The following is a 144179-nucleotide window of genomic DNA, read 5'->3' as shown; positions in this document are numbered from 1 at the left end:
GCCCCGCCCCCCACGCCCCGCCCCCCGGCCATGCCGGTCAAAACAGACAAGGAGTCTGGACATAAAAGGCAGAAAAAAGCTGGCAAAGAGCCTTGCCCATTTATGACTTGGAGTCGTCTAAAAAGTTGCTTTTCTTGCAGGGAGATATCTCCTTTTTTCTTCCCCTCCTCTGCTTTTCCCAGAGATAAGCACATCTTTTCCACACCAGCAAAAGGATGCGATGCTTGTCTTTTATCTTTTGCACAGAGAGCAGCCACCAGGAACATGCTTCAAAATAAGGGGAAACATTCGATTTCCGGGTGGGGGGGGTCCCTGGCTCTGGGAGGACATTGAAAATACAAGGTGATGAGTAAAAACCAGAGAACACTTTCAGGCCAGGCCTGACCAACGCCTCAGAAAGAGGGTCAGCTCTGGGCCTCGAGACACCCACGTCTGCAAAGGAAGTATAGGACTAGAGACCCCGTGACATTGCCGTGAGACTTCATGATGGTGCCTGTGACGCACTGTAGGCACACGGGTAGCATTCCATAATCAGGAATTATCCAGAAAAGGTGGAAGGTAGAGTTGGGTTGAGTTGTGTTAAGAACATCCTCAAAACCACCGGGAAGAATTCTGTGACCCAGCATTTCAAAGAGAGCTAGAACAAAGGTTGTGGAAGCTGTTTTAGCAAGGTAACTGGGAAATAAGTTTATCAGTAAAGAACAAAAGAGAGCTGGTGCCGGGGAGGAAAAAAAAAAAGAGCAGATTTTCATGACCAGACTTCAGAAATGCCGTCCAAAAACATGGGTTTCAAGACACAGGGTCAAAATGCAGATAAGAAATCTCTTCCCTCCTAACGAGTCTATATATGGGCCAATCCTGAAGCTGATGAGGTTAAGAAATATTTATGTTAGAAGATTTGCATGTCAAACACTGTTTTCCTCTTCTTGGTTTCAGGGCAGCCAGACAGAAGAAATTGGATGTAATTAAATATAAAAAGTATCAATTAGTACTGATTCTTCCAACCGCCGAGAGAAATGACCAACTGGGAGCGAGTGATCCAATCCTCTCCCGGGCTTCCAAAGAACTCAGAAACCAGACTCTACCCCACCTAACGTCACAAGCAGAAACAGCTGATGTCTCCCACATGCAGACCCTTGGCAGGTCACTACAGAGTCTAACACAATGATGACCGATGTCACAAATCTCCAAGTTTCGGATGGCGTGAATGTTCAGTCCTGCGTGGCGTTTCACTACCACCGGGCACTGTATACTTAGGACCTTTGTACCATAAAGAAAGATGCATGGTCACAGGGTAGAACGAACACATTTTCTTAGCACCACTACCATGTCCTTACCAATAAATTCTTCTTTTTCCCATGAGCTCATGCTCTGGTGTGGAAAGGGATTTCCCGAGATAGCTTTCTGCAGTCATCCTAAGCAGGCACCATTGACACCCTTGTCATCCCAACCAATTGTCCTCTTTCTGAGGTTCTTCATCCAGGGTCACCCTCTGCATCTACGGCATGAGGGCTCTGGGGTAATTTCCCAGAGCAAAGGTTTGTGACCTTTTCTAATTGGTTTGATTCTTTTCCACTTTTTTCCCCAGTCAACCCCTCCAACATTACCCATATGAAACCTTTGAGAATGTCTTAAGTATAAGGCAAATATCCCCTCCTCCTGCTCCCTGTGTTTGTGTATTTGTGTGTTGGTGTGTTCGACGTAGTTACACGTATGTGATTCCATGATACAAGCATGTTGTATGAATTCTTCCATGCAATGGAGCCTCTATGGTTATAGTTCCGCTTTACAGATGAGGGAAGATAGGCCTAAGAATCAAAGCATTCGGAAACTGTAGTTGGCTCTGGAGACCACACTCTACTCCTGAAGCTTCATCATTTCCAGTGTCTCACAGTTCAGTGTTGCTGAATCTTATTCCACCTATTCAGACCTCCCTACTGAGCCATGCATTGCCATTAATGTTATGTCAGCTCCGGGATTTATACTTCATTTAATGTCTCCTCCATCTTTATTGGTGCCTCTACTTTCTTCATTCATAGTTTTCACCACTGTTTTCTGTTTCCTTTCATCTCTTGGCGCATCCTTTGGACAGTTACTTTAAGTCTGTTATCTAGTAAGCCTGCTATGGGGTGTTGGCGGGGCGGGAGAGGGAGGTTCTGGGTGCCGTGCTTGCTAGGGTATCTTCTCTCTGAGGGTTTCCCCTTGTTCCTTTGGTGATCCATGCCTTTCTATATTTGAATTTAATAGCATGGTATCTTGAAGAGCAGATTCTTCTCCCCCCATGGTACGCTGCCTATCCGAAGGCCGCAGTGCCAAGAGCTGAAAGTGGACAGAACTAGCCACAACTTACCATACAGGCCTCCACCGGATGCTGCACGCCTTGGGTAGACATCAGAGCGCAGTAGTCACATCAGACACACACTGCCAGAGCAATAGGGGTTGGGGAGAGGCAGTTAGCCAGTGCTCTGCGGTCCTCCATAACTCTCTCAGGCAAGTTACCTTTTCGTGTTGGTATTGGTAAGTTTTCCAAAGGAAAACTTTCAAAAAGTCTTTGCCTTCAAAAACATAACACGGGACCAAAAGTTAACTGAAAGATTAACTTTACAAAATTTCCCAAGTTCAAGTCACAATATTAAAAAGAAGTCAAATAAGACATTTCAGAAATAACTTTAGTTTGAGACTTGGGCTTATAAAGCATTGTAATAGATGGTTAAGCACAATACATACAGGGCACTTTATAAAAGGGGGAGCTAGAAATCACACCGGGGCTATCGACGTTGACTTGGCATCAGGGAGGATGGTGTCTGAGACGTGTGCACTGAGGAGTCTCATCAAAACCACAGCAGTCACCAAACAAAATTAGGGCGGCGAGGTACCAATCAAGAAGCTTCCAAAGGAAAACCGAGAAGTTTGCTAGGACACTAATGTCTTGCCCCATGCTGACTGAAAACTATCCGTCAACCAGATGAGCCCAAAGATGCAGAGACCGATGAAGCAAGGGCCTTAGGATCATTTCTCTACCCAGTGAGATCACCCAATCCTATTCTGGAGAACTGAGCTAAAATATTTCAGGTGTCGAAGTACCATGTTAAATGGTAACCTGGCCTCTGCCAGTACATTTTCTCCTAACCCCACTGCCAACCGATTGAAAAGACTCAAATTCTCAAAGCTCCAGTGTGCCCGACACTCCAGGGTGGGTAAGTTGTTATGAACAAAGAACATACCAGTTCATCCTCGCCCAGCACCAGGCACAGCTGGTGGGAAAGAAAAGGAAACCCATTTTAAAGCATTTTAAATCTACTCTCTATTCCAGACTGTGAAGCTACCCGGTTTAGGCTCTGAAATATGCTTACTTTAACCCATCTTTGTTGACACAGCCACAAACTTCAGCAAATACGGAAGCCAGACTCAACCAGAGTTCTTAGAAACTTTCATATGTGAGCAAAATCCACCCCCCTCCGTTTTGCCTAATGTTCATCTGCTGTAATTTCTGCCAAGTTCTAAAAAGGAACTCTTCGAGCATTTTCTATTCTATATTTTACAGTTAAAAAAAAAAAAGCCAATTGGACAGCACTTGCCCATTTGAAGCACTAGTAAATGTTGCCTCTTCCTTCTCTCAGAAGGCTTTTCCCCCAGTCATCACTTGTGTCACATTTCACAGGCAGTCCTCCTAACCCACGGGACCTTCCTTCTCTGGCTACCAACGTGTTCGGGATTCTAGGCCTTGCACCTGCAGAAGGCAAACAAACAGAAGCCAAAGCCTCGGGTTGTGGGACAAAGAGGATCTTATTTTTCAAAGAGCCCTAGATGTGTACAAAGCTTGGCTGTCCTTATACCAAGAGTTCATGCTCTCTTGACCTTGTCATTAGACTTACTCTCTAACCTGTGTCACAAATCCTGCCAGGATTCAGAGCCCTTTATTCCTCACACTGTAATTGTCTATGTTTGGCCAGTTTCTGAAAATTTCTCTGAGCACCAGCATCCTTGTCAATCAGTCTAGATAACACCTTTCTCCACTGGAAAGCTTAGTATCTGTCTCTTCCCCTCTTCAGTCCCACCTCCCTAATCCTGTATCCAACATTCTGCTCCGCCTGGTGTCAATGAACACATTCCTCAGACCTGTTCCCTCTCCCCCATTCTCCTCTCCCACTAGGGATGAAGCCCTGAATGCTTGCCCTTAAATAGGGCCTCCTGTATTTATATCAATTCTAACGTTTTCTCCCTCCATCTCTCTCTCTCTCTCTTACACACACACGTAGACATGTGTTCACATGTATACAAGCATGTATGTGCACACACATGTGAAGTCTCTGACGTCAACCCCTGAGTGTCTTCAATTGCTCACCCACTTTATAGGATCCTATCCCAGATCCTAGAGCTCACTGAGTCACCTAGGCTGATGGTCCAGCAAGCCTTGGCCTTTTTCCTGTCTCCATTTCCCCAAAGCAGCAAGCTCTTCACCAACAGAGCCATCTACCTCCTTCCCAAATAGCTTCTCTTTCTAGGTCAACTTCTTTCCACCTGTAAAAGTCACATCAAATACTTGTGACACCTGCTCCATCAAGGTCTCCCTGTGTCCTCCGGGGTTGAATCCTTTCTTCGTCCTGTCCATGTCTTGCTTGTGGGAACTCTGACGTCTTGGCAGTGTTAGAGCTCTCGCGTACATTGGCACCTTCTTTGTCAAGTACAGAGAGAAATCTCAGTTGACTCGCACTGCTGTCCCCCCATCTTCTCTTCTCCCAGAGTCTCTGTTTCCAAAAGGATGCTCACTCTGCATTAATAACAACGCCTATCAATGTGCTCTTGTGCTAATCTCTCTTCATATAAAAAATGATCATAGAAAGAGAAGGGCCCTTTGCCAGCCGGCTTGAGATTAAGGATAAAAAGAAAGGAAACATTTATTGAGACACTAACAAGACGGCAGGGAGGTGTCAACAGGGAAACGGTGCATCGTGGTCTCCCACCTTCCTGGCTGTGATCATTAAACTTCTCTATTCCGGATTTCACAGCAGCATTTTATTACGGATTAATATCTAGTTGAGTTAGTTGTTGAAACTTCCGTGGCAAGCAGTGCATGTGTTTCAGGACAGTCTTCCGCCTGGTGACGGTCCATCCTCATTGTCAACGTGTCTGGATTTAGAATCGCCTAGGAGATGCCATCTCCCAGCATGTCTCGGAGGGGTTTAATCGAGGTGGAGTCATACAGAACATGGACTGTGCCGTGCCACAGGCTGGAGTCCTGGTGGGTGCGAAACAGAGAAAGCAAGGGGGCACCAGCATGCATCTCTCTCTGACTCCTGACTGTGGAAATGTGACCGTCTGTACCCATTGCTGCCAGCATCCCCCAACCTCCCAACCCCCACCATGATGGACGATATCATCACACTGTAAGACCAAATGAACCCTTCCGCCCTTCCCTCCTTAACCTGCCTTTGTCAGACACTTGTCACAGCAGCTAATCAGTAACTAATACACACATTCATGTTCTAATGAAATCGTTCTTGGTATGACACCTCTGCTAGGCTTACTCAGAATTCCAGAGGGATCTCTCTTCCTGTAGCAGTTGAGTCACTGTTGGCCCTTGTGGATAACTGGGACAACCTCCATCCCACCCCAGACCCCTTCTGTCACCCTCTGTCTGGCATCATTCATGATTAGAAGTATTAATGGGGAGAGAAGAAGCCTAAAAGCTTAGGGGAAGTGTCAGTCTTGACGGCAGACTTTTTTTTTTTTTTAAAGTACTTTCATGAGATTCTTGCAAGGTGGCTTCTCAAGTTTTACAAATCAGTCTCCTCCATATACATGTTATCCAAGGAAGGAGTCTGTTGGAGAAGCTGCGGTTAAAGTTTGGAGGACCTGGGCACTCTCACATTCCCGTTGTGGATCTCACAAAGCACACAGGGCCTTCTGTAACCTGGCCCTCGGTGCCCTCACATCTGACACGTGGACGGCATAGCTACCTCTCAACACACTGGACATCTTTGTTGTACGCACGTCTCAGATCTGACATTCTTTCCCCTTCTCCGCTAAATAAAGCCATTCCGTGGTCTGCCTTCTTTCCGTGTTCACCTTAGCAGGCTCCCGACTGAGTCATTGCCTCAGAGAGCAGTCGCCTTACCTCTGCTTCCATACTGACCTCTGTGGCACTTGGGTATCAGGTAGGACCTCTGGGACAAGTACACGCGGAGGATGAAGGCTTATCCATCCCTTCCATCTTGAAATTTGGGTACCAGCACATCCTTGTTAAACTTGTCCATCCTCCTGCCTCAGGTTTAGGATTTCCACGTTGAAGGGTCTGTTACAGCCAGAGATACGAATTTCCCAAGCTTGCTTGCACGGAAATGGGGCCACTGAGGTAGCTATACCCACAATATAGAAACAGAAATGCTGTTTGCCACTTTGGGCCCCGTTGCTTAAGAAATGGCTATGGTTTCTCTCCCTCTGCTTCCTTTTGTACCCACTAGAAGCAGAAGAGTCTAAAGCCCGACCACAGGATAAAAGGAGCCACTTACGGAAGAAAGCATCCTGTCACGTGACTGCTGCCTGGGCAAGAAATAAACTTCTGCTGGGTTAAGTCACCAAAACCCGGGCCCCTTTGGTACAGACGTAACACGTTTTATCAATACGCATGTCATTTAGCTCTGGGTAACAAACTTGATCCTCTAAGCTCTGGTCCTCACGTGATCACAGAGGAGAAAGAAAGGAGACGCGGAGGGGACTTTTCAAGGAGAGAAAGAGTGGAGGAGAAGGCGGCCTGTGTAGTAAAGAACTGTAATCGGGCCGTACCTCAGATATAAGCTGCTCAGATCCTCACTGTCGGCCAAGGCTCCTGCAACCAAATCATTTACTCATCCTAACGCTGTGTCTGTCATACCTGAAGCGTTCTGAGAGACAGAGGGCACGCCACAAACGTGTGCTGGCGTATTATCCAATTAAAGTATGAATGCTATGCCCTTGAGTCCCCACAAGATAATCCTAAGAAATAAAATCTCCCTCGATTGTGATTCGGGGTAAGTATAAAATGAGGTCCCTTTAGAAAGCAAGTCGAAAGCAAGTCGAGCCACCACACGATGCTGAGACGGCGACAGTGGCTCCAGGACCTCTCACCCGGAAGCTCTTTAAAGAGGAATGCAAAAAATAAATGAGTCCATCACTGGTTACTAATCATCCGAAGCTTAATGTGTGACTCTCCAATTAAAGGCATTTCCCCATGTGTTATCTAATTCTCTAAAACTAGCCACCAATTACAGCAAAAAAACATTTGGAAAAACCTTCAGATTAAATCTTTAAGAGGAGGAGGAAGGACAGATACATTTCTTTTTAAAAAATTCAACTTCCCTATCAAGTAATAGGGGAAGAGACTACATATGGCAAAGGGGTCAATTTAAGTCTCATCCTATAGTCCAATGGCCCAATTATCACTATATATATATATATGCACATATGTATGCATATATATATATGCTAAATTTCCCTGGTCCTGCTGATCAGACAGCAGCTCACTCCTTGTGTTTATCTCTAAGCCATTACCCAGTTGTACAGTAAATCTGCATTTCCAAGGTGGTCTAAAATAGCAACCCACGCCGGCTAAATTTGTTTTGGGACATATCAGGCAACAGCTAGAAATTTTTAAATGACCAACTTGTATTCCACCAAGGCACTGAATGAATTGATTAGGAAAAAAAGCTAAAAATTGAGCAGTATTTTTTGGAGTAGGCTAAGGTTAGTGCTGCCAAGGAAAAATATGTAACTACCAAGAGAACGGCCATCAATTGCAGCTGATTTTCAAACACAGCAGTGGCACATGCACACGCGCGCGCGCACACACACACACACACACACACACACACACACACAAGAAGAAGTGCCTCTAGATGCCCCTTTCCAGCCAGGCCAGCGATAAAATCAAGGCATCGACCACATACTCAAACTCCTAACAATAAAATTGTGACAGGGAATGGTGGGGGTGGGGGGTTCCTTCTCACTCCGACCACCTCTGATTGGGAGGACAGCTTGGCACACGCGCTGTGCAAAGGGCTAACGTTCAGTGGACCGATATGTTGTGATTGATTGGTTTATGACAGAGTGTGTAGAGCTGTGTGTGTGAAGAGGGCTCTCCGGAGAGACAAGCCCAGCTATTGTTTGGCCGCTCTCATGTTAGCGGGTGCCCTGCGGTAACCCCCTTGCTCTGAAATACTCATATTGGTTATTTCAAAGTTGGGTGCAGAATTGTGCTTTCCCGTGTCTGTCACTAATGACTTGCAGCTGTTGCTAATCTGTGCCTCTGATTTCCTTTGATTACTATGTGTATTGATGCCTGTGGTAAATAGGCATCTGCCAGGTGCCAGCACAATCAGGGGAAAAATATAAAAAGTTCCCTGTTTCAAATTCAATGTGACATTGTGCAAGTTGAGAGGCAGCCATTTAACTATTCAGAGAAAACAGCTTCCTGGGGCACCTCCGGCCTCCTGGCCAGGGGTGTCCCTCCCATTCTCCCCTCCACCCTCCTCTCCCAGTGACTTTTTTTTTCCTTCAGTCATGAGAAGAGGGTTTCCATACCATGTGACACGAGCAGAAAGAAATATCTGGATGGGCCGCTGTGACCAACCAACCTCAAGAGAACATGTCTTACCCCTCTCAGCAGATTTAGGCTTTGGAAACGTCACCTGTCCCACCAAGGTTGCAAACGTCTTCCCACGACAGCAGCCATTTTCCCTCTGGGAAGCATAGCTTGCTTACTGGGTTAGCTGTGTGTCACAGTGCTGGGGAGAGATACCTGACAAAATATTTAAGGAAGGCCAGATGGGGGGGGGGCTCGCAGTTCCAGGGGACACAAGCGATCATGGTGCAGGAGAGTGAGGCCATGGCACTGTGTCTACAGTCAGAGAGAGACATGAATGCTGGTGCTTAACTCACACCCCTTCTTTCCTCAGTCCAGGGCCTCAGCCCACTTAACCAAAACTAGATAATCCATTATCGATATGACCAGGACTTTGTTCCACTTTTTCCCACGATTTATTATTTTTATTATGTGTATTGGTGTGTTGCCTGTATGTGAGGGTGTCGGATCCCCTGGAACCGGAGGAACAGACAGTCATGAGTGGCCATGTAAGTGCTGGGAATTGAACCTGGGTCCTCTGGAAGAGCATTCGGTGCTCTTAACCACCAAGCCATCCCTCCAGCCCCTCCTTCCACTTCGAAACCCCACCAAGCTGACAACTGGGGGTTAACCACCATCACGCTCAGGAAGCGCTCTGAGCAGCATCACCTGCAGGGAAATCTGGAGGGAATCTGTGGGCAAACAAAGCAAGATGGAGATGTTCCAGAAAAGATACAAATCAAGCAGCCAAAACCCAACACCTGCAGAGAGAATAGATAAAGACTCCCTTCCCAGGGCTGTGTCTTAGAGAAACAGGGGAAGCAGAGTTTAACCGCCCCCGTCTCTTACAAAGAAATCTGAGTTCCATGTGGGGAAAGAGCTTCTGCTGTCCCCAGATGAGCTTCTTCCCTATGACCTTCTCTACCTTCCTTACAGCCACAGCAGAAGGGAGGTCCTGGACATCGGCAAGTAATGGCTCTCCTCCTTTGATGGGGAGAGTTACTTTGTATCATTGGCAGTTGATTCTTCTATGTAACTCATGAGGACAGCGCTGAATCCGTACTCCAACAGGCTCAATAAATAAAGTTTAAAAAAAAAAAAAAAAAAAAGAGCAGAGCAAACTTGCCCTCCCCTGTGATGTAGCCTCTCGGAATAGCTGGTAATCTCGCAGCCAGCTTTAGATGGCTGCCAACACGTCTGAACACAAGGCATCCCGGAAGGAGTTCAGGATGTCTCCTGGAACTGTGTTGAGAGTCAGCATCAGGCCCAGGCTGTCAGGTTGCAAAGAAACAAGCGTTAAGGGTAGCCAAAGGAAGAAATCAGCTAGGTCCGTGGTCCAGCAACATCCCTGGGCCAACTCTTGCCCAACCAAAATCTCAAAGGCAATCCTAAAATGAGCCCTTAGTGATATCAACCCTGGTTGTCCCTTCTCTCACTCGGTGATAGAATGTGCATCTAATGCTTAGTGTGCCCAGTGCACAGTTCCTGAGGTCACTATAATGTTAAATGCACACACACACACACACACACACTCACGTGCACATCTCATACTGTACTTCCCAGCCTATGGTGCAAGTGGCGTTACTGGGTTATTATCTATAAAATGAAATACTTGGAAGACGAGAGCTTTAAAACTTTCTAAGTATTGTATATCGCCTTTTAAAGATTACTAAAGCATAACATATATGCATCTAGGAGTCCTACAGTTCAATAAGATTCAACATAATCTCATCTTGAACTTTCTAAATATATTTCATGTAAGATCCCTGTGTTAACACTCCATAGAGTAGGGACTTGAAGAGCACTTTATTTATTCATTTTCCTATATAAAATGGAACATTTAATTATGTGAAAATTGTCAAATGTAGGATGAACTTTAATGACATCATCATCTATATAATTTGGTCCCTAAGCTGATTGTGATATTTAACTAATAAACTTTGGCAATGATCAAGATGAGCCAAACGAATGACTGTTGAAATCCCATCTGACGGGACAATTTAGGATCTCTATATCTTAATGGACCATTTTATATTTTGTAAATTTTTCACTTGTATTAAGGATGGTGGGCAATGCTGTGGTTTTCAATGAAAAGAATGCGATCTCAGAACTTTCCACAAGTACTTCACAATGACAGTCAGATTCTCTGCTCCCAGCCCTCAAACTCTGTGAGTAGACACTTGGTGGATTTAAAACTGACTTTCCCCAGGAGCTGGAGAGACGGCTCAGTGGATAACAGCGGTGGTATCAGTGGATAACAGTGTGATCGACATGTTACCGAGGACAGGGCTCAGACGACAAACACTTCAGTTCTCGCCTGTGAAGAGAGCTAGTTCACATCTTACAGCATGGAGACCGCAATGCTTTTCTCTCTGCTTCACCAAACTTAACCAGCTTACAAGGAGCAGAGAACCTGGGTTCTGTGGCTTACACTTCAAGAGGAAAATCATCTTTAAAAACTTGGATTTTAAAGATTATCAGGGTTATGTTTGTGTGCCTGAGGAGGCCAGAAGAGGGCACCATATCCCCTGGAGCTAGAGTTACAGGTAGGAATGACCTGTCCCCCGGGAATGCTGGGAACCAAACCCAGATTCTCAGGAAGAGCAGTCTGTGTGCTGTTAACCACTGAGACATCTCTCCAGCCCACACGGAAAGTCAGCTTTAAACCCACTTATAATGATTTAAGGGTTGGGAGCGAAGAATATGACTGTCATTGTGAAGTACATGTGGAAAGTTCTGAGATTGTATTCTTTTGGTTAAAAACTACAACATTGCACACTTTTGTTAATATAAATGGAATGTTTGTATTAATGATATAAGTGTCTATGAGAAAGGGCAGAGAAAGGAGTACGACAGGACTGAGTAAAAATGGGATGGCCAGGAAACAACAAACAAACAAAAAACAAATTAACTACCTTTAGATTCTTCACAAGTTTAGGCAATACCTTTGACTGCAAAACCATGGTATAAAGTTGACTGAGACTCTTGAGAAAATCACTCTGAAGGAGCTACACCCTGGGAGCAAGGAACCTGCGTGAGAGGAATAGCACAGGGAGGTTGTCCTCAGAGTGTGGTCCCCCGGTCCAGCAGCAGCAGCCGGAAACACCTCAGAAGCAAACCTTCCCGACCCTCACCCAGACTCGCTGGCTCCGGACCTCTGGAAAGGTGGGAGGGCGACAGGGATGCTTGCTATACCCTCCAGGAGACGAGGAAATCGATTTCGGAATCATTTCCATCACCCTGGTGACTGATAACAGAGAGCTAATCCAGGTAAAAGTAATCATATTATAATAAAGGATGGAATGACTCGGGGAGGAAAGCAGCTGATTTTATCAAAAGATCAATGATCCGGGCATGGGGATTTTCAGCTTGTTTTGAATTGTGTCCCCAGATTTTCCAGACAGCTGATTTGTTCCCCCTATACCTTGTCCCCCACCCCCTTCCTGTTTGTTCGGTATCCAATGAAAGCAAGCTGGACCACTCCTAAGGGCCAATGAGATACAGGGGATGTGCAGGAAGAGAGGGTTTTAAATAATGGAAGGACCCAGCCCACTGTGGGTGGTGCCATCCCTGGGCTGGTGGTCTTGGGTTCTATAAGGAAGCAAGCTGAGCATGCCAGGGGAAGCAAGCCAGTAAGTAACATCCCTCCATGGCCTCTGCATCAGCTCCTGCTTCCTGACCTGTGTGAGTTCCAGTCCTGACTTCCTTTGGTGATGAACAGCAAAGTGGAAGTGTAAGCTGAATAAACCCTTTCCTCCCCAACTTGCTTCTTGGTCATGATGTTTGTGCAGGAATAGAAACCCTGACTAAGACATATACACCTCAGACTATAGATAGATAGTGTGTTCTTACTTATATATACACCTTAGACTATAGATAGATAGTGTGCACTTATATATAGGCCTCAGACTACAGACAGATAGTGTACACTTAGATATACACCTCAGACTACAGGTCGATAGTGTGCACTTATTTATTCTTTAAAGTATAGACAGTGTTTACTTGCATATGCCTCAAACAATACATAGGTACTGTTTACTTACATTTACATCAGACTATATGAAACACGGATCTGTAGAAATCTCTGAAGTGTAAGTATGCAGCAAGGCAAAATAAGAAGATACGAGTTTTAGAGAGAGGGGTGAAGAAAGAAGGGAGGGAGGGAGAGAGGGGACGAGGGAAGGAGGTGAGAGGGAGGAAAAACAATGAGATCCAAGAAAAACAAGGCTAGAAAAATAAGATGACCCATGGGTAAGACAGAGGCGGCCACATTTCAGCTTAAAGTTTACTTGCAAACATGACAAAGAATAGAGCAAATCAGTGACTTTGGAGAAACCCATTCCTTCTTGATATGGAATCCAGGGGGAAGTGACCACTCAGGACCTCTGATTGACTGAACAGCCTTCTCAGTCCTTTTTCTTTTTTGGAGATGAACATTTGGTGGTGAACATCTCAAGCTGTACCCACTCTCAGGACTAAGCAGTATTTCCTGCAGAGATTTGAGAATGGAATTCGAAGCTCAGAAAGTCAGGAGTAAACTAAAACTGAGGAGCTGGAGAGATGGCTCAGCAGTTAAGAGACCAGGCTCCCCCTCCAGAGGACCCTGGTTCGGTTCCCAGCACCTGCAGTGGGATGGGCACTCCCATAGCAAGAATGTGCTCAGGGGTTAAGAGCACTGACTGCTCTTCCAAAGGTCCTGAGTTCAAATCCCAGCAGCCACATGATGGCTCACAACCATCTGTAATGGGATCTGATGTCCTCTTCTGGTGTGTCTAACAACTACAGTGTACTCATATAAATAAAATAAAATAAATCTTTATTTAAAAAAACGAATATGCTCCCACAAACTTAACTAACAACAATCTTATGGATTGAATTCAAGTTCCCCATTCCCAGATGACCTTAGCTTGGGTCAAGTTGCCAAAAATCTGAGCAGCACAATTTACAACTTGTCAGTCTATCACAAACAGATCGCTATTAGACCATAGCCTTGCCCCCTAAGTCTCGAACTTACTTCATAATAAAACATAATCCACTTTTAAGTGTTCCCCCGAATCCTTGAAAATCCCAATGGTTTAAAAGTCTCAGATACCTTAAATGTACGTTTATAAGAATATCAAATACAAGTCACGTACATCCAACATGTTACCAGTCCAAGCCGGTGATCCTGTTCCAGAAGAAAATAGCCAAGGGTGCAGCAATGGGTACTCACTGGAGCAAAATCAAGCCCAGCACGAAAACACTAAATCTCGAAATCCCAATGATCCCGGCACCTGAAACCTGGTATATTATTCCGGGTTCCAACCCTATTACGTCATGCCAAGCTTTGGCTGCTCGCCATAACCCCTTCAGGCCCTGGGTTGCCACTCCAACGGAGGCTGTGTCTTTCCCAAAGACCTCTCCTGGTCTCCCATCGTGCCAAGCCTCAACTGATCGCTATGACTCCTTCATGTCTGTAAAACCACCTGCGCCTATCCCACACATTACGGAGTTGAACTTTCAGCTTGACATGCAGACTTGTCCTCCTGGAATCAGCTTAAGGTCTGTGTACTCACATGAAGGAAATACTTCCCAAAAGATTCCACCTCAAGGGTGCTTGTCTCCTATCAGTCACAGCTGACCCCTCAGCCCCAACTGGCCAGAGACTACAGGTTCTTAATTCAGATACATCAAATGAACAGCCACGACATGATCTTTGAGAGACTCTCAAACCTCCCTCTGAAATGTCACAAGCCAGGCCTCCCTATCTCTCAATGTTCTCAGACTCCCCGAAAAATAGCCCATTAAGTTCTAAGCATTCAAACGGCTTCTCCAGCCCAAGGTTCCAAACGCTGTCTACAGAAATCCTCCTCAAAACAACAGGATTTTCAAGTCTGTCACAGCAATACCTCATGATCCCAATAACGATTTCTGTCCTAGTTTGCTTTCTACTGTTGTGAAAATCACCGCGACCAAAAGCAACATGGGGAGGAAAGGGTTTATTCAGCTTTTGGTTCCACATCACAGTCCACCACTGAGAGAAGTCAGGGCAGGAACCTAGAGGCAGGAACCGGGAGGCAGGAATTAAAACAGAGACCATGGAGGGAGGGCTCGTTCTGTGTTTTCTTAAACAACCCAGGAGCACCCACCCCAAGGGTCCTACCACCCTCAATGCGTTGGCTCCTCTCACGTCAGTTATTAATCAGGAAAATGTCCCCATAGGCTTACACCAATCTAATTCAAAGGCATTTTCTCAATTAAAGATCCCTCTTCCCAGAAGGCCTTAGCTTGTGTCAAACTGACAAAACCAGCCAACAACAGGTCTCCTCCTGGGTCATGATCCACTTTTTTCTATCAGGAATATACCAGGGATACTTGGCTCTCTTTTCGTATGTCATAAACATAAAGATAAAACCCATAAAGGAGGGCTGGACAGATGACTCAGTGGTTAAGAGTCATCTGACTGCTCTTCCAGAGGTCCTGAGTTCAATTCCCAGCAACCACATGGTGGCTCACAACCATCTATGATGAGATCTGATGATCTCTCCTGGTGTGTCTGAAGACAGCTACATTGTACTTATATATAATAAATATTTTTTTTTAAAAAACCCATAAAGGAATAGAGATATCATCAACCTTCTGTTTTAAAATATTAATGCACCCTTAAACAATGTCTATATCAACAACAGCAACAAATCAAACACAAAGGACCATTCGCTGCCTTCTGCCCTGTTCATGTACAACACTGCCAAATCTCAAGTGTGATGACTTAGGAACCATACTATAAACAATGACTACTCCCAGGGACCCTGTGAACCTGGTGTAGCCATGGAAACACTGGGACTGTTGGACATAGACGGTGAGCATCATGACCAGTTACCCAGATATGGTGTGTGGTAGGCAGTAACATACAAAGCTATCGGTCGTTTAGGTTGAGGTTAATTCTTTTTTTTTTTTTTTTTTAGACAGAATTTCGCTGTATGGATGAAACCAGCTGGAACTCACTAGTAGCCCAGGCTAGCCTCCATTTTGCAGCCATTCCCCTATCTACAAATAACAGTATGAAAAAGAGGCAATATGGGGTTTTTGTTTTCTTCTTCCCCTTCTCCTCCTTCTCCTTGTCCTTCCTCCTCCTCCTCTCCCTCCTTCTCTTCCTTCTCCTTCTTCTTTTTATTCTTGTTTTTTCAGTGCTGCGGGAGCAATAGGTTCATGCCCATAGCTTCACAATGTTGCAGGGAATCGGGTTTTTCTCACTGAAAGATTTTTCAAGTAACTATGCCAAGTGAGGGGGAAGCTACTAGTAATGTCAGGCTCCCACCTGCAGGTATCCAGAAGGGGTGATATGAAAATCAGTGAGACCCTGCCAGACCACTTCATTATTTGAGGGTGAAAGTCCTTCTGAAGGTGAACGTCTCTGACTTGCAGCTGGGCACAATAGCCAGCACCAGCGTGTGTAACACTAATGTACCACTGCCCTCTAGTGTGTGACCTAAGAAAATAACATACTGAGAAAAGAGAAAAGAAAATCACAAACAGCACCAGGTTATTGTTTTGTTTTGCTTTCTGAGTCACGGTTTCACACAGCCTAGGCTGGCCTTGAACCCCTAAACTCCCTGCCTCTACCTCCCACCTCCTCACCTAGAGAAGGGGCTGGGATAACAGCCCTGTGGCACCACGCTCAACCGAAATTATTTTCAAAGCATTCTCTTTCCAGGTGAATGAAAGGGACAGAAAGAGAATAAACTACCCCAACGTTGCAGGACTCCAGAGCTGCAGGGCTGGGACCAGACCTCAGGCAGCGAGAGTGTTAGCTCTCCAGATGAGGGTGATCCTCACGCATAGCCTTCCGTCTGGGTCATCCTTTGGGGGGGTTCCCTTTGTTACCCAGGTCACTGCTTCTACACCATAACTCCCTGCTCAAGTCCGTTCATCACTACGCGCCCAGAGCGTCCTTAAACCCAAGTTCAAATCCTTACAATAGTTCAGCTTAAAAAAAGAAAAACAAAACACAATGGTTAATGAGGCCTCGTTGACAACAGCAGTCTGTTATCAGCAAGCTAATGATCACTTAGGCCACGGTGGGGATGCCAGCCTACAATTAGGTCTACAGTGATGTACAAACAGAAAGGGACTCTGTGATAGTTAAACATGATCCTTTAGTCCAATTGTTCAATGGGGAAGAAATAAAACAAACCTTAGATTCCCAACCCGAGAAAGCCTGAAACGCACACTTGGGAATGCTAGGCAGTGGCTTAGTAGCCCACAAATCGAGATATTTCTTAACAAGCATGAACGGAGGGTTCCCCCCCACCATGGCTTATAAGTAGATTTTTTTTTTTTTTTACATTTTACTTCGCTTTGCTTATTGATAGTTTTCAAAGCTTTCCCTCTGAACGGGCATCACGTGTGTCAACATTAAAGATGCATAAGATCTTGACAAAAATCTCTCTAGGTATTAGAAAGTGCCTGCGTACTAACCATTGGAATACAAAGAAGTGTGACTTTTTATAGATGGTGTGGCGTACTTTATTAAAGAACAGTGTGTGGGGGCTGGAGAGATGGCTCAGCAGTTAAGAGCACTGACTGCTCTTCCAGAGGTCATGAGTTCAATTCCCAGCAACCACATGGTGGCTCACAACGGTAATGGGATCCGATGCCCTCTTCTGGTGCGTCTGAAGACAGCTACAGTGTACTTGTATATAATAAATGAATAAATCTTTTAAAAAAAAAAGAATAGTGTGTGTTGTTGCAGAGAGTAAGGTTCCATAGCAATGATGTAAAACTTAGCATGAACCTCTTCCAACAATTAGGTTATGAGGTCTTAGGACCTCGTTGACCAGAGCCTCCTGCCTTGGAGACAGTTGCTAAGAGCAAGGGGTCCAGCGGAGCACCTAATGTCTTTAAGAAAGGGATCCGTTACTTTGCTCAGCGCTAGGACAAAAGGCCACACAAAAGCAGCTTGAGGAAGCCGGGTCAGTTTTAGCTCACGCTTTAACTTTGCAGCCTATCAGAGCGGAAAGTCTGGGCAGCAGAGCCTGGGGTGACCTGTCACACAGAGCCAACAGTCGGAAAGCAGTGTGTGGATGTGAGATTCTTCTCAGCTGTCTTTCTCTCTTTTTTTTTTTTTTTTTTTTTTTTTTTGGAGCTGAGGACCGAACCCAGGGCCTTGAGCTTGCTAGGCAAGCGCTCTACCACTGAGCTAAATCCCCAACCCCTCAGCTGCCTTTCTTGTTTCCAGTCTGGGATCCCAGGTTATGGAATGGGGACGCCCACGTTAGAGTGAGTCTTTCCACCTTAATTAGCACAATCTAGAGAATCGTTCAGAGCTGGGCCCAGGGATTTGTCTCCGCGCCTTCCAGATCCTATCAATCTGGCAACTAACATCGACCGTCACAGAAGGTGAATGATGCAAAATTCTCTTAAAGATCCCAGCAGAAGAGGGGCATATGCTCCCTCATCTGAACCCTCCCTCTCCTCTGCACTTCCCAGCATTGCGGGTTCTTTCTCGGGGTGTCAATCGGATGTTTACATCCAGAGAGCTGCCTTTCTGAGAAAGGCGCACCTAAGGAGAGCCTTGGGCTGCTGGGCAAAGCAGAAGAAATCCAGCCAAGAATGCGAGAGGATAAAAAACGGGGAGCAGGTATCCCCTAACCCTGACCATCCAGTTCGAGTTGCGGTTTCCTTGCTCTCGAATAAGTCTGACAACCTTCCTTACCGATATGCTTTTTGTTTGGTTGGTTTGGTTTGGTTTGGTTTTTGGTTTGGTTTTTGGTTTGGTTCTTCAGGACAGCGTCTCTCTGTGTAGTCCTTGCTATCCTGGAACTCACTCTGTAGACCAGGTTGGCCTCAAACTCACAGAAGTCCAACTGCCTCTGTCTCCCAAGTCCCAGGATTAAAGCTGTGTGCTGCCACGCCCAGCTGCTGTGCTTTTTAACTTGTATTTATTGTTGGGGGCGGTGGATGACCCCATGCGCATGCGCACATGCGAAGGTCAGAGGACGGCTAGCAGGAGTGAGTTCAAACTCCAGTCCTCTGGTTTAGCGGCAAGCACCTTTACCCCCTGAGCCATCTCCCCGGGTCCCCCCCGCCCTTGTGAATCTCAGTGGCATCCTCTGGGTCCGCGTGTCAAGTTTCCTCCCATCCTTTCTATCTGTTCATCTTTACTGGTCTCTTACCCATCTGTCTAAAAGCATTCTTGAATTTTCCTCTATACTTAAAACTCAACACTGTGAGCCCTTATACTGTTGGATTCTCCTCTCCGGGTCATGGAAAGATAAAGCAGTGTGGAGAATCCGTAATTTACAGAAGGAGAACAACAATAACTATGCTGGAAGGGTGTATAATTTGGGAGCAGAAGAATGAATAGTTCTCCACTGAAAACCACGGTGATCCATAAACCATGGGATATAATTAAATCCTGGTCCGTATTGTCAGGTTCTGAGCACCCATAGCTGAGGGGAGGCAGGACTGGGGATCCCCCATGACTTGATGGTCTGAGGTGATGCTTTGTGTGGACAGACAAAGTCGGGCGCGAGACGCAGCAGCAGCATCCCGCAGTGTGAAGAGGGCAGACCGCAGTCTGTGGAGCTGGCCCAGCTAGGAAAATGCTCATCACGGGGACCTCAGTTCAGATCCTTGGCAGTCTTGTAGAATCAAGACGACACCTACAGTACAAACCTGTAAATGCCCACAATACAAGCCTGTACTGCCAGAACTGGGAGGGGAGATGGGGGATCCCTAGTGTTTGCTGGCTTGGAGAGCATCAGGATCGGTGAGACTTTGTTTCAAAAAAAGTAGAGTGCTCAAGGAAAAAATCCAACACTGGCTTTTGACATGCATACACACAGGTACACATCTGCACGCACAGATACATGCACACAAGCACACAAACACATATACAATCACACAAAAATAATTTACCTGAAAATAAAAACTTTTTAAAGAACGTGGAAATTTTTAAGTAATCTTACTTAAAATGGCAGCTTTGTGAATGGGGATGTTCAGGTTAAATTCCACTATTAGTGCCTTGCCTCCACGGCTAACCCTTGTGGCTTTGTCAAGAGGTGAGTCAACTTGTGGTGGTAAATATCTGTTATCTCACCCTCAAGAACTGAGGATCAGGAGTTCAAGGCCAGTCTAAGCTACGTAGAGAATGTGAGGTCAGAGTAAGCTACTTAAGACTGCCTTTAGAGAGAGAGAGAGAAAGAGAGAAAGAGAGAGAGAGAGAGAGAGAGAGAGAGAGAGAGAGAGAAAGAGAAAGAGAAAGAGAAAGAGAAAGGGAGAGGGGGGAAGGAGAGGAGGAGGGGGAAGGAAGAAGAAGGAGGAGGAGAAGGCAGAGGAGGAGGAGGAGGAGGAGAAAGAAGATACAGAAAAAGAAAGAGGAGGAAGAGAAAAGGAGAGGAGAGAAGAAAAAAAAAGGAAAGGAAAAGAAAAGAAAAAAGAAAAGAAAAGAAAAGAAAAGAAAAGGGGCTGGAGAGATGGCTCAGTGGTCAAAGAGCACTGACTGCTCTTCCAGAGGTCCTGAGTTCAAATCCCAGCCACCACATGGTGGCTCACAACCATCTGTAAAGGGATCCGATGCCCTCTTCTGGTGTGTCTGAAGACAGCTACAGTGTACTTACATATAATAAATACATAAATCTTTAAAAAGAGAAACAGGTATGAAAGACTTCACACACAAATACTCTGTCATAATATGACGCGGCCAAGTGAGACTCCCATCCGACTCTCACAACGTGGACTAAATAGACTTTGACTTATAATGTAGCCTGCCTGGGGCATTTTATTACAGTAATGAAAAGTTGACTGATAGGTATGACTGTAGTAGACCAGTACATAGATGATGACGGTCAGTCAATAAATGTTTATGATTTAAGGGGAAGTGTTCATCATACACATTATCATAAGATCATCAATTCCCCCACTCTGTGGCCCTCACTTGGTTAGAGCCCATATGGTAAACTGGGTATGGTGCTGCATGCCTGTAATCTCAGTTCTCTGAAGGCAGCAGCAGAAGGATCGTGAGTTCAAGACCACTCTGAGCTAGCCTAGCTAGACGAGATCTTGTCTCAAAAAAAAAAAGAAAAGAAAAGGACATAGTGCTTATTGTTATTATTAACTCTGAAACTAGATTCAGTTTTTAATGGAGAATACCTCAGTGTGCCTGACACACTGGCCAGTGAAGCTTACTCTTTCTTAGCGGCGTAAAGACACAGTACAAGCTGGGGGGAAGGTTGTATGTAGAAAGTGCATGTGGCACATGCTAGCTCGTGTCTATATCCCAGAACTCCTGTGATGGCCTGGGTACACGTCAACAAACTATAATAGTCGGCACCTCAAATTGGACGCAAGGGCTGATCCCAGGCATTTCCCTGACCTCTATGTGTGTACCATGATATGTATGCACAGGCATGCGTGCACACACACACACACACACACACACACACACACACACACACATCGTAGCCACACAAAAACAGAGCTATCTATCCATAACTATACACGATGCTCCTATGATCCTGAGACTTTTGGAAGGACACAAAATACACGAACCCAAGAAAGCACGGGTATTTCTAGGCTGTAGTAAGAACCCAACTATCAGTGTCTGCTCGGTGACTCGAATTTTCAGTGCGCGCCAACACACCCTAGCCCTTCAGATAGGCTGGAGGAACTCTGCACTTGGATGAATAAGCCTTTTTACAGCCACAGGTGGAAGGGGAGCAGGTGATTACTGAGACCTGTGTGCTCAGCCCTGGCTTGTTCCACTGGGGTCAATTACGCAGCTGGTTACGAGCATGTGTTTGCACCTGCTCGAGCCTTCAAACGTGCTGATCCCACATTAATTAAACTACTCCTTAAAAGCAGGTTAAACACGAATTAGACCTTGCCATCCTGTGCCGGTCCCAGGCTTCCCTGGGTGGCTCTTCATCTATAAGGAATCATCCACAGAGGGTATGGAGCAGCGCTTCTTTGTGATTAGGGAGGGCTGAGTCATGCCCCATCAATTAGCGCTGCCACCACGTAGTGAAAACACTTGTTAGTCCATAGCACATGCTCGTGATTAATTAATAAGGCTTGATTAGCCGAATTCGCTCACTTCCTGTGCAAAATGCACAGCCGCCACCTAGCACAAGGCCCACAGAGTGCAAGAGGGATAGCGACCATGTAAAATGAAAGGCAGTTCTGGTGACAGCCTACCTCTTTTCTGACGGGTTAGTCCATAGCTAAACCATACCGATTTTCCATATGTCACACGTTCCAATGACTTAAGTCGTCAGGGAGGTCTGGTGTTTCCCCCTCAAAATCTCTGAAAGGAGGAGGAAACCAGCACACTAACAAATGAGTGTGGGAGTGTGTCTGGTAGGACGGGTAGAAAACTTTGTACCACATACGTGTAGGATTCACAGAGTTCTTATAGAACGCATGACATGAACATTTAATTCACATGCCTTAATAACAATGTTGCTTTCCTTCAGGGTCATTCATATTAGTTATTGCTGCTTCCATAACCAGCATGTGCAGTAGCTACCAATGCTTTGAGGGCCATATCACAATCAGAAACAAGACAGTCTGATTGGTTAAGACTCTCATTTCCACTGAGCATCACCAAACTTTCAGGAGGCATAACCAATCAAAGTCCAAAGTCTAAGCCTCGAGCCACTCCCTTTACCAAATCTATAGCCGTGTAAACAACTCAGGCAGTTAACACAGCCCACACCAACAGTTTAGACTGGGGAAAAAAAACATAAAGCTTTACAACTTAATTAATAACAAGACTAAGCAAATGTGGTGCTTAGTTTTAATTGTCAGTTTGAATCACCCAAGAAGAGAGTATAGGGAAGATATTGTCTGGATCAGGTTGGTCTGAGAACATGTCTGCAGTGAATTGTCTTGATTACTCATGCTAATGGATGTAGGGAAGATACAGTCCACTGCGGGTGGCACCATGCCCTAGGCAGAGGAGCTGTAACTGCATAAAAGTAGAGAAACTGAGCTAAGCACAAGCGAACAGGAAAGTGAAAATGCTCTTGACTGTAGATGCAATATGACTAGCCACTTCAAGTCCTGCCACTGTTATTTGCCCACCATGATAGATTATAACCTGGAATTAAGAACTAAAACTAAATCTTCTCTTTCCTACGGTGCTTTTTTGTCAAGATTTTTTTTATCACAGCAACAAAATTAATACTAGGGCAGTAGGAGCTAATACACCCCTTGAATAAAGAAGTTTGCCCATGGAAGGTGAAGAACAGCTACCCCTAGCAGTAAACCAACAGCCATCAAGGTCATTGTGACCAATGGGAAGTGAGCTATCCAATGGGTATGAGTTATCCTCAAGGATGGAGAACAGGAAACCAAGCCAGTGTCATAGCTCTCTAGTTTGCTGCTGACTGATTCTGGAGACCATGTGGACTGAGACAGATGGAGGAAACCGTCGTCAGCCAGGGTCTCAGCCACACTTCTGTTTGAGTGCTCCTGGGTGTTCTGAGCACTACTGAAAGCCACTCAAAGAATCAAAGGGTTTCTTCATTCAGACACAAAGTACAATAAAGTTCTGTCTGGGCAGCGGCAAGGATAGAACTGGAGGATACCAGGTTAGATGGAAGAATCATAGCTCAGCAAAGCAAACATCTAGGATCTCCCTCACGTGCAGATGCTGAAACTCAACGCCAAGAGAGCAGAGGGCAGAATGGTGGTTACTGGAGCTTGGGAAGGGTGCAGGAGGGAGAGAGGGGAGGAGGATGTTGAAGACCAGCAGGGGTGAGGTCAGATGTGAGGAATCCATCCTGTCTTACAGCACAGTGGAGAGACCATGATGGACAAGCAATAGAGTGTTTAAAAATCACTATTCCCACCTCAAGAGACGTTATGTGTGTGGGACCACTGTATAGGACAAACATCTTGATATCACCACTACACAATGTATACACCTATTCAAATGTCATACTATACCACAGGAACACAGCCAGTTGATAGGTTTTCATTTTTAAAAAATCAAAGCACATTTTTAGAAATTCAATTTTGACATGCAAGAGGTTCATTAGTCACCAACTTAAAGGAAAAAAAAGACCCATTTTGACCCCTGGTCTCAGGAGTTTTAGCCTGTGGCCTGTTGAGGAACAGTGAGGCGCCCATACATTCCCTTTGAGGTGAGGACATGCTCCAAGTCAACTACCTCCACCAGGTAGGACCGCGCCTCCTACTAATCCAACAGCTATGAGCTTCATGGTGGATTAACCCTCTAGAGAAGTCAGTGTCCTCCTGACCCAGGGGTTTATCAATGGAGCCACTAGCTAGAGACCCAAGTCTTAATCGGTCACACTGCTTTTGATCATTTTACCTTTATGCATGTGCAGCCTGGACCAGCAGGTCATTCTTTCTTCTGTGGCAGGGTCCTGAGAGGGAGGACCGGGGAATGAGGACATACAGAACGTGGGAAAGCTCCGGGTCAGGAGATCCTACACGAGCTAATGGCATCCCCTCATGCTAAGCAGCTCACTGGGGAAGAGATGGAAAGAGTGCGAGTTTCTTTCAGTACCAGGATGCTGAGCTACCGAGAAGGCTCAGCATTGACAAGGAAGTAGGGAAATAGGTACGCTAACCAGTATTCAGGGATGCCTGGGGATTGAACTTCAGTGCTCGCTGCACATTGAAGGCTTTAAACTCTGAGCAGTCTGCCCAGTCCCAGATTGCCTCTTTTGAATGATTGTTCTGAAGGAGAAACGCCACAAAGAATTAAGAAACCCAGCCACTTAGATGTCATCTGAGAAGAAGAACCCTATGGAATTGTGAAGAAAGTCTTATTCGTTGCCCAACACCATCAGTCATTCTTCTGCTGGGGAGACACTTGGGCAGTGTGGGAGCCAAGGCTCCTAGCTTGCCCACCCTCAAGTAATCTTTCTTAAAGTGCGTTAATGGGCTTTTTTCAGGATGCTAGATGAGAGGCAGAGGAACCTTCCACCACTCCTCACACCGTCCTGAAAGCTGGCCACTGAACCCAACAAACGCATAGATATTGGTGACTTCTGAGCTCAGCTGTAAAGAGAGAGAGAGAGAGAGAGAGAGAGAGAGAGAGAGAGAGAGAGAGAGAGAGAGGAGAGAGAAGTCACTTACTGATTGGCTGTTTGGGGTGTCAAACTCAATACCATCCAGGAAAACCTGAAAGGAGCTTATGGAAACTGGTCTTGAGGTACCAATGGGCTGACAACCTGAAAGGAAGAGAAAACTAAGTTCCTCGGGCTTACAAAGCTCCCTCAGATTCTAAGAAAACAGAATCACATAACAAAAGAGAACAGGCCATTAAAGAGAGTAGCTCGCTGTGATTTTGGCTACCCATTGGATACCTTTGGTGCTTTTTGGAAGAGAAAAGAGGCGCTTAGAGAAAAAGACGGTAACGAACGTACACTCTCAATAACCGTAGAAATTTTGCATAACGGGGCAACAGAAAACTGGCGATGCTGACAAAAATAAATGTTGGGGAAATGGGAAAGGAGCAGCGAAGTGCTCTCCCACGTGCCAAGGTACTGAAACAACAGTAAGAATTCATCAGAGAGCGTCAGGACAGTCAGCAATTTCAGGTGTGTTTTCGCGTGGATTCAGTGACCATGGTAGAGACCAAACCAGGGCTAGTCTAGCTTAGAGATAAAGTCCGGGTTGTATGAGAATGAAGGATGGGGAAGGCGAACAAATTGTAGACCTACTTAGAGAGTCAGGAACTGTGGGATTTGTGTAGATTGCAGTTCAAAAGTATATGGGAATATATGAGCTAAGAAAGCCCTAGGGGGGACTAAATGGAGGTGAATCAGTGAGAGAGGGGGAGGGGCTCAGACGAGGGGAACCAATGAGGACAAAGCATGAGGTGGGCGTGTACGCGAGCACCCTAATGAATCCTGATACTTTGTATACAAACCTAGAAACTAACGCTTTTAAAAAGTGGTACTGAGAACCTTGGGATGTTCAGGCAAAATTGGCAGCAGATTGATCTTGTAAAAAGTCATCTCTAGATACGGTGAAGGGGGAAAGAAGACCGAGGAAGTACAACAGAGGAAAAGAGACTCGCTATGTAGTAGCCTTGAGCAAAGCCACCCTTAGTGGATGTGCTTTCTCTCTGCACCCGGAGAAAGTAAACGTTTCCAGATTTTCTGAAATCGTTTAGAAAAGGGGTAATAACTGTCTTGTACCCATATTCCAACACTGGAGGTACCAACTCCAATACCTGGCTCCCCTCCGATATTGCATTAAGAGTCCCTGAGTTTGTTACTGAAGAAACAGCACATTTTCGGCTTCTGTCAGCATTCCTGAAACCAGGAAATCCTCTCTTCTAGAAAAAGAGAGAAAGCCAAGAAGTCAAGGCAAATAGCAAAAAAGCTAGATGGCATGTTGTAGAAAATAAAATAAAATCAGGGTTTTCCTACCCAGTTTTTACAACCTTTAAAAAAATGTATGCTACAGCACACATATGAAAGTCTGAGGAGGGTCCACACTAAATCTCCCTACCATGAGGATCTACAAGATTAAACACAAGTTGTAACAGGTCCCCAGATTTTTATTAGCCCCCCCAGACCTTAGCACAACGGTTGCCATAATGGAACCACCATTCAAGCCTTGGAACCCAGCACATAGGCAGCCACTCCTGGGGGATGGGGCACTGGGCAATTCATCAAAGTCTTCAAAATTCTTCAAAATCTCTAAATAGACCAACCTTGCTTTGCTTTGGGGCATCTGTAGTTCCATTTCTGGCTAACTGCTCTTGCTAACTGAGGTGTGTCAACCCAGAATGTCACTTTTGTGCCTAAAGGTCCACCCTGAGAAAGGCTTGGGACTGCACTGGGATCACAAACACCCAAATGTAGTCACCACCTAGCTAATAAAGACTTCCTATTGACTTAAACCCACATGGAGCAGTCTTCTCTGGTGGATACTTCACAACCAAGTCACCAAGCTTTGGCAAGTGCCTTTGCCGGCTGAACCACCTCCCTGGGCTCTGCCCACTTTAGATCATGTGAGCAGCAGGGCCCTGAGGATAATCTATGATCGGTCAGCAGACTGAGAAAGGCTGAAACAAAAACAGAGAGCTCATTACTAAAGGGTTCTTAATCATACTGTGAAGACTTATGGCTTGGGTAAGAATTATCCTCCAAAGAAGGTTCCTGTGGTGAGGGCGTGGTTCTTAGAGACCGGGGTACCCTCCTGAGAGTTGCCTGGCTCCTGGAGCTGCTAAGTGCTTCAGTAATTAGCCCTAGCCTGCTGATGAGTACAACTGAATGGCCTAGTTTTAGGAGTTGGGTCTTGGTTAGAGGAAGCAATCACTGGAGGTGTGCCTTTTGGGATTATATTTTGCTTGTCCTTGGATGTCCCGCCCCCATGCTATCTTCTTACCTCTCTTTCTCTTCTTCTCCCCTTTTGCTTCCCTGCTCTTTCCTAACTATACTCTGCCACCTTATCCCACTTCACCTCAGCCCAAGGCAACAGAACAAAAACAACTATCCTTCCTCCCTCCTCCCTCCTTCCTCCTCTCCCTTCTCCCTCCTCCTCCCCTCCCTCCTCCCCTCCTCTCCCTTCCTTCCCTTCCCTCCTCCTTCCTCCCTCCCTCTCCTTCCCTCCCTCCTCTCCTTCCTTCCCTCCCTCCTCCTTCCTTCCCTCCCTCCTCCGTTCCTCCTCCTCTCCCTTCCTTCCCTCCCTCCTCCTCCCTCCTCCCTCCTCCCTTCCTTCCCCTCCCCTCCTCCCTTCCTCCCCTCCTCCTCCCTCCCTCTCCTTCCTTCCTTCCTCCTCTCTCCCTCCTCCGTTCCTTCCCTCCTCCTCGTTCCTTCCCTCCCTCCTCCTTCCTTCCTCCTCCTCCCTTCCTTCCCTCCTCCTCCCTCCCTCCCTCCTCCTTCATTCCCAAACCTCCTTCCTCCCCTCCCTCCTCCCTTCCTCCCTCCTTCCTCCCTCCCTCCTCCCTCCCTCCCTCCCCTCCCTCCTCCCCTTCCTCCCTTCCTCTCCTTCCCTCCTCCCTCCTCCTTCCTCCTCCCTCCTCCTTCCTCCTCCCTCTCCTCCTCCCTCCCTCCCTCCTCCCTTCCTCCTCCCTCCTCACCCTCCCCCTCCTCCCTCTCCCCTCCCCTCCCTCCTCCGTTCCTTCCCTCCCTCCTCCCCTTCCTCCTCCTCCTCCCTCCTTCCTCCCTTCCTTCCCTCCCTCCCCTTCCTCCCCTCCCTCCTCCCGTTTCCTTCCTCCTTCCTCCCCTTCCTCCTCCTCCCTTCCTCCCTCCTCCTCACCTCCTCCCCCTCCCTCCCCTCCTCCCTCCTCCCTTCCTCCCTTCCTCACCTCCTTCTCCCTCCCTCTCCTTCCTCCTCCCTCCTCCCCTTCCTTCCCTCCCCTCCTCCCTTCCTCCCTCTCCTTCCTCCTCCCTCCTCTCTCCCTCCTCCCCTTCCTCCCCTCCCTCCCTCCCCTCCTCCCCTTCGTACCCCCCTCCTCCCTTCCTCCCTCCCTCCCCTCCTCCCCTCCTCCCCTCCCTTCCTCCTCCCTTCCTCCCTCCCCTCTCCTCCCTCCCCTTCCCTCCCTCCGTTCCTTCCTCCACCTCCTCCCTTCCTTCCTCCTCCTCCCCTCCCTCCCCTCCTCTCCCCTCCTCCGTTCCTTCCCTCCCCTCCCTCCCTTCCTCCTCCCCTCCTCCCTTCCCTCCCTCCCCTCTCCCTTCCTCCCCTCCCCTCCTCCCCTCCCTCCCCTCCTCCTCCTCCCTTCCTCCCTCCCTCTCCCCTCCTCCCCTCCCTCCCTCCTCCCTTCCTCCCTCCCCTCCTCCCTCCCCCCCTCCCTTCCTCCCCCCCTTCCTTCCCCCCTCCCTCCCTCCCTTCCTCCCTTCCTCCCTCCCTCCCTCCCTCCCTTCCTTCCCTCCCTCCCTCCCTCCCTCCCTCCTCCCTTCCTTCCTCCCTTCCTCCCTCCCTCCTTTTTTCCTCTCCCTCCCTCTTCCTTTCTCCCCCCTCTCCCTCCTCTCTTCCTCCCTCCCCCCCCTCCTCCCCTCCTCCTCTCCCTCTCCCTTCTCCTCCCTCCTCCCTTCCTCCCTCCCTCCCTTTCTTCCTTCCTCCCCCCCCCCCTTCCCTCCTCCCCTCCCCCCCCCCTTCCCCCTCCCCCCCTACCCCTTCCCCCTCCCCCCCTCCCTCCCCCCCCCCCCTCCCCCCCCCCCCCCCCCCCTCCCCCCCCCCCCCCCTCCCCCCCTCCCCTCCCTCCCCTCCCCTCCTCTCCCTCCTCTCTTCCCACTCCCTCCCTCCTTCCTCCCGTCACTCCCCTTCCGCCCTCTCCCCCTCCCATCCCTCTCCCTCCTCTCCCTCCCTCGCTTCCTCCTCTCTCTTCCCCTCCTTCCTCCCTCCCTCCCCTCCCTCCCTCCTCCTCTCCACCTCCCCTCCCTCCTCCTCCCCCTCCCCCCTCCCTCCTTCCTCCCCTCCCCACCCCTCCCTCCCTCCTCCTTGTCCCCTCCCTCCCTCCTCCCTCTCTCCCTCCCCTCCCCTCCCTCCTCCCCTCCCTCCCCTCCCTCCCCTCCTCCCTTCCCCTTCCTCCCTCCCTCCCTCCCTTCCTTCCCTCCTCCCCTCCTCCCTCCCTCCCTCCCTCCCTCCCTCCCCTCCCTCCCTCCCCTCCTTCCTCCCCTCCCTCCCTCCCTCCCCTCTCCCTCCCCTCCCCTCCCCTCCCCTCCCTCCCCTCCCCTCCCCTCCCCTCACTTCCTCCACCCTCCCCTCCCCCCTCTCCTTCTCCTCCCTCCCTCCCCTCCTCCTTCCCCTCCCTCCTCCTCCCTCCCTCCCTCCCCTTCCTCCTCCCCTCCTCCCTTCCCTCCTCCTTCCTCCTCCCTCTCCCCTCCTCCCTCCCTCCCCTCCTCCCCTCCTCCCCCTCCTCCTCCCTCCCCTCCCCTCCCTCCTCCCCTCCTCCCCTCCTCCCTCCTCCCTCCTTCCTTCCCTCCTCCTCCCCTTCCTCCTCCTTCCTTCCCTCCTTCCTTTAAGCCCCTCCCCTTCCTCCCCTCCCCCTTCTTTTCTGAGGCATTTTGTCACATGGACACAGAGCTGATTAGCACAGGACCTTACCTGACTAAGAAGTCACAAAAAGTATGACAAAGATAAACTCTGCAGAGAAAGAGGGTAAGTAGTGTTCCTGCCCTTTAGTGAGACAAGGGCAATGGTTTGGAGTGTGTGTGTGCATGTGTGCATGCATGCATGCATGTGTTCAATTTCTACATGCAATAATGTTGACACACCTAACATTAAAGTCCTCTCGGCCCCATCCCCATGACTGTGGAATTAAACCCTGAACCAAGCAAGGGTAACTCCATGCCTATCGTTAAACTGATATTATTGTTTTAATTTTCCCTTCCTCTTCTTAATTTTCTACAGTGATCATAACAATGCATTGTTCTGGGGGGAAATATGTGATAAATTAAATACTTAAAGGATCTTGAAAATATAAGCCATCTTAAGTGGGCACATACATAACAAGAGTTGACTACAGAGAGGAAATCTGTGCCCGGATACTGGAATAGGTATGTGAAAGACGTCGGACAAACTTCATTAGCAGGGAAAAGGAGAATGAAGGGGAGACAAAACGTTCCTTTTCTGAAATAATAGTCTCAATTCAGGTGGATTCCTGTAACAGAGAGAGCCCAAGCAACCATTTTACCCATCCAAAATCCAGTGTTCGGGAGGAACACAGAGCCTACTATGGCTTTGTTATTTCCATACTAAGTACATGTCACCGAGGAGTAGAAAAGACAGTCTGACCTGGACAACAGCGACAGGCAGACTCTAGAAGCCGGTACACCGGTGCTGACAGCTCTGTGGCACATGAAAATCTCTTGGTGGACCTTTCAGCCCAGCGCTTGTCTTTGGAGACACTGCTGTCTTGCCTCTTAGAATTTCATTATGGAGTGTTGCCTGCAGACACCGCACAAGCTACAAACCTAATGACTCGGAATTCACTCCCCTTTGAAGCAAGCTCTGCTTCTAAGAGCTGCCCCAGACCTACCACAGAGAAGGCGCTGCACAGAGTGTGTGACTGCCAGCTCTTCAACCAGACAAACGCAGACCCTACAGCAGCAGAAGTGTGGTTCAAAGACCTCTGCCCCCTGAACTCAAGGTTCCTCTCACTCATTCCTGTGTATTCTGTATCCCTACAGACTATCTCTCCAAGGAGACGTGACCCAAAGACACAGAAAAACACTCGTTGCCATCCAAAACTATCTAAATATTAATACAATTCACAAACTTGAGTCAAAGTAAGAATTTTTCCTTGCTGTAAATTTCATTAATAAATTAATGAATATTTACTCTTTTGAAATATACATAAATTAAAGCATAACCCCTTTTAGTGACTAATAATTGATTTTTAAGATTTCGTTTTATTTTATAGAGTGGGTTTTTTTTCTGCATATATGTCTGTGTACCACATGTGTGCAGCATTGAAGAAGACCGAAAGAGATACCAGTTTGCCCTTGAACTGGAGCTGTAAATTGTCTTGAGCTGCCCTGTGGGTGCTCAGACCAAACTGGGGTCCTCTGGAAAAGCAGCGAATATTCTTAAATACTGAGCCATCACTCTAGCTCCATGACTGCTAATATGTGTGTGTGTGTGTGTGTATGTGTATGTGTGATATATGTGTGTGTGTGTATGTATGTGTGATATATATATGTGTGTGTGTGTATGTGTATGTGTGATATGTGTGTGTGTGTGTGTGTCATGACCCCCTAATTCCTACTCCCTTTCTTAACCACCCAACATTCTATCTTTTTAAACCTGTTTCAAGATCTAGTTTTGATGCTCAAATATTCATGCTTTTTTCATGACTGATATTTAATTATGTATATGGGGCGGTGATTGTCTTTTGAGACAAGGTCTCATGGAGCCCAGCCCAGGCTGGCCTTTAACTAAGCCTAAAGCTGAAGACAACTCAACCTCCTGTCCTTCCTGCCTCCGCCTCCCAAGTGCTGGGATTACAGCCGTGTGCCACTACAGGCTGCTACGACAAAAGCACAACTCCAGAAGCAAGTGTAGACTTCCTTCTTCCTTCTTCCTCTTGAAATACTACAGACAGTCAAGTTTACTAGGGGACATCTAGTCAGGTACTATCAGAGAAGCTGGATCCTGTGGAGTATCTGCGGAAGCATGACCTCAAAGGCTGGACTAGAGGAGAGGGCAAGTATCAACCAGTTGCTCTTCATTCTGGCTTTGGAGACATTTAGCCGCCCACTGTTTTAACTACGTTGCCACAATGTTACAAGTTCGTTATCGCCACAATGTTACAAGTTCGTTATCCTTAGATAAACTTACTCACAATGTTACAAGTGCATTGTCCTTAGATAACTCACAAATCAGCTACTATCTTCTGCACAGGGTGACTCCGAGGTGGTCAAAGAGGTCGAAATATTTGCTTAGAACTGAGGTGACCCAATGAAAGACAAGATTGGAAGTCTGCTGGGATTGTAGATCCCAACATATGGACCAGAAAGACCTGTAGGTCACTACTGAGTCCCGAATATTAATAGAAGATGTTTGTGGAGGGAAAACTCCATAAATCTCTTGAGTTTCTGATGGGAAGCCGCCTCTGGCTCCTTGTGGCGATCCGGTCGGTTCTGCCATGTCTGGGGAGGTATGCCTGGATATGGGCATGGCTGACACTGCCGAGCTCTGAATAAATATATTACTGAAGAACTAGCATTCATTAGCCCCACCCACCGATCGTCATCCTCCACTCAGTGTACTCATTCCCATTCCCATTGTCTTATTGTCCAGAGAAACTGCCACCATCTGTGGCAACCAAAGACAACTGTGACATGGTCAGTCCATGTGCTTCTATAAAGGTGTCTTATATGTCTGAGAAGCAAGGAGACAGGAGACTTGGCCTTTCTTTAAATTATCTCTAGGAACTGAAGAGATGACTCAGCAGATAAGAGACTGCTCTTCCAGAGGACCCAGGTTCAGTTCCCAGCATCCACATGGCAGCTCACAGCCATCTCCAACTCTAGTTTCAGGGGATCTGTCACCCTCTTCTGACCTCTACAAGCACCAGGCATATACATGTATACATGTGGTGCACACACATGCATACATGCAGTGCACATACCTACATGCCAGCAAAACACTTGTACAAATAAATAAAATAATGCTCTAAAAAGATTACCTCCATGTCGTAAGATGAGCAGAGAAGCCAATTCAGGCCAACTCCCTTCAAGAAAAAAAAAATGCCAACGCTGGAGAAAAATGGCTCAGAGAATAAGCATTCTTTTTTTTTTTTTTTTTTTTTTTTTTTTGGTTCTTTTTTTTCCGAGTGGGGACCGAACCCAGGGCCTTGCACTTCCTAGGTAAGCGCTCTACCACTGAGCTAAATCCCCAGCCCCAAGCATTCTTGCTCATAAGCCGAACCTGGAAAGCCAGATTCCATCTCTGGAAAACCTAGCAAGCCAGATCTGGAACCATGTAGTGTGAGAGAGCTGACTCCTCCAGGTTGTTCTCTAACCTACACAGATGCACTATGACATGTGCACACACGTACACACACACACACACACACACACACACACACACACACACATACACACTATCAATAAATAAATAAATCTGACATTAAAGAGCTGAGGACATGGCTCATACATGACTCCGTGCTTCTCACATTTGAATTTGCATAATCCACCCAAAGGCTGCATTAAAATTCTGATTACAAACCTAAGCCCCAGGACCTGATTCAGGATCTCTTAAGGGTTCAGGAGACAAGATTTGCCTTTCTAAGTCCCCAAGGGCTGCTGGGGCTGCAGTGAGGGACTCACGGTGTCGGGAGCTTCTCAGTCTCACACTGAAGTGAAGGAATCAATAAATACCCGGCAGCGTTCTCCTCTCTATGAAGACTGTCTCCCGAATGACCCGGCGTCTATCTGATGACTCACAGCTGACTGACAGCTGTGTACTTACTATGAAAAGCTCAGTTGCCATGGAATCTTATGGGATGGCACCCTGAGAAGCTCAGGTTAGACCCTTCACCGGTATAAAAATAACAATGGGCCCTAAGGTACACAACCAGGACCCGTGTGATGGAAATCAAGATCCAAGACCCAGGAGCCATCCTCTGACTGGCCTGAACAAAAAAACAGGAATAAATACTAACTTTTTAAACTCAACTTTTAACTGGGACAAGAGAAGGAGCTGAGTTTTTATTTTAAATACAATTTCTGAACTGAAATTCCTTTCCCAAACATGTACGGAGGAGAGGAACACCTTATGAATGATTCTTCAAAAGTGATTACATATGTAAATGCCAGTCTCCTTGTAATGTGTTATCAGTCAACATGACAAACCTCTCAGAAATTAGGGAAGATATATAAACCTTTGTGAGTTGTGTGGGGTGTGTGTGTGTGTGTGTGTGTGTGTGTGTGTGTGTGTGTGTGTGTTTTGTTTTGTTGTCATTGTTTTTGTTTTGGTTTGGTTTTGATTTTTTAAGGCAGGGTTTCTCTGTATAGTCCTGGCTGTCCTGGAACTTACTCTGTAGACCAGGCTGATCTCAGACTCTCAAAGATCCACCTGCCTCTGCCTCCTGAGTTCAGGGATTAAAGGTGTGTGCTACCACTACCCAGCTGTTTGTTTTGTTTTGTTTTGTTTTGAATTTGTCTACTTACAGGCCAACAATCTATTAAGAAACAGGGAGATCTCTTCTTCACAAGCCTCTCATCCCCCAACTCCATTCTTCTGTCTTCATCATCTAAATCTTTCCCAGTACACCCATCCAGAAAAAAATCTCCCCTTCTTTTTTTCCATTTGATGGGAGTTATGGATGAACCTTTTAAGTCCATTTTAAGACTAGGAGCCATCTTCTTACAAGGTCAAATTAAGTTCTTTCCCCTTAACCCTCTTAATATGCAAGTCACTCATATAATCAATAGCACACTGTCTTAGTCAGGGTTTCTATTCCTGCACAAACATCATGACCAAGAAGCGAGTTGGGGAGGAAAGGTTTATTCAGCTTACACTTCCACATTGCTGTTCATCATCAAAGAAAGTCAGGACTGGAACTCAAGCAGGTCAGGAAGCAGGAGCTGATGCAGAGGCCATGGAGAGATGTTACTTACTGGCTTGCTTCCCCTGCCTTGCTCAGCTTGCTTTTTTTTTTTTTTTTTTTTTGAGCTGGGGACCAATCAGGGCCTTGTGCTTGCTAGGGCAAGCGCTCTACCACTGAGCTAAATCCCCAACCCCTCACTCAGCTTGCTCTCTCATAGAACCCAGGACCACCAGCCCAGGGATGGCCCCACCCACAATGGGCTGAGCCCTCCCCCCTTGATCACCAGTTGAGAAAATGCCTCACAGCTGGGTCTCATGGAGGCATTTCCTCAAGAAAGGCTCCTTTCTCTGTTGACAACTTCAGCTTGTGTCAAGTTGACTCATAAAGCCAGCCAGACCGTCCCGTGAACCTATACACCATTTCATAACCAATGCTAAGGAATTTGTGGTAGAGGATAATTGGTAAAGCAAAATATTTTTAGAAACTCCTCCCAATAAACACAACCCACAGACCCCAGATGGAGGAAAATCTCCCCGCCTTCACTACTTAAACTCACTAGGCTGCCTGATGGCCTCCAGTACTTCAACTGAGCGGCAGATGGCAGCAACACACCGATCTATGGGAGTCACCGCACAAGAACGCTTACAGAGCCTGTCAGGGGAGCCAGCGCTTCACAGACAGGGCCTCAGACTAATCCTCGTGGGTGTCATTATCCTCACAAAGATGCAGAAAGGGTGACTGAAAATAAACCGATAATCTAATGATATAATCACTCACTGTCAACCGTCTGATTCAACACCAGGCATAAGCCGCGTTGCTTCAAGGCGACTCCCAACTTCCCAAGCAACTCAGTTGTTAATGAGAGTCGGCATTTCATCTAGTCCCCCAGGGGGTTGAGGGAATCGAGTGGGAGCCACGTGCCACCCTGCATTCCGAGAGTTTTTGTAGCTGCGGTTTGGTCTACATGAACTGACATTTGCGCCCATTTCCCTCTGAGATCAGAGCGCTTCTGTAAAGCAAGAGCTGTTCAGAGACCTGAGGCGCTCGTGTGCTCCGGTCTCACTTTCTATCCTCACCCACACAAGGGAGGGTCAGACATGCTCAATCCAGATCCCCGTCCTGACTCAGTTGCAGCCTCTGGCAGACATCCTAAGGCACTTACTCCCTTTCCTCTCAGCAACTCCCAGTGAAACAAACCAAAGAAAGACAGTGAGGAGTCTCCCGGCAGCCCAGACCGACCCCTTAGAATACCTCGTGCAGTGTAGCAGCTCTGGGAAAGGACCCTAAAGAATAGAAGGTCACTGCTGTGGAAATGCCCACAGGGACACAGGGAAGTTGTAGGTGCGGTAGCCCTGTGACCTGCTGGGATGTGGAAAGAAGAGAAATGATTATCTCAGTTCCTCAGTACTCTCTCCCAGATGCTTTTAAATGCACAACACAGATGGTACCCTGTGCTGAACAAGATTCATTGCAAGTTCCACTTTGTCTCAGACCCTAGACCTTAAATATCTGAAAATCCCTGAGCTGGGGAGAGAAAAAAATCTAGTGAGCAACCCCTGTTATGTTTATGCTTTGGTCCCTGACAGTGTCTGACTCTGTGCATCAGGCTGAGTAGAGTTCACTATACAGCCCATGCTGGCTTCAAACTCAGAATACCCCTCCTACCTTAGCTTCTTGAGTGCTAGAATCACAGGCCTAAACCACCACACCTGAGGAATGTGGGGACCAAGCAGCCAAAAGCTATCTTAGAAAACATCAGGTGCCTAGGACTTCCTGCTGGGGAAACCAAGAACCAAGCAGCCAAAAAGCTATCTTAGAAAACATCAGGTGTTGGGAACTTCCCGCTGGGGAGCTGCACAAGAATTGGCTGAGTAAACACCCCATTCTAGAAGTGTCACAACCCCAATAGGGGCCGGATCCCCCACTAGCCCCTCTACAGGGCCAAAGATAACTCCCTGCGGGAGCGTGAATGTATGTCATACTTACTAGCCAATAGATTTAAAGGTCAATATGCTTAGCCAATAAGTTTAAACTGTAACCTTACTGATGTAATTTGTATTCCTAAAACGGTATAAAAAAAAAATATGTGCCTTTGTTCCCAGGGGTCGCCTCTGCCCTGATTGCAGAGTACATTGGACTAGTAAAACCTCTTGTTTATTACATTGATCTCCATCTCTGTGTCTCTGTGAGTGGGACATCCTGGACACAGGACTCAGTGGGCTTTTCACACACACAGCTCAAAACCGCATTCTCGATGCCAGATTGTCTCAGCCCCCTGTCTCTGTGGAAGGTTTAAAGCCGTTCTCCATCCTCATCCATGCTTACCACACTTGTCAACACTGGCTCCTCCCCTCGGAGGCCCTTACAGGTTCTTGTGTAGCTTCCTGTGCAGCAGCTGTGCCGTCCTCTTACTGGGGAGACCACAAGGCCATTGGAGAGATCATTGCTCCGAGACGAGAATACTGAGCTCAGTCTTCTTTTCTGTCCCAAGACTGTGAAGTACAGAAGTAAAGGAGACATGAGTGGGGTAAAAACGTACTAACAAGAACTGTGTGGTATCATCCACCCGAAATCCTCACTCTAGATAGGAGAGACTCGGAGGATCAGGAGTTCAAGGCTAAGCTATGTAACAAGTGTGAGGCCAGCCTGGTCTACAGGAGACTCTGATTCAAAAGAAAGAAAGAAAGAAGAGAGAGGGAGGAGGGAGAGGAGGGAGGAAGAAGGAAGAAAGGAAAAAAGAAAGAAGAAAGAAAGAAAGAAAGAAAGAAAGAAAGAAAGAAAGAAAGGAAGGAAGGAAGGAAGGAGACAAACAACTAAGAATTACAAACAGCTACCAGGGAAGGCCACCCATCTTCTCGAGGGAGCATTTGGGGCAGTACCTCCTCTAAATACTCCTTCGAATCTACATAAAATGTTTTCCAGTGAAAATGGAGAGAGCAAGCATGGCTCTTGAGGGCAACACCCCACCCCGCACCTCACACACAGCCCTCCATGTTACGTCCCTTATCTGGGAATGACTTCTTCGGAAATTCTACAAATCAGAAATAAGATGTGAAACACTTCTGGTCATCCTTAATAAAGAAAGACACAGCAGGAAGCCTTGTGTGTGCAAAGATGAGAATTAACAGCCTACTTGCATAGCCACGGAAGGGGTTGCAGGAACTAATGACATCATTCCTCAAATGCAAATAGAGGGTTGTGCTTGCACCAATCATTGCACGGCTCTCATGCAAATGAAGATGTGTTTTTACACCAATCACAGCAGTCCTTCTGTGAAGACACCAGGGAAAGTGCTTCCTCCCTGGCTTTGATAGAAATGGTTGCAGGGTCATCTAAGTTCACTGAGGCTTTTGAGTTTTCATACAAACTGCTTGAGAAGCCCTGGCTGAAGCTACACCTTCAGACGCCAGTGCAATCAGCCACGATTGTTGTGAACTTTCCTAAAGACATCCATGAAGTGTTCCAAGCAGCCGGGACTGGCACAAGGGTGGTCCTGCTGGCTGTTTGTCTGATGGTGGTTTTTGTTCAAAGCAGCCAGGGCAGAGGGGGAAGCCCATCCCAGCTGCTGATGAGTGAAGCAAATTGCCCATCTCCCAGTGAGCATCAGGTGTGTTGACAAAGCAGCTTGAAAATATGGTGGTTTCAACAGACTGTGTCTGTGCTATAAAGGTGTTACCTATCTACCCGATCCCCAGGAAAAAGCAGGGGAGATGTGGGGGGTCCCATAATGTGTGTGGTCGTAAGGGAAAGGATCTTGAATTTGGAGGCTGGAAGAAAATTCAAAACATGATTCCTTACCTCAAAGCAATGATAGAGGCTGGGCAGAAACTATCCCCACATGGATAGGATCTTAGCCTTATGGTTTTCTTGGTCTCCTGGCTTTCTATTGAGGAAGCTTTAGTGAATCGAATGACACCTCCTTGATTACTCTTTATCTTCCATACCCCTGGAATAATTCTTAATATGAAGAACAGCCATGTTTCATCAAGACCGTGATGGAAAGAAGTTTCCTGACAGGAGTCGTCACACTGCTTCCCTTCTGGACACACTAAGCCCTTCTGAATTCTCTGCCACATAGCACACCACATCTCCCGCGATATGTATCTCATCACTAAAGACAGCTGCTGGTGAGCCCTGCCTAGAAGAACCAGTGCTTCGGTTCTGTTTCCTGAGGTTTTGGAACACAGCCTGGGGGTTGTTGATTTAAGAGGGTTTCAATCCTATCCCATTTTCTAAGCTCTGTTTGTTGTCTCCAGACCTGCTACTGTCTCTGTTAAAGATGTGAGACCAAAGCCCACCCTGCCTGTGACCCGTGGCTCGCTAAACTCCCAGCATTTTGATAAAACACCAGGTGATCTTCAAAGGTAGTTTACGCAAAATAAAGTGTGGTACTTTAAAAATAATTATCACTTTCCAGCTGGGGCACAGTCCACAGAGCCCTCCCTGAATGATGTAAGACGCTCTGAAATATACCTGACATTTCAGATACCTGTTAAAAGAGAGAGAGAAGTCAGTGGGCCTTGCCTTGCTTACACAGATCTGGAATCACGAAGGTTGAACTAGTCATTCTTCCTGCTGCAAATCTCTGATTCCATTCCGCCCTGCGGATCTTCTCATAGATAGCCATTCTGATATGACTTAGGTCACTTCCACAGGGTAGACGTGCCCTGGTGGACGGCCCTGGAAAATAAACTACTTAAGAAACACAGTGTTTGCAAGATGGGGTTATCCTTGCTGCAACTTTCCCAGGACCTGCTACAGTTGCAAGAAGCCTCAGGGAGAGCCCAGTGGCCTCTGGCTGTTGCTGAGGCCACAAGATCCTTTCTTGGCAGCCCAGGTAGTGTCTTGGGAGCAACCCAAACACAGACCCATTCTGAAGCTGACTCAGAAGCTCCTCACCCCGGTTAAACTCCTACACCGTTTCCCCTGAAACGTTATCTACAAAGATTTAACGCCCGCCCGGCCTTGCTTATCTTAGATGCCTGTTCCAAGGCTTGTTTTTCCTGGTGCTGAGGTGGAAAAATAAAGAAACCACTCGCCCACTCACTGCTCTTGGTACTGTGTGTCTTCCTGACCTAGGAAAATGTGATAGGGATGAGGGACAGAATGAAGGATGGCACACGGCACTAGTCAGCTTCCTGTCAGCATGACAAGTGCTAGATGATTACAGAGATGTTTGCTCCTGCCATGGATTTGGGGAGTTTGTTGTATGATCTGTAGGCTCTGCTCATTCTGGACTTGTGGTGCGATCGGGTATCATGGCAGGAATGGGTCAGCAGGGCAACACTGCTTACTTCATGGCAAGGAAGTTAATGAGAGAGAAGAGCCCACAGTCCACAATCTCCATTCAGGGTCTACCCACCCCAAATACCTCCCTAAGCCCGCCTCTTAAAACCTCCCCATCTCACTTATAGCACCAAGCAGGGGACCAAACTATTAACCATAGGGACTATGAATGTGAAATTCAAACTGTAACACATAGGAAATACTTAATAGGGAAAAAATAATGAAGAAGAGCATCAATGTAGTATCGAGTTGGGAAAGAACCGAGACCTGACCTCTCAACAACCATGCTAGATGAGTCACAACAGCCGATTCGTAAGTCGTGTGGCTTGCACAGCAGCCTCTGTGCTTCTCCAACCCAGAGGTTTGAAGCGCGGACGCGTAAATGAGTGCGCCCCGACTTTAAATTCAGAGCGTCCCTTTCAACCATGAGGAGGATACTGAAATCAGCATGGCCGTAGAGAATCAGAACGCTTAGGGATGCCGTCTCTCCACAGCAAGGCTGAGGGAGCAGATGCTATGGTGTCCTTTCCCTTTCATGACAGAATTAAGGCCTTCAGATGTTATAGAACCAGCCTTTGTGTCCCGTCCCACCCCACACACTCACGTCCTGAAGCTCCACCTTCACCCCCCACACACACGCCCCATGCGTAGCCCCACCCAGATACACAGTCTCATCCCCACCACAATGCAGTGTGATTGGAAGTGAGGTCCTTTGGAAGGTTTGGATGAGGTCACTCGAATGAGAGGTGATGGTGAGACTGGTGGCCTTATAAGGAGAAGAGGAAGGTCGTGTGAGCCCACAGCGAGGCAGCCCTCCTCTATATGTCTGCGAACCCCTTGAATTTGGACTTCCCTATCTCCAGAGGCAGGAGTAATCAGTTTCATTGTTTTAGCATTTCATTAAGGCAGTCTGAAATCATCACAACCCCCACACTCCCACCCTCCCCCTCACTGCCCCCCTTCCCCACCCCCACCTCCATCAGTGAAGAGCTCTTAAGTGGACGCTATAGTGTAGCTTCTGATTGTGAGCTTCTGATTTAACCAGCACCTGTCGTGTTCTTGAGGAGACATGAACAAACACCTACTTGTCCCAGAGAAGGCATTGACAACGGACCAAAGCAATGGTCCCATCCTAGCTGGATAAGCACGTGAGTTTACTGAGATTACTTAAGCAGGGAACCACCCTAACACAGAGGATGAGTCACAGAAACTACACTGCTGGAGCTCCCTGCTAGACTTGCTAGCAGCTCCACCAGAGAGTCTTTTCTCCCCTGCATTTGCCAGAGCTCACAGGAGGAGGGATCTGCAAGTCTTATACAGCAGCTCCCTGAGCCTTGTAAGTTTGATTTACTTCCTGGACCTTCTAAGTTGCATTTACTTCAGGACTCTTAAGCACCTCCCTCCTCTCTCCAGTGCTTTAACTCATTAGGAGGAAACGATACTTGACAGCACCGCAAAGAAGTTAAAATACATTTAAATTTATTTTTTTATTTATTGCTGTGAAGAAACACCACGACCACAGCAACTCCTATAAAGGAAAACATTTAATTGGAGCTGCCTTACAGTTTAGGGGCTCAGTCCATTATCATCGTGGCAGGAAGCATTGTGGCACATAGGCAGACATTAGCTGGAGAGGTAGCTGAGAGATCTACCTCTGGATCTGGAGGCAGCATAAAGAACACGTGAGTCACCAGAATTACAAGTGCTGCAACTCCAGGAAATTGAGTCTAGTTGGAGGGTTGCGTGAACTTTAGGAGACAGTCTGGTTGGAGGGTTGCGTCCACTAAGGGGACTCTGGGATGCTGCCTGTTTGCTTGCTGTGAAGAGGCAAACAAAGTGACTTTGCTTTACCACACACCCCCACACGATGGTTCTGCCTCACTAACACTGAAGACATGGGCTGAAACCTCTGAAGTCATGGGTCAAGATGGATCCTTCCTCCTTCCCTCCCACTAAGTTGTTCCTCCCTGGGCTTTTTATAACCACAAAAAGCTGCCTCGAACAGAGCCGGGCAGAGTAGAGCGGACCACAAAGCTCACTTCACCACACATCATCTTTTCTTCCACATCCTTGAATACCACATGACTGACACCAGATACCACAGACTCTACCAGGAACATCAGCGGTAAAGTAAGGGAATGTTCGACAAAAGGGCAATATTTACTCCTGGGTGGGGTTATAACTGGAAAACCTCTGCATCCAACCCCACAAGGCAGACACGAATCCACTCCTTCAAAGTCAACCCTTCTCCCCATGAGCCAGAGCTAGGCTGGGGGGTTTCTGTGGGTGGGAAGGTTCTAGAAGGGTGTAACCTTACACTGCCAGGTCCCCAGAGCATCTCCAAAACCGAAAATCTACCATTCTCCACCCAGCAGAATGTCACGGCTCAGCAGAATCAGCCACAGCCCAACACCATACAGCTGCCTTCATTTGCATGGTGAACATTGCATGATGGGAAATGCTAGCACAGTGCGCTCGCCCATCAGAACCAAACACTAACCAATCAGGACAGGCCTTGATAACATGGCGGGAATCACGCTACTGAAAATTGCTCCCACCTTGCAGCTTATTGCCACACGCAAGTGGTTCTCCTGTTACTTCAAAGAATAAAGAATGATATCGGTGTCGCACAAGGGAACACATGAACAGAGAGAGAGGAACTTGCGAGGCATTTTTGCAAAACAGGGCGGCCAAGACCCAAACCCCGCTAGCAAGCAAGCTTGACCATGACGTTCTTTTATCCCTGATATAGGAGGTGACTGTTGTGTTTTATAAAAAAGAAAGAGAAGCCAGGGATATGTTTGGTACGGGCGTGGTATGGGGGTCTTTAGAAGGTAGGGGCTGCCTCTGCAGGCTCATGCCCTGAGTTACCAGTCATACTATACTAGTATGGAAAAGAGTTTCTTTAGGGCATGAGGAGGGGAGTTGAGGAGGTAGTAGAGACAGAAAAAGACAAGGGGTGGGGGCGGTGCGGGAGGAGACACACAGAGAGAGAAACAGTCCGAGACAGACAAAGACAGAGAAGTAGAGCCAGCCATGAACACGTGGGGGCAGGGGAGGGAGAATGGGGAGAGGGCACAGAGGGATGGAGGGCAAGTGAGCAAGAGAGTAAAGAGGGGGCAAGCAACCCCTTTTATCCGGAGTCAGGCATACCTGGCTGTTGCCAGGTAACTGCGGGGTGGAGCCTAGAAAGAATGCTAACAGTGACTGTCTCATCCCATAGGTGGGAGATGGACTTCATCGTCTAACACTATTGCCTAATCAGTGCCAGGACGCAGGAAAGGGTTCTGGAAATGAGTCCTTGCTGGGCTAACTACCTTTTAAATGAAAAACAAACAAACAAACAAACACCAAAAACGTTTTCCACTTCCCTGCCCTCTGCTCTCTGTCAATGTGCTAACTAAAGTGTTTTCTTTCTCCGCTGGTCTAAAGTGTGAATTCTGTCACCAACCAGCTAATATTCCTCGGCCGTGTTCATTTCTGATTTCAACCAATAAAATAAATCCTGTGTCCTCCCTGTCCCCGGTCTGACTGCACATTCCTATGATCTGGGGCTTTCCATGGTGCCCAGAAAGTAAGTTCTCAATAAATACTAACAAAGGGAATCAGAAATAAATAAATAAATAAATAAATAAATAAATAAATAAATAAATAAAAATAATAAATAAATAAATCCTCTGCTCTCTCCCTGGCTTAGCTGCCTCAATGGCGAAGGTGAAAGCCTTGTGTTCTGTGCACTCCTTTGGAAATGACCTTCTTGTCCTTTTTCACTCTCTCAAGGAGGTGCAATCCCTATATCCTACCTCACATTGTCTAGGTCTAAAAAAGGGTGACTGTCCACTCAGATACTCCAAAGAATCTATCTACTCCTCAGTGACTCTCCACCAAGTGACCTGGAAGACCTCATGTGTGACCATTTTCCTCAAGACCGTCCATTCTTTTTCCCATGTCCCCTTTGCCACCTTCCACTCTCTGACCAGGTCAATTCTTCCCTGGCCCCTCCCCAAGTCTCCTGGCAGTTACATCTACTCAACTCCCTGTCTAATTTATGTCTTTGTTACTCGCTGGGTAACTGATTTGTATAAGAATCACTTTAGAAGCAGCCGGTCTTCCCCTGTAGAACCTGAGCTGGGTCCTGCTAAGTCACGCTCCTCACTTGACTCTCATCCACGCCTGGATGCCTGCCGCATAGTTAACATTCCATACAGACTGTCAGAAAGGAATTCTCCTGAGCAGGGGAGATAGCTCAGTCCATAAGGGTTCAACTCTCAGAATTCATGTTGAGAGAAAGAAGAAAAGGTGGAGAGTGTTGATATGTACTTGGAACCCACAAGTGCCTCAGAGGTAGCGATGTACACTTCTCCGAGGCTTACCAGCCTGACCTAATCAGGGAGCCCCAGCTCCTGTAAGGGACCCTGGATCAAAAAGCAGGGTGAGGGCTGGAGAGTTGGCTCAGTGCTAAAATACACTCGCTGCTCTTGCCAAGGTTCTCTTCCCAGCACACGGATTGGCTCATAACCATCTCTAACTCCAGACCCAGGGCTCTGACACCCTCTTCTGGCCTGCACAGGCATCATGCGTGTTCCTGGTGTATAGACATACATACAGGCAAACACTTTTACACATAAACTGTTTTAAAAAAACATTTTTCAAAAAATAAGATACTGGTGGCGGGTTGGTAACTCCTGGAGAGATGGCATAGTAGCTAAGACAACTTGTTGTTCTTCCAAAGGACCCTGGTTGGGTTCTCAGTTCCCATGTCATGAAGCACATGACGGCCTGTAAATCCAGTTCCAGAGGACCTGATGCCTCTGGTCTCTTTGGCACTGGCATGCACCCACACCCAGAGACAGATTCCTACACATAATAATAAAAATAAATATTTCTTAATTTTAAAAAAAGGTGGAGAGGTCATTGTACAGGAGAGAGAGACAGAGACAGAGGCAGAGACAGAGAGAGAAACAGAGACAGAAAGAAAGACAGAGACAGAGACAGAAAGAGACAGAGACAGAGGCAGAGACAGAGAGAGACAGAGAGAGAGAGAGACAGAGACAGAGAGACAGAGACACAGAGACAGAGAGAGAGAGAGAGACAGAGAGAGGAGAGAGAGGAATCACTGGGATTTAATGGCCAGCAGCCTAGTTCCAGTCTCAGTGACAGATCCTGACTCAAGAAAGTAAGACAGAAAGTGATGGAGCAGGACCCTGGATGTCTTTCTCTGGCCTCTGCTTGTAGGCTGGCACTCGTTCCTCTCATGCATGCATATCACACACATACACACACACACACACACACACACACACACACACACACACACACGGAAAGAAATATTCTAATTTTGTTCTTTTGGGTTTTTCTAAAACTGTTGTAGCCTGACTTTCTCCACACCTTTTCTTCCACCCTTTCAACCCCCTAACAGTAGATAAGAGAGAGGAAATGAATAGAGAGGAAAGCCAGAGGTTAGAAAGGGGGCGGTTATCATTAGACTACTTCCTGCTGATTGGGGGACATGGAGTCCCTTGAGGCAAGTTTGATCTTCATTGCCAAGGGTATCTGATTTCTTCTTGTATCTTCTTTTCACATAACTACTTAACAAACCATGGCCAACCACAATCAACACAACCAAATCCAACAACCCTCTCGGGACCCTAGCATTTATACACCCTCTGCAAAGTCTCCAGAAGTCCAACCATCACACAAGCTTGCAGAACGCTGGCAAAATCATGCCCCCTCCAGAGCACAAGGCAAATCACAGTCAGCTGCTGTAAACATCTGAAGCAGCCCCATATTCCACGCCTGGGATTGAAATGAAAACATATCCTTATTGTTGGCATTCTGTCTAAGCTCCACCCCCACAGTTACCTGGCAACAGCCAGCTGTGCCTGACACTATATAAGGGACTGCTCGCCCTCTCCTCACTCTCTTGCTCTTTGCTCTTCTTCTTCTCTTCTCTGTCTCATGCCCTCTTCCTCTTTGTCCCTGTCCCTTCTCTCCCCATTCCCCGCCTTCCCTCCATTCCTCTCATCTTCTACTCTTCTTCTCTCATTCAACCTCTCCGCGTGGAACCATGTTGTTTGGTGTGTTCAGTCTGGACACGAGTCAAGATTTAAACCCCAATGCTTACAATATTTCTGTGGGGTTGTTGTTTTGTTTTGTTTTTTAAGAAACCAAGACGCCAAAATTGTCACTACAGGGTGTCGCCAGTCTCTTTGTTTGCCATATCAGAAATAAACATTTCAACAGCAGGAGAGAAGCAGGAGGCTATGGGAAGTCAGGCTGCAAAGCCCTCCTCCCTGCCGCCCACTCTGCCTGACACTTTAGCCACCTCGCCCGCTCAACTGCAGCTTGGGGACTGGTTTTACCTGAAAAGCCACTGGGGCTGACACTTGCAAAAGCTTTCTGGACTTAATCTTCTCATGAAGTCGTATTTCAATTTAGAATCCTTTTTACTATAATCTCTAAGCCCAGTCAAGACAATGCACACCCAAGCAGAATTGGATGAAGAAATACGTTCAGGGAGGGGGATGTGCCTACACAGGCATGAGGACACAGATTCAGAGTCTCAGCGACCATGGAAAAGCCTGGTGTGGTAGCCTTTAACCCCCAGAGTGGCAGGGAGAGCCTAGAAGCTCAGTTACCGACAAAACCATCAAGTTCTGGGTTCAATGAGAGACCTGTCTTCAAAGGAAAGCCAGAGGCGGGCATGGTGGCACATGCCTTCAATCTCAGGACTTGGGAGGCAGAGCCAGGTGGATCTTTGTGAGTTAGAAGCCAGCCCGGTCTACATATCGAGACCCAATCTTAAATGCATACATACATACATACATACATACATACATACATACATACATACATACATATATGCATACATACATACTCAAGGTAGAGAGCAATAGATAAAGTTACCAGATAATCAACTTCTGTCACACACACACACACACACACACACACACACACACACACACACACACGCAACTACACAGGTGCACACTCACAGATGCATACATGCAATACACAAGAATAATCTCTAACGTTTTACACGGTACTGGTGAGACTAGATTTCACAATTCTCTGTTATATATTTACTAAATAACCGGAGAAAGGCACTACCCAGTGAAAAGAAATTCTAAAACTACGCATGTGGACTTTCCTGATTTTATCCATGCATACGGAATAATGCATATGGAAAGTGCACACTGTATGTTGGCTTCCCTTCTAGGCTCCACCCAACAGTTGCCTAGCAACAACCAGGTGGCCCTGGCTTGTTATAAAAGGGATTGTTTGGCCTCTCCCTCTCTCTCTTTCTCTCTCTGACTCTCTGACCCACTTTGCTCTACCTATCCCCTCTCTTTCTCTCTCCCCTTCCTCTCCCTCCTCTCTCTCCACATGTTCTTGGCCAGTCTATTATCTTTCTCTCTCCGTCCTTCTCTGTCCCCTCTTTCTCTGCTTCTACTCCCTCCTCAACTCCCCCTTCCCCCAAATAACCCTATTCTATACTACACCAGTCTATGGCTGTTACCTCGTAGGGGTCAGGGAAGAAGGAGGGATGCCTTAGCATGGCCTGCTGAGATCCCCCCTCCCTCTTCACCGTACCATGCTCTACAAACATACCCTTGGCTTTAAAAAAAAAAATACCGTGCCCCACAAATATGTATAATAATCAATCAACAAATTATGTTAATGAAAAACTTGTAAAATTTGAGATGGAAATCTTAACTATATTAGCTGGGCGTTACATATCCTTGTATAGAGGTGTTGCCACATGGTGCTCTATAAATATGCACAATTAAAATAATAATAACCAATCTTCATTAAATTCTGTATTCCATTCAATTCCCAACCGCAATTCTTTCAATGCGGACTCCAAAAAGCGTGCTGAGTTAAGATCCTACAGACGGGAACAGTGTCCTACAAACCCATAGAGCCCCTCGCTGCTATCCAACCTTCCCATGACCCCTTGCAGGCTGCACCAGCAATTATCCAACTTCGAGTTCTGGAGCCCCTTTTGCAGTGGCCCAGACAATACCCCTGGCATATGCTTGTTCCCACGGTCAGAACAATGGTGAAGCTCCCTTTATTGCGGTTCCCCCACTCCTGGTTTTGAAGAATGCCCTTTGTGGGACTTGTCTGAAACACAGAGGGCAGGATTCTCAATGCCCTCACAGCAGGACGCCTGCTGCATTTGCATATGGTGACGCCCCCTTCGGACTCTACCAACAGAAGGGAAGCTTTCTTTTCAGGGCTCGATGTGGCTTTGATGCTTCAGAACACATTACCGTTGTGAGTGGAGCCAAAGGAGATTGTACACAGGGACAGTTTTCTGCCCAGTGTGTTCTGCACAGTGGCTCTGGAGGGACGGAGCAGCCCAGGGGCTCCAAGACAGGAGCTAAGTCCCACCCCGCACCCAGGGCGCTTCTCTTATAGTTAGACCACAAGTGTAAATGGGTCAAAGACCTTTATGTAGATCCACCTAGACTAAAGCAACCAAGAGAGGGTCTGGGGTCTATTACCCCTACCTGGCCTCTCCCTATCTACATAGTTGGAAAGCTCGCGCTAGGTAGCCTAGACTCCCATGTACATATCCTGGAAAGCAAATATAAGGTTTATGACCCCAGCAAGGGCTTCCCAGTGAAGCCCGCATGAGTCACTCAAACTTCAGACTGTCCCTGCCCAGGTGACTCACTCTATCTGAATGCCTCTCGCTCTTCCCCCTCCAGCGGTTTCTATAGTAATCATGGCTTCCTTTCCAGTATTGCAGTCCACAAGCCTATCAACTTAATTTTCTTCTCTATTTTAAGTCTCCTCTCTCCATCCCTGGAGCTCAAAATTCTTCCGCAATGCTCCTCTTAGACTAGAGATAAAATCAGACCACCCCGGGTGACTTCACGATCCGTCTACACACTCTAACTCCCCCTTCTCCAGCCATGCGACTGGGCTAAAAGAAAAAAGAAAAACAAAAGTTGCTAGGTAGGTGTTTTTGTGAGTTTTAGCTGAGACAGACTCGCCTCTGTGCTGTCACCTGAAGCAGCCCAAGGAGCTTCCTTAATCTCTCAGGGACTTCAGCAGAGTCAAACTGGATCCTTCCCTTCAATACAGAAAAGAATTTCAAAGGAAAGCCGTATCATCAGAGTTCAGAGTTATTCAATCTACAGAGAGAAAGGCGATAGATAGATAGATAGATAGATAGATAGATAGATAGATAGATAGAGGATAGATAGATAGATAGGTAGATGGATGGATGAATAGATAGATAGATGATAAATGGATGGATGTATAGATAGATAGATAAGTAGATGGATGATAGATAGATAAGTAGATAGATGGATAGATAGATAGATAGATAGATAGATAGATAGATAGATAGATGGATGATGGGCAGATGGATGATGGGCGGATGGATGGATGGATGGATGATGGGCAGATGGATGGATGGATAGATAGATAGATGATAGATAAGTAGATAAGTAGATGGATGGGCAGATGGATGGATAGATAGATAGATAGATAGATAGATAGATAGATAGATAGATGGCTATGCACACCTAAGAACGTGAGTGTGGACCTCTCAAAGAAAAGCTGTGGTTTGTCAGAAGCCTTTTAACTTGGACTTTGAGCACAGGTGTCAAGAGAACAGTTCTGGAAAAGGAAGACTTACCCAGGCGAGGGCGTGGGCTTCTCCACTGCACGTGTGTACAATTTTGGTGGGGTTCAAGGACATCTCACAGGGCTGCTAAAAATGTTATTTTCATTTTCTCTCCCTTCTTTGGTGAATGATATTATGGGGTAGCTGCAGGGGCCATTCGGATAGGCTTGCATGAGAGAAGGTAAAACCAGGAGCTGCTAGGGTCACGCAGGGATTTCAGGGAATGCCTTTTGCAGTAAATGGAGTTTCTTTTGAGACTGCTAAGAACTCTATAGGTTTACAGCCAGGAAAGGAAGGTCTTGGGCAAATTTTAAGTGCTGGAGTTCTTTATTTAGAAAAAAAACTTTTAAAATCTATTATTATCGTATACATATACAGCGTGTGGAAGGCAGCATGTGGCCCAGTGCTCGTGGGAGGAAAATCAGAGGACAACCTTGTGGAGTTGGTTGGCTCTCTCCCTCACACTTTGATGCCATTCCCAGGAATCAAACTTAGGTCGACAGGCTTGCAAGTCGAGCGTCCTTACCCACTGAGCCATCACACCAGCCCCGCGTTAGCAGGCGTAATGCTCCAGCCAGCAAGCTGCTTCAGCCTGCCTCCTAGGTGAGGGCCTCCTTTTTTCTTCTCATGTCTGTGATGTCTCTGTTTTCCTAACCAGGCTCGTCTGCGAAGATGCTCCTTTTTTTGTAATGTGTGTTCCTCGTCAAGAGGTCTAAGTACTTGACTGACTTGTCTAATTTCACCCTGGTCCTCCATCTCCACTAGCACTAGGAGAGATGTCAGTCCTTCTCAGTTCCCTACCATTCCACTCCCAAGCAAAAGAAATTTAGCAGGCATCAGGGTGGAGTCTGATAATGAATTTGGCCAAATGTGCGGAACAACTGAAACTCGGGGCGGGGCTAACTTCAAGTGACTGAGTCAAGCCTGCTTGGGATCCAATGCTGGCATTCTGTCTAAGCTCCACCCCCACGGTTACCTGGCAATAGGCAGGTATACTCCACCCCCACAGTTACCAGGCAACAGACAGGTATACTCTGCCCCACAGTTATCTACCTTCTCTTAGTCCCCTGAATTGGGGGGGGGGGGAGACATAACTGGTCCTACGTACTGTGGAGGAGAAAGTTTATTGCAGAAGCAGGGACATCTGGGAGAGTCCAGAATGAACAGGTCCCTGAGCTGTGTGAGGAGAGCGGGGCTGGGAAGTGAAAGGGGAGAGAAGGGGACCGGGGGCAGCAGCCAAGAAGGCAAAGATACAAAAAGGGGCAGGTAACCAAAATGTCTGGATTGTATAAGGAAGAGCCTCGGGGGGAAGTAAGAGCAGCCCAGCCCCTGGGATGCAGAGTTGGGGAAGAGGGTGGTATGCCAACCTTTCCCAGTAATAGGTAAGGACTAAGAACTGAGGGATGCTGGGAAAACCTGGAAGCCAGGTCCACTTTGATACATTAAGCAGGCACCTTAACAATTTGTCCCAGGGTTTGAGACTTGACAATCCCCAGTTGGTGGAACTGTTGGGAAGGATTAGGGGTGTGGCTTACTGGAGGGCCGTGTCACTCAGACTAGCGTTCTCTCTCTCTCTCTCTCTCTCTCTCTCTCTCTCTCTCTCTCTCTCTCTCTCTCCCTCCCTCTCTCTCTCTCTCTCTCTCTCTCTCTCTCTCTCCCTCCATCTCTCTCTCTCTCTCTCTCCCTCCATCTCTCTCTCTCGACAGAGATGATGTGAAGTCTCAGATACTTCCCCAGTGCCCATGCCTGCTTTCTGTCCAGTCACTGACTCTAACTCTCTGAATGCGTAAACCACAAGTTAAGCAATTGCATTTGCAAGTGTCTTGCTCATGTGTTGCATCCCATGTGGCTTGGATTCCAGGATCCTCAGTAGGGAGAGCAGCAGCAAGAGGGGGGGACAAAAAAAGGACATATGGACAGACACACAGATACACACACAGTAGAACTGCCATCTGGTGGGTTTCTCTAATGCTATCCCGCAACCTCATTAACCAGTCTTAGTAGACGATCTCTATAGGAAAGTCGTCTCAGGTTGTAAAGACCCAGGAAGAGCAGGCCGCAGTTGCTAGTCTCTGTGCACACTAACCAATATTCATAAAAGCTCATAGGAAGATCTCTGAGGACTGTTTGGCCATATGGATAATGCCTTCGCCAAATTGTCCCATGGGTCAATTGACCCTGAGTCTTGGACAGGCCATGCCCATGTCAAAATACACATTCACTGAGGACTGCACTCACCGGGTTTCCTCTGTTCCCTACAGTCTTGGTGTCTTATTACAGTAATAGAAAAGTCACTGAGCTGGGCATGGTGGCACATGCCTTTGATCCCAGCCCTTCGGAGGCAGAGGGAGGTGGATCCCTGAGTTTGAGGCCCACCTGGTCTACAGAGTAAGTTCCAGAAAAGCCAGTGCTATACAGGGAAACCCTGTCTCAAGTGGGAGAGAGGGAGAGAGAGAGAGAGAGAGAGAGAGAGAGAGAGAGAGAACATACATTTATGTTTTTATTCTATCTATAAACTGAGTTTATATTTACCGGCTTCATTATTCATTTGTGATACAATTGATAATGATAATTTAGAAAGAGTCTTTGTTTCTTTATATGTGCTTTTAGTCATTTAAAAATTAATGAGCACTTACTCCATGTTTGGCCATTGATATCATATACATAAAAAAAAAAAAACTACTGAGTCATCCAGCCAAGAGTCTACATGTCCCAGCAAGCTGGCCCTCCATCCTGCTTATATAAATAAAGTTTTATTGGAACACAGCCACGCCCACTCATTTGCATACCATCCACATGTGCTTTCACATGACAGCAGCAGTGTTGATTCCCACAGAGAGACCATACATAGGCCCTCAGAGACTAAAATATTATTTGACACTTCACAAAAAACTTAACCAGCTTTGGCTGTAGACAGTTCTCCACAACTAGAAGTTCTGGTTATTATAAACCTCTCCTCTTCCCTGAAGGGTTGTGCAGAAAGGCAGTGAGCCCATTTGTGTAGACACTACCTCCCCACACACACATCACATAACACTTCTAGAAAATAAGCATAGGGACAAAGAACAAAAATTAAAACACAAAAGCAAACGCATTTCAAGTTTGCACAGTTAATTGATACCACAAGTAAGATTCAGGCCCTTTAAGTGACTGTTAGGAGCCCTGTGAAGAGATTTGTATAACCCACCCCAGCTGGTACCAATGAAAGCCCGAGTGGGACAAAGGGTCTAATTTCCTTCTCTTCAATTCTGCAGTGTGCTTCTCAGAACACAGCCCTTATTTCAAGAAGTGATACCCCAGGGGTACATTAAGCCAGCGGCAGCCCTATTCTGAGGTGATTCATGCCAAAATCAAAATGTAGACATTAGATCCCTATCATAATTTCTCTTTATTCATCGAGGCTACCTTGCAGATACGCTCCTAGTCTGAATAAAAATACGATTTATTCAGTTGCTCAGTGTGCTGGTCCTTTCCACAAATCTCTTTTATAATACTGGTGGAGTTAATTGTTGTGTCATACAATGGGAATGGTACTGAGTGCAGAGCCCAACAGACTCTGGTTTGAATTTTGCATTTGAAACGTGCTCAGTAGAGAAGCATTCAGGGTTTTTTGTTTTTTTGTTTTTTTCTTCTCAGTTTCCTCAGCAGCATCCTATATCTAACTCTCTAATTTCCAGAGTTGGTGGAGAATCCAAGGTGAGACATTCTATCCAGTTGCAAGCACAGATCCATCCTGTAAGTGTGTCTATCCCTCCTTTCCCCTCATGCTTCTATACCGGAAGAAGGAAAAGCAAGCCGGTTAGTTATTTGTCTGGCTGACAATAAAAATATGTGAAAAAAGTGAACTTAAGGAGCAAAAGAAAGAAGGAAGGGAGGACAGAAAGAAAAGAATGAGGGAAAGACGGGAGGGAGGGAGGGAGGGAGGGAGGGAGGGAGGGAACAAGGAAGGAAGAAGGAATGAAGGAAAGGAAGGAAGGAGGAAGGAAGGAAGGAGGAAGGAAGGAAGGAAGGAAGGAAGGAAGGAAGGAAGCAAGGAAGGAAGGAAGCAAGGAAGGTTGGCTTACTATGGTTTACTATGTACAGTCTATCATGGAGACAGGAACTTGAGGCAACTGGGTATTTTACAGCTGCAGTTGGGAAGCAGGGAGAGATGAATGCTAGTACTCAGCTTGCTTCCCCTTTTGATTCGGCCTGTGACCCCAGGCCGTGGGACCGTGTCAGCCACAGTTAAGGCAGTCAGTCATCCTAAATAACTTAGATATAACCAATGCCCCCCAGACACGCCCAGAAGTCTGTCTCCTAACTGCATCCTGTCAAGTTGACACTTAGCATTAACCACCGCCCATGCCTCGTCACCTCCTAACACTGTATTTTCTGTATTAAAAGAAAACAAAGAGTACTGAGACAAATGGCTCAGTGGGTGACCCTCTTTCCATACAAACTCCTCCTGGACAGGATCCCCAGAACATCATAAAAGGCTGAGCTGGCATGGTGGCCCACGTGTAATTCTATAACTCAGGGAGTGGAGATAGAATATTCTCCTGAGCCAGCTGTTAACTAGATGAGCCAAAACTATAACTCGGGGTTCAGTGAGGGGCCCTGCCTCAGTAAAATGTTAGAGAATGATAGAAGAAGTCTGTCCTTAGAGAATGATAGAGGAAGTCTGTCCTGGATGGTTCTGTGTGTCCGCTTGTCACAAGCTGGAGTTATCACAGAGAAAGGAGCCTCCCTTAAGGAAATGCCTCCATGAGACCCAGCTGTAAGGCATTTTCTCAATGAGTGATCAAGGGTGGGAGGACCCAGCCCATTGTGGGTGGTGCCATCCCTGGGCTGTCGATCTTGGGTTCTATAAGAGAGCAAGCTGAGCAAGCCAGGGGAAGCAAGCCAGTGAGTAACATCCCTCCATGGCCTCTGCATCAGCTCCTGCTTCCTGACCCGCTTGAGTTCCAGTCCTGACTTCCTGTGGTGATGAACAGCAATGCGGAAGTGTAAGCTGAATAAACCCTCCCCACCCCAACTTGCTTCTTGGTCCTGATGTTTGTGCAGGAATAGAAACCCTGACTAAAACAAAGTCCTTTGATGTCGACCCATGGCCGCTTTATGCACATGTGCACAATCACACGTATACAGATCACGCACATACACACGAATAAAAAGGAAACAAAAAAGACACAAAGAAACAGAATTTATCTTTTAATTTATAGTAATTTTTTGAAACTATAGTTACATAATTTCCCTCCTTCCATTTTTCTTTCCAACCTCTCCTATGCATCCTCCTTGCTCTCTCTCAAAGTCATGGTCTCTTTTCTTTGTTGTTTATACATCACATATATTTATATGCAATTATGTTACTACATATATTTAATGTGTGCATAATAGTCTGTTCAGCCCACGTAATATTATCCATATGTCCATGATCTCGGGGCTGATCACTGGATATCGGGTAGCCCTTGGAAAGGCCATTCTTCCTGCAAGAGACTGACTCTGTCCAAGGCATTCTCCTCTCCACGAGCCCAAGTCCAAGATGAAAAGGTTAGTAGAGACGTCTGTTTCTCAATGGACGGGCAGCCACAGGCGCCCATCAATAGGAACCGCCGGTGGAAACTTGGCCACCAGTACCTGCTCTGGATGTGTCTGATGCATTGCATCTAGTTGGCAAGGTGGCTTTAGGATATCCAGAAAATCTAGTGCCATACATGGCCCAGAGGCAAGCCAAGGTAAACCTTGCTAGCAGCCACGGGGCTTGAACTGCCAAAGTCAGGCTTATAGGTCTGGGAACTGCCTCAGACACAGGCAGACACCCACTGGTTTATTCAGTGAATACTTCTAAAATCAGAAAACATATATTTATCTAGCTACTTTGCATCCTAAACCTGAAGGAAAAGAGAAAACATTCAGGGTAGCTGCAGTCGGGAGAGTCTGAGAAAAGAGCATGTATGTTCACCCTGCCTCTGAGTAAATAAGAAATCAGTTAATGAGAAATCGGTTAATAATCTCTGTCGTCTTTGATGCAGTGAGAGACCTCAGCTTTTCAGTAAAATTTGTGTTCCAACCCTACGTCTGGGAATATCAACTGTGTCTGAAAATACAGCATCAGGAGCAAATGGAATATATCGCTTTACTTAAAAACAACAAAAGCAGTATTTGTTCTGATTTCCATGTTATGCAAAAGTACCTTTTTGCCAAAATTTAAATGAGTGATTTTACTAATTACTTAATCTTATGTTTAGCTTCTTAAAAATTATGTCTTCCCAGAAAAATACATGTAATACTATTTTTCGTACAATTTTAGAAGCAACAGCTTTCTCAAAAACCTCCCACAGGGAGGGAGGGAGGTGTGTGTGTGTGTGTGTGTGTGTGTGTGTGTGTGTGTGTGTGTGTGTGTGTGCGCGCGCGCTTGCTTGCTTGCTTATGTGTGTTCTATTATAGGAAAAGACAAAACTAGTCACTAAAATATGATTTGCTATATAGGTCTGACATCACAGGTATATAATTGAAGTCAGGCAGAGCCAATGGCCCATACTGCAGGCAATCCCACCCCACTCCACCCTACCCTCCACCCCACCTACCCACCCCACCCCTGCTCAGCAAAAATTGCTATTTTTATCGTGTATATTTCCTTCTGTGCAGAATTAGGAATGACACAGCCCAAACTCTTGAAGAATTCCAATATGATTTTTTTTTTAAAAGGAGACAGTGGAAAGGCCCAGACACAGCATCATGGATTCATGCCCTTGAATGTTTATTGAGCATCCCTCATGTGACAGACATGACACGCATGACATGAGAAGCCACATGCTAACAAGGAACTTATAGAGCCGTACCAAGGTTCAGAAGTCAGCAGCATTTCCCACACCGTCATCCAGGTTTGCTAAACTGTCATTTAGAAGATAGTGAAATCTACACCTTGTGAGTAAATGCAAAGTTTGTTCTAAAAGAGGACACCAAAGAACCTCAAAAGAAGTCTAAATGTCACCTCTTATTATTCTCTGATCACTACTATGGGAAAATGAGATTATATAGTGGGTATAAATAATTCAGGTTATGTATTACCCCTGAAAGAACTTGTCAACATGGAATCAGAATGAAGCGTCCCTTCTGACCTTTGTAAGTAAAAGGATGCATTCTATTTGGCCCAAAGACTGTATTTTCAGGTACAGCTGACATTTCCAAACTTAGGGGTGGGACACAAACCTCTTGCCAGACACATATATATCACCAGTGGATTCTACTGTGGTAGGGGCCCTGAGAGCCCCTGAGGAAGGAATAAACACAAAACAAACCCATGGGCTGTTAATATCCTGGAATGTCCCTGCCCCTCCCTCATATCTCTCCCACGGTTCCCTTTCTTCCTCCCGCCCCATTTCAATATTTACTGCCTATGTCTTAGTCAGGGTTTCTATTCCTGCACAAACATCATGACCAAGAAGCAAGTTGGGGAGGAAAGGGTTTATTCAGCTTACACTTCCACATTGCTGTTCATCACCAAAGGAAGTCAGGACAGGAACTCCCGCAGGTCAGGAAGCAGGAGCTGATGCAGAGGCCATGGAGGGATGTTACTTACTGGCTGCTTCCCCTGGCTTGCTCAGCTTGCTCTCCTATAGAACCCAGGACCACCAGCCTAGGGATGGCTCCACCCACAATGGGCTGGGCCCTCCTCACTTGATCACTAATTGAGAAAATGCCTCACAGCTGGATCTCATGGAGGCATTTCCTCAACTGAGGGTCCTTTCTCTGTGATAACTCCAGCTTGTGTCAAATGGACACACAAAACCAGCCAGTACAGCCTAGAAGTTCAAAACACTCAATCAAATTCTATGTCACCGTATATGGGAAAACAAAGTAGCCAAAAATGTATAAAAGCCTCAACTTTGTCATGTTTGGGGGTCTAGCCTTTGGAAACTAATCCACTTGAAGCTTAGGTGCATCCTGAAAGGAAAGCCTGGGTACCCTGTTCTCTGACTGAGCATCCCATCATAGAACAAGCATTGGAAGAAACCCTATAGGAGGTCCTGGCTCATGCCTGCCAGTCTCAGCTGAGGGACATTTTCAGAATGCGTGACCGCCGTGGGTCATCTATCATCCTGCTTCCTAACGGGCCTTACAGCGTATATGTCACTGCTGCCGTTTTCCCACTACCCCTGAAGCATCAACGCCTTGTCCTATATATTCCTCGAATGTCCCTTTTCAGTCAAGTTGCCAGCTACAGATTCTGAACGACCTTTGTATTTTTATTTTTTTTTTAAACAGGGTGTCCCACGCCTCAGGCTGGCCTCAAATTTGCTTTCTAGTCGAGGGTGATTGTGACATCACACTCTGTGTATGTGGCAGTGGTGACTCCATCCAGATCTTCACGCATGTTAAGCAAGCGCTGTGTCAGTGGAGCTATGTTCTAAGCCACTGGATGGCCATCTTTGACTTCATAATCTCCTATGTCATGAGGTAGCTTCCAATGCTTAAGTGACTCCATGGGACCCCACACAGCAGCTGCTCAAATTGCTAAAACCAAGAGTCAGAAAGCGTCCTGAGATCCAACAGGAATTATAAATGATCTCAATTCTGGGAACTTTGTCTGAAGTCAATATTGTCCTCTCACTGAGAATGCACTCTAATCCATAGCCTACTTCAGCTATACCATTACATATTATATATTACATATAATACAGATATATATATACATATATATACACACACACATACATACTATACATATGTTATAACCAGTTCTGCAGGGTTAAAAAAGTAATTACAACCCCAACTAAGATAGCTCAATGCACTTGCTCCACATCCCTGCCACCCCAGACCCCTACTCCCCACCCCCACCACCTACTCTAACAGCCTGAGTTCCACCTTCAGGACCTATAAGGTGGAAGGACAGGACAGATTCTGATAAGCTCACATCTAAGTTTATCTCCAATAAATTTGATTTAATAATAATAATAAAAAAGACTAAGACTACAATACCTAATAAAAATGGAGGGACCAGAGCCACAAGGAGTACACACCCACTGAGAGGAGACAAGCCAGTCAGGGCACCGCAAGCCATCCATTTTATAACTAGAAAACCCTGAACTCTAACTGCTCCATCAAGGCTGAGACATGACACTGAGAAAACCAGACCTGTTTCTCAATCTTATTCCTCAGGAGAGATCTGGAAATGAAAATGTCAAAAGCTTTCTGAGCAAATATTGAAAGAAAGAAAACCAACAGGCTGAGTGGAACGATGTGGAGATGAGACATCAAGGGGAGGCACTTGAGAGGAAAAAGTCATGGAATGTGGTAGAACCCTTGACCCATGGAGGACTCGGGGCAAAGGATATAGAGGCTGGGTATAAAATGTTGGGGGAGGGGCTGCTGTGAGAAGGATCAAAATGACAGACTGTAGGGCAAGACCTGGATCTGAAACTGGGAATTTACTGAAGTTCCACACAAGGAACAGTCAACCACAGCAGCCTGTCTATCCTCCACACCACACTTCTACCAGCAGAGCTGAAAGCAAGCACTTACTTAGCCCTAGGCCAACAGAAACCAATACTCTTGGGCTGAGGACATGGCTCAACTGGAAAGAGCACTTGCTGTTCTCTCAAAGGACTTGAGTTCAGTTCCCAACACCCATGCTGGTGGCTCACAACAAACCTATAATTGCAGCTCAAGAGGATACAATGCCTTCTTCTGGACTCTGTGGGTATGTGCACCCAATGGTACATACACACAGACATATACACATCCATATAAACTAATACTACAACAACAACAAACCCAGTAACCTTCGAAGGGAAGTCAGTAGGATGTCTAATGAAACAGGGACAAGGAACATGATTGATGTCAACTTGCAGAAAAATCTTTCCTAATTGTGGCATGCATGGGATTGCCATTAAGGATCCAACAGTGTCGGGTCTGTCAGAAACACATCGGTTAATAAACTCAGCCAAGAGCAGTGACCCCTCAGTCTTTCACTCCTTCTCTCTATGAGCAGACATTTGAGAGAAGCTGGAAGGTAAAAGAATCAGACTATGGAGATCATTTTAAAAGTCAAAGTCTGATCATTGGCCTTAGATGAAACTAGAGAAGAGGATTAAGAAAATAGCCAAGTACTTCTAGACTTGGAATGTGACTCCTACAACAGACAGTCCCACAGAAGGGTGGCTTTGTAGAGAGGAACTGAGGAAGAGAAGAAAATATGAGCGACACCAGGTGGGATGGCCGTGACAAGCATCACGAGCTCTCAGGAGACAGAAGCAGGAGAGACACAAGCGTGAGTCACAAGTCATCCTGGGTTACAGAGTGAGGCTTTGTCTCAGGACAAATAAATTAAGCAGTATTTAATGAAAGCTTTAGAAAAAGAAACATAGGCAAAGAAATGATGATTTCCAGGACTTAAAAGAAGATGCCTGCCTGTAAATGGAAAGATTTACCAACGACTGAGAATGGTCAGGGGCTGGAAGGTGGTTCAGAACCTTGGGTTCTTGTCTCATAGACTTCATAAATCTGGTGTGGTGGCACAGGCTTATAAACTCAACACTCTGGAGGTAGAGGCAGGAAGTTCAGAAGTTCAAGGCCATCCTTTGCTATAAAGAGTTGGAGGCCAGCCTGGCCTCCAGGAGAACCTGTCTTAAATAAATAAATAAATAAATAAATAAATAAATAAATAAATAAATAAATAAATAAATAAAACTTAATTTCCAAAGCATGTGTTAATTTCTCTAAAATTTGCAAGGGAAAGACCAGTTGCACAATGTTGAAGCAAATTTGAAGCAAATTTTAAATAAATACTGGCCAGGAAAAGAGGACTCTAGCTAGGTTCACCTCTGGGCTTCCAGGAAATATTAAGTCCCTATTTGCAGGGGCTTAAAAAAGGCAAAACCCATAATTCATTGCATTTCCAACTAGGAATCAGGGATAAGCATACATCCTGACATACTTCCTGCCTACATGTTATCATGCACATTTGGCGTAGTGGTTCAAACAAACTTGTTTAGAGAAGTGAAAACATACAGCTTGCTATTTCCTAAGAACTACAACTCCCAGCATTCCAAGAGCTTACCTTGTTCTTGAGTAAGTGAGGCTTACAGGTTGACTTAGGTTCTTTCTGATGTTATTGAGGCATGCAGAGTCACCATCAAAGTACCTCAGAAGCTGAATGGAAAAAAATGGGCTGTCTGGGAGTCAGTGATTGAGAAAGAAGTTTAGAAGATTTTATTTCTGTAAGTGTTTTCTCTGAAGAGAATGAAGTTTGACATATAAAAATAAAATCTTATTATTTCAGTCCTATTATTCATTCTTATTATTATACAATCCTATTTCATCTTCAAAATTTATATTATGAAATCAGAATGTTATTATATGGGTTATATGGGTGTTATTTTGATTAAAGTATATATATATATATATATATATATATATATATATATATGAAACCAGGCATGGTGGCTTATACCTGTTATCCCACCATCCAGAAGTCAGGGGGATTGCCACAGGTTCAAGGCCTGTGGGGCTACTGTCTCAAGAACAAAGAAGAAAAATAAAGATAAAGGGAAGACTTGAGGAGATGTAATACTTTCTCCTGTAGAAGTAAGTAAACAGGGATAAAACAGAGAATCATAGAATAGAGTTAAAAAGCAATGTTTGATTCTCATGTATCAAATGTTATGCCCCTCAGAGGAAACACTTGTATATGGAATATTTTCATTTTTCCCATAAAAGGGTCTTCAGTGAATCTCCAAAAGCAGAAAACATAGAGAAATGTATTTAATGAAAAAAAACTAAATAAAATTAGAAATATATTGAATATTTTCTTTGTTAGAAGTAGTGATGGTTGGGTTGGTCCCCAGCTCCAAAAAAAAACCAAAAAAAAAAAAAAAAAAAAAAAAAAAAAGAAGTAGTGGTGGTGAATAGGGGTTTCACATAGTCACTTAGCTATGGCCCTAGGGGTGTGTGTGTGTGTAAGTGTGTGTAAGTGTGTGTATATATGTGTGTATGTATATGTGTGCATGTGTGTATGTATGTAAGTGTGTGTGTAGACATATATGTGTGTATATGTGTGTGTATGTGTGTGTAAGTGTGTGTGTAGTCATATATGTGTGTGTATGTGTGTATGTAAGTGTGTGTAAGTGTGTGTGTAGACATATATGTGTGTGTATGCATGTGTATATGTGTATATGTGTATATGTGTGTATATGTGTGTACATGTGTGTATGTGTGTGTATATGTGTGTATGTATATATGTGTGTAGATGTGTGTGTATGTGTGTATGCATGTATGCATGTATGTGTGTATGTGTGTATGTGTGTAGATGTGTGTGTGTGTGTGTGTATGCGTACGTGTGTGTGTGTGTGTGTGTATGTGTGTGTATGTGTGTGTGTGTGTGTGTGTGTGTGTATGTGTGTGAGTGTGTGTGTGTGTATGTGTGTATGTGTGTAGATGTGTGTATGTGTGTATGTGTATGTATATGTGTGTATGTGTATATGTGTGTATGTGTATATGTGTGTATATGTGTGTATGTGTATGCGTGTATGTGTTATGTGTGTAGATGTGTGTATGTGTGTATGTGTATGTATATGTATGTGTGTATGTATGTGTGTATGTGTGTATGCGTGTGTGTGTATATGTGTGTATGTGTATATATGTATATGTGTGTATGTGTGTATGTGTGTGCATATGTATGTATGCACACATATGTATACATATATATTGCCACGTTTTAAAGAGAAGTTTATGTGTAGGAGTGTTTGTCATCTTGCATGTATGTGCATTTATTTATGCCTGGTACCCACAGAGAATGTCAGATTCCCTAGAGCTGGAGTTATGGACAGTTCTGAGGCACCATGCAGGTACTGGGAATGGAACCTGGGTCTTCTGCAAGAGCAACAAGTGCACCTAACCACTGAGCCATCTCTCCAGCCCTGACTTGTCATATTTTTAAAGGAAAAATAATGATATATGTGTGGAACCCTAAACCCGTTTGAGTAAAATCATTACTGAACTAAAGTAGAAATCATCATGGTGCATACTATTATTAAAGATGTCAATAATTTAGTCATTCGTTTATCAAATATTCAGATTTTGTTGGAGACTTCCAGAGCCGGAAGAATGTCACTGTGTTAAACGATGTTTTGATTAAACAAGAAAGAATGAGAAGAATTGATGTCCTCTCAAAGATTGAAAACGTTTTTAAAGGAGTTAAAATTAATCAAGATTAAATTGAATGACTGTAGAGATGGCTCAGTGGGTAAAGTACTGGCCATGTGTCCTAGTTAGGGTTACTATGCTGGGATGAGACACCATGATCAGAAGCAACTTGGGAAGGAAAGGCTTCCATATCCTGAACCACACCGTCCACTGAGGGAAGCCAAGGCAGGAACCCAAATCTGGTAGGAACCTGTAGGCAGGAGCAGAGTCTGTCTGTGGAGGTGTGCTGCTTACTGGCTTGCCTCTCATGACCTCTTAAGCCTGCTTTATTTTTTATAGGACCCAGGACCACCGGCTCCAGGGTGTCTACCCTCAATGGCCTGAGGCCTCGCCCACCAATCACTAATTAAGAAAATGCCCTACAGGCTTGCCTACAGCCAGATCGTAAGAAGGAAGCATTCTCTCAATTGAGGTTTCCTCCTCTCAGATGACTTTAGCTTGCGAGTGGGGGGGCCTGCTTCTGACTCCCCAGAAGCCATGTAAAACCTGACCAGTAATACATGCCTGTAATCCCCGAGCTCCCATGGTAAAATGACAGGAGATGCCCCAGAAGTTTAGCAGCCAGTTAGCCTAGTATACACAGCATCAAAAACAGAAACCAACAAGGGAGGAAGGCAAGGGTGACCTTTGACCTCCACTGCTTCTCATCCCAGCCTGGGGAAGGGGGAGGGGGAAGAAGGGAAAGAGGGAAGGGGAGAGGGAATCAAAGAGGGAGAGAATGTGTGTGTGAGAGTTTTTAAAGATTAAGATTAACTGAATGAGCAGAGTAACAACGTACACTTATAATCCCAACCCTCTGGGACTTTGAGGCCAGCCCGGGTTATGTACAGTTCTTATCTGAAAAAGAAAAAAAAAAGAACAAAAAAAAAAAAAAAAAAAAGAAGTTTTTAAGCCCAAGAGCTCATTGTTTGAAAAGGCAAACAATGAAAACCAGAAGTAGACAAGCATCTGGCTATTAGGAAATGACTTCCAGGAAACCAGATAAAACAGGCTGAAATTAGAGAATTCTGGTTGTTTGTTTTTGGGACAAAATACACGACTCGATTCTTCAAAATTTCACCTTAGATACAACAGACTATTGGCAGAATAACGAAGAGACTGTCGCTGATACCAACTTCTACAAACAGCTCAGGAGAACTCCCTGTATAAACCGAGGACTAGACCTCTCCAAGGGATCCTTAAAGAGAACTTGTATTTATTTATTTTTATTTCGAGATGGGAGAGAGAGGAAACCCAGAGGCATCTGGAAAAGTCCCGGAGCAGGGAGAGAAAGCAAATGGACAGAACATGGCCAGCAGACTGGACTTAGTCATGAGAAGAGAGGTGGGGGGAAAGGAGGCCCTCGGAGATGAACAAGAGAGAGGGGGCCAAGTGGGGAAGACAGAAGAGAGAACGCTTACCTGTAGGGTTACAGTAGGGTTACAAGGGGTTGGGAAGCTGAGGGAGGGAAGCCAGCAAGCTGGGAAAAGCTTAGGGTAGGGGCGGGGTGAGAAGAGCTAAGATCCAGGATGCTCGCAAGGACTCTAACTCGTAGGTACTTGTGGTACTGAGGGAGCCTGGAGGCCAGCAGGAGCTTTGGTAGCTACTAGGCACCACATATAGCCTTTACCCCTCCCCCCGTGATAGGAAAATGGCGCCAGAATTTGGGGGCATGGAGTGTCCCTGTCGCCCTCCACCCACAAAGCCGGCCATACAGCTTTTCTGCAGGGTCACAGGAGAAAGCCGTGCAAATTCCCGGTCCTTGAAAGCAGCGTTTCCTTCCTTTCCCCCCCCCTCGTCCTACAGTGATTATTGACGAAAACGCAAAGCCCATGTGGCCGCAACACAGTGGCATCCTGCTCTCTTCCTTCCAGGCCCTGTTAAGCAGTGCCAACAGCTGCTGTCACACACAAATGGGTACCAGGGGCAGAGAGAGCTGAAGAAGGTTCCTACGGGCTAATCCATGGCAACCAGATTGTTGGGTGGTATCAGTACCGGAGTCAGTTCTCTTTGAAGACAGAAGAAGGACACCAACCATTTGTCTCACGAGCAGACAGACAGACAGGCAACCATGCGCAAAGTCATTTTCAAAAAGAAATTCCTTTCCCAGTAAATGAAAGCAACACAGCCCATTCAGTTCCTCTAAGCTTCGAGAACGCAGCTCCGTTTCCGCCGCGCCCAGGGCTTTTTCTCCCCCAAAGAGAAGATAATGGGTGGAAACCATTTAAGACAAACGGATTCATAAATAGGAAAGTCTCTCCTCAACTTTCCTTAAAATGAACTAAAAATATCAAACCAAGTAGGAATCCAGCTCCCATTTTGTTTGCATGCGCGCAACCTGGCTGTTCCTTTGTCACGAGCAGTGGGGAACTTTATTTCTTCTGTGCTTTGTTCCGTGGATGACTTCAGGGTGAGCCCTATAAGCCTCGATTACAAAACCCGCTCTAAACTGGCTCTGGAGAAGATTGATAGCAATCGAGTGGAAGCTTTACGACTGATACTGTGAAATGCTCAAGGCAGAAAGCAGTATTATTGGGGCTGGGGAGATGGCTGGGTTACAGGGTTAACTGCAGAGGCAGTGAGGACAGAGTTCAGATACCAGCATTACACAAAAGCTGGGCTTGTCAGAACGCACCCATAACCCCAGCCCTGACTAGGGAAGGGGGACAGGACAGACAGGTCCCCAGGACTCACTGGACAGCAAAACTAGCCAAGATGGCGACCTGATATGTCACCAGAGGGAAAAGGTGGGGACGGAAGGAAGAAAGGCAAAATCGACCTGTGACCTCTGCAGGGCACACACAGGCAAGTGCACCCAAACATGGTGTGTTCATGTACATTCCTAACACACACACACACACACACACACACACACACACACACACAGTGTGTAATACATATAGAGACTGGGGGCATTGGGGAGGGCTGGATAAGACAAAGAAAACACAACCAAGAATGTTTGGACATTTGGGTGACTATATTAACAGACTCTCCTCTCCTTTCCGTCCTCCCTCTCTCTCCCTCCTCCTCCACCTTCCCTTCCCTTTCCCCTTTCCCCTCCCTTTCCCCCCTCCCCCTCTCTTTGTTTCAGTGTCTTTCTGGCCAATGGCATCATTTCCAAAGCCACTTCATTTTGGTCATGGCCACCCACCCTCTGTAGCACCTTGGCCACCCACTGTTCTAATGACCTCCCAGAGCTGACCCAGTGTCACATCTTCACCATGCTAACAGTAACACTTCAGCCAGGTGCACTGTGCTGAGCGCCACGGCACCCACCTCAGCCCTCACATGACACGAGCCAGCCTGGTTGTTCCAGCTTTCTTGAGATCAATGCACCGTTTCTCCTACACCAATCTATGCCATGCAGGAGTATGAAGTATTTCGTTTCTGAGTAACCTGAATGGCAACGGAATATACTCGCCTTCAGTGAACTCCTCTAGCAGGAGAGTGTGTACCCCAGGGGTACACTGGGAACACTGGAGGTAAAAAAGTGACAGCGCATCTTCGAGAAGTTACTTTTACTTCAGGAACTCAAGCCATTATTTTGAAATTGATATCTGAATAATGTGGAGTATGTTTGCACTCACAAGTGAATTTTTAAAAATGATAAAAATTTAAGGTGGGTTTAGTGACACATTCGTAATTCCATCACTTGCAAGGCAGAGGCTGGAGGTTTACATAAGTTCCAGGATAACCTGGTTTCCAAAGTGCATCTTAAGCCAGCTGGGACTACATAGTAAAACTCTGTTTTAATGACCTCAAAGGAACAGATGACAGAGGCCAGTGAGACAGCCCAGAGGTAGCAGTTCTCAACCTTTTGAATGGGTGTGACCCTCTAATGAAGTTCTTCATGCGGTGACCCCAGCCATAAAATTATTTCATTGCTGTTTCAGAGTACAATGTGCTATTGCTGTGAACTGTTAATGTCTGATATGTGAGCCCTGTGAAGGGTTGTTAGGGGTCTCGAACCATAGTTTACCATAGCAGTGCTTGACGCATAAGTGTGATGAACTGAGTTCAATCCCCCAAACCCACAAAACCTGGAAGAGGAGAACAGGCTCCACAAAGTCGTCCTCTCACCTCAACACACATGCTATGGTGCAGGCAATCACACATATACATCAGTCACACAAGGACACACGCAATAATTGTTAAAATTAAACTACGTGAGAGAGAGATTGAGAGAAAGAGAGAGAGAGAGAGAGCGCGCACAGGCCAACTAGGCAAACCAACCAGTAATATTAAAATGAAACTGGAGCTGTCAAATCTGTGACTAGCCCTCAAAAATTATTTTGAACAATACTTCCAGGTCCTCTGTTCTCTCTCGAGGTGAGTTACAAAGGCAGGCAGGTTCCTGAGTTCAAGGTCAGTCTAGGACAGAGCTAGGTTAGGCTGGTAGGAATGATGATCTCAGAGCAAGATCCCACCCAGCTAGTTTATTGTCTGTGCTTGCAAAAGTAGGCAGATCTGAGTTCATTTGCCTTTTGTTTGTTTGTTTGTTTGTTTGTTTGTTTTTTAATGAACTTGCTGTCTCTTTCTGAGAATCAAGAGGTTGGGGGTCACAGAATGCTAATTCTTCAGGTCAATCAAAAGGGAACCTGGGGGTAATGATAGAATTGATCTGTAAATAAAAGACTGGGCTTTTGATCTGCAAGCGATGAGCTATCCGGAGAGTTTTTGGAATTGCAAGAGAGAGCTATCTAGAGAGCTGTCTAGAGCAAAGCACAGGCCATCAGCTTCTACGAACAATTTGAGTCATACTTTCACCCCCCCACACACCCCTTCCTCAGAACCCCTCCCAAAGCCGAGGCTGGTCCTTAGCCGTGCGTTTTGAATTCTTATACCAGGAGAGGACATCTGTGTGACAATGTCTAAGAACTACACTACGGATTCCAAGTGGAAAATGGCAGAAAAGTGCAACCATCTCCCCTGTCGTTTCTTATCGATGCACTTGATGTTTATTTCTGTTTTCATCAACATGGGTGACAGGCATTAACTCTACAGCTTTTCTTCCAAGTTCTAGGCACCCTTGGGTAGTACGTGTTTGTGGCATCGGGTGGAAATGCCAGGAACGGAGTTTAGTGTGAGTGCTCTCGAAATTACTCTGATATTTAGAAGTGTAAAAGGGGGATGTTTTCCCGCACATGGGAGCCATCGTCAGCAAGAACGGTTTATTATGCCTTCAAACACTTCGAGGAATGAAAGGCATGTTTCAGTTCAAAACCTAAAATGTTTTTGAAAGCACCTTGAGGGTTTAATTGACTTTTTAATCTTAATTTACTGGTTTGGAAAGCCAGCATAATTTTGTGCTCTGCTTTCGAAGGTGGAATTTATTATTTGCGCCTGAACAAAAATGTCTTTGTCTCTGAGTAGACGCTCTCTCTCTCTCTCCCCCTGTCTTCTACTTCAGCTACGAAGCCGCTCTTGCGGCTTCCGCAGGCAACGGGAGTGTGTGTGGTTCCCATTTGTACATGAAGGCAGTCATACATGCAAAGCTAAGGTAAATGTTAAAACTTAAATAAATGATGGTGAAGGACCACAGGGTGGCTCCTGTAGAATGTGAATGTGAATGTAGAGGTTTAGCCTCTCCACTAACGTGTGGGATGCTCTTGTGCTGTGATACTTACCGCAAAGCCTCATCCTCAGACTGTAATGTTGGGCACGTTGATCACTCCTTTCTGAAATACTATGAAGGGAGAGTAAAAGTTTTGAAGGCACACAGAGGGCTTGGGGATGTGTCTTACCTTGTAAAAGATCCTTGTCTGCTATTTAGAAAGTCAGTTCAGGCTCCAGCACCATTTAAACTCAGTATAGCACTGCATGCCTGGGATCCCAGCACACAAAAAGCTAAAGCAGGAAGATTATTGTGAGCTCAGGGGTCAAGCTGGGCTACAGGAGAGCCTGAGTTCATACAAACAATAGTGACAAAAAGCTGATGGAAGGCACAGCAATTCCAAACAAAAGTAAAGATGATGGAAGTCACCATATAAATGCAAGTGGATGTTTTTTTGTGTTTTGTTTTTTCATTTTGGGTATTTGTTGTTGCTGCTGCTGCTTGCTTTTTTTTTTTTTTTTTTTTTTGGTTTCCCCCAGCAAAATTACTGGTTTGAGGGCACTAGAAACGTAGCTTAGTTGCTTGCCTAACATGCATGAAGCCCTGGGTTCAATCCCCAGCAGGGCTTGTTGGTAAACAACTTGTAGCGTCTTCTAGCACTTGGGAGATGGAAGCAGGAAGATCAGAAGTTCAAGGTCAGGCTCCGTCACTGAGGAAATTTGAGGTTAGTTTGGGTTACACGAGAGAGATCCTGTATTACGCTCCCCAACCCCAAATCATTAAGATGACTTAAATCATGTATTTTTTCTCTTAACCTATCTATCATGCTGTAACTGAACAGAACATTATTTTGTTTGGTAAATATTTACGAAAACTTTCCTTTTTAAACTATGAAGACGAGGCAAATACAGAGGAGGATCCATCTGCTTGCAAACTGAAACATCAAATGTGTTTCAGGACCAACAGCCAACTTCATCTGGGTGACTCCTCTTGTGACCATGGCCGTTGTGTGACAAAACTTTTCCTGGGAAGGTACACATTTATTCTCCCCAGATCGGGAACTCCCAAATGACCAAAGTATGGATACCACCAAGTCCACTTTGGTGGAGCTTTATTGGAGATTATTACAGGAATATGATTGAGGGGTCGCTTACAGGAGCAGAAATGACTCAAAGACAGCTGCATCACCAAAGCCCACCCCAGTGAGGGTGAGAGCTCACAAAGCTGGGAACTCGTAACATCCTGCACAACCTGCAGGTGGCTCAGGAGGATGGAGAGTGGCCTTTCTGGATGCCTCGGCTGGTCTAAACCTCTTCCAAGCAGCTCAGCTGGTTTCTGCATTTTTTTTTTTTTTGAGGAAGCTGGTCTAGTCTCAGTCTCCTTAGCAGTCCTGTTCTGTTAGTCTCAGAAGGACTCTCAGCTTTTATTGCTTACTTTTGGCAGGGAGGAGCCTATTGAATCTGATCAGTTTCAGGGACTTCCTGAAGCACCTTTGAGTTGTTTATCTTCCTTCTAACAGAGATTCCCTGCAGGGTAGAAGGCTTCAATCTTGGCAGAAATTGTTGTGGAACACGCCACCTCTTATATTCCTTTGGTCTCCTCATCCACAATGATCCCTGAGCCTTGGAGGGGTTGAATATAGACATACACCTATGGCTAAGAAACCATCCCTTGTTCAGAAGCTTCACCAGGGATTATGAGTTGAGGCTGACAACAGTGATCTAAGGTCTATGAGTGTCAACACAAAAACCTAGAGGGCAGTTTGGCAGGTGCATTACACCCATGTGGACAAACGATAGAAGCTGCTTCCCCATTGGGACCTATGACCTCCCCAGCCACAGGTCTGCAGTACCAGACACAAACTTGTCTTGTGGAGACAGCCTTAAATCCAATTGGAAGGCTGCTGGTCCTACCCATAATAGTTGAGCCAACCATTGTACAAACAGGCCTGTCTTGTCTGGCATGTTGGTATTTAAACATTCAGGATTCATAGCCACACAGGAACATTGGTGATAATGTTCTGCCAGCAGTCCACACGGCTCCTTCTGTCACTACAGCATACGAAGGTCCCATTGGTGCCTGAGATGCTATCATGTGATCTATGTTTGCACTTCCTACGTTAGAAGTAGTGTCTGGGCCTTTTCTCGGTGTCATAGCTTACTTAGATGAGACATATTCTGGGCAGTAGCCCTGTACCGAGCTATACCCCAGTCTTATTCTTCAAGGATGGCTTCCAGAGTTTAAATATGACCAAAAGTAGAGATATTAGGAGATGGATTTAGCTCTACAACAAAACAAAACGGGCCACTCTAGTCAATTCTCCCAGTTGACTCTCTCAGTCCCCTTGCATCTTGTCAAAACATGTCTGCCGTGACAGGATATCCCAGAGCTGTACTTTCTCAGACTTCTTGCAGTGAAAGTTTGGCATGGGATGTGATTCCAACCAGTGGGAAGAGAGACCCACCACAGGGTTTCTAGGATAAGATCTGGTCCCCAATACCATTCATCTGCCTGCCCTTGTCCATAGCTACTTGAAGTTACAGCACAGTGATATACAACTTCCTGCTTAAGGAGCCTCCCGGCAGGATAGAAAGTTTCACTCTCAGAGGAAACTGTTACACAACACTGGCTCAACATCCTTACCACGCAGCGATGTGAACACATGCCTTAGGGCTCTTATTCTTCCCCCCCCACCCAAGCAAACACCAGTTAGAACAGTGCTTCTCAACCTTCCTGTGGCTGCTACCCCTTAATTCAGCTCCTCATGTTCCGATGACCCCCAACCATAAAAATTACTACTTCGAAACTGTAATTTTGCTTACTGTTATGAATCAGAATGTAAATAATATACAGATGGCCTTCAGTGACCCCTGTGAAAGGGTCCTGTGACACTCCAAAGGAGTCACAACCCAGATTGAGAACCACTGGCTTAGAAGCACCCTGGCATTGAGAAATTCAGCCAGTCCTCTTGACCTAACCTAATGACACTGTATAATGAACAGTTGTCCCCCACATCACAGCAGTAGTTAGGAATAGAGCCAGACTGGACCCGAAGCCTTCTGATTACAAGTAGGGCCATCTGTCCTAACCCTTCACCTCCTGGGTTGGCAGAGGGCAGAGAAGACAAATATATTGTGACACCGTTTTTTCCCCAGCCCTCTCCCAGTACCGATTCACGTGCCCCTGCTGTGTCAAAGTCCCAGCTCCAAGCTGGAACTGTGAACAAGCCGCTCTGATGCTGGCTAGGAGCTCTGGGTGGACTTTAAAAGCTTGTTTGCTCTTAAATTGGCTTGGGTTCAAAAGGTAAATCCAAGCTAATCAATAATTGGTTTTATAACTCATCTCAAGGAAACCTAATATTTATTTGAATGTGTGTGGTAGTATTAATGTCAGCCCCCTCCCCCCCATGTACTGTAATCACTAAAAGACACAGACCCTTGAATCATGCCAGCCAATATGGGGCTGAAAAACGGACTTAGCTTCTTCATCAAGTGCGTTGTCTGACTTTAATTATACAAATACAAAGGGGTGCGGGGAGAGGGGACAACAGAGAAGTTTTGTGGTTCCCGAAGAAGTATTGTTCTTGTCTCTTTGAGCGAAAGAAATAGCTGGAACCAACCAGACCGCTCTTAAGATAATGGTGGGAAAGTTGGACAGAAGTGGAAGGAGAAACACAGAATTTCATCATGACAGGACTGTAGCCATACTGTTGTTAAGAGACTAATCAGAAATACGAGCTCATCCCAGCACTGCCTTTCAGTGAGAGGTCAGTGAGAGAGATTGTCCAGGCAACCGGAGTGCAGCTATGGGTGTGCTTTGGGAGGTTAGGAAGAGTATCTGGTGGGTCGGTTTGATGAAACTCATCTATGCACCATCCACACAAGAGAGCCACCACCATGCCCAAAACCATCCATTGAGTGAAGGTGATTTTCATGGCATTTGGTAGGAAAACCCATGAAATGCTATGTTTTAATTCGTGAGTTTGGGGGTAAGACATTTCTTTACAGTATGCTGTGTTTGAATTTAAGTCAGTCCAACATCCACTCGGGATGAATGTGAAACGTGACTACTCACAGACCCCAGTGAGCACAGCTTATCAACTCTGGCTGTTGTCAGCTCAAAAGTGACAAGCTGCTAAGCACAGAAAGTGTGAGGACTAGTTCTTGCTTCTCCTGATTCATGGCTGTGTGTCTCCTCTTAGACTCAGAGATTGGGCAGTCAGGTATGGAGAGGACACTGGAATAGTTTCAGGATTGATAGCCATTCAGTGTCTGGGCCTTGGGTTGATAAGAACACTAACTAGCCCATGGCTTTTCTAAGAAATGGAAAGTGGGTCATCTCAAGGGAAGGGTCTCAAAGTTCTTTTGTTTATGTAAAAATATTTTTAAAAAAGTTGCAATTCCTTCAAGTTATAATCATTGCAAGAAACACCCTTTCTTTCTCATAATCTAGAGTTGGACCTAAAGATAAAATGGATTTACGATCTAACAAGTAAAAATAACTGAACTGCAGAAAAACCTAATTATAATTCTTTCATAGATTCACTGGGTGCATAATTTACATTGCAACAAGTTTGCTGGTTAGGGCACGGATTAGGCTTGGTGCCGCCGTATGAAACAGTTCATTCAACGTTTCTTCGGGAGCGCAAATAGAAGCTCGGCAAAAGCAAGCATGCTGTGGAAACTCAATAATGCTGGCGTTCTGGGAGGTGATTCAGAAAATTAAGAAACTATAACCCCAAGTGTTTCACCTGGTCTCTCTGCTCTCCCCACCATCACCCACCGCCCACCAACTGAATTACAAAGTGAACTTTAAATAGTCAGTTGATTGCAAATGTCAGGGTGTCACTGTAAGGGGAATGTAATAACATTTAGCAAAGAGACAACATCAGTAGGAGAAAGTGAGTCTTCAGACCCGCAGAGACAAGACCTAGCTGTTACCCAAGTCCTGGCACTCAACCTTAGGGGGGTCCTGTCTTGAATACTAATCACATGGAAATGATCGGACGCTAGTGCTCTCCTGTAATTCATTTATTTAAAACCCACGACGGGGAAACATAGCCTTCTAAGAGATTTTACGAAGGTGAGAACTGATCTTAGCATTCAGTCTGAGCCTCATGTTTTCTGGACTCTACTTTGATGCAAAGCTGTGGTTTGCGGTGTGGTCGTTTAGAACGGCCAAAAATATGTTCTTGCTGGTCACGTCTCTGGGTGACGGTCAACCAACCCCCGTGTGTTGCTGACCTGGACCACCCCACACAGAAGGATGAAGTCTGCACTGAGCTTTGCGCTTCTCCTGTTTCTTCAGGAAGCGCAGTACCAAGGATCACTTCCTATAGGTAAGTTCTGGTTGTTTCTGTAAGTCCTGAGCCTGGGATTTCAGAATGATTTAGTTGGTTCTTAGAGAATTGAACATTGCACAGAACAAAGGTTAACGTTGGTTTTCTGCTCACATTTATTGGGGCTAAAGAGACTAAAACAGTTAATTTTCTTCCCAAAGAATTGGGAAACGAAAACATATAATACAACAGTAATTTAAGTAAGCACATGACCAAAACTTCCTGGATCACGAACTAACAGGAGATGTGAATAGCCTGTAGATATCAATTCCGACAGCTTTACAAAATGTCATTCATCTAAGGCATTTCTGTGGTTCTCACGGCCACATGTTCACGTACATAAAGGCCTCTATTCATGGACAGAGAGATATACGTTCTTTAGGAGCAGTGGGTGCAGGAGGCGAAAGCAGTCACACACTTAGTTACTGAGTAATTTTAAAGAGGAAATTTGGCGTTCCAAGAAACAGTTTTGTACATCCAAAAAAAAAAAAAAAAAATCAATGAGAATTTTCCACTTGGATTATTTTGTGATGCAGACTACAAGAAAATCCATGCTGGATTATTTGCTTTCCAAAGGCCACTTTCAAAGTACAGATTTCGAGTCCAGAACAAATACCCACAGCGAGAACAAACAGGACGGCTAAGACTCTAACATTTGCCTCCATGTGGCTTTCCTCCTTCCTCGCTTCTCGGACATTTTCTGAGAGGGGAACCCCAGAGGCTGCAGGCTCTGGGTGCTGTACCATGGCCACCAGTGAGATCTCTGGAGGGTGGGTCGTTACACCCAGATGTGAACCTGGTGGGCTTCTAAATCTACTTCATTCCAATGGACTGCAAAAGTTTTGTTCTAGCCAAACGCTTGTTATGGGAATCTTCCTGAGGCAGGAGGAGGAAGCTGAGGGGCAGAGGAAGTAAAGCCTTCAGAGGCTAATTACCCAAAGGGAGAACACCAGCCCTTCCCCCTCACAGTTACCACCGGGGCTTCTTTGTAAACAAAATCAGTTGGGCTGGCATTGTGCCGCCCCCGGGGCGAGCCAGAGCTACAAACGCTTGGGTTCCGTCTACCAAAGTCTCTGATACATTTTGAGGAAAAAGACACCATTATTCAGGCACTTTGCAACATTAAAAAAAAAAAAATCCAGTTATGTAAAATCAGTTGGACAAACAACCCCCCCCCTCCCCAGGCGAAAAATAAAATCAAGACGAATGCTTTTATAAAAATCTCTGAGAAGGCAATTTCCCTCAATTTTCTCAGGGAAATCGCCCAAGCGCACTCCTCCAAACCCACCGCCGCCGGCTCTTATTTTTGGAGGTGACAGCATTTCAGGTTCCATGAAATCGGCCCTACTTAGAGGCAGGCAAACCTGGAGAATTTTGTGATGGTGGTGCTTGCTGTCGCTGCTGACATCCGTGCAGAGAAATCCAATTTCCCTTGAGTTCCCGTAATCCCCTGAGCTGTGGCAAATGCCCCTCACCTCAAGGGAGGCAGGTGACTATGTGTGCAAGTCAGCCACTCAGACGTAACTTACATTCAGACTAATATGAAATACCCTTAGAGGGTTGGTTACTTTTTTGTTTGTTTTTGTTTTTCTGATGTACTTAAGACATTCACTGGAAGACGGAGCCACTTTATATGAAGACATTTTCTGATAAATGATTAAAAGGATTTGGGCTGGTTGCCATTCAGAAGTTTTCTAGAGTTCTATGTTTTATACAAACTGTGAATAAAAAAAAGTACACGGCCAGGGAATGTTCTGTACATACGTCAGATGCTAATATACACACGTGATCCCTTGAATACATACATCCCCACTTAGGACACATCCCATTGCAGAGGCCAGGCGTCAGTCTTTGATAACGGATCTCGGATAGCAGCAGTTTAACCATCTCGTCACCCAGTTACCTTGGGAAAACAGAATAGGCCCTGAATACTCTCCCTGGACGGCTTCCAGGAGAGGTCTCTGTTAACACGGAACACACACAGTTCTTAGGAAGCACCAGACTGCTTTGCTAATGGCAACTGTATAATGCTAGACAGAAAAATATGTTTGTCTTTTCAAAACCTATTTGCTGACTCCTCGTGTAAGAGGCAGGATGTGTCACACTGAGGTGACGCAGATCAGCGACTGAAGACCCGTAAACTATTTCCATCCGACTTCTCGTTGTCATCTTATCTTTTTTTTTTTTTTGAAGATTTATTTATTTATCATATGTAAGTACACTGTAGCTGGCTTCAGACACACCAGAAGAGGGCATCAGATCCCATTACAGATGGTTGTGAGCCACCATGTGGGTGCTGGGAATTGAACTCAGGACCTCTGGAAGAGCAGTCGGTGCTCTTAACCGCTGAGCCATCCCTCCAGCCCCATCTTATCTGTTTCTTGAGGACACAGAAAGTACTCATAGCTTCTGGGAGAACGAGACTAAATTAGGCTGAGCAAAGAGCTGCTCTAAATTGTGTCTGAAGGTAGGTAACCTGATTTCACATTACAGAGGCAGAAAACTGCACTGAGGGGTTGTTTTAAAAGATTTTTTTTTTTTTTTTGTGTCTACCCTCTTGCGTAAGTTAGGGACTTACAACAAAAATTAGCACGTGTACTAAGCAAACAAAACAAAACAAAACAAAACCCTCTTATGCTGATAGATGAATCATTTTAGTCACAGAAAGGGACAAGGTCTTTTAAAATAATCTGATTTTGTGTCATCTGTTGGATATCTCCCACATGCCCAGTTGGAGTCGCACGGATTCTCCATGTGTGAATGAACTACAATGTGTACTGTTGGTGTACACTGTCTGGTGCAACTCCTAATCTGTCGGGAGTATGACCACAGAGCCCAAGAAAAGACCCTGCTGTCTACAGCAGGGCCTTTGAAACTTTCCCACTCGCATCCCGTATAGAACACTTTTATAGACCACAGCTGCTGCGGGCTGACTGTGAGTGGTGAGCCTTAGACCAGCATCTGCCAAACAACAGACACTGAGTGAGGCCATGCTGTCTTACAGGTTACCACCTTTTCCTGGGAAGGGACGACTCCCTCTGAACAGCAGTTTCTCCTGCCTGAAGATGAGATCACACAGGGAGAGAGCTATTATGTCTCTGCCAAGTCACCGTGGGAACGCTGAAGAAGTGCACACATGGTAGCCGGCATAGGTACGCCAGCCAGTACGGCGACTCCTGAGATAAGCGGCTGGCTCCATTGCTCAGAGAACTTATTATGCGGTGTCATCCTTCCCCTCCGACTCTGGGCTTCTGCCATGTGTCTCCTGGCAGTGGAACCGACGTAGACGTTAGCTCAGTTGGCAATGCTGCCTGGCACGGCGTGACCGTTAATTACCACGCTGAAGAGTCATCCGGGCTCCTTGGTTCGGATGGGAGATGAGCAGCCGGGTGGGATCCTTCGGACGGTAAGATGGTGATGTGTTAGTCTCCCCGGCTAAAGCGAAGTTCCCGACCTGCTCTACAGACCTAGTCTGGACTGCGGGGCTGCTTTTCGATACACAGGCACACTCACACCCGAGACGAGACGTGGCCCTTTCCAACACCCAGTGCTTTCAGGCAGGTTCAAAGTCTGGACAGAGGCACTTCCAAAGTTTGGCAAGGAGAAGGAGGCAAGGTCGCTAAATGGGGCTTTTACCGATGTGCTGTCTCATACAACCTGGATGTCTGTGCAGGTGACTTTAGGTTGTGGACGGATCGTGCTTTTTCTTCTTGCCTCGACAGGACTTGCAGACACAACAGATTATGCAGGGAGAGGCCAGGAGCAGCAAGGGTGAAGTCACCAAGGCAATGACACCTAATCCCACAAGGATCCCCACGACCTGGAAATTGAAGAGAAAACCCTACATCAGCAGGTACGTCCTCTGAGATGTGTATATGCCCCCAAGTGTAACAGTCTCCATGGTCTGGATGCGGTGCCCTCCCCCACCCCCATCCCTATGTCGAAACCCTAATACTCAGTGTGATGGCACATGGAGAGGGGAGCCCTGGGTAATACTGTAGGACCTTGGTGACACTAGGGATCCTAAGAGCTTGGCTCCATTCTCAGCTTGGGAAGAGTACTGTCTGTGAGTGCAACTCCTCATGGCCCACACATCTGGATTTAGAGTCATCTAAGAGACACACATCTGGATGTGGGGGGAAGGGGGCGTTTCCAGGCAAGACTAACTGGGAAGGGAAGACATGTGATGATGTCCCATGGGCTGGGCATTGGATTGAACAACAAAAATTAAAAAAAAAAAAGAAAGCCAGACCAAAGCTAGTGTTCCCTCTCCCTGATTCCTTTTCTGCTGAGAAATGAAGCGTCCCAGGCTCAAGTTCCCTACCACCATGAACTCTGCCATGCCCTCCTGGCCGTGATGGATTGTATCCCCTCAAACTGTGGGCCAAATTAGGCACTTTCCTTCCCTGAGTCCTGAGACCAGCAGCCAATACAAGAACCCTTAGCAGAACCTGCCCACGCTGATATCTGGTCCTCAGACTTCCAGGAGCCAGAACTAGGAAGAAGCATCTCTCTTGGCTGTTTCAGTCACTCAGGCTTTGATACTCTGTTAGCTGAATGACTAGGATACTGTCTCGGGCATTTGAGCAACGTTCTCACTGGACACAAACTACAGAGGACTACATCGGGGGGTGTGAGAGCAAACCAAAGGTTGACTCAAGCCGAACCATAAACTCTAAACCCTGAACTGTGGCTGTTGGCTTGTTCTCTATTGGGGCTTCCTCAACAGTCTCACAGGGGCATTATTAATGATCATTAGGATGTGAGCATTGGTTTCTTCAAAGGGAGCACAGCCTTTGATAAACACAAAACACTATTAAAAAACAAACCACAATTCTCTTTGAACCTGCCACATAAACACACCATGTTATGTACAGAGCGAACTGAGGCCCTGCAGGAGCCCACAGCATTGGAGAACTCTGCTTTGATGGTTAATATGCTCTAACTGCTTGTAGGAAACTCCTCCCATGTTTTGCAAGAGCAAAGAACATGGGTATGTTCTTTGGCTGGTCACCCTAACACTCTGCAATCTGGTGCCTCTGTCCCTCAACAATTGTGCTCTTGAATTAACTTCAGGCTGCTGCTCCATTGTTTTCTCTCTCTCCTTGTACCAGAACCTCCCAGGAGGGCTTGGGAAAGCAAGGAAAACCATCCCAAGTCCAACGCGTCTCATGTTCCCTTAAGGTGGAATGTACCTGTGTTCGGTTCCACATTACCGATGCTCTCGAGTGGCCCAGCTTATTCCTGCACGGTCCTTTGTCATAGTGTCTGAGGAATATGTCATTCTGAAAAACAGAGAGAGAGAGAGAAGTTCCAGTAAACACTTGAGAGGTGCGTGTCAAGTGTGCAGCTCACCTGTCGCTATGAATGACTTCCTCTGGGAATCCTGACTGGGGCAACAGAATAAAGAAATGACCTCCACCGCCATCTCAGGCAGGTAAGGGACAGGGAGCTCCAGCAGAGGTGTGCAAGGGAATGGGAGAACCATAAGCCAGGAGCAAACCTGGTGTGGCCAATACCAGCGACTGACGGGTGAAAGCGAAGGGGAAGGCCAGTCACGAGATAGTCGGAGAACCAAATGAGGAAGCAGGAACAGGCTCATGAATGGTGGGGAAAACTTCTGAGGAGAAAGAAGACCAGTGATCTTGTCAAGAGAAATGACCCGGAGATGGACTTGTGGGTAAAGATGAACGAGTTTAGGTGCGCTGAACTTGACATCCATGCAACGCATCCTGAGGCAGATCATTACTTCTACCTGGTCTTTGAAGGAGAGACGGGGACATCGGTTTACATCTTTGTCCCAGGCTCTCAATCTTCCCACAAGCACATCAGTACCATGAGGCACAGAACAGTGCCCTGAAGAGAGACACACTTGCGTGTGTGGAAGCATCGCCTGTCAACAAGAAGCTGATAGCCTATTAGCAAAAGGCAGGAAGTAGAAGCTGGGATTTCCAGTGAAGAGATAGGAACTCTGGGAGTTAGTTGGGCACAGGAAGATTTGCCCTGGACTCTGAGGAGAGGTAACTAGCCATGTGGCAGACATAGCACAGAATAAATGGGTTCTGTAAGTTACCAGCTAACTGGGAGAACAAGCCCAAGATTATCAATTCATATATATATATATATATATATATATATATATATATATATATATATGCCTCAGGAACTGGGGCACACTGAGGTTACACTGCCCCATGGAAGAGCATCTTTTCCACAAGCCGATGCCCTCATCTGAACCAGAGATAGAGAGTTCCCGAGACACTGTGACAGAAGAGTATACTTCAACATCTGAAGCCCGCATATTCAGACATTTAACATCTGTCCCATCTCACGTTGAGGGCCCACACAACGCAAGTGTCTGAACAGAGTGTCCTCAGCCACACCATTCCCCCAGACACACTTCAGCCAAAGGAGAGCGATCTGGTGCACACATTTAGTCCCTCGTGTTCCTTCCTCCTGAAGAGAACTGCGTGAACTCAGTTGTCTTGTGGGTAGAAACCCATTTTATTTTACGATTTGGTGACAACAGGGAGAAAACCCAAGGATCTCTCTTTGATGTGTAAATCTTGTTAAACACCACACAGATCTAAGGAAATATGTTGAGGCAAAGTAACTCAGAGTGGAAACCATTGGCGAGCTGTTTAAATTCTTGCATCTACGACATCTGCCTTTAACTCTTCAATCTAACGCACTCCCTTAAAAAAAAAGACCAAGACACTCTTCCACCCAATGCCAGCAGTTTACCTCACTTTCAGCAGAAGGGCCAGGCGACATTCCATTAATGGCACCTTCATTTCTGGTTCTGTATAAGATACTATAGCACCATAAAAACTGCTAGCTGAATGAAATCCAACCGTAAGGCAAAACCAAGAGTTGACGAAAGAGACACCAGTGTGTTTCCTGGTTAGTTTTACCTCACGTGACACAAGCTGGAGTCATCAGAGGAGGAAGCCTCAATTGAGAAAAATGCCTCTATAGAATCTGGCTGTAGGTAAGCCTATGGGGCATTTTCCTAATTAGTGATTGATCATGGGAGGGCCCAGCCCATTATGGTGCCACCGTTTGGGTGGTAGTCCTGCATTCTATATAAAAACAGGCTGAGCAAGCTATGAGGAGCAAGCCAGTAAGCAGCACCCCTCCATGGCTTCTGCATCAGCTCCTGCCTCCAGATCCCTGTCCCGCTTGAATTCCTGCCCTGACTTCATCTGATGGTGAACTATGAGGTGGAAGCGTAAGCTGAATAAACCCTTCCTTCCTCCCCAAGTGTCTATGGTGATTCATCACAGCAGTAGTAACCCTACCTAAGACAATATGGACACACACTATAGCTTCAGACAGGAGTATCTGGAAGAGCTGACACCACCTCAAACTTTAAAAGACTGAGACTGGAGGACACCCTTGTCACCCACCCTTCCACAGCCGAGATCACTGTTCGCCTTGGTGTCGGACCAAATGAAAGTGCGGCAGAAGTTGGGAAGACACACTCTTGGGTCGGGAGGGACACTAAGCAATAGACAGGTCCCAGGATCTAGTAAGTGGCAAGGCCATAGTGCTTCCCTGTCACAGCAACACACAGGACCCAGGGGGCAGGAGACACCACCCATCTGAACAGCCTTTCTGATGACGATGGGCAGAACGCCCCTTGGAGATGCATGGCTGATCTCCAGTGACTGTCTGTAGGTCTAACTGTGCGAAGGACTTTGACGTGGGGGAGGTTATCCTTTGTGATCCCAATGGCTATCATCCCACCTCATGGTTCTTTATTGAGAGGAACTGCTTCCTGGCTATGGTCAGTGGGAATGAGAACCACGAGGGGGTCAGGAGCCGCGATGAGTCTAGAGACACAAGCAACCCCGTCTCTAGAAGATAGAGGAGCAAAGACATGGATTCCCGCCTAGCGTCCCCAGACAGCGTTCCAGCCCAGTCAGGATCACGATCCAGTGAGATACATATCTATCTTCTAAGGTAGACATAGAAAATAACTCTGCGGTTTTAAGCCAGAAAGTCTGTGACCGTTTGTTATGTGACCGCTCAGACGGCTATTTACACAATAGAGATAATTTCCTCTAGGGCATAAAAACGTCCTGAAAACATTTCAGACGTAAATATGTCTGAAAGCTAAAGTGGCCCATCTAAGGCAACACAAAGAGGTTTCACCCTGTCTGAAGTAGCTGTGCTGGGCTGGACTGTGACTCGGAAGTAGCACGGGGCTCGGCCAGCGCGCACAACGATCGGGTCCAGGGCCCACGAAACGAATGAAAACAAAAAGGAGGAGGGAGTGGGGAGAGGTCAAAGAAAGGGAGGAAGAAAGACAGGGAGGTCAGGAAGGACAAAGTGGGCTTAGGGAATCTCGCTAGGAAAAACAAATCCCTTTTGCAGGATGATGAGAGGCCCCAGGGCTGAAGGGAAGGACTGTGGGGCTCGCTCAGACAGTGGCGCAGACACAGCAAAGGTAATGGCAAGGCCCCTCCAAGGAGAACTCACATCCAGGTTCTGCAGGCAGTACCAACAAAACGTGTGCTTGCAGTTCTTACACATCATCTGGGCGCAGCCTTCGTTGCGCTCAATGTAGATGCGGCAAACCGGGCACTGCTTGATGGGGGAGTCCGCGTCCGTCCCAAAGAGGGCCCTAGGACGAAACAGACGAGACGTGCTCAGTCAGCGTCACCTATGTGACGATGGCCAGGGCTGTTAGAAGACTAGTTAGTACGTTTCTCAGTTTGCTGTGTTTAATTCACTTCCAAAGAAAGAGGTGGGAATAAAAAAGCGGGAGGCGTGGATTATTCGTTGTGCAGAACGTCCGATAAGAAAGAATTTACTTATTTTGTCTCCTGATGAATTACGTAATTACGCTTTCTACAGCTGGCTGGCTTTATCGCCTGGCCAAATTAATACTTCATCCCTAATCCCGCAGTCTCTGAATGAGAAGTACTCGGAGGGAGTTAGACTGTGAGATCACAACTCAGGATCCTAACAGGATGCAGTCCAGGTAACGACCTGTTCCTTAAATAAAGATAAGGGCTGGGATTCAGTTAGAGACACTCAGAGGGACGCCAACGATGGTTGAAAAGACCTCCTCCGAGTCAATGAAGAGGCCTGCGTGTGACCACAGCAGAAAGGGACACAGAGCCAAGTGGCTCCAGTCAGGGTAGGAGGGAGTCAGAGTACCCACCCCACTACACGCCGATGACTGGGCATCAAAAGCACCATCCAGTGCACAGAAGCAGCACTGTTTGCAAGATGTGGACAAAGCTAGGTCGGGTGAGGTGCTAGGAATACCCTTACATAGCAGAGACTCCATTTCTACTTTACTATTCTCTGGGCTGGTGAGATGGCTCAGCAGGTAAAGGTGCTTGCTGCCAAGCCTGTGGACCTGAGTTCAATCCCTGGGACCCACATGGAAAAAGGAAAAAAACAAAATAAAACAGAACCAACAAAAAACTCTCATGAGTTGTCCTCTGAGCTCTACACATGAGTCATGGCACAGGTCTACACACGCACGCAGGCACGCATACGCCCAGTGTAAATGTAATAGAAAATTTAATGCCCCTTTCCCAGTAGGGATTCGGGCTCCTGAGAGGCTGTACGTCTTACATGAGGCTTCCTGGAGCCAAGAACAGAACTTAAATCATCCTTTAAACTTACTCACGGGGACTAAGTACTCTGGAAGGCCCTGCCTTACATCTGACGGGGATGGCACATGGCAGTGCGTGCATCAGAGTTCTCTCTCTTCTGTGCTGGGTCTGGCTATCCGGGTGCAGCACCGTGGCCTGGCAGTGTGACTATTCCTGAAGACTAGTTCTGCGTGCTCTGAGGGCACCGAGTGAGTAAGCCAACTGGCTGGGAACACTGGTTGTTTTGTTCTTGCTTGTGCAGAACGGCCATAGCCTCAAGCAAAGCATGAGATCCAACACAAAGGCCTCTCGCTCTGCTCCTGGCTGCTGCCATAAACACCTTCTGTACAAAAGCGGCACCGGCCAGTTGAATTGCCTCTCAACCCATAACCAGATCTCAGCCCTGGTGCCAACTTCTTGTAGCAGAAAGCTTTAGGAGAGAATCTCTCTTCCTGTGTTTTTTTTTTTTTTTTTTTTTTTTTTTAAGATTTATTTTATATATATAAGTACACTGTAGCTGTCTTCAGATACACCAGAAGAGGGCATCGGATCTCCTTACGGATGGTTGTGAGCCACCATGTGGTTGCTGGGAATTGAACTCATAACCTCTGGAAGAGCAGTCGGGTGCTCTTAACCGCTGAGCCATCTCTCCAGCCCTCTTCCTGTGTTTTCTAAGCATTTTAGGAAGACGGTGTACATGCCTGTGCACTCTGTAGGATCAGCGTCCTCTAGGAGCAGGCTATTTCTATGGGGTAAGGACACAGCCATCTTGTTTTGTGAGCAGGAAGAATGGGCTTACACCCCAGTGTAGGTAAACAGGGCTTCTTAGCAAATAGCTACACAGAAGCCACGGCGTTCTTGCTGAGAACTACAGAGCTTGGTACCTCTCTCCACAGGGAACGGGCTCAACATGATCTGAAGGTCCCCTTAGGATAAAGAGCTAGAATCCCTTTCAGACATCCTGTTCTGGTTGATGTCTATTGCCACCTTACTCCGTCTTCTCCCGGTATTTCTACAGTGACTGTCTAGAAGCCATCTAACTCCTTCTCACAGCAGCTTATGCCGAGTTTGAAAAGAACACTGGGAACAACCCCAAAGACACCTCACCCCTTACCCATGCTCTGGCATCACCGACTGGCTGTCTCGGCAGGAGGACTCCTCGTGCCAAGCATCCTTGCAACATGAGCAGAATTTCAGGTGGCAAGAAGGGCACTCCACCGACACGGGCTGTCCGGGGTCTCCTGCTGTGATATGGCACACGGTCTGGCAGTCTGCGACAGGACACCATGTCCGGAGGGGGTCCATGTGGACCTCTGAAACATAAAGAAGGAAACCATGATTGGCCTTCTCCAAACCAAGCGTTAAAGTTTCTCCCCTCCATTTATCTGTTTTGTTTGTTTTTTTTTTAATAGACCAACAAGAGAGTGGCTATGTCCATGACTGATGGTCTTGATGATGGGTCCAAGCCTGCCATCCACCATCCAGAGCATAAAATTATCCCTGCCACGTTCTCAAGGAAGGAGCCAAGAGAGCAGGTCACCACCGCCTTCATCAGTAGGGAAGGTATGATCTTTAAGCAAAAACTACAACTTGCCCTTGAGTGCAAAACTCTCGAAATGGGCAAAACTCTTATTTCTTCAGTGATAAGCTAGGCAGCGTCTTAGGAGAAAGGCTGACTTGAAGAGGGTGAAAGCAAGAGAATAAAGGTATTCTACACGTGAGAATACGTGCGCTGGGCTCTCAGATATAGTTCATACCTCAGGGAATTTTAAAGCCAGGATTCAGAGAGCGTAGGATCAAACAGCATCCAGTGTGGCTTAGCTAGCAAGTCAGATTTAAGTGGTTTGCTGCCTTACCAGTGAACAAGATAGGGACTATATATGAGGGGCTCACAAGCTCTTGAAACAGAGTATTCCATTTCTCTTCATGTAATATGCCCTCTGAGGAAACATATGAGGCTATCAGAGGGGAGCAGTGGCGGCCTTTCTTTCTCTGAATGGATGTATTTTACACATTCCTTACGCCGGATGTTCCTCTCTTAGACCTCTGCAGTTAATGTCAATCTGATATAATCACTCTAATCAGTTGCAGTACCGGGAGAAGCTGTGATGTGTTTCTATCAACGAGTTGTTTCAGGCATCCAAAGTGGTACAACGGAACTAGAAACCATAACCTCGGGAACAGTTGCAGATCCAATGAATTCGAACCCAGTGCGATTGCTGCCCACAGCCCAACCCACACCCCAAGAAGGGATCTGAGCTATAGGAAACAGAGATTTCAACTTCCCCCATCGTGACCGGACATGAAGTGTCAGGCAGGGGACCAGGGAAGCGGGACAAGGAGGGAGGCATTGAAGCTCTCTACAGAGGGGCGTGTCTGAGATGCAGCGTTGGGTGTGTCTGTGGTCGTGCTGACTCCCTGGTGGACAAACACTATGACGTGACACCATTCAGACAAATGCTATGACGTGAGACCATTAGGTAATATACCTTCAACAGATCACCATCAGATACGTCCCATTACATAGGGACTGAGATGCTACCTATGATGCATGCCATACTTCCGCTCATTGCAAATCACGTTTGGGGCTTTTCCTAGTTTGATTGATTACTTGTTTGGGTTAACGTGGGGATGGGACATGTCTCTGTCAGTAGCCCTGTACTGAGTAAGACCCCAGCCTTAGTCTTCAAGAATGGCTTCCAGAGCTTAAATAGGATCAAAAGGAGAGATGTTAGGAGTGCAGATTTGGGGTTGGGGATTTGGCTCAGTGGTAGAGCACTTGCCTAGCAAGCGCAAGGTCCTGGGTTCAGTCCCCAGCTCCGAAAAAAAGAAAAGAAAAAAAAAAAAAAAAAAGGAGTGCAGATTTTTTAGCTCTGGCCAATTCTCCCAGTTGACTCTCTCAGCCCCCTTGCATCTTATCTAAACATGTCGGTCACAACAGTCTGAATATCCCAGAGCTGTACTTTTCCCAGACTTCTTGCAGCGAAGGCTTGGCTTGGGATGTGATTCCAACCGCCAGGAAGGAAAGGAGAGATCTGACCTTACCACAGGGCTTCTAGGCTTCCTTGGGACAGGCACAAGGATCTGAGGACACTTGGGAAAAGCTAAGCAGTTTAAGACATTTGACTGGCTAAATCAATCAAAGGCAACACAGCCTCCCCAAGAGCTTCCTGTATCTGTAGTAGGAAGATGTCTTGGTTCGTCCAGCTATTTTCAGACATTCCATGCCTTGTCACTGAAAGCGTATTAACTGATAAGGCTACTTCCAGGAAGAGAGAGTAACCACACTGTGGGACGGCTTCTCCCATGGGGAGACTTTACTGAGAGGATTAAAGGGCCACGTAGAACACGACCTTAGAAGTTTTCCTATGCCGATCGTTTTATCTCCGTATGTAGCACAAGGATAATGTGCAATCCAATTGTAAGTAAAAAACATATAGTATTCTGTAGAAACCTTGTCCACCACAACACAAATACGTATACTTTTTTAAAAAAAAAAAGTTAATACCCTATGTCAGATATATGAGGTTTTTATATAGTTGAGCAGACAAATAATATATATTCATAGAGTTGAGCATTGTTTATAGTTTTCAAAAATATGGTAAATTTAGAAACTAATAATAGATGTATTCAATGAAAAGACAAGATTACAGAATAGTATAGATGAATGATATAAAACTATGTATGTAGAGACATATTTCAACTGCTTCCAGAACACTAATGAAGGTCACAGCTTGCCCCGAATCAAAGTCAAGGGTGGGGTGAAAAGGCACCGGTTTTCTTTACTGTTAATATGGACTCTAAACACTATACTTATTTACTGTGTACTGTGGCCGTGGGCATGTCACTCCATGCATATTCCGGGGACACCGTGTAGGACCTGGTCCTCTCCTTCCACAGGGTGAGGCCCAGAGACTGAATGCAGTCTTTGGGGGTGATGGGTGGGAAGTTCCTTTACCTGCTGAGCTATCCACCTCAGTGTTCCGCGTGATTTTTTTTTTTTCCTTAAAAGACACAAATACCACTTGTGTAACTTTTTAAATTGGTTCTTAAGTTATTTCCGGAAGCTAGGCATAGCGGCTCACATGGGCAACATTTTTCCTAATAAAAAAACAAGGTGTTGCGTCTAGAACTCTGCTCTCAATAACCGCCATCCAACCTGTGCCGTAGCAGGGTTAAGGAAGGGTGGAACATCCCAGGGAGTAAGGGGACCAAAGAGTGTTATCTTTTACAACCTAACTGCCACACCCAGGTCTCTCACAGATGCAAATGAGAGATGTTTTTGGATGAAAGAAAAGGTGTTTTGGTACCTCAGAGTTAGAAAGTACAAAGGACATTTAAGCAAGTGGTTCTTCTTCTATCTTGTCCCCAGTTTTCTTCCCAGCAAAGGTCCTATGGCGTGAAAGCATGCACTCTGCCAGTTACTAATTTGGTTAGAATTACTAGAGACGAACTTGGAGGCCTCTACGCTTCTGAGAACCACTGACACTGAGCACACATTAATCCTGCTCTCATGCTTGTTTGTAACCGTACATTTGTAAACATCACATTTAAGCCCTTTGTGGGTGGAGTCACGGACAAGCTTCAAAATTACAAGCGGTTTTGATCTGTTTCTAACGTTTACCTAAATGGTGCACAGGTAAAGGTCAGTTGGACTTTATAAGACAGAAGACAAACGCAGAGCTGAGGCAACGGTTTAACACAACACCTTTCTTCCTTCGAAATGAGGTGGTCAAGAGCAATACCACTCTCCAGACTACAGTAAACACAGCAGGCTCCCCGTGGCCTAAAGTCAAAAACCTCAGTCCCCTCTACCTCCCTGCACACCCCAAAGTGACATTAAATTCTTTGAAAACTCCAAACATATACTTTTTTATTGCGGGGTTTTCAAGAAAGGGATTGAAAAAATCAATTTTATGAGATGTAAGCGTGTAGTTGCATATGGGAGTTCCTCCAGGTGGTTACCAAGGTCCTTAAAGGCTCAAGTCCGGGGCTGGAGAGATGGCTCAGCGGTTAAGAGCACCCGACTACTCTTCCAGAGGATCCGGGTTCAATTCCCAGCAACCACAAGGCAGCTCACAACTGTCTATAACTCCATGATCTGATGCCCTCATACAGACACACATGTAGGCAAAACACCAATGCACATAAAATAAAAATTTATAAAAAAAAAAAAAAAAAAGGCTCAAGTCCCTTACACAAACGGTGCACTATTTGCACACTTTTCAACCATCCCCGGCTTCCTTAAAACACAGACTACAGTGCCATATGGACAACTGTTATGCTATTCGGGGAATAATGAAAAACCAGTATCAGTATAGAAGCAATTTTTTGAAAAATATATTTCCAATGGGAGGCTGACTAAACCTATGGGTGCAGGAACCACAGCTACAAATTTTTTTTTTTAAGATTTATTTTATATATATGTGTGTGTGTGTGTGTGTGTGTGTGTGTGTGTGTGTGTGTCTGTGTGTCTCTGTTTGTGTGTGTATCCGTGTGTGTGTGTGTGTGTGTGTGTGTCTGTGTGTCTCTGTTTGTGTGTGTATCCATATGTGTGTGGTGTGTGTGTGTGTGTGTGTGTGTGTGTATGTGTGTGTCTGTGTGTCTGTGTGTCTCTGTTTGTGTGTGTATCCATATGTGTGTGGTGTGTGTGTGTGTGTGTGTGTGTGTGTGTGTGTGTGTGTGTGTGTGTGTGTGTATACTGTAGCTGTCTTCAGACACACCGGAAAAAGGCATCAGATCTCATTACAGATGGTTGTGAGCCGCCATGTGGTTGCTGGGATTTGAACTCAGGACCTCTGGAAGAGCAGTCAGTGCTCTTAACCACCCCTGTAAAGCTGGAGTCATCTCGCCAGCCCCCCTGTAAAGCATATTTCTTATTCTGAGTTACTGATAGCTGGGAAAACACGGTAACTTCCACAAGGCTGGGGCTCAGTAATCACGTAAATGATTCACCAATGTGTGAAACTGGAACCGTATTCTGAGAGACTCTCATGCAGTACTCCTAAAGAAACGCTACATTACGAGAATTCCCTCCCTTGGCTCCTTCTAACCTGAGGTGCCTCATCTCCCCTTTCTTCCTCAGCTCTGGACCTTCCTTCTCGTGTCACCTGTGAGGAACATGGCTGTGCACGTCAGTCTGCAAGCCCATCATGTAATAGTGACCTTGGAGCTTCATGATGAGCATGACACGGGGTGCATTAGCTAATTAATCGATTGATTGATTGATTGGGACATTCGTCATCGCAGAGACAAAGTCACAGACTGGAACTGCAACTTGCTTCTGCAAAGGAGATCTGGGTGGCTGAAGGAAAGCCCCGGGGCTATTTATCTCAGTTCCTGCAGTTGTGCAAAGCAAGGCTATTTCTACTTCTGCATTCTGACAATTATTAGGAAATCGAAACAGCCTGCGACAGGGCATCTAAGAATTAGATCTGACGCAGATGACGAGTTTTCAGCTTTCAAAAGACAAATCCAATCCAGCTCAGCATTGGGGAAGGGAGTGAAAGGGGAAGAGAAACAAAACAAGACAAAGAAGAATCTCCAACCCTTGTTTTTCCCCGCATGACAACCGGCAGCGTTTGACAGGCGCCATACGAAATTTGTTTTTATTATTCTGTTGTATATTTTCTTAACCAACAAGAATGGTTCCACCTGTGACCCTCTGCCATTGTGAGTCTACCTCAAAAGAGACGCCACAGGAGTTGTTAATATTGTGGGGAAACACCACACCTCCAATTTAATTTAATTATCAGCTGATATGTCAAGCTGTTTTAACTTTTATGGCCTGATGCATTTTTAATTATGCCGAAGTTAATTTGCCTTCGGTATCTCAAAGTAGAAGAGTCTTCTGCAGACAGTTAAGATGCCATTAAACTAAAGTAATCAGAATTAACATCTGCGACAGTCAGTATAATCCATGTAGCTAGAGTGGCCGCCATCAAACAGACTGCTCACCGGAGACTTGGAAAGACTCAAAGATTTTCAAATTTGGGATAACATCTAAAGTCACGGTTATGAGACCCACAAAATGTTGTGTGTTTGGTAAGTCGAACGCGAGCCCCTAAGTTATAGCCAACTATCAAAAAGAAATCATAATATTAAATAAATTTTAGTTGCTACTACCTGCCTGGGATTCCTTTCTCTTTAATAAGGCCAGGTTGGGCATCCCACCTACGTGAGTCGTAGCTCCTGATGCTTAGAGAAAGGAGAAGCCATGCCTATCGTGAGGGGAACGTAAAAGGAGGTGGGTAAGGTGCATCCTGTGGAATTTGCAGACTGTCGAGTTTCTATACGACACTCTAGAACCTAGGAAACTAAGTATGGAACCCTCCAGAAACACATGTGGAATAAGAGAGAAAACGGGCAGTGCTGTTGTGCTTGGGCAGTTGGGGGATACAGGACACGTGAACCTGAGGAGAGAGTGAGCCTGCCAAGAAGGGCTGTGAAAGGATACGGCAGACCATCCTTGCCCAAGAGATGGGCTGATGCTTGAGGAAGTGTCTGGAACTGTAAAAAATTATACGACTTAAGCTTTTTATAAGTGAGACACTTAGAGCAAATCCACGGGATCTTAAGCTAACCTCAATTCCTCTTTTTACGAGACGAGAATAAAATCTACTGTCAATGCGAGAGATCCACAGTGGGGCAGCTACCTAGCCTTTTTAAGTCGGGGAAAACAAATTCTATGTATAAAATGAAACTATTAGATCGACCTATCGTGGACGAACACGGAGAGAAGCAACCCCATCTACAGAGACGTCCTGTCACAAAGCCTGCCTAACCTTCCGTAATTAGCACTATGACGTGGTATTGAAGGTGTCAGCCAATCATAAGGAGAGCTGAACACTGGGGGACTCAAAAGTCCCGTGAGGCCAAGCGCCACCCGGGGAAAGAGCATGATATGTTGATTATTTTCTGTTTGTGCCTCACCCAAAAGGTTATTAACCCTACTTGGATGCAAGGACCTGTTTGGCCAGCTAACTAAAGAGTGTTCTGTTTCCATTAACAATGCGACAGTCGTTACACCTATGGCCACATGGAGATGCTCCCTAAAGAGGGTCATGACGATGTCATTTCGGGAAAGGGGGACAGGAGAGGAACAGAGTGCAGTGTGAAGGTGATCAGGGTTTTTATTGTCAACTACAATATGACAGAGGAAACAGTTACAGGCCGTGGTCTATATATATTAATATCAACCTAGTCACGCCCCAGCTCTTGGTCACTATGTTTAAAATCAAGCAAAACAATACATTCATCAGTGAGAACCAATCCACAGAGTGTTTTAACTTTGGGAGCCATTACTGCTTGTCTAACATGGAGTTATTACATCCCCTGTATGTCAACAATGAGACGTAAGCCTGCTGCTGAGGGGCTGGGTAGTGCAGTAGTTAGAGAGGACGGTGGTAGAAAGGGGAAATGCTATCACGTGTGCCTGGAGAGAGAGAAAATCAGCTTGTCATACCAGCCTTAGTTGGTGCCCCACCCATGACAGAGGAACAAAAGGGCCCAGAGTTCATCGACTGCAGGATCAAGCCAGGTTTCAGCTGAAGGAGGTGAATGACATGCCCCTGCCTCAGGCTTCCCTTCAACGCCCCTCTTCATGCTCCCAATGGGTTTCCTTGTTCCTCTAAACACATCACCTTTCAGAGCACTTTGGATAAAGCAAAGGAGATGATGGTGACGATCCCTAGCAAGTGTTGAGCATACCAGACGGTTCAGTTACACATCGACACACTGATTCTCAGACACTTTGTTTCTTTCTGAATAGGGTGGGTAACACACTCAGGGAGAGAGACTATACCCAGCCTGTGCGGGAAGCATCCCCCTCAGACTTCCCAAAAACTAAAAAGATACAGTTTTCAGTTCAAGGCTGTTTTTTAGGGCGGCAGTGGGGAGAATGGTGTCCTCAAGAAGGCCTGTCAGAGACAAAAGGACTAAGAACTCACTCCTTGCAGAGACGAGGGCTCTGTGGGGAGAAAGGCTGCGGAAATCGCTCCACCGCCGAAGTCAGAAAGACAAATCAGCCCAGTGCTCTGTAAATTCTATTAGAATAACACACATCCAAATTCTTGGGTGTCACCATGACTACGAAAGTGGCATGAGAAGGCGGGGCAGCGGATACCTCATCATGAGGGCCAATAGCAATGCTTCGGCCGGTTAATGTTTGAAAACCATCTTCAGGAATGAGAAAAGCAACGAACGAGAAGCCTATTCTGAGAGTTATTTTCCTTTGTGTTACTATTACAAAACCATCTCGCTTTCGTAATACCTTTCTGAACCGATCCCAAATTAAAAATACAAAATAACCAACCTAACGAAATCTCATTTCCTGCTGCTAGTCTGCATTTTTTTTTTTTTTTTTTTTTTGGTTCACTTTTTTCCCCCCAAGCTGTGGCTGGGGAAGAGTTGAAATCTGCATGTTTGCAATTACTGTTCACACTTCTCGTAGTCCTCTTGTGGTTCTGTTGACAGCCCACAGTTGCCTTAATCTTGCATGAAGCGCGTGTAAAGATGGTCTGTGTAAAAGCCACATTCACCACTGGGATAAACAGAAGAATGTGTACCTCGTTCAAACTTTAACCGCTGATAAAGCTGAAACTCATCCACGGGCACCAAACAGGCAATCTGAAATCAGAGACGGGGAGAGATGAGATTCTGGTCAGCAGAGGGTCCCGCAAATCGACAGCCCTTCCTGATAACGTTCTCTGACTTGACTGACCTCTACACCCTCTCTCCGAGTTGTCTGGAAGCCATTATCTCTACGTGTTCATGCAGCAACACATGTAGCCATCTGCAAACCATCCCCATTCCCCTCCATGGCTAGGAACCACAGCTCGGGCCATCAGTGACAAAACTCCGATTGTCTCCATTCCTTGGTCAGCAGCTACTGACCACATTTTGATATTGGGGTCTCTCACGTTATTTGCGTCGGGTATGGAAGAAGTTCTTTCCTCCTCTATGCTCACGGGAAAAAGAAGCTTTCAAAAGACTAGCTTTGGATCCGAGGGCAAACAGGCCATGTACCTCAGCAATTGTGCCAACTCTGTAGGTGGAGATGGCAATGCTCTCTCTGTGTAATATAAACTTCAGTACTGACTGAATGCCCTTCGCTTATACCACACGGGCACAGGATACAGTAGCAACAAGAGGGTGTCTTATGACATTCCTTGTGACTAGAGTCCCATTTCCTCTTTGGACAGCAGAATGAACCAAAGGCTTCCTGGTAAGCAATGCTAACTCATGCTAACACTTCCCATTAAACATCCTACCCTATCAAAGTCGGAGGGAGGAAAAGCCAACTGCTCTTATAAACTGGCATTCTAAAACTGTTAGTTCCATTGACAGGGATATATAATTGTCTCAATGTTACCCACTTACAAATGAGAAACGGAATAAGTAGTGATCAGCCTCCCAGAAATTCAACGAGTTAATGGGAGCCCCTCCTCGTAGCCTTGATAATTCCAGCAGGAAATTATTAAGCTACTATGTACATATATTTATTATATACATTATGCATTTATGAACTATAGATACAGTTTTGTTGCAAAATACATTTAAATAACATTTTTGCAATTGAAAAAACAAAGCCTGCTTTGAGAAAACCATAGTAAGTTGATGCTGTAACTAAAATTGCATTTAATAAATACAATTAAAAAAATTTCCTTTTGAGACAGGGTTTCTCTGTGTGGCCCTGACTGGCCTGGAATTCTCTCTGTAGGCCAGGCTGAGAGATTCGCCTGCCTCTGCCTCTGCCTCCCAAGGCATCGACAACCTCTGCCCGGCACACAGTGCATTTTAAAAGTACATTCAAAATCTAGTTATGTACCTCAGAAGCAGACTCAACTGATTTATTTCATGAATCAATCAGACCAAGTTAACGAAAAAATGAATTAAAGACCATAAAATAAGCCAGTTTGGTCTTCCTCTTACCAAACTAAGTTTGGTAAGTTTAATCCACTCTGAAGTACATTCCCCCTCAAACTTTCTTTCACCAAATTGGAAATAAAGATGTATTCTCAGGGGGCCTGGAGAGATGGCTCAGTGGTTAAGAGCACCGACTGCTCTTCCAGAGGTCCTGAGTTCAATTCCCAGCAACCACATGGTGGCTCACAACCATCTGTAATGGTATCTGAAACCTTCTTCTGGTGTGTCTGAAGACAGCTACAATGTACTCACTCTACAGTGTACTCACATACGTAAAATAAATAAAAATCTTTAAAAAAAAATGTGTTCTCAGGACAAGTCCCTTACGACCAACTTCACACTATAGTTTGTTATAGTTCAACTTTGCTATAGTTCTGTGAAAGGGATGATTGGACTTGAGCAACACAGAGAACTAAATTCGTTCATCCTGTATGGTCCCCCCCAAAAAATAATAACCTCCCCTGAAGTGCAAAGGCATCATGGGTAAGATTCAGAGCCGGAGAGAGCAGTCCCAGGCTATAGGCATTAGGAAACGGAGCTCGGTGCTCTGTCTGCTTTGTCGGTGATGGCTATGTGTGGAGGGCAAATAACTTCATGTTCCTTCACCTTTGGGTCCAAGGTGCCATTCCGTGACCCTATTTTCAGCCTCCTCTTCTCTAATGGTACTGAGATCATCGATTCTATGCAATAGCCATGAGGCCAACTTGCCCCCATCTAAAATTCTCTGTGGACTGATACACACCTTTTTAAAAAAAATCCATCAAAGGCGGCTCCTGATAATGCTGGTTTTTCCAGTTCATATAATAGCTAAGCCACATAATGTTTATGGAAGACAAGCAAAGGGGAGATCAAATGTCTTAGAAAGAGATCATATGTTAAAGGGACAGAAAGAAAGTGACACAGTAAGAGGAACTGACAACAGGGTTGGAGGTTTATTTTGAATTAGAAAGACAGGTTTCATCAGAGTAACACTCTATGGCCAACAGGAAAGGCATAAGTCTAGTGTGTGTGTGTGTGTGTGTGTGTGTGTGTGTGTGTGTGTGTGTGTGTGTGTGTGTGTTAGTGAGTTTGAATTTTCCGTTTATTATTTCATAAGTCAAGTAGTTATTAGAATCAGGCCTTAACCAAGTAGGTCAACTTTCCCACTGAAGTTTGCAGCCGCAGAGAACTGTCGATGCCCACTCTTCTCTTTCAAGGATACCGACCCCGCCTAGGGAGAACTCATCTCTTTCCCAGCTCTGCCCCTCAGACCTGCATCTTCTCGACATCCCACCTTGGACTTGACGTCTGGGCTATGGGGAAGGGGTGCTCAAAGAGTAAAAGTCACTCAGAGGGAATATACACACTGAAGAGTCAAAATAAATCTACTCCCTGATCTTTTCACCTCTTATATCTTGTAAATTAAACTAGTATCCTAAAGTGTCTCTGTCTCAGTGTGGCTTCTATCTATATGAAAGAAAGAGTCGGACACAGTTTTTTGTTTGTGTTTGTTTTTGAAGTATATTGTCCAAAGTATTAATTCCTGGTTTCACTGTCATTTGGAGCTTAGTCATAATTGTGCACAGTTTCCATTTGCACAATTATAAAATTTAAATAAGTTTTTTCCGGATGAGTTCTGGAAGGTTCTATAAGGCTACAGGTGAGAGGGCTATAGCGGGTGTTTGAGGATGGTCACAGGTGCTTGAGAACTGTCCCACGGCTAGTCTGGCAATCCCAGGAGACAAATGAGATTATAAAGGCTTATCTCACTTTCTACCTTTATCCTCTTTTTTGCCCAACAAAGATATTCAAAATTGTCCAAAATCACACTTCAATGCTCTTTTGAAAAAAAATGTTTAATTCCCAGGTAATTACAGATTTAGACATGTCACAGAGGCTGGATTAAGACTTTCTGCACTCTACTCTTAGCTTCTTGTATCAAAACTGTCATTAATTATTAAAAGAATGCAATCGAAATCAGTATGATACAACGGAATGATCGCCAGAACTTATTAAAATTTCACACATCCTCCCACTAATGTCCCTCTCCAGTCTGGTACCCAATCCAAACCACAGCCCTCCGTCTAGCTGCAAAGTCTCCTGCCCCTCGGTGACAGGGTTTAGTTTATCTTTCCCTCTCCTTCTCTTCACGTGTTTGAAATGTGCAGGCCAGTGCACTGCGTGCTGTTCTCCAACTTTGGTTGCCCTGATGCCTTCTCTTGATTAGATTCAGGTCGTGATATTTAAAATAACGTATGAATATATATATGAATATATATATATGTATATATATATATAGAGAGAGAGAGATTCATTCATTCATATTCAGGTGTGATTTGGGGGGCATTGGGGTGACAATATTAGTGATATTAACATCTTGACTTGATTAAGAGAATCTACAGCAGAGTTCTCTGTCCTTTGTAATTTGCATGTATCTTGTAGGAGTGCCTTAATTCCAGATCATTTTTTTGTAGTATGTCTGCCACACATATGTGGATGCCTAAAGAGACCAGAAGGGGGCGCTAAGAGTTCCTGCAGCTAGAGTTACAGTCTGTTGTAAACCATCCAACCTGGTACTGGGAACCAAATGGGTCCTCTAGAAGGTCAGGAAATGCTTTAACCATTAGTCATCTCTCCAGACCCTTAATCAAAGATTCTTAAGATAGCTAGCGCCCTTCGAAAATTAGGAGAATCAAAACATAAAGATGAAAACCTTATTACTTAAAGTTTTTCAGGCAGTGGGTACTCAGATGACTGGGTGTGTGTGTGTGTGTGTGTGTGTGTGTGTGTGTGTGTGTGAGAGAGAGAGAGAGAGAGGGGGGGGGGCAGGGACACATAAAATCACCTTCACCGGTGGTTCAAGGCATTACCTCAACAGGTTTCGTGTGAGGACTTTCACCTGAGTTTAAAGCACAGAATCATGAGTTCTAGGTGGTCACACTGGGACTGTGGAGTGGTTACTGTCTGGAGATGGTGTGGGACCAAAGGCTAGTGAGACCACTCAAGGAGTCTGTATCTAGCTGTCCTGTAGGGAGATATCTACTGTATAAAGCAGATACTTGGACTGACCAAATGGAGGAACTTGGGGCAGGGGGAGATCGGAAAGTATGTCAAGGGTGAGTGACGTGGCTTCTACCATGAGAAAGTCCTCAGAGTGCACTCGAGGATGATGGGATGTGTGCCTACATGTGTGGAAACTACACACAAGCAGACAGGGTGTCTCTAACAGCCGAGACGATGAGAAGCAGAACACAGCTCTCTTTAGCACTGTTTGCTATGACCATAGGACGGAAACAAGCACCCCAACCCCCACAGTAACCCTAACCTCGTAAAAAAAAAATTACAGAAGGAAGGAAAGGAGGAGAAGGAACAGGAGGTGAGACCCGCTCGTCACAAATATCTATGCTGAAAGTAATAGGTGACCCCCCCCCAGTAAGAAATGTGGGCCACGCATCATATATTCTTTTGGACGAGAACATTAAAATGTCATAGTTAAAAATTCTAAGTTGAGGACAGGCTTTAGGGAGCACTGCCTATTGACTTGTAAAGTCAGGCCGATAGGAAAGAGAAGTCAAGATCTTATTCAGGTCTAGCCCTTTAAATCAGCTGCTTTAAAAGGTAAAGAACCAGGTTGACCAGTAGACTACGACAGATGAGTGCAATTGGCAGTGGGTAGATCATTATGACCTAACAAGCAAAGTCTGGGCCATTTCTGAGACGCCGTGACTTGCAAAAAGTGGAGGCAGGAAAAACCAGTTGTAATACCAAGTCTCATCACGGTAACACGGAAGCCAGCGATGTCGTCTGCCCTTACCCAAAAGCACAGGTGCCTCCTTCTAACAGGGCAGAAAGGGCATCCGCCATTCATCTGAGTGTAACAAACATCTAAATGCTAGGGACCAAATCCTGAATGGAAACGCCAGAGGGCATCAAGGCAGGGCCGAGACCACCTACGCACTGCAAGCCTCTGGATGAAGCACCGTGTGCAGCCTGAGACAGATTCAACGGAAGAACCGCTTAGTTTTCCTAGGCGGCTTTTAAAGACCTTCACGGCTTTATCTCCCACTTACATGGGGCTTTAAATACAGCTAAAAAAAAAAAAAATGAAGCTTTAAATGTGTTCAGAAATAAATTTCAGCTGGGGACCTCAAAAATATCTCATCGCTCTGGTTTGGCAGAGTCCTCTGTCCCCTCCCACCTAAAGAATTTAGCTTTTCTCCAGCCAGCACACGTGACAACGGATGGGTATTAGGGACGGAGTCAGTCCCTTCCGGTTTGTGAGTCGGCCCCTTCCGGTTTGTACCCCCCTCATCATGGGGGGGATGGGAGGAGTTTCCCTAGCCTGGGCATCTTCACTTTCCAGCTCCCCCTTCCCACCATGGTAACGGGAGGGGAGGATGTTAAAGGAGAGGTGGGGAGGTAGCCGTGAAGAATGCTTGGTTCCTACAGTGCCAGCAGCTTCTCCCAAAGTCACCTCAAATAAACACATCATCTGAGGAAACTATTTTGCACGTGCAACCTTAGAGTCCCTAGCCCTCCCCTCCCCTCCTCCCTCCCCTCCCCTCCCCTCCCTCCTCCCTCCCCTGAGGCCTCAGGGGTCTACACTACAGATCCCTTCCTACAGAAATCCTGAGCCCCTGTTCCTGACAAGGCCAACTGTTCCCGCCCTTCCTCCCCGTGCATACTGTGGCACTGGAAGTAAAAGCCAGACTGATTGTTTTAGTGCCCCAGGCCCTGGAGAGAAGCTTGGTGTATGAGAGGCAGCTGAGAGGCGCATTCCTGCCCTCCCCTGCCAGCTGCCAGTTGGAAGCTCAGTTGCCTTGGCCACACGGTGACAGGTACTATTCCAGTGGTTTTATGTGCTTGTCACTCTAATGTCACACAGCACAGACAGTTTAGGCTCTCCAGGCGGGGGCATGCCACTTCTCCAACACTCGGGGAACCGCTGAAATTAAACGCTGCCTTTCAACATGGAACTGTACTTAAAGTGAGGCTGACAGAAATAACAATCTGTGTCCTGTGTTTATAATTCCATGTTGCACAAGGTTCCTGGTTCCGATACATGGGAAAACCCTGCAGAGCAATAGATGAAAGTACCAGATGACGCAACGGAGGAAAACTTGACTTTCCCCAGGCTCCCAGAAAGGTCACCTCTAAGCCACAAGCCACTGTCCATCACGGGGCTTCTGGGGCACTGAAAGGGAAACTGTCATGCTCTTTTGCCTCCTGTATAAGTTAAGCAAGGCTCGAACCGGGCATCCCGTTATTAAATGCTTTACTAACGAGGCTATTCTTGACGGAGAAACATGAAGAGGCAGAGCCACAGCTGAGCCAATGTGGAGGGTTCAGGAAGCCAGAGAGAGGAAGCAGAGCCAAGTGGATAAGCAGGGCCTGCACAGGAAAGCATGCATGTGGGCAGAGATTAGCTGCTGTGGCCAGAACCGTTCCTGACAAGTATGGTTATGTTACCCGTAATGATCACATATTTCTCTCAAGTGGAAGGTGGGAAAGGGTGGGGTGGGGGTGGGATCCAGTCAGGCGGTGTACAGACCAGTCCCAATGTGATATAGTCAGAACCGCAGAAGATGTGGGCCACACAGTAGCACGGGGACGCTATACGAGGAAATATGGGTACCAGGAAGGTACCCAGAGCGTCTGTGTGTGGTATTTTCACTTTTAAAGGAAGAGTTCCAAATAAACAGATGTAGCTACTTAGATCTCCGGTATAATCTTCTGTTCAGTTCAAAAATCGGAATGAAAACACTCCGTCCCCCTTACCCCCAACCGCCACTGCAAGGTTTTACCACTGGAGACAAAGTGAGGGCAGGTAGGTTAAGAGCTTGTCTCCTGCATCCGAATGCTCACCTCTAGCTGGGCTCTCTGTAAAGCCATTGAGAATATAAATGGCCCATGGGTGCCCTGAGAGTCTCATTCATGTAAGGAGAAAAGGGCTGGGTGGACTTTAAATCCGCTGGGTTTGGAATAGTTTTGTTCTGTTTTCTCAACTCCACTTTGAGATTATATATATATATATATATATATATATATATATATATATATATTTTTTTTTTGAGAAATGCTATGGGCTTGTTTGCTTTTAATATATTATTTGGAAGAATAGTTAGACACAGCCACAAACAGCCAGAAATGAATGAGAACTTGTACCACCGTGGAAGGCTGTACAGCAGGCGACCGGGAAATGGGCAAGGACAACAGAAAACCTAAGGTCTGTCCTAAACACATCAGCCCCAGCCGCCAGCATCCAAGATATCAGTGCTACCATCAGAGGTCCAGGATGACACTGTACGACCTGGCTCTCCATAGTGACAGAGAGGCTCTGCTCTAGGCTGTCAACCGGGTAGCCATTAAGCATGAATGGCTATGAACACTTCAAAGCCGTGATTGAGTATTGTACCAGAAGAATTAAGTGTCTTTTATATTCTTTTAAATAATCTACAATTCTACATCATCCACACCGCACTGGCCAGACTGGGTCTAGATTCATAAACTTTGTTTTTAAGTTTCAACCAAAGTGTTCGTTCGTGTTCATTTACAGATTTTTTTTTCCATATAGGAATTAAGCAAGATCTCACCCAAACCCAGCTTTTGCAGCCTATTTTATATCTCTCGTGTTTCGCTTGCATAATGATCTGCCTCATTATATGTTTATGACCTCTCTGCTAGGTCAGAAGCTCCCCCAGGATGCTGCTCTTCTGCCTGGGCCTCAACTCAGTACCAGGTGGGGGAGGGGGAGGGAGGTTGCGAAGGGGGGGGGTTGCTGGGGGCAGGGATCAGGGTACCTGTACCTGACCCTCTCTCTATTTATACTTGGACAAGTCAGACATGAGAGGAAAGAGTCGGAAAGGACAATGCCAAAGCCAATGCTCTCAAATGGTGGGGCCTCGTTTTAAGAACAATTCTGTTGGGCTGGAGAGATGGCTCAGCAGTTAAGGGCAGTGGCTGCTCTCCCAGAGGTCCTGAGTTCAGTTCCCAGCAACCACATGGTGGCTCACAACCTTTCTTAACAGGATCTGAAGCCCTCTTCTATCTGGTACCTTCTTTGGTCATGCAAAAGAAAGCACTCATTTACATAAATAAATAAACCTTAAAACAACAACAACAACAAAACCAGCTTCCGTTACACAGCACAGTGTCCAGAGCCCCAGGTGTCTAGTTTGCCTTGCCTCTGTCTCTTCCTTCCCTTACGTGCTGCAAAGCACTGAGGTCAGCAGTGGTCCTTGGAGGGGTGGAGGGGGGGAGGATGGACACCTTCAGTATCTTCCTTTTAGCAAAACTTAGACTTCATTGTTTTCTTAAGATGAGTCAGTTCTACGTCAACCTTACTTATAGCCATGTGTCATAAACTGCACACAGGACAGACCGAGTCAGGGCAGGAGTAATTAGAGCACTATCTCCCTGCTTTTCTTACAAGGCAAAAGGTATGGTTTTGAAAGAAAGAAAGAAAGAAAGAAAGAAAGAAAGAAAGAAAGAAAGAAAGAAAGAAAGAAAGAAAGAAAGAAAGAAAGAAAGAAAGAAGAAAGAAAGAAGAAAGAAAGAAAGAAAGAAAGAGAGAGAGAAAGAAAGAAGGGAAAGAAAGAAGAAAGAAAGAAGAAAGAAAGAAAGAAAGAGAAAGAAGAAAGAAAGAAGAAAGAGGAAGAAAGAAAGAAGAAAGAAAGAGTGTGCATTCAGAAAGATGTATACACACGCACACGCACACAGCTATCTGCCTGTTTGTGTATTTATGTCCACCCACACACCACCAAGCTTCTCCACACATCACTCTCCTGAGTCATTTGCTGTGTATCTCTTCTCCCTCCTCTGTTCGCCCTTAATGCTGTGTGATTGTGGAACAGGAGAACTGGATTAGAATTCCAGTTCTTTCTGGATCGGTCCCTGGAGGTATGTCAGTCACTTACAGCCCCTGGACTTCAGTTTCCCTATCTAAGAAAACACCTGACTTTGCCAGGCTTGTGGGGAGGATTAGGTAATGCACGGGACAAGGAAGGCCAGGAGGAAAGCCTGGGGCGGAGCAGGTGTCCCATCAGGTGTCCCCTGCTTATCGACCGTTTATTCCATTGGTTTCTAGGGAGCCCGATCGGATCGGAAGATTACACATTCTCTTAGACAAGAGTTCAAATCAGCCAGAGGCAGATTTCAGGGCAGCTGAGAGGAGGAATCAGAAGAACAAAAAAAAAGAGGAGATAAACCGTAAACCCGGAGAGATGGGAAAACCTGCTCCAAGAGGATAGACTTGTCTGATGCCCAAGGCAGCCCAGCTGCAAGGCCTCTCTCTCTGCTCTACGGAAATCTTTCGACCTCAGACGACCTCTGCAGAAAGCTACCTTAAGAAACAAACAGACACACAGAACGGCAATCATGTACATACCGTAGAACTCACTAACTTAAGCCCCCTCCAAGCCCTGCTTTTGACCCGTTTCGTTTCTAGCATCTTTGCCTGTTTTAGGAGCTTCTACAACGCACATGAAGGCATCCACAAACAGAACTGAGATAAACGGCCGCGCTCGCAGCCTGTATAAGGATTCCAGCCCCGTGTGGCGATAAAACACTCCTTTAGAAAGTTAGCCTCTGTGGTCTGTCGCTAACTCCCTAGTAGGCAGTACTTAAGGGCCAAGATGTAGGAACTCCATCCGCAGCGGGGAAGGAGAGGTCATGGTGTGCATCCGTACCTCGGTTTCCTGCAGGGTCCCGTGGTTTAGGCACACCATGTCAGGACAAGTGATAGGAGAGCCACATCCTTCTCGGATTGACAGCACCATATACTGTTTCAGGCACTAAAAAAAAAAAAAAAAAAAAAAAAAAAAAACAAATAAATGAAATGAAATAAACAAAAGCAGATACTTTAAACTCCGCACCCGTTACAGTAGCACAAGGGTTACATAAGAGAACGTCCACTGCCTCTTCCTAAATTGGCCGTCCTGGCGTTCTTGGACCCAGGAAACATACATAAGTCATCCTAAGTGCAGGTACTGAAAAGCCAGCGCTTCGGAAAGAGTGCAGAGCCAGGCGATTAATTGTTCTCGACTTCATCTTAAGAGTTTATTCAAGTCGGATTCCATTCGTTCATTCAGTCTGTCCACCGTAGACTGGGAAAATGAGGAAATGCTTTCGCATTCACAGCGTTGTGCCTGGGCTGGAGAGGTGGCTCAGTGGTTAAGAACACTGACTGGGGGCTGGGGATTTAGCTCAGTGGTAGAGCGCTTGCCTAGCAGGCGCAAGGCCCTGGGTTCGGTCCCCAGCTCCAAAAAAAAGAATAGAAAAAAAAAAAAAAAAAAAAAAAAAAGAACACTGACTGATCTTCCAGAGGCCCTGAGTTCAATTCCCAGCAACCACATGGTGGCTCACAATGGGATCTGATGCCCTCTTCTGGTGCCATTGTTCTCATATGCATAAAATAAATAGTTTTTAAAAAAGAAAATCAAACTTATTAACAATTCAGATGGAGTTTTTTTTTTTAATTTAGATTTATTTTATGTGGCTGAGTGTTTTGCTTGCATATGTGTACTGCACCATGAGTGTCAACAGAGGTCAGAAGTGGGTGTCGGGTCCCCTGGAACCAAAGTTACAGATGGTTATGAACTACCATGTGGGTGCTCAGAACCCAACCCAATCCTCTGCAAGCATAACATGGGCTTTTAACCACTCAGCCGTCTCTCCAGCATCCCCAAATTTGTGGATCACTCTGGTGCGTTTGCCTGAGAGTAGAATGGAACTCACTCCCGAGCCCTGCAACTGAGTTATCCAAACAGGATCCAAACAGTGGTTAAGAGCACTGTCTGCTCTTCCAGAGGTCCTGAGTTCAAATCCCAGCAACCACATGGTGGTTCACAACCATCTGTAATGGGATCTGATGCCCTCTTCTGGTGTGTGTGAAGATAGTAACCGTGAATTCACATACATTAAATAAATAATAATAATAATAATAATAATAATAATAATAATAATAATAAATAAAGCAGTGCCATGCATCATTACATAAACCATTGAATAAAGGTCTGTGGACAGGGTGTTTCACCGAATTGTGAAATCTATGGCATCCATTGACCTCTTGAAATTAATGTTTTCCACGTGAAGGTGAAGCCCCGGCATCGCTGTTGTATCTCATTTAAAAGCATATGTTTTTCTAGTTGAAAAGACTGCTGGACACACTGATGACTCGATAGCCAGGGCCAACAACCAAAGCCAGATGTGTCTCTCTCCGGGAAGTCTCTTCCCCTACCCGAAGAATAAATGTCTTCAGTCGCACAAAACCCAGAAACTAACTTCAACATCCATCGTGAACTATTCAGAGAAACTTTGCTGAATCCGTACGGTGGTACGCTGCAAAATCACGGGAGAGATTTTTCTAATGGCAGTGAGAAGGCATGAGAGCCTGCCTGAGGCACGGTATGACAGAGAGAGAGAACAGGCACCCGGGAGCCGATTCCACCCCAGTCGCTCTTACCCTGTGAATGGCCTCGTGGTAGATACTAAATATTAACTTTTACTTTCATGTTCAAGAAATGGGTAACAATTACTCGCCCTGAGATTTTCGGTGGTAAGCGTGGCTCGGTCCCAGGGGCGATAGGGGAAAGATCTCTGACCGGCAAAGCCGCAGAGGGCCTGTACACTGGCTCGCACAAAGGGCGTCGTCCCAAGGGACCCTGCAAAGGGCTGCCTACCAGGCTGTTTCTGGAGTCTTCCCAGGCTCCCATCAGCCACATGCTTCCAATATTATTGTCTTCGCCCTCTCCTGCCAGATGCCACTCACAGAAACAGAGGTAAACAGACTCTAAAAATACATGTTCTTCTCCAGGCCCAAGGGAAAAGAGCATGAGGGAAACAGAGTGGTGCCATTGATGACCTGAGCACAGCGACTGTGATGGACACCCACTGTCGGTGGGGGAAAGACTCCACCCCAGGACCCAGTTCTCATCACGTTTAAACTTCCCTGACTCCCTGCAAGGAACCAGTTAAGCCACATGGGGTAGAGAAACCGAACGCACAGAAAAAGTGTACGAACCAGCACATCCCACCAGCCGGCAGACAAGCTTCTCCTGAGGACTTTTCAGGGGTAGAGAAAACGCTTAATGGTATATAGTAACTAGAGAGATATCATGAGTGTCTTTATGGGCAAAATAATTACTTAAACTTACACTGCAAATTTGTACAGGTGAAATATTAAGGTTCCCCATTGGCTGTTTAGAGCAGATGTTCCGTTTGCTCATACGAGGTCCGTAATAGATCAGGTAATGAATTAAAAGCTTTTCACACAAGCACTCCCATGTCTACAAAAGAGACGGTGTGCCTCGACTTTAGGAGAGAAGTTAGAGCTGTGTGCACACTCCTTCTTTTTATTCTCAGAAAGGCTTGTTGGGGGTGGGCGTGTGTACATGTAGGTCATTACGCAGTTGGGGACTCGGGCGCACGGCCGACGTGCCATCAGAGTGGGCACGCGCTTCTCCAAGAAGCAGAGGAAGTCCTTATTGCTGCCTCTTACATCTTCCAAGTGCCTTGTAGTCACATCTTCCGTTCGCTTTAACTAAAAAATATCACCTCAAGCCCTCCCTTCATCGCTCCCACGGGCTAGAGAGGCACGGAAGGGTCCAAAGCATTTTACAAGAACCACTGTCCACAACAGACAAGCCAAACACAGGGGAACAATGAGCAATTCTGACGGAAAAAGAAAAAAACACGACACCTAGCTTACGTATAAAAAGAAACACGGGGTTGGGGATTTAGCTCAGTGGTAGAGCGCTTGCCTAGCAAGCGCAAGGCCCTGGGTTCAGTCCCCAGCTCGGGGGGGTGGGGGGGGGACGGACATAAAACACTGCCATTGTCACCTTTAACAGGTGCAGATCATTCAACGTGAGCAGAAGGCAGACCTTGCAATTTTCTCAACGGTCAACAAAGTCTGAGGAGATGTTTCGTAAACAGCATTTCAAAAGCCTGTATGACTCACTGAAAGGGAGAATTGTTTCTTTTGTGCAGTTCCCTTTCGCATACATGGCTTGACAGAGCAGAGACAAATACTTTTAAAGACCACATGGGTCATAAATAATATCAGAGACTACTCTTCCAGCTCGCTGTACAGCCAGCAAGGATTCCGATAGGATGTGGTCAAGCGTTCAGCCACCGAGCACATGGGGAGCCAGGTGATTTGTATTGTTCCTTCCAGCTTGGCCCGTGACTTATGTCAATGGAATTTTTCAAGGAAGGGTTTTTTCCAGGGTTGTTGCTCACGCTGTATCAAAGGACATGGCGTTCTTCATAAGGTGTTTTCCCTTGCCATAGAGGCATGGCAAAGAGTTTGCTTGCCAAGTACCCGCCTAAGAGCCAACTATGGGCATAGACAAAGCAGTCATAGATACACAGACGACGCGCAGTGATGGCTAGCTGGCTAGATTACAGATAATAGACAGTTGGTAGAAATTGATAGATGATAGGTTATTGATGTCATTAATGTTAATGATAGAGGATTAACGGATTACAGATGACAGGCAGATGATAGATAACTGATGACAGGTAGACAGGTAATATATAGATGACTGGGAGAAAGACAGACAGACTGATGGGTGGCAGATGATGTATTGTGTTCGTGTGTGTGCGTGTGTGTGTGTGTGTGTGTGTGTGTGTGTGTGTGTGTGTGTGTGTGTTCTTGGTTGTACTGCTCACTGCCTCCCAGAGCGTCTATCCATTCTACCTTGTGAGAAAGGCCTTCCCGGATAGAAGACCTTTACCTTGTCTTCTGTGGGATCCAAGGACAGACAAGGCCACACTCAGACACACCCACCAGACTCTGAATCCCCCTGTGAGCATTATCACCCTGCTTTGATGGTTGTAGCTTTGTAGTGAGTTCTGTAACCTGGAGCTGTGCTCCCTGACTTTGTTTTTCTTTTCTGAGAGTCTCTGCATTGTTCTAGTTGTTTGTTTATAAAGCAGCCGCATGAAGAGCATTGAGTGTTCAGATCAAGTGCCTCTCCGTTCATTTGGCCTCTCTTACCAAGAATGTGTATTTTCCGGAGTATATGCTTCACATATCTTCGTCCATTCCTCGGCCTTTTGGTCCTTTGGAAATGATTGTAAATGGAGTTTCTTTCTCAATTCCATTATATCAATCCTTGATAGGATGAAGAAATGCTGTTGACCTTTGTACATGGTTCTTGTGTGGCTTGGCCACGGTAACTGAGATGAACCTCAGAGAGAGGCGTCCTCTCCATCAATATCCACCATGGAAACAAGCATGAGCCAGTTCCAGGCACAGGGGCGAAGGAAGCTTAAAGGGGAAACTACATATACAACACTGAAGCGCTTTTAATTTAAATAGCCTTAAATACTTTAAAGAGGTTCTGCTACTTTTTCTGGAAAGGGGGTACCGAGGTCCACCTCGAAAGTCTGAACAGTCAATGTGGTAAACTAAATCTGGGTTCCACTCAGAAGTGTGTCTGCTTCCCACTGATGGAGAGCAATCAGACGCTTCATCTCAAGCGATCACAAAATACCTACATCTAGTGACAAGGATAACTGCTCCAACCCTCACTACAAGCGATGAGAAACTGGAAGAACACTCCACCAGAGCGGACGCCTCTCACGGTGGATTCCTGTTTCCCACACAGGTGACTCAAGAACTCTCCCGGGGATGTCAGGGGCTTTCCTTCTGCCCCATGGGGGCTTAATCTCTTACCGAATCCTACTCTAGTCCAAAGGTAGCAAGCTCAGCCGCTACCTTTGACATACAGAAAACTCTCATGGCTCACGGAGAGAAAAAACTAAAGGGCTTGCCAAGTTTACATCTTTCCATTTCCTCCAAGTAAGCATTATCCTCGGAGCCCCAGCCCTCGGCTGGCACAGGAGCACCAGCACAGACCTGGCACAGGCAGTGGGAGGGAGCAGTGCCCCCTATTCCACAGGGCCAACGCTGCTATGCTCTCCTATCTCCTCCTCCCCCGTCCTCCTCTCATCAGAGTCCTCTTACGCAGGGCCTCTCAGCCTCTCAGATGTGAACGTGGTCTCAGTAATAAGAAGGGAAACAGAACTCAAATTGATAAAGGTTCAGAAAAACCTCTTCAGCCATGATGAAATAGGATACAACCATTCAGGCTCCCCTTTGAAACTCAGAATGGATTGGATACCAAGCATCACAGGATAAACTTTTGCCGCTCAGCTAACTCTCATGGCTCCGCCCTCACCAACGTCCTTGGAATTCATTTTGGTATCAGGATGAGGTGGAGTGACTTCCAAGGGGGACTCGAGGACCCTGCTCTCTTCCTCTTTCGGGTTGCTGCTCTCGCCTGACCATGAGGTAGGTGGGAATGTCAACTACCTCTGCCACAGTATGCTGATGTCACCACAAGCCAACCACTGGAACCAGCAGAGCGCCTACACAATAGATCTCCTGCATCAGTTAATCGGTTAATCATCTCAGGCATTCAGCTAGTGATAGGAAGGTGACAAACAGAGCTTACATCTGAAAACCCCTCCCTGTGCTTTCACAGAAACTCCGAAACCTGTATCAGTCCATCTCACATGGACCACATGAGTAATTTAGCCTCGATTCTCATGACTAATAATTATGGAATTTGAGGTTTAAACCAACATCTGATTGGGACTGTTATCCTTCTGTGTTTTCCTACTATACTTTAAAATTTATTAAAAATTTTAACATTAAAAAAATTTTTTTTTACATTCAATATATTTTGATCGTGTTCCTTCCCCTCCTCCAAGTCCCCCCAGACACTTCCTACTTCCATCCCCCCGGGAACTTTCAAGTTCTCTAAAGCACAGTTTTGCTTATGTTTAACTCTTTGCATCACGGATAAAAGGGTAGCCGGCCAAGCAGGAAAACCAGTCAGGGGCTGGTAGAGAACTCTTTACCAAGCCACTAGGGTTAGTTTATTATTCTCTTCCCAACGTCTCTAAGCCTATCCTCAGTCTAGGTTCTACCCCTGCACTGGTGCAGTGGGAACCACAGAGCGAAAGGCGGCCATCAGAGGTCCCTGATGCAGCTTCGGGGAGTAGAGCCCGAGATAGAGGAGGCAGGGTGTGGGACCGTGTGGGGACCCAACCAAACCACAAGGAAGAGGTCAGCAGAAGTTTCCCGAGGGACAGAGACCAGAGGATGTACTGGAGATTGTTTGATGGCGGTGTTGGTGGGTCCCTGTGTGTCCCAAGGAGGAGGGTCAGTTTTGTGTGGGGGTGGGGGAGAGGTAACAAAGACACTGAAGCGAAAAACAACAGGCAGCAACTAGACAGAGGGTCATGAGGACAGTGCCAAGGGAAAGAAAGACCGAGCTGCTGGAGGCTTTATTTGCGAGAAGGGTGATGAGGTTGGGTTTGGAATCGGGTGGGAGATGGGCAGAAAGCGAGCACGCTGGAGGAGGACAGGGAAGGGAAGCAAGGAGGCCTTGGGCAGCATCAGGCCTCTCAACTTCTGAGGTATGACAGACCCCATCTTCACCGTCTGGAGTACATAAGTCGTTTTTATGTCCCGTTTCTCCTCTTCGTTACCCGTCAGGGCAGTGATGTCAGGTTTCTTAAGGTGTTACTCTTCTTACCCAGTCACCAAGATAAGAATGAATGCCCACGTCCCTGTTGGAGTGTGTCCTTTGCTGACCGCTCCTACCTCTCAATAGGAGCCAACTGGTGCCTCCACGTCTCTCCTAGAGCACCCTTCCCTCCTTCCTTTGCTGTTTTAGCTAGGGATGCTATGGTCTGGTTGAGGCACTCCATCCCTTGTTCAACCCACATGTCCTTAGCTCTGAGACATGGCCGGCTCTTCCAAGCCACTGTCAGTTCTGGCTTGGGTTGCTATATTTGCGCTCAGTGTTCGTGACATTTCACAACACAGTACATAACAGAGAAGGACTCACGGGAGGAAGGGCGTGTTTGGGCTCATGGTTGAGTTTTTATGCATCCTAGGTAAAAGAGAGGCATGGTGGTGGGAGCGGCTCAGTCTGTGGCAGCTTGCTCACAAAATGGCGGTCACGAAACTAGAACTAGGCTGCAGCCAGGAGGCTAGGCAAAGCAGATTACCCTGTTCTTAAGAAGGCTCTCTTTCTGACTCTTGTTGTCTCTGTCTCTCTTCCTCCCTCCTCTCCCTCTATTTGAGACACTGAGCACTGATCCTTTCCCATCCTCTCATTAGGAGCTATCCTCCCCCACCCCCATACAACACCCTGCACAGAGGCTCACATGTCCATTCATAAATGAGAGAGAGAGAGAGAGAGAGAGAGAGAGAGAGAGAGAGAGAGAGAGAAGCACATCCACCTTTTGGCGAACGGCTGATGAGGAAGACGGTCAAACACATCTTCCCAGCATTCCTTGCTCTGACACAGTTTAAAAGACAGAGCGGCTCTATCTACAGTGGAATGTGGGGCAGGAACAACCGTGGTGCCAGCTTATTTCCAGGTCTGGAAGTGAGTAGCCCCTTCGTTAAGATTCCCTCTGATGCCTTCTACACTATCGGACAACAGGCGCTATGAACGCCTCTTGCTCAAAAGCAGAAGTCAGATGGCTTGAACTTGCCCCAAATCTTACACCACTGGATGGCAGAGCGTGACTGAGTCTGGCTCTCCCGTGGTTGTGTCTGGGCTCTTTGACACAGCTGTGCTGTCCGGCAAGGGAAGAAGGGAGTGGAGGAGGGCAATAGCGTCCTTTCCTAATAAAGGCATCAGCTGGACCCGGGAGAGAAGAAGTGCAGGCTCTCGGCTTCGTTCCCATTACCAGCCATGTGCACACATACAAACACACACATAGGCATCCTGAACTGTCTCCCAGACCATCTGAGGGGGAAGTGGGAGGCTTTCCTTAAAGGTCACCCAACAGGCCCTGAAGAAAAGAAGGGCTTGATTGAAAAACTTGTAAGTTCCCTCTTGCCTTTTAAACACTGGAAAATCCATTTGGCTGCAAAAACTGAATAGTTAAAAAAAAAAAAAAAGATTCTGACCACCCTGAGCCAATATAGGGTAATGGAAAAGGTGGGGATATGATTGGACTCTATTTTCTTTTCACTCAGCGCATCCCGTCTTTAATCTGGAAGGCAACTAGGCCGTGCCCAACGTACCAGCTCTTTCCAGGTGAAATTATCTAGGTTATAAAAACAGGCAACAACTGTGCCCTCATTATCCTCCGTTCGTGGCTGACACGGTGTCCAAAGTAAACCAGAGGCCAGCCCTGCCCGCAAGGGAGCAAACCCGTGATTTCCACCACTTCGAAAACTGACTCTTGTCATTTTTTCCCCCTTGTCCAGAACTATCGGAAAGAACAAGTTGCAGGAGCTGTGAATGAGCCGGTTGTGATGGCTATACTCGTAAGCCTGGGGAGGCTGAGGCAGGAGGACTGCCAAAAGTTTGAGGCCAGTCTGGGCTAAACACCAAGTACCAGGCTAGCCAAGGCTTTACAAAAGAGCTGGAGAAGGTGTGGTGGTTTGAATGAAATAGCCCTCCTAGACTTTTAGGAGTGGCAGTGTGGGGGTGTGGCCTTGTTGGAGTGGGTGTGGCTTCACTGAAGGAAGTATTTTCCCTGCAGGATACTTTGAGGTTTCAGAAGTTCAAGCCAGACCCAGTGTCTATCTCTGTCTGTCTGTCTGTCGTGTCCCCCACCCCACCCCCCACCCCCGTGCCTCATGATCTGGATGTAGAACTCTCTGCTACCTTTCCAGTACTGTGCCTGCCTGTGGGCTGCGATGCTTCCCGCCATGTTGACAATGGCTTAAATCTCTGAACTGTAAGCCAGCCACAATTACATGTGGCCACAGTGTCTCTTACAGCAATAGAAACCCTAACTAAGAAGGAAAGAGTGGATTTTCATGTTTCCATTATTTTTATTGACAAATTAAAACAAAGAAAAGGGGGGGAGGAGAGAAACTGTCTGCATTCTGTCGATTATTAACTTATGACCTTCCTGAGATATTTAGCCTTCAGACCACAAGAAAAACCGATGTGGTTTCTCTTATAATCCCAGTATACCTATCCCTTTGACTCCATAGTAACTAAACCCTAAACTCCATCCTGTGAGCAAAAGACTGTGCCCACGTCTGTCTATCCTCAGCTTCCCTTGCTTGATCTACGCCTTTCCTCATATGAAAGCCAAGCATGGGGTTCGGAGGAAGAAACCATCGCCACAAGTGCAACAGCCAATGGGATGGTTTCCTGGCCGTGATGTGCACGGCTCTCCTTTCTCTGCTGTCATTTACAGCCAGAATTACCCACATTCGATGACCTAAAGCAAGGTCTGCAGAGACCCCGTTGCGGGCTCATCACTAGCTTAAGAAGTGTCGGGGGCTGGAGAGATGGCTCCGTGGTTGTGAGCACTGGCTGCTCTCCCAGAGGATCCGTCCCCAGCTCCCACGTGGCAGCTCGCAACTGTCTGTAACTCCTGGTCTGGGAAGTCCGCCGCTCTCTTCTGACCCCCTTGGGCACCAGGTGCACGTGTGGTACCCAGACGTACATGAAAGAAAAGCACTCATACATATAAATTAAAAGAAAAATTTAAAAATAAAAATAATTAAAAATAAAAAGTGCCAAAGACAAAGACTGGGAACGGAACTCAAGTCCTTGGCATAAAAAGCAACAAGTGCTTTTCACCTCACTAGCGCCTAGATACACTTTTGTCCCACGCTCTGTGTAGGAATAAGAAACAAATCTCTAACAGTAAAACACATCCAGCAGTATTTCAGGCGAGCCTGACTCTAATTGTAAATCTACAGACGCTATTGCAATCACACATGCCCAGCTTACTATTTCGGTAGATCACAGGTAATAAGGTATCAGCAGGCCAAGGAAGGTTAATGTTCTTAGGTACAAAAAGTTCCAGAAAATGGAGGAAAAATGGAGGAGTACCAAAAATATCAAGCCATTTGACTCTCTGCTTTTGAGCCCTCTGGAACAGTAAGGAAGTATGAATCTAGATGACAGAATAGTGTAATTGTTCAAACTCTTAACTCCCAAGTCACTGAAGAAGAAATGAGAAACAGTTGTACTGTTTTTAATTAGAACCTAAAATCTATTGAAACAACAATGCGTCGACATTAGCTTCTTGTAAAGATGAAATACAACCTTTGGCTGGATCTTCTCCCCAGCATTGAGGCACAAGCTTGAATTCTGCACTATGAACTGGCCCAGCTCAAACTGAATCTCATCTCCTGCCCTTGAACACCAGGCACCCTCGCAGGAAAACCTCCATCCTGGTTATCAATAACGTTGCTTCTGATCCATGTGTTCTAAGGAGGGGAAGGGTCAGAAACATGGAAAACAGAGAAGCCATCTCTGCTGATGGTCAGGCTCAGAATGCAAGTGAGACCAAAGGAAGATGGTCGCCAGGGATGGCAGGACATCTTCCTCCCTTTCTGTAAAGAAACACATACTGGCTAGAAGAAGGAGTAACATCAGGATGATTCCTAATCCCTCTAAAACTCAGGGTCTTCCCTAGACCCACACCTCTACCCCGCCCCCTTTACTGGATTGTAGTTTCCTCTCAAGCCTGGTTTCCCAATCTTGCATCACACTCTTGTTTACTGTGTTTGGTGTTTGTTTTGCAGCTCTCTTTGACAGATTGTAACAGCGGTTCTCAACCTTCCTAACGCTGCAACCCTTTAATACAGTTTTTCATGTTACGGTGACCCCCCCACCTCCCACACATACACAAACACCAACGATACAAATATTATTTGCTGCTACTTCATAACTGAAATTTTGCTTCTGTTATGAATCGCCTGATATACAGGGTATCTGATAGGCAACCCCTGTGGGGGGTCATGACCCACAGGTTTATAAACTCCCAAGAGCAAAGATCTTTATTGGGTTTTGTTTCTATGACGGAGAATTCCTGGCACCTGAGAACAGTTCTGGGACGCAGGTGCTACCTGACAGACGAATGCTAGGTAAATAAATGGCACCATTCTTTGCTGTCTTTCGGTCCTATGGCATCCCATCCTTCTATTTCCTGTCTTGATATACTAACCAACCATCCTTTTAGGAAACTAGTAACAAAGGGGACAGACATTGTTAACAAACATCACTAAAAGGGGCAAGTTCATCCCTGGACGTCCGTGTCATTGCTGTTGCTGTTACGAATACAGAGGAGGAGTTACTCAGCTTTAGAAGTAAAATAGAAGATCTGAAAGAAAATTCAGTGCGTCATTTCCTGATATTTTTCATCACTCAGAACACTCGGGAGAACTTCTTAGAGATCATGGTTAACACAGGACATACTGAATGTTTTGTTTCGATCCCGAACTGGAACCTTCAGAACAGAAGGGCTCTGCTTACTCAATAGTTTCATCTCTCTGGATGGGGTGGGTCATCCAGAACCCGGGAGACTGAGGAAGAGGATCTAAGTTCAAGTCCAGCCTGGGCTACATGGCAAGATAAAAGCAAGCTGGAGCTACATGTATGCATGGGCACACCTGTCTCGAAAGCCCAAGGGTCAGGGTATAGAACTCTCCTAGCACGCATTAGACCTTGGTGCCATGCCAAATGTGCGTTTGCTTTCCAGAGTAGGGTCAGACTATGGTGAACTCGGTATGCCACGGAAAGGTATCCTCTAACTTTCATGATTTTTCCCTTTATAACTTCCCATGATAACAAACATTGAGGAGAACTTACAGGTGTACAAAAGATACACTGGCACTCTTGGAGTATGGTCATCTTGTCCAGAGACTGTTCACATAGGCAGAGCTTGCAAGTGACGAGCGGAGCGGGGATCAGGTCTCCAGAGGGTGGGTTTTCCGCAGTCATGGTCAGACACTGGAGCCCATCAACAGAATCCATCAGCCTGTCGGCAGCCTCCTCTATCCCTACAGAAAACAAAAACAAAAACAAAGTAAGGAATGATGTCACGGTCAATATAACTAATGGTAGACACTTGTATCTGGGGGTCTGGTTGAGCAAATCCTCCCGTCCATAATTTCTAAAAGTCCAGTTGAGCGTTTCTGAGAACTGTGGGATGGAGTACGCCTGATCTTGGCAAGGTCTTCCCGGAGCCCTGAAATTTAAGCTGACCTCACCTCACTGTCCCGATTCCTATCAGATAAGCTAGCTGTGGGAGCGAAAAGATCACTAGACAGGGAGGAGAGGGGATGGGGAGATATTGGTCAAGTGCACAATTCCAGGTGGACGGGATGAGTGAGCTTTGGAAAACAATAGTACCGCACAGTGACTCCAGCTAATAACGATAGCAGTGTTACGTGCTTGGCAACTGCCGAGAGCAGATTTTAAGTGAATCTCACTGGGAAGACAGAAAGAAGCATGGGAGGTGAAGGTTACATTAAGTCTTGATTTCCTCATTTCGTGTATGCATGCTACCTTAAAACGTCACATTGTGTGCCGTTGATTGTGCCTTGTAGAACTGGCAGAAAAGATAGGAAATTAGTACTGTAAACAAGCATTCCATTTGGGCGGGAGAAGTAGTGGTTTGAATGAGGAATGTCCCCCATAGACTCTTGTATTTGGACACCTGGTCACCAGTTGGTGGCGCTGTTTGAGGTTATGAAACCTTGCTGGCAAAGTATGAGCTTTGAGAGTTTAAAGCTTTGCACACTTGTAGTTTACTCTGTTTCCTGGGGTGCCAAGGAAATGTGAGTGGCCAGCTCCCAGTGCTGGCTACCTGCAGTCATGCCACCCTCGCCATCATGGACTATAGCCCTCTGAAACCATTAGCCAAAATAAACTCTCCCCCTTAAGGTGTTTCTGGTCACGGTACTTTACCACAGTCATGGGAAGGTAATCAATATAGTACATCACTACAATCGCTATGGTCAGTGCAGCTTGCTCAGAAAATACTTACAAAGGATGTCTCTCAAAAGAAAGTTCAAGAACTACCAGATGGGATGGGCTGTCGCTCAGTGGTACAGCACGCATACCATCAATGTATTTTCTTATTATCATGAACCAGTCATTATTTACTATATATAATTGTGTACACTGTTCGTCACTGGTTTGTTTATACCAGGGTCACACAAATGTGGGTGATGTGTTAAGTTACAACATTATGACAGCTATAGATGTCACTGTGGGATGGGAAGTTTTCAACTACATTAATATCCCGTGGGACCATCACCATATGCATGGTTCCTCGTTGATGGGAGCATGAGGATGAGCATCACAGGGACTTATACGGAGACACAAGAACACTGAAGCAAAAATGAAAGAAAACCTTGGAGGTGACAGAAAAGGGGGAAGCCAATGAGATCATTGCTCCCTAATCAGAACGTGCCAGCACTTCCTAACCTGAATAACCTGACAAGTAGTAACAGGTGACCTGGTCAAAATAAGTTAAGGGGAAGCTAACCAATGATTAGTTTCCAATATGGAAGGCATGCTATTCCTGGGCAAAGGCCAGTAAAATTCAAGACTCGGTGTGCTCATTCTACTAATGATTAAAGAGCTATCACCCAAGGGCAAACTCAAATCAAATTAATGCACACATCAAGCTTGAGACCTTGAGATTTCAGACTCCTCATTAGGGCCACGAAAGAGCTAAAAAAATAAGTATGTAGATAGATAGATAGATAGATAGATAGATAGATAGATAGATAGATAGATAGATAGATATTTAGATGATAGATAGATTGATCAACCTCAAACAAGAAATTCTTCTACCATGAGTTCATTGGAAATTGAGTTTTTAAAGCACTAAGCAGGGAAAGCCTCTAATAGTCCTCTGGTGGGGTCCCCACAGTAGAGAGACTATGAATGCCTACAGAGCTTGCTAGTGTGTCTTTATCTAAAGATTCACATGCTCTACCACAAGAAACTACTGGCAGGACCTCAGCCTCCCACCCTAACTACCTAGCAAGTCACATGAAGCTTGGAGGGAGGACCCACAAGAGAACTGAGGACGTTCTGTCCCGGTTCATTCTTTGCCAGTTTGACACAGGCTACTTTCATTTGAGAAGGTGGACCTCAATTTAGAAAATGCCCCCACCAGACTGGCCTGTGGGAAGTCTTACAGGACACCTTCTTGATTAATGATTGGTGTGGGAGGTCCCAGCCCACTGTGGGTGGAGCCATCCCTGGGCTGATGGTTCTGGCTTCTATAAGAAACCAGGTTGAACAAGCCATGGGGAGCAAACCAGTGAGCAGCACTCCTCCATGGCCCCTGCATCAGCTCTTGCCTCCAGGTTTGTGCCCTGTTTGAGTTCCTGCCCTAACTTCCCTCAGTGATGGTGTGACCTGGGGATTGCAAAGTGAAATAAACTTGTTCCCCTTTGGGTTGGTTTCAGTTGTGTTTATTAATAGATACCCTGACTAAGACACCCTCCCAAGCCCTCCCATCCCTCTCGTGAGCCACTCCTTCGTAGGCCACAGGCAATTCACCACCTCTCACTTTCAGGCTTCAAGAAAGGCCTGAGAGACAGAGAGAGAGAGAGAGAGAGAGAGAGAGAGAGAGAGAGCAGTCAGCCCCGCTGGCTTGTGCAGCTTGCTTGTTCTTTCTCATACCCCACACCCCCGATCTAAGATAAGGAAGCGACTTGATTTATCCACCCTACCACTGGCAAGGTAATAATTATGATTGCTTTTACAGTTATTCCGAATGTAACTGCGCCTCTTGCTGGGTGTCCAGGATCCCCTGGGAAGGAATTTTGGCAGAGTCCAAGGGCAGGTTGGAAAGAAGAGAATTCTGGCAGCTGCCTTCAGGTTTCAGCTTTCAGAGGCTTGCGGCAGGTTTCACTTGTTTACATACACCTAGCTCTAAGGCCAGATCACGTGAGCAAGGAAAGCCGTTCAGACTGCTCTGTTTTGTACAAAGTTACCAGGCACGGAGAACCTTCTATCTGTTCCAAGGGCCTCTTGCACCACGAAGGGTTTGTTATGAGGAGCAAATGCTACCTGATAGGAGAGGGGAGGAGAGTCGCGTCCCTTCTGTGTTTTCGTTAGGCTTGCCAGAGAAAGGAATCGTGAGAAGCTGTGCTGGACACACGGGATGCAGGAGGAATTTTCATATTCTGCTGGAGGCCTAAAAAAGCAATCTGCTCCCGAAACTCTGAGGGCGGTGAGAGCCAACAGTCAGGGTATTTTTAAATTAGGTAGCTTGGTTGACAATCCAGAATCAAGGCAGTTACCGTGCATGCATGAGTGAGTGTGTGTGTGTGTGAGTGTGTGAGTGTGTGTGAGTGTGTGTGTGTGTGTGTGTGTGTGTATGGCAGAGTAAGTGCGTTTAAGTGTGTGTGTGTGTAGTGTGCATGAGTATGAGTATTTGTGTATGTATGTGTATGTACACATATGTGAGTATATATATATGTATATATATATGCATGTGTGTGTGCATGGCAGAGTATGTGCGTATAAGTGTGTATGAGTATGTGTTGTGTATGTATATATAAGTATTTGTGTATGTATGTGTATGTGCATATATGTGAGTGTGTGTGTGTGTGTGTGTGTGTGTGTGTGTGTGTGTGTATACAAGATAATCTAATTGGAAGGAAAAGCAGTTGTTTAGGGTACGAATAGAGTTATCTGGGAATCTCTCTACATTGTCTCAGCTCCTTGCAAAACTTTTGGAGAAACGGTCCAAGCACCATTACAAAGACTGAGCAAAGGACAACACCTGCCAAGTGAATCAGGGGACATCACTGCCGAACCAACCATCAGGAAGAGTCCAGCTCGCCTGTGCTAAGGTCTTAATTCCCAGCCACGCTGCAGTGACCCAAGGACAAGGAGCAAACACAAGAGGAGTCACATGAATGCTTTCAAAATGTCGACGTGACCTTGAAAGACACTGAGCTATCTTAGGAAGGGGACTGGATGCATAGCTACAGGGGGGAGCGTCCAAGGGAAGGAAGGCTTTGGGAAGGGCAGGCCTTGGGGTGGCACAGCTCTAACACCAGTTTGTGTGCTGGGGGGTCTCAGGCTGTGTCTGTTCTAGAACCAGTAGAATGGGGAACAGGATTCCGAAGTTCTCACCATACTGGCTAAGCACAAGAGTGAAAATCCGTGTGGTTGTCCCTTGGTGTTCACAAGGCTTTCGTTCAGAACACCTTCCCTTCAAATGTTCATGTCCCTTATGCAAAATGGCACATAATTGCTCATAACCAATGCAGATCCTCCTGAAGGCCCTAAATAGTAACCAGCACATTTTAAAGGCCGTGTGAATAATTATAATTAAAATTATATGGTATTGTTTAGGAAATAATGACAAGAAAGTGCTGCATAAGCTTAGCACACATATAACTATTTTTCTGAGGGTTGTTTTTCTTTTTCTGTTGTTATTTACATTTATTTCTCAAGAGAGGGAGACGCGTGGCCATGCCACAGTGCACAGTATGGAGGTGAGAAGGCAACTTGCAGAAGCTCGTTTTCTCCTCCCACCATGAGGGTCCCAGAGATCAAACTCAGGTTGCAGGCTTGGTGGCAGCAGGAGGTTTTACCAGCCGGGCCACTTGGCTGGCCCTTTGTGAACACCTTTTGAAAATTGTTTTATTTTCCCATTATTATGGGTGCGTTTGTCAAGTGTGGAAAGGAACCAGAAGAAGCCATCAGATCCCCTGGGGCTCAGGTTACAGGTGGGTGGCCGGACACAGAAGCTGGGAACCAAACTCTGGTCCTCGGCAAGAGCAGTGGCTGCTCCTAACTCGCAAGCCAACTTTTTCCTGCCCCACTTTTGGAATACCTTTAATCCACTGGCAAATCCACAGATTTGGAACCTGAAGGTACAAAAATTGACTGTACTGTGTTGACCTTTGCACCGCAGCCCAGTGGAGTAGTTTATTTTAGCCCATGTTTTTATCGCTGACTTAAATGGTGCTGGTTAAAGCTAGCGCAAGGCTGCCGTTAGGCGGTCGCCAAAGCTGTAGTCTGAACGGGGTCTGGAGGAAGACGGGCGAGTTCACTGGGAGCGGGGCTAGAGCAAGGACAAGGGCAGAAGGTGCTAATGGAGGCAAGGCTCCTGGCAGCACTCCACACTAACCAGCGCGCTTCTCTTTCCTACTTGGCTCTCTGACCGGTGTTCTGATCATTCAGGGACAGGATGAACCAGTGCATATCAGTAACATCACCAACAGTTCTCCTGCATGCCCCGAGACAGCAAGAATGGATCGAGGGCAGACTCACCAGTATCCAGAGAAACACAACTTCCAAAGCATAGTTCATATCTATGTGACTGCCTCTCCAGGGAAGAGCACTCGAGGCCAGGGAGTACAAACAAGGTGTCTCTCATAATGGACTTGATAACAGAGACAGGGGATCCTCCCTGGGCATCGCAAGTCCAAGAAACATTTAGCTCTTAGGTGTGAGGGGCGTTAGGACCCAGCCCCCAGCCCTGAGGCAGTAGTGCTGAGAAATGTGGCTTGGGAAGGACTTCTCCCCTCTCTGTAATCTCACAGTTTCATCCAGAGAAATCGAGCGACAAAGACCAGGCAGCTAAGTCTGCAATTCTTTGCTCTTAAAACCTTCATAACGGCAGTTGGAGGACAGGAATAAGATCGCAACTTTGTAGCTTGAAGACCTCGGTCTTCTGGGAACGGAACTGATAGGTAAACTCAGTCATGCGCTGATTAACGACTGGGGAGATCCGGTCACTGCTTGAGCACCTAGTACAGGACACAAACCTAGAGGCTGTGGGTGGGCCACTTGACCTGGCCTTTTGCTGTAATAAGGGACATGGTAAAGACAAAATGAGAGAAGCTACTACCTGTGAGACCTGTGCCAGGCAAGGGTTGATGCATCACAACGGATGCTTTTTTAAATACGCAGTGGAGTCAACTCCAAAGAACAATAAAAATGTATAGCATGAATCAGTGTCGTTGTGTATTATCATGGACAACTATCTCATGTTGTATGTAACTGTGTGGTTGTACTGCTGGGCAATGGACATTGCGGTGCCCTCTTCTACACCGGAACTGTCACAACACATACCCAGTTTATTGTGGTCCTCAGTAGGCGATAGCAATGTGCTCACTTCAGTTTTGGTCGATTGGATCGCCATGGAGTGCACAGCAGGTAGGCGATGAATGGGAATGCCATTATCCGGTGTGTAACTCTGTCCCTGCCACCTTTTTGGTGGGTGGAAAGGAGGGGAGAGCATGAGGAAGGAGGGATGGGAGCATTTTTCAGGAGGGAGCAGTGTCCCACGTAGCCCAGGGTGGCCCTGAGCTCCACCATTCTCCCACCTCTACTTCTTGAGGCCAAGGATTACAGGCAAGCACCACCATGCCTGGTCCTGTATGGTGCTGGGGACTGAGTCTAGGATTCACGCACACTAGTCAAGCACTCTGCTGAGAGAACTACGTCCCCAGTCCCAGGAGGGGCGTCTTAAGCGTCAGTAAGGACTATTTCCTGAAGATTATGTTTACTGTTTCAAACTCACGAGTGAATAAGGCCCAGGAAACTGTTTTAATGAGACCCAACTTTAAAATGTTTTCTTTTTTCTTTTCTTTTCTTTTCATGGATGTTTTCTTTATCTACATTTCAAATGTTTCAAAATGTTTTCTATACAATGGAAGAGATAATGTGAACATGACTGTATGTATGTATGTGTGTATATGTGTATATATGTGTGTGTGTGTATATATATATAGTGTCTAGTTTTATCCTTACAAAATGCTGTTCCCTATTCTCTCTACCTATATCTATATCTATATCTATATCTATATCTATATGTTTCTTGTCTTTGTTCCATGTTTCCTTATACGGCAGGGTGAGGTCCACGAATTAGAAACCCCTCCCAGCTTGCCTAATAGTACAAACTTATCGAAGAAGGTGAGAGCGGGGCACGTGACCCACAGCTCGCTCTCCTCGGTGCTATGATTTTACATTCGCCACAGCAGCTCCCTCCTCACCGCCGCCATGTCCTGCCCACCCCTTTCTTTAACCGTTGGTTCTCTCGCCTCCCACAGTTATTCATCTGACCCCACTGAATAATTTTCTTCCCCTTGCCTGGCACAGCAACAAAGTCCCAGAGTAGGAAGGAACGCCTCTGACAGGCAGGTTGGACAGTAATGTAATTAGCAGACAGAGGAGATGTGGTGTCTCAGAGAGCCCTACAGAACAAGACCTGGGTTGACTTCTAGGGTCAGGACATTACCAGGAAACCACAGTCACCAAAGTATGAACATCTAAACCAAGAAAGCTTTTCTCCAAATGAATAAAAGCATATGTAAACATTACCCCCTTCTGTAAAAGTTTTAAGCTTCCACAGAGATTTTAATTAGAAACAAACTTTCATGAGGCCAGTGTGGAAGTGGAGTTGCTAACCTCCTGCACTGAAGAAGGTGCAGGGCATATATTCCTGCTTGCCTCTCCCAGGTAATCGTGTGACCAGAATCCCTACTGCAGGACAGAAAGCCAAACCGCCATCAGCCAAATTCCGTACCTGTTAGGAGATGGGATACTGAGGTGATAACCCAGCCCCTGGGTAGAGAAGGAAGCTGGTTGAGGAGCTTCTCAGCAGATGATGTCACACAAGGCAGGAAAACTTGTGGATATATGGTTTCAGCCACAATCCCATGAAAGAGAGGACTGGAGAGACAGCTCAGCAGTTACCAATCCTTACTGACCCTGGTTCGGTTCCCAAAACCCACAACATGGATCCCTGCACCCATGGTCGGTGACTCACAACCATCTGTAATTTCGGCTTCAGGGGATCTGATACTCCCTGCTTCTATGAGCACCTGCACATACGTGATGCACCTAAACTCACATAGGCACATGCCATGCAATAGATCGTGGATTTTAATAAGAAGAAAGGAAAAATAATCTGTTCACCCCATGGTGGAGAAGTACCGGTCGCTTTTACTCTCCAAATTGTAGAGGTTTCTGTTTTGCTTTTAAGACTTTTTTAAAAAAATATGAATGGTTGTTTTGCCTGCATGAATGTGTTTGTTCCACATGAGTGACTGATGTTCTCGGAGGCCAGAAGAAGGCAGCAGATCCCCCCTCAAACCTGAGTTACAGTCAGACATGAGCTGCTATGTGCATGCTGGGAGCCAAACCTGGGTCCTACTCCTCTTCACTACTGAGCCATCCTGCCAGTTTCCAGGGTTCCTGTGCTTAATGACTACTGCAGAGCGACACAATGTGACCAGCTAATGGCAAATTTAAATGAAGAAATAAACGTTAGTATAGAACTAACATCCCACTGAAAGAGGGAGGTAAGTTAAATCATTTAAGGCTGGTGAGATGGCTTAGCTGGGAAAGGTGTTTATCACCAAGTCTGACGACTCAGGTTTGATCCCCGGGAACCCACAAGGTGAAAGGTCCTGACAACTGCCCTTTGACCTCCACACGCACAATCAACCCATCAATATAATGCATTTAAAAAACAAAACAAAACAAAACATTTAACGTAAATGTTCGAGGCGGAGGGTGTAGGTCAGGGGTAGAGAGCCAAATTATCATGGTCTGAGATCTTGGGTTTAAACTTCTGCACTGCAAAAAGCAGACAGAGCAAGATTATCAGAGTCAGGTGCGGTCACGGCCCTCTCACCTACGCAAGACTCAGATGATATCAGGAAAACAGTATCGAAAATCAAGTCTCAAAAAGCACACGATTGAAATGAGGAACATCCCAATAGTTTTTTTGTATTCCGGTAAAACGACATAAATTAAAAGTTGCCACCTACTAGAATTCACTTCCAAGACAACAACAACTTCAGGACAGAGGCCACTAGTTTACCCGGCTTTGTGTCCTCAGCCTCTAGCGCCTTGGAAAGAGTCATTCAACAATAGACAAATTTTATGACTATATGTTAAAGGCCCGAGTCCCATTCACACTCACCCCTAATAAATAAAAAACAAAGGGCATTGGAACTTAGTATAACTAGGGAGCGTCTACAAGTTAAGGCAGGAGTCTCTGTCTACAGACGGAGGGGCAGTGGCATCAGATAACCACTCCTGGAAGTGTCAAGCTTGACTCTGCACGGCAGCCTGGTCCCTTTCCCACATCCAGGAAAATCAGTTACACAAGGTAGGGTTAGTCCCCAGAACGGTTTGGACTTTGCTCTTACACCGTCCTCTGGTGGGCAGACGATTCCTGACAGCTGCCTCAACCGGTGATAGGAAATTCCAAGAATCCCACCTAAGGGGAGTTCGACGCCATGCCAAAGCCAGAGGGAACGCAGAAGGCTGGACCAGCATAAACTTCAGAGAAACAATTCCCAGTGTGTCTAAATGCTCCCAGGTTCCTGAAATAGTGAAACAATTTTTCCAGAAAGAAATTTCAAATACACATTTTTTTTTTTTTTTGGTCCTGATTAAAAGTATTCACACTGTCGAAAACAAAAATGTTTTCCAGGAAGCTAAATCATCTTGCTGGGTAGATAAAATAAAGTGGTTTTTTTTTTTTCCTTTCTTTCTTGAGAGAGCATACTATTCATTTTGCTTGTGACAATTCGCCCGCCCCAAAAAATAAAGGGTTCATAATCTGTGATCCCAAAACTGATTATTTTTAAAAGAAGGCATGTCTTACACTGACCTAGTTTAGAAATCTGGATGCCTTTGAAAACTGCCAGTGAGCTGAGACCATTCATGAGAACGGGGCTTTTGAACGCTGAGAATATTCTTCAGGGCTCGGCACAAAGCTATTTGGCATCGATGTCTGTAAATATTTGGAAAACCCTGGGTAAATGGTCGGTGTTTGACCACACTCAAGCCTGCCTTCCAGCAGGCTGAAGTTATCTAGGGTGATGATGGCCTGGGGGGGTGGGGGTGAGGGGATTTAGGTTAAGTTTTCTCTTACTGTTTATTTTCAATAAAAATGCGAGCATTTGGAGTCTGTTACTTGACATCTTTCTCCCGTTCGCTGCACATGTTAATCTTGCTCTTCTTCTCTCTGATGAGTGAAGGCACTTAGAAGGTACTTTGGGGACAGAACTAACTCATTCTCTGTCTCTGTCTGTATGTCTGTCTGTCTCTCCCCGTCCCCTTCCCTCCCTCCCTCCCCCACTTCCAACTTGAAGCCCACTCAAAAGCAGAAACTACCCAAGGGCAGGAGATGGAGGAACTGGTAGCCTTGGCTTTCAGTACACAGCTATTTCCCCATGGCTGTATGGGTCCGCTTGGGATTTCTTTCCTTTTTTTTTTTTTTTTTTTTTTTTTTTTTCCTTTTTTTTTTTTTCAAGGTAGTTTCAGAAACACTTAAGGGTCTGAGGTCCATGAGGAAAAGGAGTGAGGTTTGCAAGATCCGTAAGGACGAGGGAGCCAGCGAGCGAGGAATCAGATCAGAGCCGAATGGAAGCAGAGAGCAAGGGACTCGCTCACCTCAGCCAGGGAAAGCTGAGGCAGAGACTTCAACTGCCCAGCAGCCCAGTGAAGACTGGCTGGGCTCCTTTTGCCTCGTACCCACACCCTAAAATCTGAGTCATCTCAGAGTTCATTTATTTTGCTTCTGGGCAGAGACACCCCCTCATCCGCTGCTTCAGAAATGCTGAGGACATAATCCTTCAGGCCATAGCTCCGGTGTTAAAACCAACGACCAGAAGTGCCTAACCAGAACCCCCCCGCAATGGTCGCATTAAGAGTTCTAGAGTTATAGCTCAGGGGTTTTGATAAGGTACCTGGGGCTGAAAGCACGGAAAAGGGGGATAGCCAGTGGAAACACACAGAGAACTGTCTTCTGAGAAATCGGTGTGTAAAGGGGGTGTGTGTGAAATTGACAGCAGAACGCCTGAAAAGGGGGCCTGGGAGGAACTAGCCAAGATACCTTTTCTCTGTGAAAACACGATCAGTTTCATTCTGACATCAACTTGAAAACAGGGCAGAGCCTGTCTCTGTCTCTCTCTCTCTCTCTCTCTCTCTCTCTCTCTCTCTCTCTCTCTCTCTCTCTCTCTCTCTCTCTCTCTCTCTTATCAGCAATTACCTGATAAAAATAATCACCATAACGTACAGCCCAGACGCCACAGTTAACGTAACGCATTATTCATAGCTTTGTGTGACAACCTATTACTGTGCATTTCCAAGTAACAGAAGGTAGACAGCCAACTGTCAGTCTCTCCTCCTCTCCTCGAGACACGCCACAGGACTGGCCCACTATGTAATTTAAGATAAAGTCTATAAAGATCACATTATTAGAAAGTAAACTAATTTGTCTTGACCTTTTCAAAAGCACCTATTCTTTAAAAACCAAATAAATAAAGTTAACAGGTGTTTGAGGCGTTGGAATGCATGCGGTTCTGCACGGCTTAAGCCCTGGAAACAGAATCTAGCAAAAACCACCGGGTGGCCTCGGTCCCCGTCCTGTCCCACTCCGTATTTAAGCTAGCAGCCTTCCAGGCTAGCACAGCCTGCGTGCTGTGCGCAAGCACCCCTTCTAGACCTACCTGGCTGGGGCTGAGGTCCTCGGGCTGCTGGCGTCTCTCTAGCAGGTCCAGCCTGGGCCAGCGGGGGCAGCTGGCACACCGGGGAGGAAGGGCTCTCTCATTCTCTCCCCTCTCCTTGAGTGCTCCGCCTGGCTGACAGCTTTACACTTTTGCAGGATTGCCACAGGACTCCACGCCCAGACCTACAGCTCGGGAAGAGGAGGAGTCCCTCTCCGCCTCCTTGTCTTGACAGGCAGGAACCTTGCAGAACCAGCCAGCAGCTTGCGGCGCAGCAGCCAGAGCGTTTATTTATACAGGAAGCTCGGCGCCGCACTTCCTACTTCCCATCTGGGTCGCACTTTGACTGCAGGTGATGGCCTTAACCCTGTCCGATCCCAGGCTGGCAGAGCGCAGAGCAATGGCTTTCAGGTCGGGACCTGGCGCTGCCCCAGGAATCCCGGGCTGGGTGCACGCCGCACCCCCCACTGCGCTTCCTCCTGCTCACCAGAGGAGCAAGCTTCACCTTGGCCTGCGGCTCTAGTTGTCTCTCTGTGTATCTTCACAGGCCACCTTTCCTCTTCTACTTTTAACAGCCCTTGACTTGCCTGCTCACCCTCCCTCAGCAGCCTGTCCTCCCCCCCCCGCCCCCGCCCCCGCTCCCGCTCCCGCCGTCCCACAACGACTCAAGTGTGTACCTTGGCTGTCCAAGTGCGTCTGATGTGGGCAAATCAAGTTAGAAGCCTTAGTGTACTTACAATGATTTCACTTCAAGTGCTTTGTCAACAAAAGATGTGAGAAAGCACACGTAGCCTAAGTAGTCGTAGTCTCACTTAACGGCACTCGTAACAGCTAATCCAAAAACCAGGAGTAGGGTGCCATGACTGGATACTTAATTAGTACTGTGTTTTTTTAATACATGGCAAATCCTCACTGCCGGCCTCTATAAATCACCAGCCAAACCTGTTGAACACTTCGGTTTTGAAAGATCTCTGACACAAGGGTTTTCCTGTGGGCTCAATGCAACCTTACTCTCTCCATAAGCAGCTAAGATCAGGATGTACTTCCTGAAAGGAAGGGACTTACATTTACAGATGCTTCCTGGGACAGGTAAATGGGTGCTGTGAGGAAGCAAACCTGTGTGTGTGTGTGTGTGTGTGTGTGTGTGTGTGTGTGTGTGTGTGTGTGTGTGTGGTGTGTGTGTGTGTGTGTGTGTGTGTGTGTGTGTGTGTGTGTGTGTGTGTGTGTGTGTGTGTGTGTGTGTGTGTGTGGTGTGTGTGTGTGTGTGTGTGTGTGTGTGTGTGTGTGTGTGTGTGGTGTGTGTGTGTGGTGTGTGTGTGTGGTGTGTGTGTGGTGGTGTGGTGTGTGTGTAGTGTGTGTGATGTGTGGTGTGGTGTGTGTGGTGTGGTGTGTGTGTGGTGTGGTGTGTGTGTGTGTGTGTGTGTGTGGTGTGTGTGTGTGTGTGTGTGTGTGTGTGTGTGTGTGTGTGGTGTGGTGTGTGTGTGTGGTGTGGTGTGTGTGTGTGTGTGTGTGTGTGTGTGTGTGTGTGTGTGGTTAGAGAAAAGAGGGAGGAGGGGGACTGTAGACAGTAGAGTACACAATAGGGACCTAAAGGCCAGAATGGCACTGGCCTTTAATTCTAGCACTCAGGCAGGCAGATCTCTCAGTTCGAGGCTAACCTGATCTATGGGGTGAGTTCTAGGACAGACAGCCAGGGTTACACAAAGAAACCCTATCTTGAAAAACCAAACGAAGGAGACCTAAGATCATACAACCAGAAGACATTTGAGCTTGCAAAGTCCTAGTTGTTTTAACCCAAATGAATGAGTTTGAAAAGGATGTTTAGGGAGAGTTAAGCGGCTGGGCGAGACCAAACCTGTAATAAGATTAAAATTGGTTTAGTGAGAGAGATACGTATTAGCAGAAATGATGAGGATGAAGAGCTAACTTCAGACTGAGTGGGGCTTAGGGTCCCAAGTAACTGACCCCCAGAAAGGTTCTGGGTGCGGTAACTGTTCCTGTTGGATGAGAGGGAAGATAAACAGAGCACCTCCTAACAGACCAGCTCGTCCCTCAGTGTGGATACCAGTCTTCTGAGCCTCGAGCCAAAGTTCAACCCAGAGTCCACTTTTTACATCACCCTGCAATTAAAGGTGCGGGCTCTTATCAGCAGGATAAGGGGAAAGCCACAGCCGATATGAAAGAGAACGCAGGGCAGGCACAACCATGCTGCTTTTTGAAAACAGAAACTTTAATAGAACTGAACCACATCAAAGTGGGTGCAAATTTACAAAAGAAAAGAAACACACACACACACACACAGTCAAGCTTTAATGCCAAATACGCTGAAAGTTACAGCAATAGGCAAACGACTCTTTCAGATCTGCCTAAGGACTCCACAGATGGATACTCATCCCCTCCAGTGTCTGTTGATCTCTCGGATAGGCTGCCTGGGGCTAGGAAGATAAGGCTGAGGCAGACCTCTCAACCCCAGGTGAGAGCGGGACGAACAAACCGTTTAGTAGGACACCTTGACCACATGACATTCTTGAAGACCAGGTGCTGTGGTAACACAGGGAAAAGTCAGCTCCCCGAAGGAAGGCAAGACAATCGGGGAGTATTTATTTTGGGCCATGGTTTCGATCTGGGTCTTCCAGCAGCTTAGAAGAGCCTCGTGGAAAGGACTGCGCCAGGCAGGGTGCGCGGCTAGTGACAGGAGGTTAGACCTAGGCTTGAGATTTTAGAGAAGCTTTTGTAAGGTAGGCAGAGCCAGTGTGTTTGGGACGAGAGGAGGGCCAAGGTGCACATGGAAAAGAGACTTAGACAAAGGATTGATAGAATCCGGCATCTATTTGGAGATAGGGCATGAGAGGCAGCAGGGACTGGGGTTGCTGGTGTAGCTGGGGTTGGGGGATGGTTACGAGGAGAAGTGGAAACAAAACAAAGATAATGAAGGGCCAACTTCAGTCCTGCAGAATCTCACCATCCTCTAAGCCAAATAAATATCTGGTAGAACTGACTGAGTAGAAAGCCACTGAGGAACTGCGCTCACCGAGGCAGTAAGCGTGGTCGACCCACACAAACCCTTACTAGTCACGTGACCTCCCGTAAGTTACTTAACACCATCCCGTCAAAGTCAGCCTTCTCATCTAATAACAACAGAGGAAGGAGGACAGGCTGGAGAGATGGCTCGGTGGCTGCTCTTCTAAAGGACGGGGGCTCAATTTCCAGCAACCACATGGTAGCTCACAGCTATAATTCCAGTCCTGAGGGGATCAGATCCTCTCTTCTGGCTTCCGAGAGCGCTGCCTGGAGTATCATACACGGGCATACATGCAGACAGAACACTCACACACATAAAATTACTTTCTTTAAGTTTGATATACAGCGTATCGGTTGTTGTGTAAGTTTAAAAACAAAAAAAAGGACATCTCTGAGGTTGATCTGCACGGTGCCCGATGAAACAGAAGCTCGAACTTGCCAGCTCCTTGAAAGCGGAACAGAATGTGAACCTCTGGGATGGGGCCATGCTCAGCTGTACACTGTGGTCCTGGCCTGGTATAAAATAGGAACCGAGTCAACGATACACACCGAGAAGGGAAGCGAAAAAGGGAAGGAAAGAAAGGGGTCAGAAAATGAACCCAGAGATACATGACCAGGTAGGGAGAAGGAAGCCCTCGGACAGCCTGAGCAAGAAGAGCCCCGCTTAGCCTAGAAAAATAAACAGCTCGCTGATGTCCCTCAGAAGTCAATCTAAACACTGTAATCTAGAAGGTATTTTTATCTTCCTGAGTGAGAACATGGTCTATAAATTGCTCACCAGTCTAACCCTACTGAGCACCGTAATAAAGTATCCTCTCCAGATCTGAATTTCAGATCTTCCCAGAGAAAAGCCACCTCAAAATCTCAACTAATGATTATTAATCGCTAATCATATAAAATTAATACCCAATTAAAGCCAAAGCAAATTTAAAGTCTTCAAACCAGATGTGGGGCCACACACTTGTGACGCCAGCACTTAAGAGGCTGAGGCAGGAGAGTTGCCACATGATTCGAGCCAGCCCGGGCTACATAGGAATACCCCTATATTAAAAGGGGGAAAAGAATTTAAAAGGAGAACCAGATGAAATCTGAGACCAATAAATTGAATCGAACTTATCAGTTCACGTATGTATGAACCGACAATATATATCATATTATGTAATGGGCAATGTTATAAAACCATTGTGGTCCAACATAAGAAAAGACGGGATGGATTATCAAGATGGCTCAGCAGTAAAGGTACTTGCTGCCCATCCTGGGTTTGATCACTGGAACCTACATGTCGAAAGTGAGAGCGCTCACCCCCCACAAGTTGTCCTCTATGTCCACATCCTCCCCCACATATATTCAATGTTTATCTTTTTATTTAAATTGGGTTCTAGTGGGTATGATAGTTCACATCCATAAACCCAGTACTCCCGTGGCTGAGTTGAGAACATCATGAGTTCAAAGCCAGCCTGGGCTACTTGGCAAGCGAGACCTTATCTCAAAATGAAAATATAATTTCACAGTAAGCTTTCGAGTCAACCCTAATTCAATTCACAACTCCCCTAACGGTTCTACTGTGGTACCATAAATTAGATAAAAGAAGCTTTTCAAAGTAATAGATTAACTCAGGGTTTGTGTGAAGCATTTGGTGCGTTGGTAAAAAGCTAGAACCATTTAACTGCACAAAGCCCTTTTCTGATGCTGGAGCCAGTTAAATGGCTGTCATTCATTCCTTGAATTCAAAATGGGCTGTCATTGGGCGAGCCACACCTCACAGCAGGAAACATGACCACAGCAGGGTAGAGGGCTGGGGAGTGAGGGGGGTTGGGGGAGGACATAGCTGCAAGCCTGTGGCTTACAGGTTCACACTGTCCTGTTGGGGCAAAGGGTTCTTGAGACAGTCCCAAACTTTGGAGGTTGATAACAATACTACTTCAGTGAATTTGAAAATTATGCACCCCCTTACCACCTTGGTGGGGAAATTGAAATTTGGTCTTTAATTTTTTTCATTTAAATTGAACCTTTTTAGCCTGTTTTCTGCAGAAAGGTTCCTTTCGAAATGATGTCTAACACGGTAAGCCCATATACACATCATCGGTGGGGAGCACACGAAGATTGCAAAACCCCCGTGCCAAGTCCATGCAGACTTCTTGCGGGCAGCCTGGCCACTTCCTACCATGGTAGGATGGAGTGAGTGAGTTATGCTTAGCCGCCAAAGCAGAGACACTTTTCCATTTTCCCAGCAAGTGCCTTGCCTGCTGGTCTTTAAAGAGAATGCTTTTTATAACGGATCTGTGCTAACCAACAGGTGAGGGAAGAAGGCATGGATCAAAAGGAGCCACAAAGGACGACATTAGCTCTCTTTTGTTCGGAATGGCCTTGGGGGAAATGCGGGTCACCCTCACTCTGTCTCAAGGGTAAGGAAGGTTGTGAAGCATCACACCTTAACACACAGTTGGATGAGACTGTGGTTAAGTAAGATCTGATGTGAGCAGTGGAGGAGGACTACCATCAGGAACCTTGTTCTGATACATAGTTAAACTTCTTTCAGAAGAACAACAAAATGCCAAGCAAGTAGCAAATGGCTCCCAGGAACAGGAGGTGTGGGGCTCTGAAGTAACTGACCCACTGGGACTCTCTGTTCCAGTCAGCTCGGGTGCTTTATACTTTGCGTTTAAGAGAGCCATTTCTTCGCTACTTTCAAATTACTCTTTGTTGACTATTGTACGTATTTAATTCTCACGCTACCTTCCCTGACACTCCCCTATGTGGTTGTGTTGTCTGTCTGCATTCCTAACCTTTGATTTTACTCTGTCTTTGTCATTTCTGTCCCTTTTATGTTTTTCTTCTATTCTATTACCTCTAACTTATCGCCTCGTCTTCCCGTCCATATGTGTGTGGGGGTGTGAGTTTGGAAGGATTTTCTCTGGGGAGCAGGTGTTTCAGCTGGCCTTTATTTCATGAATAAAAACATTTACTGTATCGGAATTTTCCCTCTGTAAAGTTTTTTAGTATATGCAATGCTCTAAAGATTTGAGCGTGAAGCTCACTTTTCTGCGACTCTCTCAAAAGTTGATTATTTTTCCTTGGGAAGAATACTTCCTCACTTTCAAGTAACGAGGGTTTGGGTTTGTATACTGAGCACTGAGTTCTCACGTAATGGATTCTGAGGTGGGGATGTAGCCTCCAAAACCCCTCGCTGCTTAAGGTTTGCTCCAGTTTTACTCTGCGCCAAGTAGGTTAATAAGTCTACTGTTGGCGCGCATTTCCAAAGAACTGCTCTCTGAAAAGTCTCGTGGTCCTGAGATCAGGTCCTGACCTTCTCGAGAATGAATCCAGGGCTAAAATTGTCACTAAGCAGTTAGAGCACTTGCCTGGCTTGCGTTAAGACTACTTTCAGTCCCCAGTCCCAAGAGTGGGTCACTGGTACTGACTGACTCCAGAATAAGGCTGGGGCTAAAGTTATGGCTAAGTAATGAGAGCACTTGTCTAGCTTACCCTACTTTCAAGCCACAGTACCAGAAAATAAATAAATAAATAAATAAATAAATAAATAAATAAATAAATAAATAAATAAATAAATCGGCTGAGCCTGATGTGTCACACCTGCAATACCAGCAGGTGGGGGGCGGGGCCAGGAGGACTGACCGAGTTGAAACAAGACTGGGTTACATGACTTCCATTACTGCCTGGCATACAGTGTGAGAACCTGTTAGAAAGTTAGAAAGAGAGAGAGAGAGAGAGAGAGAGAGAGAGAGAGAAGAGAGAGAGAGAGAGAGAAACAGAGGGAGGGAGGGAGGGGGAGGGAGGAGGAAGGAAGGAAGGAAGGAAGGAAGGAAGGAAGGAAGGAAGGAAGGAAAGATGGCGGGAGGGATAGAGGGAGGAAAATCACAGCTCCTGCTTCATTATCCCACCACAAATGCATTCTAATTTGCCAGTCAGGAACCAGCGCAGAAAACAAGGCAACTAATTATTTTAATAGTCGGATGATTGTATCATCTTGGAATTTAATCAAAACAAATCAAAGGCCTGCAAGCTTCTCTCTTGGGCCTGGCTTAAATTTTCCCTTTCAGATATTTCAAACGCCTCCCCCCTCCCCCGCCCCCACACACACCTTTAACCCTGCGAGGGGCAAAGCCACTGCCCATCTGTGATCCAGGAGACAAACCTGCGTCTTGCATATTAAGGCCTTAGTGAGAAGGGAAGCCTCCAGGTGGAGAGGGACCACTTTAAAACAAGTAACCACTGAATGTTTCCTCCCAGTGAGGCTGGACGGGTCTGTGCCTGTAGTACCTCAGGCCTGAGGACCTGGGGCTCAGACAAAGAGCAGAGGAAGTCCTTTTTAAAATCATTAAGGAAATTCCAAATTCAGACAAAGGAATCGGCAGATTATTTTAGCCAGGGCACAAGCCGGGACGGGGGCTGTTTTCTCAGAGTCTTCCTAATATTTGTTATGAGAGAGTGGGAGCTTCCTCAGCTCAGGAGAATCTGAGGGAAGGACAGATTCCATTACCAAGTGACTCCTGCTACTGTGAGGTGGTCATGGAACTTGGTACCCAGCATTTTATACATACATTATTCTCTTTTAATCTTCACAAAAAGTATTCATTATAAAAAGTAATCTAGCTGGGCAGTGATGGCGATACACGTTGTTGATCCTAGCACTTGGGAGTTAGAAACAGGTAAGAGTTTGAGGCCAGCCTAGTCTACAGAGCGAGTTCCAGGACAGGGGGCTACATAGAGAACGGTCTCGAAAAATAACAACAAAATCACCATCAACATTATCGTGGTCGTTGTCAGCTAAGTTGCGTATTTACAAACGTCTTTCTTTCCTTCCCCGCCCCCTCCCTTCCTCTCTCTTTCTCTGTGTTGTTGATTTTTTACAGCTTTCTCTTAACATACTCCTGGCTGTCCTGGAACTCACTACGTAGACCAGACTGACTTCAAACTCAGATTCACCTGCCTCTGCCTCTCCAGGGCTGCTACCTCACTTAGCAAAGTTTTAAACAGTTAGGGACCGACATTCCAGGAAACTGTCAGTAAAACACGGTGTAAACATAATGCTGTCCCCAATAGCATGGTAGAAGCTTAACCATGTGGGGTCCAGTTGACCCCGGTCATTTCCACCCGTAAGTCAAGAAAAACACCCTCTAAGGTGTCAGCCTGTGACTTCGGCAAACAATTGCTTAAATACGGATAGATACATCTACCCCTTTTACTTGGAAGTCATCGTTACATAAAGCAATACATAAATATTTAAACCCCTGAATCAACAGACCTCGTGAAATCCAATCCCACACCTGAGTTTCACACTATTGTCCAGTGCATCCCAGAGGTGACTGTCTGACAGTCTAATAACTACGGTAAGTGGAGTGATAGTCAAGCCCCGGCCACGCTCTGCAATCCTCGAGCTTTCTCACTTCTGAGTCCTGGCCCCACCTCTCTCTCCTAAGGCCTTCAGGTTTCCCACTCTGTGGTTTTCCCCTTACAGAGGTCATTCTTCCCTAACCCGTGTCACTCACACATAGCTCCTCCTCACCACATGAAGTCACTCTGGGCTTGTTATCTTCCTGATTAACCTTAAAGTCAGATCGCAAAAGAATAGGGTTCACCCTGGCATTTTTCAGCCGTATGTGTCATTGGACCGTATTCTTACTTGCCCCTCCCACAACCCTGTCTGTCATTTCTCCCCCTTTGCGGGACTCCTCCCCCCGGATAGTCCTCCTGCTGTCTTGTCACACTCACACCCACAGAGTTAGATAAAGAGTTTTGCATGTGACACAGGATGTTGTCCATTCCCTCTGTGTCCCTCACTAGCTCTCTCTCCCCCTTTACAACTTTTTCTACCTCTTTTTAGTTCCCCTTTTACTTTCATATCGCACCCACACATATGCATGCATATATATATATATATATACACACGCGCGCGCGCGCACACACACACACGTATGCGTACCCACACTTCACTCTGTAGAATCACAAAGGCATGAACATCAGCAAGGATAGAGTAAGAGGCATCTGCTATAACCCTCTTGGGACGGGCAAGCCTTTAAGTAGATCACTCCTTGCTTATTGTAGGCTGTTTTCTTACAGAGTGAGGATGACATCGGTCTCAGAGCAATCAGAGCCTTTGTGAACTCAACAATATGATCTTAGCCGAGTGCTCTGGTTAAGTAGCACCTCGTTTAGCACTCAGAGCGGCCCGTCCTCTAAGGCTCCATCGGTCCGTCAAGCAGGTACCATGAACGAATCCTGAAGTCATGCAAAAAGCTCTTGGTACACCAGTCATGAGAACCCCGGGGCCCAAGGCATAAGTTCCATTGCAGTCTCACATCCCAAAATAAAATCACCGTGAAATCAAGCTCCCCTTTTTTCTCTCTTGTCAGCACCTTTGGGGAGCAGGGAGGTGGCCAAAAATAGAAGGTTGACATGAAATTTTTGATTTTTTTTTTTTTAACATTGACTTGGGGCAAAAGGCCAGGTGTTCTGCCAAAGGGACCTGGACGATATTGCCGTGTCGGCAGAATTCCGACCTTGGCGAGGAAGGAAGATCTAAAACGTACGTTGAGAGGCTAGCAACTCTGGGTGCCTTGAGTTCTCGGGGTTGGCCCTCTGCAAGAGGAAAGAGGCAAGTTTCCCACGTGAGTGGAGAGAGTGTGAGTCAAAGACTATTTCAGTCCGGGATCCTATTTCAACCTTGTTGTCCATCTGTTTTCTGGAAACGTAAAGTTGCCCGGTTCCAAGTTAGAAAGCAGGATGAAGTCATCCGCTAAAGCTGCAATAGGCAAGAGCCCTGAGCAGCGGCCCACGGAGGTTACGTAACAGGGTCGTGAAGTAAGAGGCCAGGTCACACCTGCTTATCTGACAACCCTAAGGTCCCAATCCTCATCCCAGGCAGGTGAGCGCAGAGATCCAGATAAACAAAAAGAAAATTCCTCCTCCTCCTTTTTTTTTTTTTATTTTTGTAAATGGAGGAGAAAAAAAAAAATAGTCCATAGCAGAACATCTTCCAAGCCGAGGAATTCATCTCCGTCATCCACTCGCCTCTTGCTAAGGTGTCTGGGCAGCCCAAGACAGAGCCACTCAGGGGAATGAATATGCAGAAAGCCGGTGTGTGTCGGGGCTACTGGCAGGAGCTCAGAATCCAGTTTTAATGGTAAAGAAAATTCCAAGGTCATAATTATAATTTCATCTGTGTTTTAGGCCAAGTGATCCCTTAGAGTTTGGTGAGAGACCTAAGCTTGCAGGGGCAGCGTTATTTGTGTGATGGCATCAAGTCCAGTTTTAAACAAATGACCTGCAAACAAACTTTTAGAATATTTACAAGTTAGGGCCGCAGCCCCTCCCCTTTGAGGTTTCGCTGGTTGTTTGTTGTTTTTCTTTACAGCTTCGGGAGAATATAGGAAGCATGCCAGTGTGCGACTGACCATTGAGCTTTGCTGTCCTTTCCTTAGGAACCATTTCACTGGAGCCAAGAATGGGTGCCCAACTCTGGAGGGCCCTAAGTAAACTACACCCAGTGCAAACAAAGGTATTCATTGGTGGGGCAGCAGGGCTTGCTGGGAAAGGATGCTTAACACAAGAAAGAGGCATCGAGCAGTAGTTGTAGGGTGGGGTGGGGTAGGGGAGCGTTGTTATTTACTTCCTGTGGATGAAAATGCCTAGAGAATTTGTTATGGTCCAAGAGAAAAGTCACACAAACTCCCATAGAGGATGGTGTCTTCTAAGCAGGTGTGTGTGTGTGTGTGTGTGTGTGTGTGTGTGCACTCATGCGAGTGTGTGCAGACAGTTGGGTGATAGGAAATGACTTGGAGGAACAATTTGTTTGCACAGAGGAATCTCACTGTTGGGCCAATAGGGAATCAGTCGTGAACTTCATGGCCCAGACTGTGCAGAAAGAGTGGCAGGCGAACCATGGGACCAAATAAACGGATAAAGGTATGGCGTGCTCGTGTGATCTCAGCACTCAGGAGGCTGAAGCACGGGGACCGCAAGTTCAAATCTACCCTGGCTAAATAACAAGGCTTCTCAAAAACAACTAAGTTAATAAATACCTGCCCAGCATGCACTAAGTCTGATGTAATCCCCAGAACTACCCTATCCCCTCTACTCCAATAATGGACAGCACCTTCAAATCTCATGGTAGCCATGGTCGAATGAAGTCAAATCGTTTGGCCTCTTGGCTAACGATGATTGGCCCCAGCATTTGAATTTTGGGACAGTGAATCTCTGTGTGCGGTGGGAACGGTACAGCAGCTACATGTCACCATCTACACATCTACAACTCAGTGGGGAGAAGCAAGGAGCAGTGAGGTGGATGTGCAAGCGAGGAGGCAAGCCAGTGGAAAGAGAGCATTCCGGTTCCCGCTCCTTCTGGAAGCCATCTGCATTCCTGTCAGTGCCTCGAGGCGCTCCGTCCTTGTAGTAAATTTTGTTAAAGCTTGTTTGAATTTATCTCAGTTATTTAAAATGGGAAGCGCCCCGTGTGGACCATATAACCATAAAATAAATCAGAATTGTGCTGTGAAAAGCACACACACAGACTTCTGAATCTGGTCTCCCTGAAGAAGGGCTGTCTAGTCTAGAGTTTCCTGGGCTGTTCGGGCCTTGGTGGCTTGCCTGTTAAATGCCATGCATAGGAGTGGGTTTTGGAAATGCATTTATAGGGTCTCTGGCACACTGAAAGCTGAGTCATCATGTCTAGATCTCAGAGGGAGAGTCACATGACCACAGCAGTGGTGCACAGCAGTAGAACACTTCCCCCCCCCCCCAAAGGACTTGAGCCTATGGCCAGCAAGAATGAGAGAAAAATGCTTCTAGAGTGCTTCAAGCCCAAATTTCCCCTGCTCCCTTCAAGAGCGCCATTTAGTCACTGACAGGTGAATTTAAAGTAACTCCCACCTAGTCCTTTTAAATATTCTCTGGGAATCCTGTCCCTCTCCCTTCTTTTTTCCTCTGACTTCTCATTCCTTTCTTGTGTGATCCCTGGAGGTCAGTGGATTGCTGCCCTAACCACTGCACCATCCCTTCCCAGAATCTACAAATAAAACCTTTGCATTCTTCTCCTACTCTGGTGCTATGCTGTATCTGTGGCCCCTATCGGAAGCACGAGGGGCTGCCTATGGTGGGCGAGATGACAGAGAGACAGGTTGGATGCTGACGAGGGAGGAGCCACGGGGCATTTGTCAGCATAAGTTCCTCGTGTGAGGGACTCTCTGGTTACAGGTTGGACGACTGGGCTGTAAGTCAAGCCGATGCCAGGTAGACAAGTTATCCCATGGTGGACACACTAAGTACATACGCCCGCCTCTTCTTTGCTTCCTGTTTGGAAGGCTGCTCATCTGTCTCAGTGCTGGAATCCCAGTATATTACCACAGGCATCTTGACAGGATGAGAAGTTAAAATTCATGAATCCATAAAAGATCTCTCTTAAGCTCTTCTTTGTGGTGAACATCCTTGTCATTGAATATTTGATTTACTAATCATACATGTACTTGATGGGCTAAGATCCAAGCCCATCTGCCAAGTCCTCCCCTATTTTTCCTTCTTAATTTCACTCCCAATTTCATGTGCTTTTTTACAAATTTAACACTTAATCCATTCAGCGCTGTCTGTATAAGCACAGCCAGCCTCTCAGATCCCACATCCCTGAAGAAAACTGACTCTCCCTCCCCTATTAGCCATCAAAGCCAATAGCTCCTTGGACAGCTTTGTGCTGGCATTTTGGCTGGTTTGATCTTGGGTAGATCTTGTGCGTTCAGCCCCAGCCATTGTGAGCTGGTGTGCTATCACGTCCGGCACGCAGACATCCACTCCTGCTGGCCCTTACAATCTTTCTGCCTCCTCTGCCGTGATGACCCCTAAGCCTTGGTGGGAAGGAGTGGGGTACAGATGGGTCATTTTGAGGTGAATGCTCTCATGTCTCTTAGTCTCTGCCCATCAGCTGATTGTTGGCCTCTAAACTAATTATCAACTACTGGAAAAAGGAGTTTCTCTCATGAGACTGAGAGACACGCTAATCTGTGGGGACACAGATACACACTTGGGGTGGCTTGCTCCTATGTCTGTTTAGCAGATAAGAGTACTAGGTTCTCCCCTAGGTGCTATGACCTAGGCAGTCATGAGTGAAGGTCCGTTAAGAGTAGCACGTATGGGGTCCATCCTGTTGAATGGACTTTAAATCCAATGTGGAGGTCAACAGTTATTCCCATAACACTCCTGCCTCTATTGCAAGTTCTTCACAAACTCAAAACACTTTATAGAGTTTCCCTAGTATATGCTAAGTATTGTTTGACCCTAACATATTTTTCAAGGTATCACTGGCCACAGATTACTGCTATACTGGGCAGAGGCAGAGAGTGTCCTAGGGAGATCCCAATTTTACTATGGGTACAGCATCACTCCTAAGTCTTTTGACCCTCCTTCAATTTACACAACGCAAGAAAACAACGAACTCTCGCTTCAGAAGTTGTAAACATATGGAGTTTTGTGCATTTTTCTGACACATGAGGCCCTACTAAGTCTCATCCATAAGTCCTTGATGCCTCTTGACTAGTCTGACAAAGTTCTTGGCATTTCTTCAAATTCTGTCTCAGGCTCTGCCCCAAGGTACGGCCCACAGACAAGAGATAGCCTGCAATCTAGGTGATGCCCCGCGCTGGTGAGCACAACCTAGCAGGCCTCCTCTTGTCTACCTGGGATGTTTCCAAGACTCTTCCCCCTGGTTACTACTACGCCAGCTTAGTCTGACTTCTCTTACCGAGTCAGAATCCCCAGATTGAGGAGTATATAAAGAAGACGGGAGTGTCGTATCTCGGGGTGTAGGGGCTGGAAGTTCAGGATGAAGTATCTGTCTGTGGTGAGGGTTCCCACGCTGCTTCGATTCATGACAAAAGCAAAAGGGCTGTGTGGGAAGAGATTAGATTGTTTCGAACTCCCCACTCTTGCAAGGACTAACTCAGGAAGACAGCTCAATGGGTAAAGGCACTTGCCATCGGGTCTAACAACCCAAGATAGGTCCCTAGGCCCTAAACTCCTTCAAGTTGACCTCTGACTTCCACACCCAGGCAATGGCATTCACCACTACCCCCATAAGTAAATAAATGCAAAAAAATATATATATATATTAAACATTTTAAAGAGAACTCCACGGCAGGAAGGGAAGGCAGTGAGCCTACTTATGTGCTTCATACACCCCCCCACCTCCTGACACAACCAAGATGGTATCAGCGTGAGTTTTGGAGAAGACAAACCAGATTTAAAGTATACGAGTACTTACTCTGCCATATTCTAATTCCCGATTGCTTGCAAAGGAGGGCAGAGACCATGTCTGACGCTCCTACACTTGTGTTTCATAAAGAACGCTTTCTATAAATAACAAATCAGCACGGTGCACGATTGAGGTAAGAGAGCTCTCCGGAACACTGGGAAACAGAGAGGGCGGAGGATTGAACAGGAGTGACCAGAGCAGTAGAAGGAAAGCCAAGGGGAGGGGATGCATGAAAAACCAGAGGGAAAGAAAGCTCTGAGGAGCAGGAAAGGGTTCCGGAGCTGAACGCTGGTGAGAGCAGAAGGGTTCCCGGGACTGGTGCTAGCAAAAGTCAGTACTGACTTGAAGGAAAAGAGGTTCAGGGGTGACGGTGCACACATTTCACCTCAGTGTGGAGAGAACACCGGGCCCTAGCCTAGCCTACTTGGCAGGTTCCAAGCCAATGAGAGATCTTCTATTAAAAAAAAAAATAGAAAAACAAGAAGAAGAGGAGGAAGAGGAGGAAGAAGCAGCAGCAACAGCTTTCAGGTGCCATGCAGGTCCCTAGCCCAGGGACAAACTGAAGCTACGTCATCAAGACAGAAGGAACTCATGAATGCCAGTTTATAGAAGTCCAGATCTGAAACACTGCCCCTGGGAGCAGCGCCTCAGGATCCTCATCCTTAGGTCTGATGAACCATGGTATCTGGCTTGGAGTGTGGCAACAGGCCTCCCAAGACAGGGAGCTTTTCTGACAGCAGAGGCAGTAGAGCGGTGGACAGTGCTTCCCCTCCTGTGACTTGCTGGGGCAGCTGCAGCCCACACTTAGGTCCGCACTGCATTTCTCTGCAGCCTGTGGAGACGCTCCAGGACTTGGGCTACCACCTGGCTCGGTATCCAGACCAGTGTGGTCTGACTGGCTCCTTGGACCAGTTGATCCACTTTTCGACTGATGTCATATTCCTTGAGGACCTTGCCTGCTAGATTAGGTAGGGTAACAGGCTAGCAGCCCTGGGTTTACGTCCGAGGCCCCCATCCTGAGAAAGTTCTAGTTCCTGTTCTGAAGGCCCAGTTTGTGGGTACAAAAATTCTTCAGATTATGACACCTGAGGGACCCATAGGGGCTGTGGTGGTTTGGAAGAGAATGGCCCCCATTAGCTCATACATTTGAGTGCTTGGTCCCCAGATGGTGAAACTGTTTGGAAAGGGTTGGAAGGTGTAGCCTTATTGTCAGAGGTCTGGACTTGCAGGAGGTGTGCCACTGGGAGCCCACACCTTTCCTAGTTAGTTCACTCTGTCTCTGGCCTGTAGATAAGCTCCAGCACCATGCCAGCCTGCCTGCTGCCCCATTCTCCACCATGACAGCCATGGGCTCACCCTCTGGAACTGTGAGACCCCCCCAAATTAAATTCTTCTTTTATGAGTTGTCTCAATCGTGACGTCTCTTCTTAGTAATAGAAAAATAATTAAGGCAGAGTCCTAGTCCAGACATCTACCTGGGCTTCAGCCAAAACTTCTCCCCACACATCTCCCCGGAAGAAATCCCCATGGTCTCAGTATTACAGAATACTTGAACTCCACCCCAGCCCCCACACCATGTTCCTTTCCTGCCATCGACTATGCCCTCCTTATTGAGGCTGAATATGTATTGGAATCTCCATTATTAACTTGACACAGGTAAGAGACATGTGAGGAAAAAGCCTTGATTAAGGGGTTGCTTAGCTCAGATTGGCCTGTGGTTGTGTCTGTGGGGGATTGTTTGGATTATTAGTTGCTGCAGGAAGGCCCACTGTGGGCAGCACCATCCCTATGCAGGTAGTCCTCTAAGAGGACTGCCAGAGAGGGATCCAGCAAGAAAGCCAGCAAGTGAGCTCCTTCTGTTGCTGCTACCTGAAGATTCCTGCCTTCCATTCCTGCCCTGACTTCCCTCAGAGATGGACTGTGATCCAGGAGAAATAACCGGAAACAAACCATTCCTCCTCGAAGGTGCTCGTGCTCAGAGTGAGTTATCACAGCTACAGAATGAAGCTAGAGTAAAACGCTTTCTGAGTCAAGCTCAGTGCGGGGTGGGGAGGCAGATAACAGCCCGCCACCTTTGCCACCCAACAACTGTGTTCGGAAGATGCCTGATAAAGGACACGGATCTCTGAATGACAACTTCGAGGACTATCAGAGCTACCAGGGGAAAACAGTGTGTACAGAGACTAGTGCTTCTCGGATGTCACATTTATGAACCTTCTAGAGAAGGCTGCAGATGTAAAGTCTTATCGAAACAAATCCCCTTCCATTCTTTCTCTATACCCACAGAAATGCAGTGTCTCACAAGTGCACACACGTCAGCCTAATAGGAAACCACACCGTACCATCAATGATGCCAAAGATGGAGCATCCACGTCGCTTCCAACACCTGATGAACTGCAGAGCTGGGCCACTTCCCCTACCCTTAGGTCTCCATCATGTGTCCCTGCCAGAGCCTCACCTCTATCTTATGATCATGCCGTCTGCCTTCCTCTGTTTACATGCATAGTAGGCTCACTATATCATACATTATCACACATACAATGTATGGGCTATGCAGTCATTAGATGGGCTGCTTCCCATTACACAATGCCTTTCACGTTGACCACGTACTCTTATGAGCCCCAAGGAGATGCTTGCCTTGACCAATACAAGCTTATTACAGACCTTCATAGTGATGGGTGGTCCCTTCTCTAGCACAGGGAAGGAGAAACAGACAGTTTCAACGGGACTGAGTCTATCAGAGGGAGTCTATATTCCCGGTGCATCCGTGGGGAACAAAAAGACTGTGCCTCAGTTCTCAGCAGTGAACCTCACGAGATAAAGCGGCTGGAGACAGACTGGGAAGTCTTGTTCTGAATGAGGCATTTGCGGAACAGCATGTGCTCATTTCGTGCTTCTGCCTCTGGGCAGAAAAAAAGGGAAACTGCTGTCGGACTGGTATAGCTGACAGTCTGAGAAAGTAAACTGGGCTTCGGCTCCTCCTGGAGAGTCCTGAGATGGGTAAGCACTGACTGACTTTGTAGATAGAAAAACCTAGGTCTGTCCTTGTCCCCTTCAGGTAGCTCAGCTACAGCTCGTCACTGACAGACTACTGGTCTACCTTCCCGTTCCCCACTGTCAAGGTCCCTGCTATATCCGGAAGGGCCACTGAACTTGGTGGAGGGAAGAGAAATGTATAGGTTCCCTCATTTCCTCAGAAGTGGTACTGCATTGCGGCGGCCTCCATGCACCACTGTTAGGAAGCTTTCTAAGCCTTGGAATCCATTGGTGGTCACATTAGCACTGAAATCCCCGACTCTTTGAAATAGCTACATGCACCTTGTTTTACATTAGTTCCCTATTCCTTGATCCCAGCACTGGTCTCTCTGTAGCTTCAGAAACAGAACGTGTGCCTCAAAGGGATGGGGGGGGGGACCTTCCTCGGAGTGAGCAGTCACTAAGAAGACAGGAAAAACCGGAAGCCCGCCTTTTCCTTTTCTCATCTGTCACTCTCACATCGGCAGAGCTGCTGTCGGTCGCTCTCACAGGTGCAGGTCCTGAGCCTGAACCTCAGGTGGCAGCCACAGCCTCTTCGTGGCTGA

General features: G+C 46.3%; 1 protein-coding gene across 2 annotated transcripts; it reads right to left on the bottom strand.

Moving 5' to 3' along the window:
* Window positions 1–73654: 73654 nt before the first annotated feature.
* On the bottom strand, window positions 73655–127192 carry Rnf144b (ring finger protein 144B). 2 transcript variants are annotated; one of them, XM_032884569.1, is made up of 9 exons: window positions 127058–127192; window positions 126324–126505; window positions 114676–114866; window positions 102763–102867; window positions 92737–92797; window positions 84285–84483; window positions 82041–82185; window positions 78752–78841; window positions 73655–77376 (listed from the first exon to the last, which is right to left on the bottom strand). In XM_032884569.1, the coding sequence occupies exons 3-9, from the start codon at window positions 114838–114840 to the stop codon at window positions 77236–77238; spliced, it is 906 nt and encodes a 301-aa protein (XP_032740460.1). In that variant the 5' UTR covers window positions 114841–114866; window positions 126324–126505; window positions 127058–127192; the 3' UTR covers window positions 73655–77235. The 2 variants fall into 2 exon arrangements, with proteins under 2 accessions (XP_032740460.1, XP_032740458.1); XM_032884567.1 differs by lacking the exon at window positions 127058–127192 and having other exon boundaries at window positions 126324–126915.
* Window positions 127193–144179: the final 16987 nt, after the last annotated feature.

This window comes from Rattus rattus, chromosome 14, assembly GCF_011064425.1.
Source record: "Rattus rattus isolate New Zealand chromosome 14, Rrattus_CSIRO_v1, whole genome shotgun sequence".
Lineage (NCBI taxonomy): Eukaryota > Metazoa > Chordata > Mammalia > Rodentia > Muridae > Rattus > Rattus rattus.
This window is presented reverse-complemented; position numbering and strand designations above follow the sequence as displayed.

Excerpts from the sequence above, each read along its gene's own strand:
- Rnf144b (XM_032884569.1), bottom strand. The coding sequence starts at position 114,840 with ATGGATTCTGTTGATGGGCTCCAGTGTCTGACCATGACTGCGGAAAAC. Across the intron at positions 84,484-92,736 it reads GCGGTTAAAGTTTGAACGAG|AGGTCCACATGGACCCCCTC; the intron begins GTACACATTCTT and ends TTTATGTTTCAG. Across the intron at positions 78,842-82,040 it reads ACTGCCTGCAGAACCTGGAT|AATGACATATTCCTCAGACA; the intron begins GTGAGTTCTCCT and ends TCTGTTTTTCAG.